The 144,179-nt window shown below is 38.4% G+C and overlaps 6 protein-coding genes across 19 annotated transcripts; 3 read left to right on the top strand and 3 right to left on the bottom strand.

The window, feature by feature from the left end:
* Positions 1-2,095: 2,095 nt before the first annotated feature.
* On the bottom strand, positions 2,096-38,233 carry plod1a (procollagen-lysine, 2-oxoglutarate 5-dioxygenase 1a). Of its 2 annotated transcripts, none has more exons than XM_040151792.1 (19): positions 38,008-38,233; positions 35,758-35,849; positions 35,306-35,439; positions 32,899-33,062; positions 31,091-31,203; positions 28,583-28,646; positions 23,637-23,734; positions 21,536-21,637; positions 21,268-21,402; positions 19,763-19,884; positions 17,773-17,877; positions 17,456-17,581; positions 12,984-13,125; positions 10,611-10,724; positions 9,247-9,312; positions 8,814-8,918; positions 8,453-8,599; positions 5,811-5,936; positions 2,096-2,435 (listed from the first exon to the last, which is right to left on the bottom strand). In XM_040151792.1, the coding sequence occupies exons 1-19, from the start codon at positions 38,096-38,098 to the stop codon at positions 2,280-2,282; spliced, it is 2,202 nt and encodes a 733-aa protein (XP_040007726.1). In that variant the 5' UTR covers positions 38,099-38,233; the 3' UTR covers positions 2,096-2,279. The 2 variants fall into 2 exon arrangements, with proteins under 2 accessions (XP_040007726.1, XP_040007727.1); XM_040151793.1 differs by having other exon boundaries at positions 21,268-21,399.
* A 3,484-nt stretch (positions 38,234-41,717) lies between these two features.
* kiaa2013 (KIAA2013 ortholog) lies at positions 41,718-56,368 on the top strand. 2 transcript variants are annotated; one of them, XM_040151796.1, is made up of 3 exons: positions 41,718-43,091; positions 51,581-52,304; positions 54,941-56,368. In XM_040151796.1, exons 1-3 carry the CDS (start codon positions 42,134-42,136, stop codon positions 55,023-55,025), a joined length of 1,767 nt encoding a protein of 588 aa, XP_040007730.1. In that variant the 5' UTR covers positions 41,718-42,133; the 3' UTR covers positions 55,026-56,368. The 2 variants fall into 2 exon arrangements, with proteins under 2 accessions (XP_040007730.1, XP_040007729.1); XM_040151795.1 differs by having other exon boundaries at positions 51,581-52,434.
* A 14,910-nt stretch (positions 56,369-71,278) lies between these two features.
* On the bottom strand, positions 71,279-87,979 carry phc2a (polyhomeotic homolog 2a (Drosophila)). 4 transcript variants are annotated; one of them, XM_040153741.1, is made up of 7 exons: positions 87,954-87,979; positions 86,433-86,595; positions 84,931-85,009; positions 83,757-83,868; positions 77,640-77,766; positions 77,076-77,367; positions 71,279-74,182 (listed from the first exon to the last, which is right to left on the bottom strand). In XM_040153741.1, exons 2-7 carry the CDS (start codon positions 86,568-86,570, stop codon positions 74,028-74,030), a joined length of 903 nt encoding a protein of 300 aa, XP_040009675.1. In that variant the 5' UTR covers positions 86,571-86,595; positions 87,954-87,979; the 3' UTR covers positions 71,279-74,027. The 4 variants fall into 4 exon arrangements, with proteins under 4 accessions (XP_040009675.1, XP_040009674.1, XP_040009677.1 ...); XM_040153740.1 differs by lacking the exon at positions 87,954-87,979 and adding an exon at positions 87,589-87,943; XM_040153743.1 differs by lacking the exon at positions 87,954-87,979 and adding an exon at positions 87,589-87,943 and having other exon boundaries at positions 77,076-77,349.
* A 1,684-nt stretch (positions 87,980-89,663) lies between these two features.
* Positions 89,664-109,906, top strand: LOC120804363 (receptor-type guanylate cyclase daf-11). The gene is made up of 8 exons (XM_040153792.1): positions 89,664-89,853; positions 90,442-91,585; positions 97,518-97,652; positions 100,399-100,573; positions 107,196-107,294; positions 107,587-107,678; positions 107,806-107,946; positions 109,616-109,906. The coding sequence occupies exons 1-8, from the start codon at positions 89,714-89,716 to the stop codon at positions 109,880-109,882; spliced, it is 2,193 nt and encodes a 730-aa protein (XP_040009726.1). The 5' UTR covers positions 89,664-89,713; the 3' UTR covers positions 109,883-109,906.
* Positions 109,907-113,885: 3,979 nt separating this feature from the next.
* On the top strand, positions 113,886-133,535 carry rcc2 (regulator of chromosome condensation 2). 4 transcript variants are annotated; one of them, XM_040152651.1, is made up of 13 exons: positions 113,886-113,989; positions 115,402-115,616; positions 116,351-116,444; positions 120,198-120,341; positions 120,542-120,673; positions 121,002-121,090; positions 123,272-123,386; positions 123,883-124,049; positions 124,267-124,447; positions 124,689-124,794; positions 125,302-125,374; positions 125,718-125,795; positions 132,702-133,535. In XM_040152651.1, exons 1-13 carry the CDS (start codon positions 113,986-113,988, stop codon positions 132,804-132,806), a joined length of 1,503 nt encoding a protein of 500 aa, XP_040008585.1. In that variant the 5' UTR covers positions 113,886-113,985; the 3' UTR covers positions 132,807-133,535. The 4 variants fall into 4 exon arrangements, with proteins under 4 accessions (XP_040008585.1, XP_040008583.1, XP_040008586.1 ...); XM_040152649.1 differs by lacking the exon at positions 113,886-113,989 and adding an exon at positions 113,996-114,118; XM_040152652.1 differs by lacking the exon at positions 113,886-113,989 and adding an exon at positions 114,169-114,259.
* A 2,152-nt stretch (positions 133,536-135,687) lies between these two features.
* LOC120804515 (60S ribosomal protein L22) lies at positions 135,688-139,783 on the bottom strand. 6 transcript variants are annotated; one of them, XM_040154009.1, is made up of 4 exons: positions 139,670-139,783; positions 138,745-138,855; positions 138,424-138,548; positions 135,688-135,887 (listed from the first exon to the last, which is right to left on the bottom strand). In XM_040154009.1, the coding sequence occupies exons 1-4, from the start codon at positions 139,679-139,681 to the stop codon at positions 135,743-135,745; spliced, it is 393 nt and encodes a 130-aa protein (XP_040009943.1). In that variant the 5' UTR covers positions 139,682-139,783; the 3' UTR covers positions 135,688-135,742. The 6 variants fall into 6 exon arrangements, with proteins under 6 accessions (XP_040009943.1, XP_040009944.1, XP_040009945.1 ...); XM_040154010.1 differs by having other exon boundaries at positions 138,745-138,852; positions 139,670-139,776; XM_040154011.1 differs by lacking the exon at positions 139,670-139,783 and adding an exon at positions 139,373-139,643.
* Between the last annotated feature and the right edge of the window lie 4,396 nt (positions 139,784-144,179).

Genomic DNA, 144,179 nt, shown 5'->3' with positions numbered 1-144,179 from the left:
TCAATTTAATACACTAAGAAATAAAGAAGGCCTTAAAAACAAAATATAGACAGTGAAGCCATGTCTTAAAGGGCATCTAACTGAAAGTGCCTCTTTAAGACAGGGCTGTAAGATTAGATAACAGCAGGATCGTGTCATTCCTATTGTTTTAATGAAGCATATTCCTCAACATGAATTCAATTAAATTACCACTAACCATTTGACACACAGTAAGACTGGTTCTTTCATGGGCACTTAGAAGTCTGGGGCCTTGGTGGTGCAAGTAATACAACTTTGGTAAAATTGAAGCAGCAGACACAGATATTTAGTCATCAATATGAGTTATGATCTCCAAGAACACCTGCATGTCCCATAATGCCACTTCATAGCCTCTTTCATTACTTGCCTGGTGCATTCCACACTCCCAGTTTGTAAAAGCTTTTTGTTAAAGATTTGGTGACATTATCTGGGGGTTATTTTCTCAGGCTTCGTAGTATAACTCACAACAAGCAGAAACTGGACGTAACTGCCCTTTAATCTCTGAATTCTGAAATTTATGACTGAATATTGTTGCAAAAAGGACACTGATCCAAGTGAAATACTTGTGTTGCAATACATTTACAGTAGATCAGGAAGATTACATGCTTTGTTCTTCAGATGCCAGAGGTTAGTTTAGAACTGGGACATAAGTAACACATTCATTTTCTCAGAGAACAAGGATGAGATGTGTGATGATGTCAGCGTGTGAAGTGTGTAGGCCCTTTTCTCCGGTGAATAAAATCAGTAGTTGGGTTATTCTCTGATAACATACATCTGATAAAGTATCTGAGATGCTAGTCAGGTTGAAGTGGCAAGAGCCAGCTGGCTGAAAAAATGGAAAATAAAGGTTTTAGTCTTATATATGGTCAAGCTGTCTGTTGGTTAGAAACATACTGATAAAAGTAAATCCCATTTTATATCATTAAGAAGTGTAATAAAAATTTAATGAAACATCACCCACAATGCAACCGGATATTCAGGTGTTTTATGCTAATAGTGGCTAATGAGCGGGCTACAGAGGTCTGGTAAGATCACTTCTTTCTAAATCCACAACCCCAGATTTTTTTCACTTTTCAAATGTGTACTCTTCAGACTCAAATGACGGTGACTCAACTGACAGCACTCGAGGACAATTATCAGACTTTTAACACAGCACCCTCTGGGGACACTACAGGCTTTATACAACCTTTTTTCACATATTTCACAAACTTTGAGGTGTAAAATTGGCGGCGTTTCTCTTTAACTTTTTATCTGCACAAGTTACTACTGTGTTCTAGCCCAGCAGCTAGCTAGTCACTAAACCACTAGGGTCAAAAATGGGCCCCCACTAACTCCCTATTCCTTCCAATTTGTGCAGTGTGTATGTACCCAATCAACCAGAAACCAATTCCTACCCTGGAATACTACCTGTCCCCGGGTTTGCCTCAAATTAGAGAGTGTGAATTTGATTAAACACAAATTTGTTAAAAAATGTACAATGGGAACACAATATCAAGTGAAATAATGCAGGGCTTAAAACTACACATGAACACAGGATCCCTTTACAAGAAAATGTCGGAAAAGATGTAATTATCACTGCCTTATAAGGCCTTTATCATTTCAGTTGATTTTGTGGTGAAGTTTTGTACATTCCCAAACCAATTCGCACTCAGTCAAATTATGATAAACCAACCAGGCACACAGTGAACCCGGGCTTTTCAAACCCTTAGAGGTACGAGGGCCCAGGACACTGCCCACTTTGCCTGGTTGATAATCCAGCCTTGACTACATTAATAACACTGTGCTAGTTTTACTCTCATTCAAATTACTCTCATAGGGCTTAGTCGGTCTGAAAAGAGAACTGTATTTGACAGACGATACAAGTACGTTGTTGGTCACAGTAGCTTGTGTTTCAATGTAAAAAGATCTTAACTGTGAAGGTTTGAATGCACTGATACTTTTGAGCCAGTTCTCCTCTAACTTGGCGATAACATGTTCTTTATATGTTCTTGTTCCACTGTGCATCTGTGTTTAATGTCTCATTGCATCATAGAGCACTGAAATTCGACTGCTGATAAATGTTAATTAGAGACACAAATTGCATAAAATTCTTTTAAGTGAGACAGAAACATCTTGGACATTAAAACAAGGAAATTAATGAAAAAAGAAATGTCACCACTCCAAATCAGAGAATAAAGAGCAGCTGTGATGCTGAAGGATGTGGACAGTTGTCTGTCCTCTTTGGTCTGGACTAGCCGGTGAGGTGTGCCATCTTTGGGAGTTCAGGGATCCACAAAGGACACTGAAATGTACCGGACGCCAGCGGTGGTTGGCAAGCCTTCGTGGTAGTGGGTGAGGCGTCCCGGGTGCATGAGGGCCCAGCCTTTACGAGGAGCCTGAATGGAGCAGTTGTAGCGCAGGAACTTGCATCCACCACCCTGCAGTCACAGCAAAACACATTAACATCAGAAACCTTAAGGTCCACATGGTGGTTTTGCTTGTTCTAGCCATCTTTAAATCATCGTCCATTTTTACAATGTGGTCATTTGAACTGATTTTAAATGAAATGTTATTCATCATGATTAAATAAAAATGGATATCGTTGAAAATTATTACTTTGGTTACATTTAATCTTTCTGTTTTTTCTGTTTTCAGGGGGCTGGATCACCGGTGTAAAGCATTTAATTGTTGCTATGGTTACCTGCAGTTACAATTGCAGTTATAATACCTTGTGCAATGATTTAGAACAATAGAATAGTTTCAGAATCCTGTTTTTTTTCATGCAGACTCACTATCACACTGTCATTACTTACTGTGAAACTTGAAGAAAATAGAGTCATCATTAATGTGGTTAGTAACACTTGAGTTTCCTCCTATGACAAGTAAAATCTAAATCCATGCGATTCACATTACTGATCATCTACAACCTTACTGTCTTCCTGTCAGCGGATGGTTTCCTGAATAAATGAATGGGGAAACATAACAAATGCAGAGCCTTCCATGCAGGTCACAGGGGCTCACTGAATGGTCTAATGACGATGAAAACGATGTGAATGATATGCTGGGGCTTTCACAGTCACCAGATCTCAAGGCAACTGGACATCTACATTAGAGCTCTTCAACCCCTATCATCTAAACAGCAACTGAGGGAATATGATTTGGAAGAATGCCATTCATCCCCAGTCCCACACACCTGGATCCTTTACAAAAAGCTACTTTTAAGCTGTTCTGGATGCTTGTGGTGGCACTACACCTTACTAACACACTCCAATTCACTATCATTTGTTATCATCTTTCAGTAATCAATCGCAGAAAATACATTTTTAATACAAGACACACACAAACAAAAAAACAAATTCACAAGATCCTTTCCACAATATCAACTGCTTTTAGACTTGATTTTTCTATAACAATGCCATGCTTTTCAGCAATACACTGTTAAAATGGATATTGAAGTGTCACTGAACATGTCACTAAGAACAGGTTTGAAACAGGTACTTGCTTGCAACAAGTGATCTTTATCTGAAACAGGCTTACATTAGATAAAGGCCTTTATTTCTAATTTCTCCTGTATCCTGATTGATTCAAACTCAACACTTCCTCCACATGTATCTGTTGTGTTGATAAATTCAGAATAATGTTTATTTCCAGAGCACTATTTCAATCAGTACAACACACTCTTTTTAACATTAATATTGTTCTCCTTCACTAATTAATCCCAATCTCATCTACTTTGCTGCTGCCAATGAAACTCAACACTTCCCACACAAATATTTCCTTTCCTTTTGTGCCTTGTGAAAAACCTGTGCGAAGTGTTGACTTTCATCAACTGTAGCAGAGACTGAAAAAACTACAAAGTGGAAGCAACTAAAAATAATTATTGAATAAATAATAATAATAAATAATTAATAATTAGTAAATGAAAGTAATCAGCTAAAAGCAGAATGTGTTTTCAACAGAGTGGTGACAAATGGACATTATACTGCATCTAATCGGCCTTTATTTATTCATGCCTGCTCTGATAGTAATACCACCTTTTCAGCTAGTTTCAGCTTTATCTGTCATGTAAAGAAGACAGACTCACAAACAGAAATAACACAAATGGAACGTTTGAAACACCAGGGATGTGGATGTACATGCCAGAAAAATGATGGCTTTCCATTTTCAATGATCGGATTCTCATTTCAGCATCATGCTTTATCAAACCTTTTTGCTCCAGCAGTTTGTTTGAGCTTGAGCTCTTCTATGTTCACGTTAAAATTTATATTTTAAACCTTAAATGGGGAGGATTAACCCAATAAGGGGCCCTTAGGCAAAAATGGGCTCCAGCCCCAATTGACCCCCTGTTTCTCTCACTCTTTGTACATTGTGTATTTATTACTTAGGAAGAGATGAGTGATTAGTTTGTGGTAATTTAATTAAGAGATATTTTTCTGTCCTGCTGTTATGTGTTGAATTGCTATATAATTATAAAAGTTGTTCTGATAATTTGCATTGCTATCTTCTACATTATTCTTCTATAGTACTGTACCAGTAGGAGTTGGCAAAGTCAAAACATTTTAAGTGCACCACATAGTGGCTTTACACAGTTGCAGAGATATTCATGTTATGATTAGCTGACATAGCTAGCAAAGTTAGCATTATGTGAACAAAAGGCTTATAGCTAATCAATAAAGTTTGAGTTAACTGTGTTTCTTGGCAAAAGTATCCAGAACTCTGTTATCTTGGCTGCACACAATTAGTTCTGACCTCTGCTCAAACAATGTTTGTTGAAAAATCCATTCATATAACACATAATTTTGAATTGGATGCTTTATTTACTCATTCTCTATATTTCTGATAATTTCCTGGGAAGTTTCCTGGAAAGACCTCAATAATAAAGACTGGTATGCTTCAAATTAATTTTTTCTATTTAATTGGTAGTGAAACATTTTAGTCATTGAAGGTCAGCAGGTCAACTGAAAATGCAAAAAATTTTAAATTTATTTACTGGCAAACATACATTTATGCAAAACATATGAAGAAAAATGTATTGGGTAATAATTAAATACTGAATATTTACTATTTTCATTGGGTCTATATTCTTTGAAATTAGTACCAAATTACATTGTTCTTTCTAGGAAATTATTTGGAAATGAATGAACCATAAAATAAAAATTTTCTTAACCCTGAGATGTTTTGGTATGTCATCTGATTCATAGTTGCCTTTTTAAGGGAAAATTCAACCTTAAAATAGAATTCACTATATTCCTATAATATTCTCCATCATTTAGTTTAAATTTTGGAGTTTTAATTTGCAAATGTGAACCAGTCTCTCCTTAATATAACGCTGCCACAGGACCCTTTTTTATTATACCACCACGGGGTGCCAAATTCAGACGTGTTCAAAACGTACACATAGTGGATTTAAATAAATAATCTCTCTGACAAAAGCCATTGTGATTTTACTGGGACACATTCATGATTCATAACTGCCTCATTCCATGTTCATCTGTCAACTGAGACAGCAACACTAAACGTACTGATGCTTTAGTTCCAGTTTATGGAAACAGCTGCCTATGTTTGTACTAACTAACTAACACAACTTCCCAAAACGATTTGAACAACACAATTTAAATCCTCATGTAAGGTGGATTTCACCATTAAATAACCAGCTAAGTTTGCCAAGTGTTGTCTAATATGAACAGTTGCATGGGTAACGGGATTACGTGTTGGGTAAATAACATTTCATGCTACACGAGCTGCTTTTTTAGGATGAGGTAACCATATCTGTTGGAAATGTCAAATGTCTACCAACCTCTAAACACACTCACCTCGTAATCAAGGCCAACTTGATTGAGTGCAATGTTTATAGTGAATGTGGAAGCGTCATGGTGTGGCCTCAAAGAGGGCTGCTCATCTGGCTTATATCTAACTACAAAGGCCAAGTCAAACTGAGCCTGCAAAGAGACAGAACAGACAGAAAGGAGTCATGCAAGCGTTCGCATAGAATCTGCTCATCTGGCCAGCGACACAGAGTGTGTGTACACATGTACATCCTTCGCAGCTCCTGCTCCATAAAAAAAGCTTCAGCTTGGTTCCTATTCCCGCATTCACTTCCAGAGATAGAGCAGAGAAGTAGAGAGGCAGGGGTGCAGATCACCTGCATCATCATGTCGTCTAGCTTCTATTACCTGCCAGCTCCTCCTCATTTACCTGGTAGTCAACACCTTTGCTGTTGAGAGCTATGTTAATAATGAATGTGGAGGCATCATGGTGAGGGCGACTGATGGTTGCACTAATTTTCAATTAGTCTACACATTATCTTCTGCATTATTCAGTCAGTCAATAAAATGTCAAAGATAATGGCAAATCATACATATTACCTTAACAATATATGATCGGCACTTTTCTACTTGACAAATGTTTAATCAGTTATCAGAATTCCTAGTGATTCATACTATGTCAGTTTTCTGCTCACTGAAACTTATTTCAGCACCATGGTGTCTAGAATCCCTATGTTTTCATAAACATAACACTGTTTCACTCTATAAAAAACTAATATAGCACAATAGTTAATCAAGTCATAAAAGCTGGTAACATTTCATCCTTCATTACTATGAACACACACACTAGTTTATTTTGACTCAGTCCCACACACACCGTCCTGCTGCCCCAAATACTCACTCGAGCATCAAATGTGGATTAATCCACAGCTGAAAATAGTCCCCAACAAGAACACTATTTCCTCCTGTTTGTTTAATAAAGACTACAGGGTCCAGTTGTTTACTAAATTACTGAGCCTTTTTTTAAAGTAAGCTATATATCTGTGAGGATTTGACCCCATAGCAAAAGAAATGTTACATCTTTTATGACCTTGTTAACTGTTAGTTTTTTTAACACCAGGTGCCATTAGATGTTTCTACATCATTAAAATGTTTTTCCGCCAAAAAAAATATTTCCCCTTCCCTCTTCAGTCTTTTACACAAGTGTCTAAGTTTTCTCTTAAGAACATTACAACTTTTTTTCTACTCTGTCTGTGTACTAGGGCCATAAATTTTCAAATATCAAAATTTACCTCATCAGCCAAGGCCAAGGCATTTATTTGACACAGGCTTTAATTAAAAACAGGCTTTTATTTCTAATTTCCCCAGTTCTGTAAGCATATTTCATAATAATTAGTCTGCTCTTGTTTTAATTTGCTGTTGAAACAAACTCAACACTTTCACATTGCCTTTTTTATCGTTGTTAAGCTACTGAAAAACTGTAATTAGTGAATGAACAGTATTTCTGTTAAAAAAAATGATAAAGGAAAAAAACTCATAACAGCAGAGCGGTGAGTAGCCATGACTTTGTTGTACTGATGGATTTTTAGTACTGAGCTACGAATTCCACCACTACTCAAAGTTTTTATCCGCTCTTTATTAGCAACTGGCCTTTGTGCTGGCCATGGCTTATCATTTGAGACTTGGATATTACTCGAATAATCCCGTTTTATTTGAAAATTTATTGTAACAGCATTACCCCCCTCTCAAAATATTTCCTTCGGACACATTTTTTGACACACCATTGAGAAGGTGTGGGCTAGTTAGTATTAGCAGTGATTGCCACCATAACTGAACAGACAAAAGCACCATCCACAAATTCCTCAACAGACAATCCAAAGAAAAACCTATCACACTTTGACCTTATAAAGTAGCAAAGTGGGTGTGGCCAAAGGTTACAGTATTTTAAAGTTTTCTTTTAATGATAACATTAAAGGACAGGTTCACAATTTTTCAAGTGTGTCTTAAAACAATAGTCAGGTGCTGATACGAGCACTGAATCAGGTTTTACTTATACGGCTTATAGTGTTAGTTATGAGATTAGAAAATTTATAAATTTTTACTCAGTACCTTGAGTAAGATAAATCAAGTGGGAGTCTTCCAAAGTTACTCTCTTTCTACGTATAAAATTATTATAATTCCTTAAAATAGCTGTGTGGGAGGCTTCTAGAAGTCTCATTTTCCAAGTGGCTTAATTTTTTTTCCATAAGAGTTGCTTTTTTGTGCTGATCATTTAATGTTTAATTACCCCCGTTTACCTGCCAGATACCTGACACTCTATGCAGAAAATAAACAGGACTTTTACTTGAAACTTTGGATGCCAAAAATAACCCCACCCACTTTGCTGCTCTATTACTCTGTTTACAGGTGCACTGTGGGATATGCAGTACAAGCACTACAGCAACATCCACTCAGCAATAAAGCTTGAGACAAAAAAAGGACAAATAAGGAGACAGTTTATAGAAGACATCAACATTTTAGGAAGCAAAATTTCCTCTTAATCATATTCAACCTAGCTGATCAATTTAAGATGTTTAATTGTTATTATGAGACATGGAACCCTCAGGAAGGATTATTTGTATTCCCTCTCAGATGATTTTGATATCATTAGACAATGGTGTGCCAATGATGGTTTTGTTCTTAAGTCTTACCTTGGTGTAGTAACCAGGATACATTTTCTCTGTTATCACTGCTATGTACTCCAGTAAGAAAGTATGCCATTCCTTTTCAAAGCTGATTTGATTCATGTGGATATCGATGGTGGGGACATTCTCATAGCCACCTTGGATTCTGGTGTCCTGAAAACAAAAAAGTGAATCAGTTCAGAAAACCCTATGTCATCAAATATCAACAAAACTCACTGACAGATTCCTTTGGCATTGATATCACAGCAGCCACTTGACTTGGGGCTCTGATAAGCTGGCAAATTATAGCAGGTATGCAGGGCAGAATCACTGCACTGATGCAAGAAGATGAAAAAATATTACCATACACACCCATATGATAACATACCACATTGCGTCCTCCAGACCACTTCCCAAAGTGTTCCATTTCTTCAACAAGGTGGTTACAAGCAACATCAGAGAAAACTGGGAACCAATACACATCAGGACAAGGCTGGCGGACACAAGACACAGCAAAATTGCACAATTGGATGACATTATATATTCCATACAAGTGCACTATTACACATTTATGAAAATCTCCTGTTAATATCATTCTTTCTTATTAAATGTTTTTTAAACGAAGTTTCAACAAGTGACTTTTTAGTCTCTACTCTACAGTCCACTACAGTCACAGTATTTAAAAGCAACACAGGACACAGTTTTAATGTGTTCTGTGCTTTTGATTGAAGAACATCAGTCTGCATTCTTACTCTGTTTCAATGTCGACAACTCATGTAGTGATTTATTCTGTATGTAGGACAACTTGTGTTGCAACTCACAGTTTCAATCAGCTTGTCTTTCATGATGTGAGTGTAGTTCTCATGAATGTAGCGCTCCTGCCAGTCCTGAAAGACACACACACCACAGACTATTTAGTCCAAACACAGAGCGTGTCTGCAATATATCTGTTGTCATTTGGCTATTATCCTGCATATAAGAAGGTCATATTTTTATACTGCAGTGACAGACAATGTTGCTACTGCTATATACTACAACCAGTTTAACCACTACCACAATTACTACTAATCCACTATTCCGGCTACTGTTGCTCATACCACTCCCACTAGTTACGATATGTTAAACCTACTACTGATGATACTGCTGCTACATCTGCAACAACTACTGCTGCTACTAAAGTTTGTTGAAAAGATGTTCCAGGGCTGGTATGTATGAAGCTGCTCAGAGCAATTAAGTAGAATTAATAATAAGAGCCACATATAAACATTCCTAAGTGGTAAGACTTGGTTTCAGCTTCCAAAAGAAAGCTCCACAGGTCTCCTCTCCCTTTTATAGATCCAAACTCTGTCTCAACACCTAGCATAGGTACATCACACAACATGAAAAAATGAAATCATCCTATTCATGACATGCTGGAGGATTAACAATAAGCACAATCAAACATTGGGATTCTTTCTAATGTTCAAATTAACCATTATCGATTCTAAATAAGGATTTCATTAGATGGATTGTGAAATGCTAGAACTTTAGAGTTTGAAAGACAAACAAATAAAAAAAACATAGAAATGATATCAATCTTATTATAACCTTTTAAACTTTCCAGTTTAAGTTTTTTTTAAGGAAATACTTCAAAAACTACAAATATTGAAACATTTATTTGGTTATTTTGAATAGTATTCCTAATAGCTAAGCCGACATTGTGAAGATAACTCTAGAGGAAATGCTCTATTCAAGCTTTCTTCTTGCATGTGTCAGTATACTGACGCATATTTAATTTTGAACAGAAGGCATGATGAGAAATCTTAATCATGACAAGGTGTGCACAGAGCTGAGATGACTGATGTGATGCATTTTTCTGACATGTCACTTTTAGAGGCCTGCTATTGGCTGATTCAGTGTTTGAGGGAGGACATTGACCGTAGACATAACTGTAGTCCTTAGAGACTGTTTTGACTATATAGTTAAAGTTTAGGACCATTCTTAAGACCATTTCAAAAGGTTTTATACATAACATCACATCATATTTCTAATGAGCTAATTTCTGCCACTGTAATAACCAACAACCAACACAAGAGGGGAACCCCTCCTGCACCCCACACTGACCATATCACTACTATTACTACAGCTAGTAATATGAACAGTGTACAGCTGATATTTTTGGGCATTTACTAAAACAGAATCTCACCACTGGGTTTTCAAAGATCTGCCACAGATCATTATGAAGGTGGTTGGTCTGATAGTTTTCTGTGGATAGGATACGGCCGAAACTGTGCATGTTGGTTACATACATGAAGATTCCCTGAGAGAAAGATTGACAACATGTCAAATATTATAATGGACAATTTTACATTTAAAATTATAAACATTAATTTAATTAATTTAATTTTTTAATAGATTGTAGCACCATACATTAGTTATGACAGAAAGTAACAGAAGGACAAAAAAAGGAATGTGAAATTACAGTCCTGGTTGAAATTATATGCACCTCTGAATTTTAAGTACAGAATTTAGAATATCTTCAGAAATAAATGCAAATTAACCAATTTTTTATAATCAGAGTATTTAGTTAGTAAGTTACTGGAAAATAACAACCAAAAAAAAAAAAGGCTTTCATATAGTGAAATATATGACTACAAAGCCCTTGGTCAAGCACCATCATATCTTAAAGAGCTCATAGTACCCTATTATCCCTGTAGTGTTCTACTGGGATAATAGGGTACGCTCCCAAAACGCAGGCTTGGTTGTGGTTCCTAGAGTCACCAAAAGTAGAATGGGAGGCAAAGCCTTCAGTTATCAGTGTCCTCTACTGTGGAACCATCTTCCAGTTTGGGTCAGGGAGTCAGAAACCCTCTCTACGTTTAAGAGTAGGCTTAAAACCTTCCTTTTTGATAAAGCTTATAGTTAGGGTTGGCTCAGGCTTGTCTTGAACCATCCCCTAGTTATGCTGCTATAGGCCTAGACTGCAAAGGGACCTCCCACGATACACCAAGCTCCTCTCTCTTCCTCTTCCTCTCCATCTGTACATATTCATATCCCATCAATGCTCATTACTAACTCCACTTCTTCTCTCTCCCGTAGTTTTGTGCTTTCTCGTCTCTCTCCTCTCTGTTCCTGTCGCTTTCTGCAGGTATTTCTTCCCCTGGTGCTGCAGAGTCTGGATCTGTGACTGCAACCCAACTACTGCCCCCATGATCCTGCTCAACACTGCTTCAATTATAATGATTATCATTATAATTATTATATTTAGTTTTATTAGTATTCTTACTCACCCTATTATTATAATTATTAGTTTTAGTCTCGTTATTATTATTATACATCTTTATGTGGTAACTGTACTGTGCTATGTTCTCTTTCCTCCCTCCTGCCAAGAGAGCTGTCTGAGAGCATCAGATGTTATTATCAAAAAACATAACAATTCCAAAGGCTACAAGGCAATTGCCAAAGATCTTGAAATCCCTGTTTCAACAGTTCACAACGTCATCACAAAGTTTCTCAGTCATAAAACTGTTAAGACGCTTCCAGGACGTGATGCTAAGAAGAAACTCAAAGAGAGAAGTCTGCAAAGGTTGATGCGGATTGTGAACACCACTACTGAAAGAAAGGCAAAAAAAGGTAAGACTAATGTTTGCAAAAACTTTCATGGATAAGGTACAGTCTTTGTGGGATAATGTTTATGGACAAATGACACCAAAGTAGAGCTCTTTGGGAATGGTATGCTTCAGTTTGATATAGGCAACAAAATTAAGCCCATAAGGAAAAGAACACCCTACCTACAGTAAAACATGGTGAAGGCTCTATCATGCTGTGAGGCTGCTATGCTGCCTCCGGTACCGGAGGCACTGACTGTATCAAAGGAATGATTAAATCAAAAGATTACCAAGGCATTTTAGAGCGACATGTGTTACCCAGTTTCAGAAAACTAGGTTTGAGGCGAAGGTCTTGGATCTTTCAGCAAGACAATGACCTAAAGCACAAAACCAGCAGCACAAAAGAATGGTTGAAGAGGGAAAGATGGACTGTTTTAAAGTGGCCAGTATTGAGTCCTGACCTAAATCCCATTGAAAGCCTTTGGAGAGAGCTGAAATGTGCCATTGCAAGGAGGACTTCTTCAAACTTAAAAGAGCTTGAGAGCATAGCAATGGAAGAGGGGCAGAAACTACCAGCAGACAGGTGCAAGAAGCTTCTAGATGGCTACAAGAAACGTCTAGAGGCTGTCATTGTTGCCAAAGGTTCTGCAGCAAAATATTAGTGAAGGGTGCTAATAATTGTTTCTGGGGTACAATTTGTGTTTGTATTATTTCAGTATTATGCAAGTTTTTTCTTTCTTTCTATTTTTCAGTAATCTTGGACATTTTATTAAAATATTTTGATCATACAAAATTGATTACCTTGCATTTGTTTTTGAAGATATTCTAAATTCTGTACTTAAAATTCAGGGGTCCCAATAATTTCAACCAGGACTGTATTTTGTTCATTGTTTATATACAGTACATGCATGTACTAATACTAACATAATTCCATTAAGTAAATGTAGAATCCCTCTTTGTCTCTTACCCACCTTGTTGCGTGCATTGTGGCAGTAAGCCATGTCAGGGTCTAAGATGTGCGAGTTAAAGAGCTCGTAGTCTGTGAGCTCTGATCGAAGGAGGCTGGCCTTCACCAGGTACACACTGGACACATACGGAACATTCCACACACCCCTAAAAACCAGGACAGTATTAGAAAATTTACATACCAACAATGATCTAATATCCCAAACAGGCTGAGTTAAAATACTGTAAATTCTCAAATAGCAAGAGATTACCAGACTTGTATTAGACAGAACGCTTTGATACTTTTTCCCCATTTTATGAAAATTTTTCATCATATTTTAGTAAAAAGCCTCCCTTTTTTTTGATCTGATACTGTTTTCATTTGTTGATGATGCAAAATCAACACTTCTTCCATGTTTACCTGGTAACTTGTTAAATTCAGTATAATTTCCATCTCCATAGCACTAATTCCATCAGTACAACAACAGAGTTATGTTATACTCACCACCTTCTCTTTTCTAACCGTTATACTCTTGTCAGTCACTCCCACTTTACCTTTTTTTTGATCGTTGTTAAGCTACTGACATTGAAACAAAACTTCCTGCACAGATGTTTTAAATTAGAAACTTCCATTTCTTTTATTAACACAAATACTGTTTTTATGCACTGTTTATTTCCATTTGCTTCTTCTTCTAGTTGTACTGGGTTTTTCATTTGAAACACATACTGGAAGTATTTTATTCAGTAGCTTAGTGATAAAAAAAAATGTAGGAGAAACAGTTGGACATATTTAGCGAATGAAAATGTATGTATTTGGAAGTAAGTGTAAGCAGTAGTAAGTGAAAGTAAGAGCAGCAGAGTGATTAGCATGACATGACTGCAGTTGTACTGATTGTGCTGAATTTACCATGTGAGCTATAGGTCAATTCACTCCTTTCACTCTTCTTACCCAGCCTTTATTTGTTTGTGCTGGCCAGAGACTTTACCATTATTTCAACACAGGCTTTTATTTGAGAATTTACAGTTACACGCTGTACATCACCATACACACAATGATGACAACTCATATCAAGAGGAAATCAACAGTCTTGCAGACTCATCAACAAAACAAAGGAGCTGATTTTTGATTTTAGAAAAAAGGAGGCAAAGACACAGACCCCTGTCTACAACAGTGGAGCTGAGGTAGAGCATGTGAACAAGTTTTAGGTTCATGGGAATCAACATCACAGAGAACCTGTCATGGTCATCACACTTACCCAACCTGGTAAAGAAAGCTGAGAAATGAAGGTAACTTAAGATGGCTAAATTCCAGTGCCAAGTTCTTGTTAACTTTTACGGAGGAACAATAGAGAACATCCTAACTGGAAACATCACAAACTGGCAGGGGAGGCGCATTGCCCAGGACAGGAGGGCTCTGCAGCAGGTGATTGAAACTGCCCAGAACATTATCGGTACCCATCTACCAAGCATCAGTGATATCAGTCAAGTGAGGTGCCTGCGCAGACCCAAATGTTACTATAAGACAATACCTAACCCAGCCACGGCCTGTTCACCCTGCTGCCGTCAGGCCAGCAATAAGAAGGAGTCCACTGCCATACCACCAGACTTCAGAGTAGTTTCTCTCCTAAGGCTGTGAGACTACTGATTACAACCTCCATACTCTACCATAAAAAGCTTTATATTGTTATGACTTGATTATTTATTCATTCATTTACATAACTTTTGTATTTGCTGAGTAGCATTGTAGGACTACATCTGTAACAATGTTACACATTTTTGTGTTGCATAATGATAATTAGATTGAATCTTGAATCTTGAATCCTGAATCTCTTTTACTGATGCCCAGTGAAGAACCACATGGAATAATTCTAGTATAACGAGACTAGGTCAAAACCTTGAAAATTTAGGTGCGTAAGTATTTGGAGAGTGAATCAATTTTCATAATTTTGTCTCTGTACACCACCACAATGGATTTGAAACAAACAAATCAAGATGTTATTGAAGTGTAGACTTACAGCTTTAATTCAAGGGGATTAACAAAAATATCACATTAACCATTTAGGAATTACAGCCATTTTTATACATAGTCCCCCATTTCAGAGGGTCAGAAGTAATTGGACGAACTAACATAATTATAAATATAAGGATTATTTTTAATACTTGGATTAAAATCCTTTGAAGTCAATGACTGCCTGAAGTCTGGAACCCATGGACATCACCAAACACTGAGCTTCCTCCTTTGAGATGCTTTGCCAGGCCTTTACTGCACCTTCAGTTGCTGCTTGTTTGGGTCTTTCTGCCTTCACTTTTTTCTTCAGTAAATAAAAAGCCTGCTCACTTCGGTTGAAGAATATTCAATTTCTTAGCTTTGAGGAGCTCTTGGGTTGCTTTTGCAGTATGTTTTGGGTAATTGTCCATCTGTACCGTGAAGCTCGGTCCTATCAGTTTTGCAGCATTTGGCTGAATCTGAGCAGATAGTATAGCCCTCCACACTTCATAATTCATTCTGCTATTTCTATCAGCAACCAAAATATCAATAAACACCAGTGACCCAGTTACCTTTGGCAGCCAATACATGTATGGCAGCCATACATGCCAATGCCATAACACTGCCTCCACCATGTTTAACACCCATGCTTTGGATCATGAGCTGTTCCTTTCCTTTTCCATACTCTTCTCTTCCCATCATTCTGGTACAAGTTAATCTGGGTTTCATTTTACCAAAGAATCTTGTTCCAGAACTGGACAGGCTTTTTTAGAGGTTTGCTGTCAAAGTCCAATCTTGCCTTTCTGTTCATGAGTGTTACCAGTGGTTTGCACCTTGTGGTAAACCCTCTGTATTTACATTCACGAAGGTGTCTCTTGATTGTAGACTAGACAATGATACACCTACCTCCTCAAGAGTGTTCTTGCCCTGACTAGGTGTTGTGAAGGGGTTTTTTCTTCACCAAGGAAAGAATTCTGCAATTATCTCTTTAGTTGTCTTCGGTTGTCTTCCAGGCCTTTTTGTGTTGCTGAGCTCACCAGTGCATTCCTTCTTTTTAAGAATGTACCAAATTGTTGATATGGACACTCCTAAAGTTCCTGCCATCTGTCTTATAGGTTTGTTTTGTTTTTTCAGCCTAATGATGGCCTCCTTCATTTGCATTGACACCTCTTTGGACTGCATCTTGACAGTTCCCATGAACAGCTACCAAATGCAAATTCAACAACTCCAGACCTTTTATCTGCTCAATTTGTCATGAAATAACAAGGGGGACAGGCCACACCTGGCCATGAAACTGATTGTCATTCAACTGTCCAATTACTTTTGAGCATCTGTAATTCTTAAACAGTTAATGTGGTATTTTTGTTAAACCCCTTGAGTTTAAGCTGAGAGTCTACACTTCAATCCCATCTTGATGGCTCAACTCTGGTTGTGTACAGAGGCAAAATTATGAAAATTGTGTCATTGTCCAAATACTTACACACGTAACTGTATATGCCCCCCCCGAAACCCGAATTCCAAGTAAAGCTGTTCTCATTTACATGTTTTTCTGTTTTTGTTGTCAGACTATGGAACAAGAATGAAATATTGACTGAAACGCGCCAAGACTACATGTTAACCAACAGTCACTTCCAAGCCATTTATTTCCAAGCCGCTGCTCTGCACTACAAAAATCCTAGTAGTGAAAAAAAAAGCCGGCCCTAAAATCCTTATAACTGCAACGTTGTATCACAAAATCACCATACACATGAGTTAAAGACAACAATTTTGCTGTTATTTCAGCTATATTTACTTTTTAGAATCTCATTCACATCTGTTTCAGCTGCTGTGTGGTCAATTGAATGAGATGTATAGACAGGTGTGCCAGCAGTGGGAAAGCTTGACCTCACACTCCCAGGGCAATACTGGGGTCTCTCTTCCACGTAAAGTAGCTAAGGTTTGTCCAAAAAGCTGCTAGATGTGTCACTAGGTGTTTTTGTGAAGAAAACTCGCTAGAGTGGTGTGAAAGGTCGGTAAATCTAGTGACAAAGGCACTAAGTTGGCATTACTGCATGTACCCACTGATGACGCAGTAGAAAATTTTTAAACAAATTCATTTTGAAAGAGCAACATCCATTTGGGAAACTTCAACACTTGGCTGGCTGACCAATGGTGAATCTTTCAATCACTCACTCAGTCTCTCACTCCCTTACTCACTCAGAGACATTCGCGTTTATAGGGCTGACAGTACTGTTGCAGTCTAGCCAAAAATAAACCCTAACCCTGATGTTAATGGATATTTCCTGCATATCTCTCTATGGAACCCCACAATTGGAAACATGATCACTGTGATCAGATGCAGTATGCACAAGTTGGTAAATTTATTAAATATTTTGTGCATATGCACAGGGTACTCTAAAGTTGTTTGGACTGTGTTATCAGTGGCTTTTCAGCCCTAGTCTGTCAATAATAAGTCTTTTGTTGCTAAACACCATTTTGAAGTCTTTAGGGAACAACGTTTAAGCAACTTACACTCTGCGTCCTTGAACTATGTCAACGTAGTCCTCAGACCTGGCGTAGTAGCCATCTGCACTGAGGGCTCCCCAGAAGTTGCTCCAAAGTCGGCCAGCTCGAGTAATCATTGGTGCTACAATAGGACTAAAGAACAATAAAAGGAGTACTATTATATTTCTTCATCTGGAGAAATACAGTAAGTAAAAAATGTAACTCATGCTAGTAGATTAGTGTAATGAAGACATTTACTTTGTGTGGTGGTGACCACAGCATTCCCAAGACATCAACTAGCACAAAATTATTATTAATCTTTCAATATTGATAAATATACTTGCAGGTTTTGCTCAATGAGAATTTTGAGTGTGTTTTCATTCTTTAAGACCACTTCAATGTCCAAGCTGAAGAAGTAGTCACAGTCTTTGTCTTTCCGGCACATATCACTGAAAGGAACGAAAGACACTGAAAGATCAACATGTATGCACAAGATACTCTACATAGACAATAGGAATGTCATACATCACATGTAATGGCGGGTATTCAAACACCATGATACTACAATGATGCCTGTTAGCCTTCATAAATTGTTCAGTGGGCAGTAGATATGTGGCAATGTCATTCTCTTGTGTGTACAAAAGCTTCTGCTATTTTCATAAGTAAACATTTTTCATGAATTCCAACTAAAATTAAAAGACATTTTTTGCTAAGAAATCAATATATACATTATCTCCTTGGTGTTTGTTTTCATTTGCTTAAAGAAAACATTAAAATTCTATTTATTTGGAAAATATCAGGACTGTAATTTGATTGGTGCAATATCTGTGTGGGCAGGCAGTAAAAACAGTGTGTTATATGACTTTAATTCCAAAAGCCTGAACACAGCATAGAGTGTGCAGCAACTGCCAATGACTCAGCTATACAATATGACATGGGAAACACCCACTCAGAGGTTTCCATAAATATCTCCAAAAACATTTTTCCCTCTTTTGAAAATAGAATAATATGCCCAGTAACTGTAGTAACATTGTCCTTTATATTTATATTTTATTAAAGTTTAAAATTGACTTTACATTAAAGATCTCTTCCAGACATGTTTTAAGATATATAAAAACACTCTGTTTTGAATAATGATTTGTATCTGATATGTTTTACCACCAAAAACTTCAATTATGTTAAAAGTACATCTCCTCCTTCTCCATCATTGAATACCCAGCATCTATGAAAATGCAAATATTATACACTTACATAGTTGATCTACAATGCACAAAATGTTTCCTACTTCACTGTAAAGTCCATTTTCAAGGACCTGAAGGCTCCAAGTTTCCACATCACAATTGTTGCATATTGGACTACAATTGGTTTCCAAACTAGTTGTGATGTCACAAATTACTGCTGGTGCACAGAGAAACTTTCTTTCTTCTGCAGATGAATGTGAAAACAAACTCTGCACATCCATAATTCTTCACACTGAAGCTCAAACATCCAATTGTAGAAACAGCTAAGCTAAAGGCTTTTTGACTGGAGAGGAGACTGTAAAGGCGGTCTATGTAAGTATTTTCATTTAAAACATTCAAAGTTGAACTAAAATTATGAACAGAATCTGAAGAAATAAGAGTTTTGACGTTATGTCAAAGACACCTATGTATTGTTTTGCAGATATATCTATATGAAGTTAGCATGCTAACCAACTAGTCGGCCCGTCCCATTTGTAATACCACTTTGTACCTCAAGAGGTGATAGTGAGTCACTGTAGTGTCCAGTCTGCACTAAATTCAACATGAGAGGATGAAGAACTAGCGCTGCTCAGAGGGCACATTCTCACCTCTTGTCTGGTAAATGCTTTCACCATTGGCTGAAGCTATTGGCATCATACCGTCACAGGTGTGATGGTATGAGCCTTTTGTCATGGCCTAGAATGCTTAGAACCAAACATTCTAAGTTTTGCTCCAGTGCTCTTTCCTCATGTTAACATTTTTATCAGCTTTCTGTGCCACACTCCCCTCACAGTTATACTTCCCTCACAGCTCCCTTTCCAGCTGCTACCCACTTCCCTCTTCCCCACCAGATCCTCTCTGCCTGTCCACTCAGCGAACCATTCCCCGGCTTTCGGGACTTCCGCCTTCCCTTCACCCTACTACTACCTCTTCCTGAACTCACCTCTGAGTTTAAAATAAACTCACTTCTCAACTTTTTTTTTGAAGTAAATGCATTAAACATTAAAGCATGCATTCTAAAGAGACCACATATGATTTTGTGCAAATCAGTTTCTTTAAAAAACATTTTTAACTCAAGAGTCATACAGCCAACCACTGGTTAAATGGAACTCACAAGCCCAGGTTGTGGGAATCAGCTCCGTCCATGTCCTCTCCATGCCCAATGAACTTGACATTCTGATAAAGGCTTCCATGATCCTGCAGGAAAGAGCTGACCTGACGCTCGTGATGAGCTTCCTGAAGGGTGAGGAGAAATAAACAGATAGAAAAAGAATTGCAAAAAGATATCTTAATTTCTATAGGTACATAGAGCAGCACTAAATATGCATTTATGAGAGTTAGCAAGATTAAAAGCAAAGCTTTATTGAGGTAATTTTATTATCATAACACATTATCATGGTGCATGTTTGTTCAACCAGTAGCTTTTTCTGTGACACTCTGTTTGCTTTTCAAGGCTGAGATAGCAATGGGCTTTTATTTTGATGAAAAGTGCCTGAATGTTTTTTAATGTGGCATAAAGGAGGCATTGTAAAACAAACAGGTTTATGCCCTTAGGAGCATTAACCCTTCAAATGCTTGCCTTTTTTTGCTTACTTTTCATTCTCTTTATTTACAGGCTTTTGGCATAGCCACTACATGTCTTAGCTATACACTGTTTTCTTGTTAAACTTCTCAGAAATGGCCAGAATTTAGTAGATAGTTTTATGAAAATAAAGGGTTTTAGACAGTTATAAATTGAGTTTTTTTTTCTCCTGTACTATATGACCAAAGGTTTTCAACACACCTCAGATATCTGTATATGTGTCAGTGCTCCAGGGATATAAGAACCCTGCTGATGGACCATTCTTAGCCTTAGTTCTGTGCAAAACAAAAAAAAAGAGTATTTATGGAAAAAAGCTAATATTTATGAATTCTATATGGGACAAAAGTGTTCAAAGTGTTGGCACTACAGTTCCCATCATGCTTTGGATGATAAAATTTTTTTATAAACATTAATTATAATGCCGTAATGGAGTCAGTCAGTTTGGTTTGGACTTTGGACTACCTTGTTTTTGGCCTATTTTTTAAAATTTTGATGAATCTGCACCATTAAACGTCAAGTTGCGTTAGCTGCTAGAAATTTAGTATTTTCTGGATGCACTGAAATCAAATCACTAGAAAAAGTCATTTGCACTGATTCCAGGAGTCCTGTGTTTGATGTTTGTGTGTTCAGATTAACTGAGTTATGATTCTTAGAAGAGGGGGTGTGAGTTTTGAGAAAAGTTGCATCAACTGGGTTCAAAGGGGTTAATTTACTTTTCTTGTGAGTCTTTTTATTTTCATAATTTTTTCATTTCTTTACAAATTTGTGTAGCAAATGAAACTAAAAACCTAAATCTTTTTTTCTTTGGGACAGCTCATTTGCAGCCTTGTGAAGTATTTTTATGTCTTGCTGATTCATGAACAGTGTTTTTACTTTCTTATCACTATTTTGATTTCAGTGTCTCATTAAATGTACTGGTGCCCTGTACTTTTTACAGGGGTTTGATTTCAGATGAAGTTATTTTGCCGCAACAGTTCCTATAAAAACATTTCTTCAAGAGGGTTGTTGGGGCCAAGTATTAAATATCATCCTGTTACCTGGTTGTAAATGAAGAGTTTGAGCTGGTTCTTGGGGTACTCGAGCTTCAGTAGACGTTCAAAAAACACTGTGACAAAGGGGGTAGGCTGCTGAATGAAGATGCCAATCACCACCAGTGGGTATTCACTCTCCTGCTGGAAACATTGAAAAAACGCCCACTCAACCATTGAAATGTTCTCAATATTGATTAAATGTACTTGTGGGAAATCTTGCACAAAGGCAATTTGCCAATCAGGAGATGTGATCATCAAAAGCCAGTGAACAGACCTTAAGAGCTGTGAGAGGGTGGAGATCCTCATGGCACACTGTGCATCCAGTCTCAAATGTCCATGTATTAGGGATGTAGTTACCCAGGTAGTTGATCTGGAGCTGGAAAACAAATGTGTGTTCTTCTAGGTTATCACATCTCAATCTAATATCCACTCCTGATTTTAATGATTTTTTAATATCTAAACAACATTTACAAATACATTGGCAAGGTTGACTTACTGGACACTTGTTACAATGCATATTAAATAAAACTACATTAAAGTCAGACTGAAATGACAAAGCTCATTCTGTTTTTGCAGTAAAAAATCATGATCATCATGTTTATTGATAAGATGAATAAAAGATCCATCAGGGATGTGTTCTGGGCGGGTGGGCTGGTGTACATGTAACAAATGTAACAAACCTGTGGCGTACAAGCTAAAAACAGACAGTGTTTTGTTAGCAGTGTTGTAGAGAAATAAGGAACACAACATTTAGCATCTAAATTGAGTGATGTTGACATTTGAGGGAAAGTTTTTAAGTTATTCATTGTACTAAAGCTGGCTAACTGATTAGCTTTCAAGCCTGTTTGGTCACTCATTCAGCAAACTAAGGTTTAATACAAGACTTACACCCACGTTAACAGATAAAAAGGAGACACTAGCTAGAAAGCAAATGTCGGTTGTTGCTGTCTGTGGCTCTTGTTGTGTAGCAGGCTGATATCTTGCTCTAAGTAAGTGTGACTTATGACCTATGATGGAACTGTGATGTTACTGCAATATAAAGTACAGTTTAAAATGAATTAATTTCATTGGCTATATACAGAACACTTCAACATTCCGACTGGGATATCATGCACAGATTATATGCACAATATGCAAAGACACAGAGCGCTGTGATGATACAGGAAAATGTTTATCTCTCCCTCTGGGGCACTATGTGTTTCTTCAAGTCCAACTGAAATAAAACTGAATTTTTTTGTCTGCTTGAGCATGCATATCTGTAAATCACTTGTCCTGTGTACTCCGTTGAGAAGAAATCAGATATCAAAAGAGAGAAATGTATTTTGTATCTTTTGGTTTCATGATGGTGTCCCCTGGTGTTGCAGTAATTCAATAGAATACCATTATCCATCTACGTAAATGGAGACCTTATTTCAACACAACCAATGAAATTTCTCACAAAGCAGTAACATCAGTGTTGTATCACAGGCAGAGCACACGGCCATACTGAGGCAGACAGTAGCTGCTACACAACAAAAGAGCCACAGACTGACAACAACACACATTAGCTTTCCTGCTTAAGTCTCCTTCTTATCTAACTTACGAACAGGAACACACATTTTTTCCTGCAACTTAGCTTGTTGAACGAGCCACCAAACAAACATTCACTGCGGAACATTAAACAGCATGTGAACACAGCTGTTAATGTCACTTGGGTCCGGTTAGATGCTGCTGTGCCCCTTACTCTTTAATGCCACTAACAAAACACTGTGACACGACATGACAGTGACATGTAGAACACAGACATAGGCACACCCCTCCAGCTGCTGTCAATCAAACAACAGAGCATTTCCGATATTTCCTCAAAGAACTTTCCTTTTCTTCCTGTTAGTTATACAAAAATGTTAAAAATATATTTTAAAAACCCACTGAGATTATTTTAGACTGCAAAAAGGGATGCCGGCATGTGATTTCAATTGGACCACAAAGGAACTATCATTTAAAGAGCAGATATGTATGCTGTAGCAGAAAAAAAATGCAATTTGATTTCAGTTGTAGGAAGTCAAAATGTTCATAGAACAGGAGTAATAAATCCGGGTTTACCTGCTATTCAAACATATTTTGCAGACTGACCTGGAGCACACCGATAGTCTGTTTAAATTCAGCTTTCTTTCCTCTGAAGTATGATGTCCTGAATCTGAAAAGTGCCTGATTCAGCTGCTCATTGCTGGGTGATGAGTTGAGAATGCTTTTTTATACACATTTCCTTTTGATTATGACACATGAGGAAAATACCCAGTGTCATGCTGGTTTCAGACTCCACAGAACAGATTCACAGTACTGAACACTGCTGTGTTCAGTACTGAATGGGTCAGTATAGTTTAATAGGTCAATACCTTGGTTGGTCCATTCCCATGGATGATGACAGGCAGGGTATCATACAGCACGTTTCTGGCTCGTACCCAACCATCCTCAAATTTCAGTACCACCTCATCTGGGAACACACACACAAACACACATACAGCGGGTTCCGCCTTCACTGGCAAGTCCAACTTTGTCATATTTCTGTACTTCCTACTGTTTTGGAGACAACAGGAACAGTTGTACGCAAAAGTTTGGGGACCCTACTAAGTCAGTACTTATTAACCAGCCCTCTGCCAACTATTAAGCATGGGAGTGGAAATATTCTGCTTTGGGGTTGTCTTGCAGCCAGTGGCACAGGAAACAGCACATAGATAAATGAAAGAGTGGATTCCACTAAATATCAGCAGATTCTGGATGCAGATGTCCTGCAGTCAGTAAAGAAACTGAAAGTGAAAAGAGGTTTGTTTCTACAACAGGAAAATGATCCAAAGCAGAACTCAAAATCCAACACAAACTACTTCAAGAAACACAGGCTGGACGTCCTGGAACAGTCCTGACAGTCCCCTGAACTGAACTTCACCGAAAATCTGTATGTACATCCTAAACATGCTGTGTGTGCAGGATAGCCTAAAAATATCTAAGAACTTAAAGTAATTTTCAGGAAGAGTGGCTGAAATTCCTAAAACAAGAACAGAAATACTCTAGCTGCTACAAAAAGAGTTTGTAAGCCCTGATATCTGCCAAAGGGGGGGGGTTACTAAGAACTATCTTAGTAGGGGGCCCAGACTTCTGAACATGCCACAATTATTTTTATATTTGGAGATCGTTTTAATGTCTGTTTGCTGCAGAGGTTGGATTTACTTCTTTTCACTTCAAAACAACAAAATATGTCACTTGTCCTGGGGAAGGCGCCAGACTTTTTGCATACAACTGTTTTTAATCTGTATTTTTGTTTGTTCTCAGGTTCTCATTAAATACCAATAGTCACAGCCCAAGTCACAATTTCAAGTCCACATTTAGAAAAGAACCGTCCAAATGACTGGAAATGTTCTCGTTCCTCCTATATTACACAGCATGTTTTGGGCGTGGAATTGTGTGCATTTTACAGCAACCAGCAGTGATGGCAGAGAATATAAGCCAAACTCACAATTGTGAAAGGTTTTGGTCTACATCTGTTGTTGTAGTTTAAAGATTTTCATAACTTATATATTACCCATTTAGATTTTGAATATGTGCTTGATTCATCATAATGCCTACTTGATACTCTGAGGACACCCAAGGGCCTCAAAAATCCCAGATTCACAGTGTGTCATTAGGCTTTTGGTAGTTTGATTAATTGTAGATTTGAGTTCAGTAATAAATCAGGTGGGTTCTGCATATGAGATAATCTTGCGGCGCTGTCCCTGTGTCCGAATCTAGTTTTAAGACCTTTAATTTCTACTTCAACAACTCCGACAAACCCCTGTCTGAGGACAGCATTCAAGTGCTCGCCAAAGAATTACAGTATCTTTTGGCCCTACCTACTCTGCAAAAGAATTTGATACTAAAATTTACCTTTTTTGCTTCTACAGGAGTTTACATCTCCAAGGTGTGGTACAAGAAAAATCCCACAATATCTTCAAACTCCATAGAGTCAGGTCAGACTGCCCCTCTTAACCTTAGACCACAGTTTAAACCTAAATCTACCTTTTGTCTCTTCATTTAAAATGCTGCCATAAACACAGTTGCAAAAATGTGAATTTTGATATTGAGAACTTCCTCAAAAACAAAAGGGCACCAAAACATTGTAACCTTTCCCATAAAGAAAAAAGTGCCCTGAAAGCATTATCAAAAGATGATGAAACTGTCAGGAAGAAAGCAGAGAAAGGGGTTGCTATTGTGGTTAGGGGTAAGGCCATATATGTCAAAGAGGCTCATCGTCAACTACATAACACTAAATTTTACCAACCCCAGGCACATAATCCAACTGAGTCTCTCAAAATAGAACTAAGAGAGATGCTCATAAAGGCAAAGAAAATGGTTGGATTTCTCAAGCTGCACTAAGATTCCTATATAATGAAAATCCACAAATGGTTTCTTTCTACATGCTTCTGAAAATATATAAATGTGTTGAGAATCCCCCAGGTAGACCTCTGATATCAGGCAATTTCTTACTTAATCAGTATCAAAGAATATTGCAATTTCATTAAACCATTTTTACCTTCACTTCCTGCTTATGTTCAGGACACTGCTGATGTGCTCAGCAACTGGAAAACATATGCACAGATGCTTTTCTAGCCACTATGGATGTTGAATCATTGTACACAACCACAGTACACAAACAGGGCCTAGCAGCAGGAACTTCTTACGTGCTCGGCCAGAATCTGAATTGCCACCCAATGATTTCCTATTGTCATTGACAGAATTTGAATACTAACATTTTCATTTGTTAGTACAAAGTATTTAAACAAACAAAGGGGTTTGTTAATGGGGCTTGCTATAGTCCTTCTTATGCACGTCTATACCTGGGTAAATGGTAAGAAGACTTTATGTTAAACCATCATAGAAATATTTTTTTAAGCACAATATCTGGTGGGGATGGTACATTGACTATGTCTGTTTGTTTTGGTCTGGGTCCAAGGCAGAGCTACAACCTTTCCATATCTTTTTGAACCCTATCATCAAGCTGTCTCTAGATTACAACAAGGAGAGCATACATTTTTTAGATCTTAATCATTTAAGGTATTTAAGGGACTTTGCATACATCTATATTTAGGAAACCAACAGACAGAAACACTACACTACATGCCAGGAGCTTCAATCCCAAGTGGCTAAAAGAGAATGCCTTATGACCACCTCCATGAGTGCAGAGAATCTGTGACCAGGAAAAGGAGTTTGAGGCCAAAATACTCGTACAGACAAACTTTACTACAAAGAAATACTCTCAAACAAACAAAGAGAAGGTGCTTTTTGTCACAACACACAGTACAGAGGCAGAAAACATTTAACAGGAAGTTAATAGGAATTGGGGTACTATTTACAGTGGTGGTATACTTAGTCAGCTCTTCCCTGAACCACCATTAATCAGTTTTTGAAGATCCCCCACTCTACAAGATAAACTGGTACACCGTCTGAAAGGAAACAACCTACCAAATTGGTTGGGTCCAAAGCCCAAAGGATTTTACAAGCGTAACCATTACCTAAATGTAATGACATTATGGATTTTATATTTCAGAGGTTCACCATTAATCATTTCATTAACTGTAAACCTTGTTTGTCATATATAGGCTAGAATGTCGCAGCTGCAAAGTTTTTTTACATTGAAAGAACAAAAAGATATTTACAGGACAGACTAGCAAACACAAATATGCCATTTACATAGCGAATGTTGACTACCCTATGGCTAGACACTATGTGGACCTCCGTGACAGTAATCCATCCACATTACAAGCCTTTGGCATTGACCATATCCCATCTTTCATTCGAAAAGGTAACAGACAAAGGAAACTTAACCAACGGGAAACCTTTTGGAACGACAAATTACAAGCTACTAAACACCCAGGCATAGATGAGGACCTAGATTTTACTGCTTTTTTGTAAACATTTGGTTTTTTTTTTTGGTTTTTTTTGCAAACACCTTTTTTTTTTGTAACCATTGCCATTGTTTGTATTCATTATGCTGCTCTTTAATTCAGCTTTGATAAATATTTTGGGCCAAAATGGCGCCATCTGCTGGAGTTTTTGTATGCCTACACTCTCTAGGCCACAACACCATATCCAAGATGATTCCTATTGGTAAAACACCACTAAAAAACGCCATTGGCTCTATCAGATTTGTTTGAAAAAAAGAGAGTTCCTTGGAGTTTTCTTGAATTTTTATGTTTAACCAAAGACCACCTCGAACAAACTCACTTTGATTCTAGGAAGCGCTCCTACCCAAACATTTTTAATATTTCTACTTCTACTGTGCTCACTTGGTGGATATTCCTCAATAAACGTGCGTTTGTGTGAGGTTAGGTTGTGAGTGGGGGCAAAACTTTAATTTTTCCTGTAGGGCCCCCTAACAGGTTAATGCCCTTGTATGGCAGGGGTACTGCCAGCTGTGAGGGAAGGGCAGTAGATGATTGTGTATTTAAGTCAAATGTATTACAAAAAATAAGTAATTTTCAAATGTAAATACATGTTTCGGTTTGATTTTTTTGACATTTCTACTACTTCTGCCTCTGGCAATAATTAACACTTGGTTCTACTTTACCACATCATGTTCTCAATTTTTAAGTAATGACCTTTCTGTATATGTAAAATGTATTACTGTTGTTGGCTCAACTTTTACACTTGAAAAAGAGACAGGGAAAACAGCCATTTATAGAAGAGGCTTACAGAGTGAGGATTTGTAGGAGCAGGCTATCCTCAGGGACACCATTCATGCCCCTGGACTCTTGATGTTGTCTATGTGAGATTTGGCACATCTGTTTCACAGTGAACTCACAAAGTCCCTCCCAGGCCTCAGAGGGGAATATCATGTAGACACTGCTAAGAGTTCAGCTAAATGAGTTAATCTTCTTAAAATGGGCAAATAATTGTTACTTTTTAAAGCAATAGCCAACTGTAGCTGCTGTAAATAGAAACACATTTGTAGTGTGTATGTGCTTGTAGTTAACAAATTAATCACCAACATGTAAAAGGGTTGGTTTCATTTTAATATTAGTCTAAAAATCAGTAACAAATTTTATGCGATTACTGCTAAATGACTAACATAGTGTGCAATACCAGAGATTATAAACAGGAGAGGAAGATGGTTAGCATCACAGGTGTTAGAAGCTTCTTAACATCCAGAGGTTGCCTTCTGGATGAAAAGAAACCTACAATTCCTCAAAGGTGTGGAATAGTGCACTTAACATTTCTAACTGTATCCAGTAAACTAAACAGAGTGTGTTGCAGGATGCTTCAGTTATATCTGCTTATTAAACTTCGTAGGCTGGACTTTCAAGGCACTCACCGAGGGCTCCATGGAGGTTCTGGAATAATCTGCATTTGCTGTCCAGTGTGATATTTATGGATTTCTGAAACATGGAAATACAGTTAGGTCCATAAGTATTTGGATAGTGACTCAATTTTCATAATTCTGCCTCTGTACACTACTACAATTGATTTGAAATGAAGCCATCAAGGTGTGATTGAAGCGTAAACTTTCAGCTTTAATTCATGGGCTTTAAAAAAAATATTACATTAACCATTTAGGAATTACAGTCATTTTTATAGATTTTATAAATGAGTCCCTCATTTTCAGAGAATCAAAAGTATCTTGACAGTTGACTGACAATCAGTTTCATGGCCAGGTGTGGCCTTTTACCAATTATTCTTATCTGGAGTTGATTGTAGGTGTTGAATTTGCATTTGGTAATCATGGAAACACATGACCGCATATTGAGAGTTCATGAAAACTCTCAATATGTAGTCCAAAGAGGTGTTGACGCAAATGAAGGAGGCCATCATTAGGCTGGAAAAACAAAATAAACCTATCAGACAGGTGGAAGAAACTTTGAGTTTCTTCAAAATTGCATTCTTAAAAAGAAGGAATACAATGGTGAGCTCAGTAACACCAAAAGACAGGGAAGACCACAGAAGACAACAAAAGAGGATAATCGCAGAATTCTTTCCTTGGTGAAAAAAAACTCTTCACAACATCTAGCAAAGTTAAGAACACTCTCGAGGAGGTAGGCGTATCATTGTCTTGTCTACAATCAAGAGACACCTTCATGAATGTAAATACAGAGGGTTTACCACAAGGTGCAGACCACTGGAGCAGAAAGGCAAGATTCGACTTGGCCCAATGGCCAGTAAAAAAGCCTGCCGAGTTCTGGAACAAAATTCCCTGGACATATTACACCAAGCTTAACTTGTAACAGATAGATGGGAAGAGAAGAACAGGGAGGGAGGAAAAGAACAGTCCATGATCCAAGCATACCACATCATCTGTCAAACACTGTGGAGGCAGTGTTATGGTATGGGCATGTATGGCTGCCAATGGAACTGGGTAACTGGTGTTTATTGAGGATGTGACTGTTGATAGAAATAGCAGAATTTCTTCAGAATTCTGAAGTTTATAGGGCAATACTATCTGCTCAGATTCAGATGCTGTAACACTGACAGGACGGACAGTGCTTGACAGTACAGATGCATAATGACACAAAACAAACTGCGAAAGCAACCCAAGAGCTTCTCAAGGCAAAGAAATGGGATTTTTCTTCAATGGCCAACTCAGTCACCTGAACTCAACCCAACTAAGCATTCTTTTTACTTCTTGAAGACAAAAGTGAAGGCAGAAAGACCCACGAACAAGCAGCAACTGAAGGCAGCTGCAGTAAAGGCCTGGCAAAGAATCTCAAGGGAGGAAACTCAGCAGCAGGTGATGTCCATTGTTTCCTGACTTCAGGCAGTCATTAAGGTATTAAAAAGAATCCATATTTTCATAATTATGTTGGTTTTCCAATAACTTTTGAGCCTATGACTATGTATAAAAATGGCTATCATTCCTAAACAGTTAATGTGATATTTTTGTTAAACTCCTTGATTAAAGCTGAAAGTCTACACTTCAATCAAATATTGATGGTTTCGTTTCAAATCCATTGTAGCAGTGTACAGAGGCAGAATTACAAAAATTGTGTCACTCCAAATACTTATGTAGCTAACTGTACATTGTTTTCACGGTAAATGTTGAAATAATATCTAACAGCATAAATTCCCAAATAAAAGCCAGTACTGAAATACAGAGTCTCAAATAATAGTGAGCACTGGAGGAGGAAATTACCTACATTAAGCTCACGTGGTACGTTCACTATAATTTATTTCCACAGCATTAATTCCATTAGTACAACAGAATCATGTCACACTCACCATTCCGCTGAAAAAAAAATTCTCTTTTTAACAATAATACTTCTTTCTTTCAAAAATGAATTCAAATATCTTCTACTCTGCTTTTCTGTTGTTTACCGTTAAATTACTATCAATAAAACTCTTCAACACTTCCTGCATATGTTTCAAATTAAAAACCCACCAGAAATAGTAGAGATTATGCCAACTGAGCTACTGGAAGGTTATTAATGTGAAACATCTGTGCAGAAAGTACTGAGTCTCATTGACAGCAGCTTAACAGCTCTCAAAAAAATTGCAAAATGAAGGTGACAGGAAATTATTTGTGAATAAAAAAAGTATTCCTGTTAGAATTAGTGAAATATTATAAAATATACTTTATATATACTCAAACAGGGACAATTAAAAATAAACGCCTCTTTGTCTCAAATAAAGATGTAGTTCCCTCTAGAATTGTGGCCTTTGTTTGAGAATTTTATGGCACAAAATAAAATATCACCCATATTATATATCAATATTAAATTGATATAATACTACTTACTAATAGTAACATAAGTATTTATTGTGACTTTGGCATTAAAATTAATCAAAGTACAGAGCCATAAAGTGAACACTGCAGTATTAAAAATCTTACTTTTTTTGCTGGATCAATGTAAATCTTGGTGAAGAACAGCTGGTCACTCTCATTATCTTCACCCGTCCAGTCAGAAACCATTTCTTTGATGTTGGGAAGGTAGCCAATAAAACCTGAGGACAAAAATAAATCCAGAGGAAAAGTGAAAAAATATGGTCAAAGTCTAGACTTGTTCAGCCACAGCCGCCCGGAGGTAATTGGTTCGATCACTTGTCGAAGTGTCCTTAGGCATGATCCTGAACCCTGAATTGCCCCTGATATATCATTGGTGTGTGTGTGAGTGTTTGTATGTATAGAAAGTGCTGTATGTATAGACAAGCGCCGTATGAATAGGTGAATGTGGCATGTAATGTAAAGTGCTTTGAGTGGTCATTAAGACTAGAAAAGCACTATAAAAGTGCAGTCCATTTACCATATAAAACATATTTTCATTTCCATATTCATGTATATGAACTCTGTCACATCATGAAAAATGAAGTCCTCTGTTTCAAATTGCCATGACTAATGACTACTGCCAGGTTTGGTTTTTATGGCCTCAGTGCTGACTGCTGACTATAGACCTGCTGTTTCTCTGCTATAAAAAGAAATGGCCATACTCCTTACAAAACAAGACTAAAAAGTTCACAGCAACACCAGTGACTCGTGAGCATAAATGTATTAAAGAGATGTGCATGGAAGTATCACATAGTGCGTTATGTGGGGATGATGTAAGCAGAAAGGTCTCCATTTTAAGTCACTAGTCAGTTTTATGTAGATTGTATGTGATCTTGGTGAGTAAATATGTGAAAAATAAGTTTTAAAAAATGCCTAAAATTCAGGCATGAACTAGCTTAACATGTATGGTACTGGCTGTCATTTATATTTAATTTAGACATCATCAGCAAAGAAATTCCAGATATCACAAACCAATAATTATAACTGGGAAGCTAATGGGAACACTCACTCATCTGCTCATAACTATGGACTGAATAAGAAATGAATATGAAATGAATTTCTGATAGTACAGTTTTAGAACTGACGGCAGCTTTACATTAAAGTTGCCCTATTGAGTTTTCTTGTAAAGAAACAAAAATTCTGTTTACATTCAGTGTTAATCCACCAAACTTGGTCCAAATAGCTCTCCAGTGTCCCCCTGTGCAGGTCAATCACTGGTCTGCTTGGTAAAATAATGAACCCTAACTCTAAACCTCACCTCACAGAAGAGGTGCCTCTTTTTCATTTTGACTGCTGCCCCTTTGAGAGTCTATAGACGCCCAACTGTTGCAAACGTCAGGATAAAAGTAAATGGCTTTTCAACTTGGCAAAGAAGACTAGGCCAGAAGTTTGGCTAAGTGAATGTATATCTCTGGTGTTATGTTTGTTAAAAGGTTAACTGCAAGCTGCCAATGCCTACCTGCAGAAACCATTGGTACAAGCCCAGGTTAAAATCTAACCTCACATCAAAAAACCAACTCTCTAACAGATATCTTATATTCATGTGGCAGGGACTTTCTTCCCTCGGTAGTTGTCTTATCAGGTAGGATTTGCTCCCAGGCTGTATATGGCTCCCAACAACATCAATCATTGAACATTTTGGCAAATCCTTTTCTAACCTTCTCCCTAAACTGAGCTATCTCTAATCTGAAACTTCCAATAACCTATTCGGTCTACAAAGCTTTTGAGGAACACTACAACATACTAGTAGTAGGAATTTCCTGATAGGTCTAATTTAGGAAAAAGTGACATTGTACTAAAAGATTAATTTCATCACAATGTCAAAACCATGTGGCCTGCCCCAGGTGTGTGACAGACAAGACTGATGGACCTACCCCCTGAGCCCAGGAACCTGTTGCCCTCCCTGACGTGGGGGTGTTTGTCCTCCAGGTGTCTGTCGGGCCAGATCAGGCTCTCAGAGGAGAACACCACCTTGTGTCTGGCCTGCTGGAACTTCTTGAGGAGCTCCTTGGGACCCGAGGCAAAAACCACATCATAGCTGTGTCAAACAGGGAGTGAAAATAGAAAACTTTACTGCACTGTGTGGCTCAGCTGTGTGTGAAGCTAGTGACATAGTTAAAGTAAATTAAGGGGTTGCCTTTATAAGAAGACAGAATGCCTTATTTGGAGAGTTAAGTTGCCAGTGGTTGTGTTTACTGACATAAAAGGAACTGCTTGAATGAAAAAAAAAACATCACTCGTACATCACACTACATCACACTAGTACAAAGGTCAATGGTAAACTGCCCAAGGTAAAAAAAAATTTTTTTTTAAAGTTTAGGTCAACAAAAACTGAAAAATAACATAAATTTCAGGCCTTCTTCACGGATGAAGAAAATGGTTCACTTACAGCTTTCCTGCAGCAATGGAAGTAAATGAAGCCCTGAAAATTACTGCAAACAACTCCTACAGGTGCACCAACATCTGTTGATTACTTACAAACCCTCTGTCTGTACCGATACAGTGTTGGAACAAACTGTGTTACTACACCCTCTGATGCATTATTAGGACAATACTGTACTGGGGGAAGTACTACTGTATATTTTTATCAGAATGGTGAGAAAAAGGCAAGTAACAAAGGAAAACAGACTGGTTGGTCAGGGGTTCATCCTACAGCAAGATAATGACCCAAAACATTAGAAGAACAGAATAAGACCGTGGTTTCACATGATGGAAGACCAGCACAGTTTCCAGACTTAAACCCCTTGGTGCTGGTTTGGTTTGGAACTGGACAGAAGGTGAAAGTGAAGCAACCTGCAAGTGATACACATTCATGGGAACTTCTGCAACAGTGTTGGGACAAACTTTCTGAACAATATTTGTTGTCCATTGTAGAAAGAACGTCATGAGTGTGTTCGGCTGCTGGATGAGTAAAAATTTAGATTAAATTTAGAACCACAAGCAGATTCAATGATTCCTTGATCTCCAATTGTTTATTTGTTCTATGTTCTATGTTTTTTTTTATCAGAAACACTAAGACTCCGAATTATGTATATTTAACAGCTGGAAAAAACTGAGGTGTTCTAAAACTTTTTACCGGTAGTGTACATGTTTCAGTATAAGAACCATATCAGTGGCATTACATGTTTTAGCCTTTCTACTACGACTCCCATATACTACTATACATTAATTAAAAGGTTGCATTAAAGACATAGTTCTACATTTTGGGACACATGCTTTTTTGTTTTCTTTTGTGGAGTGAGATAAGAAGTAGAGTTGTTTAATCCAAATGTAAACCAAATAATCTTTAACACCAAATCTTCAAACTGACCTGACTATACAGAATCATATTGTCTCTGACCGAATCAGTAGCTTTTAGCAGTGGAGCTCCTCCCTGGTGACTGAGAGCACTGTTGTCAGCACAGCTGTGAAATACTGTATGTTGCTTACTGATTATACATTTACTGAAACTGCAATAAACAGCATTAACAATCATGAAGTGATAACTCTGTTTCAAATCGGTGGCTGCTAAACTGTTAAACTTATATAAACAATGCTTATACGGGCCTAGTTTTGTACTGACCTAACAGTTTGAACCAGACACAAACTGAACTTGTCTTGTCTTGTGATTGTGTTAAGAACTGTGATAAGATTGTGTACTATGGTGGATTTGGAAGCTAATGTAATTGTTTAATACAAAAAAGTACATAAGTATTTACTGACGACAAATCTCTGAAGTGAACTGAACAAAATTATTTAACTTCCAACTCTAATAAGATGATGGATCTCAGTCTCAAACCGTATTATACAAAATATAGAACTATTCCTTTAAGTGATTTTTACCTACTCAGGGGCAGAGAAACTGCAAAACCGAGTCTCAAAAACACAGTCTGATGTACAGTACTAACAACTGATAAACTTGGTGATGCAAACAACTGCATTTAGAAAGAGATATTACACAGTCAGACGCTAAATACTTTTTTTCCCCTACACTAATGTTATTTTACTGTTGTGTGGTAAGGCAGAAAAATGTGTTGACTGAACCTGCACCTGCAAGTGCATAACCATGAAACCCTAACAGTGACAACAGTAAAAGCTTACAAGTTCATGCAAAATGAAATGAATGGAAACCAAAGGGTGCCTGGAAGAGAGGAAAATTGCACTGACAAAATCTAAACCCATCTGATATGATTTGGAAACTGTTCAGCAAAAACTCCTTTAAGTACCAGGGTGTTACTTTGGCCATCATATCGGAGGGGTACAATAAAATCTGAGACTCTGCCTGCAATAAAGACACTCTACCTGTCAATAAAAAGGACGATTTTGTCCTCATCCTTCATCTCCTCCAACGCTCCTTTGAGGAGTCGCACTTTCTGGCCTCCTCCTGGAGCTGACATGTAATCGCCTCCTCTCCATTTCTGACCCCGGCCAAGAACCTTAAAACATAAATACATACATTTACTGCAATTGGAAAAAAATGTAAATATATTTATCCTAAAATGATCTTCTTTTTTGGCACTAAAATAAAAATACCTTAGCTTACTTGTCAATTTTTCCTTTTTTTTTCACAAAAAAAGTGGCTTATTTCTACAACTCATATGCATGGAAAAAGGTTAAACCATAAAAACTTTGAGGCAAAACTATGTCTAGCAAAAACAGGGATTTGTTTTCTTTTAAAGAATAGATAAAGTGGCTTTCTTGTCTAGACAGCAGGAGAGGAACTTTAACCAAGATCTTGCCATAGGGGTCCCTACCTTGACAGTGTAGTTTAAGTATTTAGCCGACCTCAAGAAACGCCTGAAGCCATCTGTCTCTTTGGTTGCTACTGTCACGACTAGAAGTTTCTCTGGAAGACACAACATTGTAGAGGAATTCAGAAAGATGATACCATACGCTTATTTTTTTCTCTTGCTTTCATCATGAAGCAACCCAGAGGTACTGCCATAATGGACAGTTTCTGTGATATATTTCTTGATTTTGCACCATGGGAGTCTTGTCATACAGTAACTAAGTAGACATAAACCTGAAAAGTATAAGCTTTAACTAATCAAATCATAAGCATCAGAAAAGTATCTACTACCATGTATCATCCCCCTGATCAGAAAACTAGATTTTAATACAGGCACTCACTATAAGAAAGCGCCACAAGATTAAATTATAGTGCAGGTTTCACCTTTGTTGCTATTGTGCTGTATATCATAGGTGCAAATTTCCTGAGATGTTTACAACTAGTCAAATTACCTAAAGCAAATTGACAAGCTGCTGAATGGTTATTTCGCCTTGCTGATGACAGATTTGATAAAATTAATTGTTGATGAAATCTCTTATTAAACATATTGGAGCACTGGCTGTGGGCTGCGGCATCCATGTTTGAATCCAGCCAGGAAACCTTTGTTGCATCTCTCTCTCCACTGTCATCTCTCCACTGTAAAATAGCCAAAACAATAATTTAAAAAAAAACATTTGTTGTTACCGCTGGCCCTGGTAATCATTGACAGCATTTTAATGTTTGATTGTTGTAATTGGTTATTAACTGCAGGGATAAATTATATTATACAATCCTTTTGGTCCATTTCATAGTAACTCCCTAACCCATTTGACACAGGTCAACTACTATCATCTCAGAGGAAACACTGGTTGTGATGTTTTTTAGAGGGGATTTGTAAATATTACATTTCCTTTTCCCATCCACGATAAACTACAAGATCAGATTTAGTTAAGTAATAGACAGCGTTTTGCCAGAGCCCAATCTGTAGTAGGAAAGTCTAATCTTGAGGCAAACTGTCAGTGTAAATTTATACCATAAACCATACCTGTTAACACGGTGGTCAGATTTTTTTTCACTGATGCTTTGATGATAGAAGTGCATTTCACTGAAAAAGTATATTGATTCATTCAAATCAATTCATTTAGCCAAACATTTTATCTCAACAAAATAAATCTGCCAGTTTCATCAGTTTTAGTAGAAAGAATCTTATTTCAAGGTCTCCTCCAATAAAGTGTCATTTGCTTTATTATTATTCTTTTCCCTCTTTATTTTTTCTGTTTCAAACTATGGCATTCATTTCTAGAAAATTTCCCAGGGAGACTGCACTGGAAACAACTGCTATTATTTCCCCATATCTGGTTGACCTTTTTTAAGGAAAATAAGTCAATAGGCTACTTATCAGAAATTGGCGATTTATCAGACTCCAAACTGTAACCTGTAATGGTTTTTTGCTGTGCTAATAGGAGAAATATATATATTCTACCTCATTGAGACAGATTGAGTCTCAAAAGTCTAATTTTTGTTCTTTATTCGTCCATAACAGCCTTCATTCAACAACATTTTTACAAACGTTAATGTAGCATTCCTAGGCTAGGCTATAGCTAACGTTAACGTTAATATATCAGTAGCAGCGTTGACAGCCCACCGACTGTGTAAATCGCAGCCCCGTCCACGTCAGCGGCATGGAGGTCCTCTACACCACCTACGTGCAGTTTTCTTTCTCACATAAAGAGGGGACATAATGTTATTATGTTATTTTTTCTCTACACTTACATCGGGAGAAGTAACATAAAAGTTGCAAGATAACGTAGCTAATGTCTTTTGCAAATGGTAATTTAAAATTCGGCATGCATCAAGCGCCGCGAGCAACGCATATAAACTGTCAACAAAATCTCAGCTTTTTCTAGCTGAATAGTGTAACTCAAGCTAACACTAAATACACAGTGAAAGGATCTTAAGAATACACTGCCCTCTTTCCTATATGACTTATTTACTGCCAACTCTGCTGCAGTGTTCCACCAGACATTTTTTTCGATAGGCACGGCCATATCAGAGTTAGAGGTTTTCCTTCAACCGGGGACCACATGCGCTGGGGACTCACCCTCAGCTTGACTGTCTTGAACTGCACTGTTATAGAACAAGATATGTTGACTTTATATAATTGTTGTATTAGTAGCAACAAAATATCCGTTTGGTGCAGACATAACGTTAGTCTCGGGCAGCATTCCTGGCTTACCTTCGGGGATTCGCTGCTCTTCGCAGTTCGTCAGAGGGAAAAGTGCACAGATGAAAATCCCTTGAAACAAAAGCAAGGAATAAAGTCTCATTTTTGCCAAGTTAAAGCTGAAATCTTTTCACAAGTCCCGGTGTAAACTGAACTGTACAAGTTTCTTGCTGATTCCGTCTGAGAAAGCGAACTTTGCAGGACTGCAATAATACTGCCTGCACCGCCTGTGTCTTAGTATCCGTATTCTGCCCCCCCCCTTTCTCTCTCTCTCTCCTCTCCCCCTCTCTCTGTCTCCCTCTCTCTCTCTCTCTCTTTCTCATAAAACAAACTGTTCGATCAAAGTTCCTGCAGTAGAAGAATAGGAATAGTAAAACAGTGGTTTGGCGGTTTTCTATGTCATGTTTTTTTCTTTCACATTTTTGTAATGCAGTAGGCTAATATATTAAAACTACATGCATCCTCAACGCCTACTGCCAAGATTGGGGGGGGGGGGGGGCTGTTTGAACATGATCAACCAGCTGTTCTTTGTACATGAGCACTTGCACGTAGCCTATACTCCCTCTACCAGACTACTTTGGGGTTTATTAAGTCATTATAAAATTTTTAAATTCACAAACTAAACTGTAAGATTAAATATCTTACTTCAGTACAAACCTCGGGGAGCAATGTTATAACGGGAAAAGAGAATATGGATAAATACAATATGGATCGTCTACCGCCATAACGATAAGATTAGAATAAATATTGGAAATACAATGTAAGGCGAGAAAATTTAACACCAGCACAAACCACATCCTCCAAAATAATCAGACAAAGTTGAATCAACACCTTTCTAGTTTCAACAATAACTGAACATTAGAACCGTCATGAGAGACTAGACCGCAATAGTTTAGCTTGTGTTGGTGAATAGTTTTAGTTCAAACATAGTTACAGTTCAAAAATATTCTTGCCCTGAGTCAATACATTCAACAGAAATAATTATGTTCTCCTGTCATGGGTAAAAATATGACTATAAAAGTGTGGTTGTGGTTGTTTTTATTCTCAAACAACCAGTCTCCTTTCTCTCTGAAAAATTTAATTGGGATTAATCACGTATTTATTGGTGACTGACTGGGTATTTATTAAAGAAATACTGTTGTTCAAAATTTGGTATAGCAACTAATTGTGAGGGGTTGCATGCAGCAGGTCAAAAATGACTTGATTGCATAGACTTGAATCTTTGAATTGTGTCGCAAATTGTGTCGCAAATTGTGCAAATTGAATTGTGCAGGCTATGCATCAAGAATATGAGGTCTCCAACCCCAAGCTGACATGACAGCATCATTTTTTCAGAAGGGACAGAGCTCCTCCGGAGCCACAGAATCATACATCTGTTTTCATAGGCTAAGGAGTGCTCACCATGACTAGTAAACTCAACCAGATGGGGTATCACAGTGGCCTTTAGGGACTGAAATGCATATTACATAAACTGCAATGTCCCCTATTTGATTCTGTCCAGGGACCTCTCTTGAATGTCATTTCCCTTTTTCTCTCCCCAAATGCCCTTTCTGGCTCTTAATAGACATAATGAATTAATTTAAAAAGAAATGTGAAATTGGTGGAGTGCCCCTTTAATGACAGTAATTCCCACATCAGGTGTAGCTTCTCCAGTTAAGATGTTTATTTTTATTTTTTAATTATTCAGTTATTACTCTTGTCAAGTTGAATTTCACTTTAAAATTCCTCTTGCCTTTACATTTTCCTTATCCATTACACCTTCTCTACACCTCTCACTATCCATTCATTCTCTTTCAGCTGCACATCTCCCACTCCTTGTGCTTTGTGTATGTACCCTATCACTTCTACCATCAAGTATAGAGGGTGCTGGAGGACTACCTTAGCCCATGTTTTCTGTGTTTAGTCAGTTTGAGGTTATCTTATAAAACAAACTATTTACAAATAATACAATATAAACTAAAATAAAGTCTTAAAGCGTAGGTTCGCATTTTTTCAAGTCTGTGAACACTTAAACAGGTTTTGCTTGCTTTAATCATTCCTCTTGTTCCTCTGACCAAAGAAGGTCCCTTCTTAACATGCATCCAAAATGCATGAATGAGGTGGGAAAAAATCGACATTGCTTGTTCCATGGATTGCTTCTCAGTTTATCTGAAGCTAATATGAGGATTCAGCACTCTGAGTAAGACAAATCAAATGGATATCTTCCAAAGTTACAGCCTTTTTAGTAAAATTTCCGTCTTTGTCAATATCCATCCACTACCACTCAGCAGAGAAACACTTACAACACAAAGAAAGGAATTTGATACTAAAATGAATGCATTTTTGCATACAAAGAGGACTGTGGATTTTGCGCCCAATCATGTACAATGTATAAGACAGGGCCAAACATTGAGCTAATAATGGAGGACCTGCTTTAATTGATGTTGCACTTTAGTGTTGAAAAGTCAAAACCAACTTTGCAATGAGTCAAATTTGCAATGAATGGCTAACCTGGGGAAAGAAGGCCTGATTCACAGAACATTTCCTTGGTTAAGGATACCTCTGGTCAGGTCAAATTGTATAGCAATGGCATAAGTAAGGTTTTTACTGAAGTCTATGAAAGGCTGCATACAAACGAGCAGGCGACAGGGGCCTCAGGACTAATGGAAAGTTTTCATCTAATCTAACTCTCCCCAAGCCTAATGACAAACAAAAAACAGAACTGAATGGACCTATAATATTAGAGGAAATAACTGTATCTGTCCACATCTTACAATCAGGAAAAGCCCTGGGTTCGGATGGCTTCTGCTAGGAATTTTATGAACAACTTAAATAATTGATGATGAAACATCTTCTGAACATGTTTAACCACGCCCTTGAGATAGGGTCTCTTCCTAAAACAATTACAGAAGCAAACATTAGCACAATTTTCAAGTAAGAAAAACCAGGGGATTAATGTTCATCTTAACAAGCAGCTTGTTAAACTTAGATTTCAACCTTATATCTAAAATATCGGCCCTATGGCTAGAGAGAATCCTTCCACATATTATCAATAATGACCAACCAGGGTTTATTGCCGGAAGGAATTCCTGTAACAATTTTGGAAGGTTACTCAACATCATTCAACTATGTAATTCAACTATGTCAGAGGCACTTTTCATATAGAGCAGGTCTAGACTGTACTCTTTATAATTATATTTACAGAGACCCAACATTCTCCCATGAGCAAGCACTTGGCAACAGTGGCAAGAAAAACCTCTTTTTAACAGGTAGAAACCTTGAACAGAACCTGTCCCATGGTGGGTGGCCGTCTGCCTCGACTGCTCCTCGGGGGCAGTTGTAGTATTTATTTTAGTAAATACTACAACATAACTATAACTTTAACTTGTCTCTTTTAGGGATAGATTTGAATTGATTTAGAATGGCTGGTCTCCAACAATGAAAGTCTGTTTTTCAGTAACTTACGATGTGAAATTACTGAATGTATTTAAGCCCTGTATTTAAGCCTTTAAGGGATGCACACATTCAGGCAGTCTTTGAAATGTTATAGTAATTTTTTCACTTCCAACAATATCATTCACTGAATTAAATAAATTAAAGTATATAAACACATTATTCCCCTTAATATATATGAGTGTTATATCTTTATTTTCTTCTTTTCCTACACCGTATATGTTTCAATTTAAATAAATAAATAATATACGCATACATACTTATATAAGGTGACTGGTTTATGCAACATTTCCGGTCACTACTGTGCCGTTTTGCTTTACGACAGTTGTGACAAACCAGAAGTGTCAACCGCTGGCTGCAGAGTTATTTGGAGAAACAGGTGATTTTCTTTAACCTGAAGGCAAACAAAAAAAGAAACGACCTGAGATACAGCAGCCTGATGACTGGCATACACACCTGGCGAAGGATATGTCAATAACCACGATGCGAGAATTAACACATTTTCGACAGTTTTCTTCAAGGCCCAAGCTACCTAGCTAAGCTAACTTAGCCGGAAGCCAGCGAAGCCTGTTTGTTAGCTTTCATCCTGGGAACATGTTTTGAGTGCGAGCCGAATTCGATGTGACATCTTTAATTTTTTACCCTAAGCACCGTGGGTGCAGTCTTTAGACGCTGACTCGTAGCTGGGCTTCCATTTATACACGCGATGTGGCTACAGCAAAGACTAAAGGGGCTACCGGGCTTGTTATCAAGCAGCTGGGCGAGAAGACTCCTCATAGGGCTGCTGCTCTTTCTCATCTTCTACTGGTACTTGGGAGCGGAGCGCAGGTGGAGGCTCTTCAGCGGCTCGGCCATGCCTGGTGGTTCGGCTGGACAGTGCCTACTGGCTGAAATACACAGATGGAAGTCTCTCGTAGACCGAGGAGAGGGAATATACAGCACACCTCAAGAAAAAGAAGACACACCTTTTGTATCAGGTAACGGCCATATTCTGATAGACACTGACTCTAACAAACTGTGGGTAGCATCGTCTTCACAGCCCGGCTCGGCTCCGGTCCACCAGACTGAATACTCACCGAGAGTCGGCGTCCATCTGGAGGGGAAGCGGGCTGAAGCTCAGGCTAGCATGCTGTGGTTCCGGAAAGGAGCCGTGCTGTTGGTCCGCTGTGCCTCACCAGCCGCCCTGCAGTCAGCCCGGGACTGTATCACCATCAGAGAGGAGTTTATAGCGCACAGAAGCCGACCTAACGTCTATCTCCAGCGAATCCACATTAACAATCCGTCTGACAGAGCCGCCTCCTTGGACGTTTCCTCTGACAATCCTTCCTTCGGTAGCAGGTTCTCCACCAGTGTGGAGAAACTGGATGACAGAGAGATAGTACTCTCCTCCGGCAGAGTGCCTGTGGAGAATAACCGGATGGTGCTGGTGGTGGTGGTCACCAAGAAGCTGAACAGCAGGATCCAGGTCTCTGCTAAATCAGAGTACACAGATAACATCCTGTCAGTGGTGTGGACCTCAGAGCCCATTGAGTCTTCCAAACTGGAGGAGACCTTCAGCACCCTCAGAGAAGGAGCAAAAAAGGAAATGGGGGAGCTGCTGAGGGCCAGCGTGGATGAGCTGGTTGTAGATCACCAGAAAGCCTGGATGGACCTCTTCATTTCAGGTGAGCTGAGGTGGTAGCAGCAACTGGCTCTGGGTTTAAAGGGTCACATTAAAGTTTTAATAGATTCACACACTATACATTACTGCACTGCATTACCATAAGGATGACCAAAGCAGATGACAATTACTGAAGCAGCTTTCAAGTGTCTACACACTGATTGTCAGACAAAGTTAAATAATGCAAACCTGCCTAAAATGTGTGCAAGATAATTAAAGAAAAAAGGTGTAAATGTACTTGATCGTGCTTGATATATTGATTAAAAAGCAGTGATATACCTGTGGTGAATAAAAGTGTATATATTGTGAAATGTAGCTGACTGCTGTAGATATAGACTCAGAAGTGATTTTATGGTAGATCATGCTTGCTCAGTGTTCTGTCAGGAGGTTAAGTTTGTTTTTAATCATTGCATAGCCTGTCGGTGTTTGATTGTTTTGTTTTGTTTTTTTCACCAGTGTATGTGTCCGCTGTCTGGTAATGTGCATATCCTCAGCTAGGATCTAAATAGGGCAAAAAACAGACATATCTCTATTTACATAACATTTACAGAGCCTTAAGCCAGGTTCAGACTATAGAAGTTTTAAAATTTGAACCGATTTTGAAATCGGGTTGCATTAGTCACATAAGGAGAAGCTTCACATGTTCTTCTCTCTAACTCAAACATGCACACACTACAAGATTTGAAAATAATGGTGCATCGCTCAAGGGCTAGAAAGTTTACCGTTGCTTGGCAACACCGTCGGCTGCTTGGGATAATGTTATTGGGTATTGGGAAAGTACTGACATAATCATAATCATAATCATTTATATTTTGACTCCAAAATATCAAACATTTTTGATAAATACTGGGATGGCCCTGATGAGTCTGTGAGCAGTTTGGGAGGTTTAATACTGGATCTATAAACCCCTCACATTACCAGATAATTTGGGCCAAACATAGGTAGTGAACTGTTACCTCACATATTCTTTTTTTTAAAAAGAAGTGAAAGTTCTCTTGTTGTTACTGTTGTCAAAACACAAGAACCTTGCTTAAATAAAATAATCAAAAATTACTCAAAATTAAAGTCTGTCTTGGAAAAAAAATCTCAAGTGAAACACAATCTAAATCTTTTTGGCATAGATACATTTCTGGAATGAAAAACACTCAAACTGACTGTAAAATAAAATTGTCTAAACATGAAGCCACATGACATACATAAGTGATCAGTTTGACTTACAAATTGAGAATAAGCTTTTTGTTGTTGTTTTTTTCCAAGTCATCATAACTGAAACTTTCTTCCAATTTTTTTGCTATGCATTAGATATAGCAAATTTAGCTATGCTGACTTGGCTAAAGCCTCTTGGGGAAGGATGGACAAACAAAGCTGGCTAGTTGGCTAACACTGACGTATCACATAAATGCAGTCAATGTATCATGCAACGCGATTGGATTAGTTCAACATAACTAGCCTATATTGTGTTTGCTAGCAAGCTGATAACAAAATTACGCAATTATAACATTAGTCAAACTATAGTCTCGCATAGCCAGACGTATCTCCACAATTCGTTTTTGGACTGTGCCAGCACTGGAGTATCAATTATAGTCTATAGTCTCTGGTATAGGTTTTAGTCAGCTATTCTCTTGGGTTTCTGAGTGCCAAAATGACTCTAAAGTGCTGGTTCAAGTCACAATGCTTATTTTGTAGAAGTTTCCTTACTTCACTCACTATATTCATTGACAGAAAGTCATATTTCTGACTGACCCTTTCTACAAACCGGTTCGTAGCTGCATATTATACTACTTTTAACCGTGTTATGAACAGGAAGTGTATTTACCTGTTACGTGAAAAATGACTGAATTGTAGTAAAAAATGCGAGCACACAAACCAAAAGCTCTCAATTTTATTTAAACCTCTGTTTATTGGCTTTGAAACAAAAAGCAAAGGGGCACATGAGATTAGCAAAAACAAACAAGCAAACAAAAAAAAACCATACAAGACGAACCGTAGGTGCTGTACAGAATACTTTGTGCAATTTGAGGTGCTACAGAACTTCCCACGACCAGAATGTGAATGGGTGACTGTGGGCTTTTCCAATTCAGTAAAATTAACCTACGTGCAAGCGATATTACAAAAGCAGTAACTATATGTTTGGCCTTATGTTTGAGGCAGCAGGGAGGTAATAGAACATAGCACAATACAGGTACCACATAAGATGTATAATAATAATGAGACTAACAATAAAACTAATAATTATAATGGGGCTAATAATAAGACTATAATGATTATAATAATATTAATGATCATCATAATAATTGAGGCAATGGGTGTAGTCACAGATCCAGACACTGCAGCACCAGGGACAGAAATACCTACAGAAAGCGACAGGAGGAGAGAGGAGAGATGAAAAAAGCACAAAACTACAGGAGAGGGAAGAAGCCCACTTAGTAACCTGGAATGGATAAGATATGACTGCATTAGGATGGAGGGGGAGGAGGAGAGAGGAGCTCAGTGCATCATGGGAAGTCCCCCAGCAGTCTAGGCCTATAGCAGCATAACCAGTTGAGACAAGCCTGAGCCAGCCCTAACTATAAGCTTTATCAAAAAGGAAGGTTTTAAGCCTACTCTTAAACGTAGAGAGGGTTTCTGGCTCCCAGACCCAAACTGGAATATGGTTCCATAATAGAGGAGCCTGATAACTGAAGGCTGTGCCGCCCATTCTACTTTTGGAGACTCTAGGAACCACCAGTAAGCTTGCATTCTGGGAGTGTTCTAGTGGGACTCTGCCCCCTGGGGCTGCAGAGTATGGATCTGTGACTGCAAACCACCTACTTCCCCCTGATCCTGTGCAACATCCACTGCTTCATTTATTATGATTATCATTATCATTTAGTTTCTCGTGTATTATTATTCACCCTAATTTTATAATTATTAGTTTTATTATTAGTCTCAATATTATTATACATCTTTGTGTTACCTGTACTGTGCTATGTTCTCTTTCCTCCCTCCTGCACCCCCCTAGGCAGGCAATGTTACGTAGGTGAAAAAAGGCAGACCTTGAATTTTGTTTTATGTGGGAGTTAGAGGACATATCCTGATCAAAGAGAACTCCAAGATTACTATCGGTGGTGCTAGAGGCCTGGGTAATGCCATCTAGAGTAAATATATCATTAGATAATGTCTTTCTGAGATGTTGCGGCCGAGTAGTTTGTGGCAGTAGCTGACGGGGGCGGGGCTGCAAGTATTTAAATTGCCAAGTACTTTGTGAAAAATAAATAATTAAACAATAATTACAGCTCTATTTATGCGTTTGCTGTGAAGCCCAACAGTTGCCACTGTCCTAGCTGGCTTTCCCATAGCAGCTGGTGTCCTCCTCCTCTCCTACATCTCTCTCTTCATTAGCTACAGCTGTCCCTTCCTGAACCTCTCTTGCTGCTTCAGCTTACACAGGAGTACTAGTTGTAGCCTGAAAATAATCAAAACAAATTATTTGGATAGCTAATCACACTGGTCAGACTGTTCAGCTTTCCCATGTGTGTTTTCTTAAGTTTCTAGGTACTCTGTTTTGCTAATACCTCTGGTCCAGGCCCCCGTTTGCACCTCCTCAGGACGAGCCCTTTTGAGTCTTAGAAAATATTTTTCACTATTCATGTGGATAGAGGGAGCAAACATTCAGCATCAGAGTCAAAGAATTACCATTAACGTTATCCACTTGCACAAGCAGTTGATATTGACTAGCTGCGATGATAGCAGCTTCATCTGCGGGGAAAAGCCAACAACGATCCTTCCTCCCACACATGATCATGTTTTGATTCAGAGTGTGCACGGAGAGGAGGGTCTATTCAGATGCGGAGATTGTTGCCAATGTGTTTGATAGAGAGAGAGAGAGAACGGGGCAAAGAGGGGATGATCAAATCAATGCGCTGCGTGCAGCTCTACAATGAAATAAGACTTTACCCATTTGAAGCAGTAAAAAAAAATAGAAAATCAATATGTGGCAGTCGACGTTTATATCGTGGCGGGCAACCAAAAATAAATCAATGTTTGGGAAACACTAACAACGTTAGAGATTTCTAATGTTATTATGAGAAGTGTAAAAAGGTTCATTTTGAATATGTGGTGGGACGAGTTAGACTGTGGTGGTAATTAATGGGAAACACTGCATTATAATGTACTTGTCCATACTGAATATATCATTCAAACATTCACAGAGTAGTTTGGAATAAGTATGTAAATCCCTCGGCTAATGACATCAACAAAAGCTAACACGAATCAGGAGTTCATCAAACTGGATTCCAATCAATGAAACTGGATTTGAGGTTTAACATACTCACATTTTGAGTTTGCTATTCACAAGAAACATCTGCTGATGTGAACCGTGCCTCACAAAAAAGATCTCAGAAGACTTAGGATAAAGAATTGTTGATTTGCGTGAAGCTAGAAAGGTTAACAAACTATTCTCAAAGAATGTAGATATTCATCAGTCCGTAGTAAGAGAAATGGTTTATAAATAGAGATCATTTAGTTCTGTGGCTACTCTCCTTAGAAGTGGACACCCAGCTAAGATGACTCCAAAGGCACAACACAGAATGCTCAGTGAGGTAAAGAAAGAAGCCCAGAGCAAAAGCTACTCAACATGGCCAGTCTCTCCCTGTTAATTCTAATGGTGATCCAGTCTGGGTACAGATCCTGCTTAGGAGGTCTTATACAGTTAGGTACATAAGTATTTGGACAGTGACACAATTTTTGTAATTTTGCCTCTGTACACAACCACAATGGATTTGAGACAAAGCCATCAAGATGTGATTGAAGTCTAGACTTTCAACTTTAATTCAAAGGGTTTAACAAAAATATCACACTAACCATTTAGGAATGACAGCCATTTTTATACATAGTCCCTCATTTTCAGAGGCTCAAAAGTAATTGAACAATTGACAAATATCAGTTTCATGGCCAGGTGTGGCCTGTTCCCTTGTTCTTTCATGACAACAGATATAAGGTCTGGAGTTGATTCTAAGTGTTGAATTTGCATTTGGTAGCTGTTCATGGGAACTTTCAATATGCGGTCCAAAGAGGTGCAAATGAAGGAGGCCATCATTAGGCTGGAAAAACAAAATCAGACAGGTGGCAGAAACTTTGAGTGGCCAAATCAACAATTTGGTACATTCTTAAAAAGAAGGAATACACTGGCAAGTTCAGCAACAAAAAAAGGCCTGGAAGACCATAGAAGACACCTAAAATGGATGATCGCAGAATTCTTTCCTTGGTGAAGACAAACCCCTTCACAACATCTAGTCAGTTCAAGAACACTCTTGAGGAGGCAGGCGTATTATTGTCAAAGTCTACAATCAAGAGAACCCTTCATGAATGTAAATACAGAGGGTTTCCCAAAGTGCAAACCACTGGTAACACTCAAGAACAGAAAGGCCAGGTAAGGCTTTGCCAGAAAACATCTAAAAAAGCCTGCCAATTTCTGAAACAAAATTCTCTGGACAGATGAAACCAAGATTAACTTGAAACAGAATGATAGGAAGAGATAGGAAGGAAGACCATCATCTATCAAACATTGTCAAGGCAGTATTATGGCATAGGCATGTATGGCTACCAGTGGAACCGGGTCACTGGTGTTTATTGATAATGTGACTGCTGATAGAAGTAGCAGAATGAATTCTGAAGTGTATAGCGCAATGCCATCTGCTCAGATTCAGCCAAATACTGCAAAACTGATAGGATGGTGCTTCACATTACAGATGGCTATTGAACATACTCGAAAGCCACCCAAGAGCTCCTCAAGGCAAAGAAATTGAATGTTCTACCATTGCCAAGTCAGTCACCTGACCTCAACCCAAGTGAGCATGCTTTTCCCCTCCTGAAGACAAAACTGAGGGCAGAAAGACCTACAGACAAGCAGCAACTGAGGGCATCTGCAGTAAATGCCTGGCAAAGTATCTCAAGGGAGGAAACTCAGCATTTGGTGATGCCAATGGGTTCCAGACTTCAGACAGTCAATGACTGCAAAGGATTTAGATTAAGATAATCCTTATAATTCTGTTGTTTTTTCCTATTACTTCTGACAAAATGAAAATGAGGACTGTATATAAAAATGGCTGTAATTCCTAAACATTTAATGTAGTATTTTTGTGAAAGCCTTCAGATTAAAGCTGAAAGTCTACACTTTAATCACATCTTGATTTGTTCGTTTCAAATCCATTGTGGTTGTGTACAGAGGCAAAATTACGAAAATTCTGTCACTGTCCAAATACTTATGCACCTAACTGTAAATCTACTACAGAGTGACTTCAAACAAAGAAAATCCACCACCTGTAGAGGCTCATTCAGAGCCATGGCCTGGACCCAATAGGGATGCTGTGGAATGAGAGCTGGTTCACACCAGACATCCTAAGACTAGGGCTGAACTGTGGCAGTTCTGTTGGAAGAGTGGTCCAACATTCCTCCTTAACGTCATGCAGGCCTGATCCACAGCTACTGAAAAAGCTTATTTGAGGTTGTTCGACCAGTTATTGAATCCAAAGGTTCTCTTACTTTTTTCATCAGCACTGTGAATGTTTAATGATCGTTTTGAATAAAGACATGAAAGATTACAATTGTTTGTGTGTTATTAGCTTACGCACATTGTGTTTGTCTGTACTTGTGACTTAGATGAAGATCAGATCATATATTATGAGTTTCTGCAGTTAATGCAGAAAGTCAGGTCATTCCAAAGGGTTCACATACTTTTCTTGAAACTGTAGAAGATATTGCTCCTCTGGCTGAGAAATGTGGTGAGAACAAAGTTTCCACAGACATACTATTAAAAGTTGGGAAGGGAAGACCATTTTGATTTAATAAAACTGTGGACCTGAAGAAATCCGAAATAGTGAGACTGTGCTAAACAGTTTTTAAGATGTAACTGCTTAAATGTTAGGAAACTTTAATCTTTAAGAGTGAATTCATATTATCGATACCATTCTACCTCCATGTCTGGAAAGAGGAGTCTGTTGCAGATAGACAGAAGGAGTGGTTGGGGAACGGATGAGCAAATACAGAGCTATTTTGCCATCCAAAATACGGTAGGGTTATTTTGTATATAGTTCAGGGGTAGGGGTAAGGGAGAACATGCCGTTAGGTACATAAGTATTTGGAAGGTGACACAATTTTTGTAATTTTGCCTCTGTACACCACCACAGTGGAGTTCCATGCCATAACACTGCCTCCACAATTTTTGACAGAGGATGTGGTATCATTTGGATCATGAGCCGTTCCTTTCCTTTTCCATACTCTTCTCTTCAAGTCATTCTGTTACAAGTTAATCTTGGTTTCATCTTTCCAAGAATCTTGTTCCAGAACTGGGCAGGCTTTTTTAGATCTTTTTCTGGAAAATCTAATCTGGCCTTTCTGTTTTTGAGTGTCACCAGTGGTTTGCACCTTGAGGAAAACCCTCTGTATTTACATTCATGAAGGCTTCTTTTGATTGTAGACTTTGACAATGATATGCCTGCCTCCTCGAGAGTGTTCATGACCTGTCTTGGTGTTATCAAGGGGTTTCTCTTCACCAAGGAAAGAATTCTGCAATCATCCGCTTTAGTTGTCTTCTATGGTCTTCCAGGCCTTTTTGTGTTGCTGAACTCACCAGTGCATTCATTCTTTTTAAGAATGTACCAAATTGTTGAATTGGCCACTTCTAAAGTTTCTGCCATCTGTCTGATAGGTTTGTTTTGTTTTTTCAGCGTAATGATGGCCTCCTTCATTTGCATCAACACCTCTTTGGACTACATATTGAGAGTTCCCATGAACAGCTACCAAATGCACATTCAACACTTAGAATCAACTCCAGACCTTTTATCTGCTTAATTTGCCATGAAAGAACAAGGGAACAGGCCACACCTTGCCATGAAACTGATCAATCGTCAATTCTCCAGTTACATTTGAGCCTCCCAAAATGAGGGACTATGTATAAAAATGGCTGTCATTCCTAAATGGTTAATGTGATATTTTTGTTAAACCCTTTGAATTAAAGTTGAAAGTCTAGACTTCAATCACATCTTGATGGCTTTGTCTCAAATCTGTTGTGGTTTTGTACAGAGGCAAAATTACAAAAATTGTGTCACTGTCCAAATACTTATGTACCTAACTGTATAAGACCTACTATGCAGGATCTGTACCCAGACTGGATCACTATTAGAATTAACAGGAGAGAGACTGGCCATTGCAAGCCCAGTGGTAAGGCTTAAATTTAGGTAGTCCCGCTTCCCCTAATACATTTTGGCAGCTGTAGATAAAGATTTAAGATGAAAATGGTGGGGAAAATGTCTGTGATGTAACATAAAACAGAAATAAAGTGATAATGGTCAAAAGCTCTCGAAAAGCTAGTAAGTCGACCTTGAGTTAAGAGAGTTTTTATTTTTATTTTTATTTTTATTTATTTTTTTTATTCAAACTACTCTTTCCAAGGTCAAGAATACACTTTAACATTCAAAGTAATTGATCCTTGCTTCTGCTTCCTTGTTTATTTAGGTGTTGAAATGAGGAAGATTACTGACTCCCACACACCATCGAGCCGCACGGTGAACACTACCCTCTACTACATCCTCTCCTCCTCAATGGCTCCCCTGCTGGACCAAAGGCTGAGTAGCGAGGAGCGCGCTCGTCTCGAGTCCAGCCTCAACTATGCTGACCATTGTTTTAGCGGCCACGCCACCATGCACGCAGAGAACCTGTGGCCCGAGCGGGTGAGCAGTGCCGCCCAGATCCTGCAGCTGGTCACCCTGTGGACTCTCACTCTGCAGAAAAGAGGCTGCAAGGTGCTAGTAGCGGCAGGAGCCCACGGAGCAATGCAGGGCATGGTGCTCAGCTTTGGCGGCCTTCAGTTCACAGAGAACCACCTTCAGTTTCAGGCTGATCCAGACGTGCTGCACAACAGCTATGCCCTGAGAGGGATCCACTACAACCAGGACCTCATCAACCTGGCTGTGCTTCTGGACGTGGAGGGGAAGCCTTTTCTTCACTTGTCAGTGAAGCCACAGGAGAAGCCAGTGAAGCTGTACGCCTGTGAGGCCGGCTGCCTCAACGAGCCCGTGGAGCTAACATCAGAGATCAAAGGTCACACTTTCCCTGTGATGGTGACTCAGCCCATCACACCACTGCTCTACATTTCCACAGACCTGCGCCACCTGCAGGACCTCCGCCACACCTTGCACCTTAAGGCTATCCTGGCCCACGAGGAGCACATGGCCAACAGGTACCCAGGCCTGCCATTCCTCTTCTGGTTCAGCGTGGCCTCACTCATAACACTATTCCACCTTTTCCTCTTCAAGCTCATATACAACGAGTACTGTGGCCCCGGTGCTAAGCCCCTCTTCAGGAGCAAGGTATAAACAGTAGTAAATGGGGGGGAAAAAAAAAAAAACTGTAAACTGATTCTCTGCTTTTTTTTTTGTTTGTTTGTTTGGGGTTTTTTTTGGTTGTTTTGGATTTGCGTGTGATGGCAAAGATTTTCCTCTCTCTCTCTATCAATGCTCGCTCTATAGTTTGATTTCTCTCACTTTCAACCTCTCTATGAGTGAACTTTATTTTCCCATCTCATGTGATACATGTTTGGAATGGGTTGGCATAATAGCCTTACACATCTCGCCTTCCCCTTTAAAAAAAGATGATTCCACAGTTTTTGTTCTGTGTTGATGGAGTTGATGTTTTTCACTGCAGCTGTTTCCTCTAAGAGACTGTGAGCAATGAAAAATCCGATCTTAGTTGAAAGCACCAGTAGAATAGTAGCCCTCATTCAAAATCAAAGACCTTGAAGTTACAATTAACACTTGGGTCTATAGCGTCATTTTAGCACACCACCCGTTTGACTGCACTTCATGTCCATTGTGGAATGTAAAGCATTTGTTCATTGCAATGGCAGAAAAACAAGCACAAGGGTTGTTTTCTTTCAAATTAGGAGGTTATTGTTTTTACTGTATTTTTCATGTTTGCTTACCCTGAGGTAGTGGCCACTTTGTGACAGAATTCACATTGTTCTGACGTAGCATTCTTAAGGGACCATACCAGTATTTTTGCATTTACAATAAATCACAAGTACTTTACTTTAGTGAAGGAATATTTTCCAAAGTGTAATAGCTTTAAATTTTCAAGTGTGTTGTTGTTTTCTTTTTTTTTTTTTCTTTTTTTTTTTTTTCAACAAGGTATTTTCATTACAGTTCAAAAGTCAGTTTACAGAGACTTGTTTGAGTAAAGTAATCCATTACAGTGGACATCATGTCAGTTTTTATTTTTGTAAAAGTTACATTATTGTTTTTTTACTAAGTTTTTAGACTTTTCACTTCAAACCTGGACTTACAACATTTTAGGTACCTTGTGGAGTTGCTGACTACTAGCAGTGCTATGGAGTTTGTGCATCTTGTGCACACACAAGGACACAGGTGATTCAACACGTTGGTGGTGTTAATGTGCCAACAAACAGCATTGTGCCAACAAAAGCCAGGAAAAGGAAGACTGCAGACTAGTATAAACAAGGATGTAAACAATGTAAATCTCAAAATATTAAAAATAAAATCAGCTTTGTAAATGTGTGTATAATGAAGGAAATTAATGTTTTGCAAGACCTCAAGGATACACACAATGGGTTTTGGTGAGAAACAAATGTTTATAAGAAACTTCCACAGGGTACCTTTAACTTTGACAAAAATAAGAGGAGCTTTAATGCTCACTGTGATGGATGACCTAACTAAAACCCATTTCTAGTGAGCTGATTTTTTTTTTTTTTCTTTTTTATACCGTAACTGAAATAATGGAAAGCACTGACTCCCTGAAGGATAGGAAAAATACAATTCAGAAACTTTAAATCTAAAATTCTACAGCATGCATAGAAGAGCATGCTTACATTAATGTTTTGCAGTAAAGTCACATGAACATCCTTTGTAGTAAATGAGCCATAACATTGGTATGGTCCATTAAATCATTATTTACAGGAAAATCTTCCTACAGCTCGAATTACATTTTTTAGGTTTAGTCATCAGTACTATCAGTTATGATAATATTATACTCAGTTAAATGCTGAAAGCTGGGAACACAGTGATATTGTGAAAAATACACCGGCACTAAACAAACTTTCAACTCAGCCAAAGTTATTTGGAAAATAAATTTTAAAAAAAGGCGAATGTTAAGTTTATTACCCAAACTGTCTGGTGTAATTGTGCTCATAGTTTTCCTGTGCAGTGAGGCATTACTAGCAATATGTCAGATGTTGACCTACAAATAAAATGGTTTAGATAATCTGTTAGCTTGGAAACAAACCAACAGTTTATCTGTCTATTTGCTCATGTGAAAATTAAAACCCAAGTTGGAATAAATCTTACTTTTCCTTTAAATGAGATGAATGATGTGGATTAACCCAAAACAAAATTATTCTGCAAATGATAGAAGCCTAAATTAAAACTCAGTATAGTGTGGTGGTGCTAAAAGTCCGTAACGTATGTTATGTAAAAATGACTACTTGTTTACAGATGTCAAAAAAATGACATTGACCTGCTGGACAATTAATGAAGGTTGTGCTGCAGCTAAAAGCTTGTCTCTGATTAGCATGGACTTTGAGCTCATTTTTTTCCAGGAATCTTGCTGAATCTTGCTTTCTTCCTGCCTTTTGATGATGTTTTATATTGAATCACTCAATTAAATTAACAAGAAATCTATTTGTGGGATTTGGCTCTTTGGTACTGACCTGCCACACCCTGCTGTGGCTCAATCACAGATCTCTCACTCTCAGCATGTCTATATTTTTTCCTTTCTCCAGGGAAGTTGTGTGGATGGGTTGGGTAGTGTTAGTCAGTTTCCCAGCTAATCATCCATTCTAACCCCCCCCTCTGAATTCACCAGGTCACCAGCAAAAGTGAGGATGGCTGCTGTGACACCAGGAACACTGCTTGAAAACTACAGTTCTGTGCACGCATTCAAGATGTAGCACTGATTCTGCTTGAGCTTTGGCAGCATGGGAGATATTAACATGGCTGTGCTGGTGCTGAATCTAAAACGAGCTCATGCATTTTCTTCCCATCAGCCCTCAATGTGTCACAGCTTACTTTGATAACTACATGACTGCTTTTAAAAGGAATGACATCTAGAGTGGAGTGATACTGCTCAGAGATCTGCTGGTGAGAAGATGTAGAGGCATGTAGGTTAAAACTGGGCATACACAGTCTAGATCGTAAGTATTTTGACAGTTACACATTTTATGTATAACATTTTTTGTTATTCAGGCTCTGTGCTTCAGCACGTCATTTGAAATAACAAATAGTGCCTAAATTGCAAGGATTCAAAGGTAATTGGACACTTTACAAAATGTTCCATGGGCAGCTGTGTGTTGTTTCAACATTAGTTCATGCACCATACAGCTCAAACGTGGCTCAGAGCTGATTGAGGTGGAGTTGTCCATCAGTCTGATGCTTAAAGAGGTGACCATGTAAGTGAAGAAGATAATAATCGGGAAAAGTGTGGAGAAAAAAGGAACAGCTAATGTCCCAAAGCCACCACCTCTGTCAGACGTGTGGTTATGTTATGGCTCCAGCATGTATGGCACCAATATACTCAACTAGCTGAGTCAGTCACCTGATCTCAGTCCAACTGAGCTGCATTCCACTTGCTGAAGACCTGACTAAAGGCAGAGAGACCCTACAACAAGAAAGAGCTGAAGGTGGCTGCAGTGAAGCTCTGGGAGAGCATCACCAGGGAAGATACAAAGAGTCTGCTGTCTATGGGTCAAAGACCTCACTCAGTCACTGACTGCAAAGGATTTTCCACTAAATATTAAATATGATTATTTTGTTTTATTTCACGTGTATCTACCCATTACCTTTAACCTCTAAACTTTGTGCACTGTGAGTTTAAAGGGTTATATCTCCCACACAATTCTTTCTATATTGATGTAACCCTACTCAAATAAAAGCTCACATTTGGAACTTTTATTTTATTTCAAATTGAATTTGCTGAAGCACATAACCTAAAGAACAAAAAGAGTGTAACCGTCCAAATACTTAGTCTTGACTCTGTCATTTTAAAACCATCTGTCCAAAACCCAAAGATACTGAGTTTAATATCATACAAGCCTAAGAAACAGGAAATATTCACATAGGAGAAACTGGAACAAGTGTACTAGAGAAATGTCTACTAGAGAAACATAGCGGAATGTCCTATTACACTGGCTACATTTTGAATTTCTGATCTCAGTGGAAGCTCTGGAAGTTCTTAAGCATTCAAAATGTTATGAAAAGAGTTAACCAGAGTCATTTTTTCCATAGAGCCAGTGAAACTGTGACCTTTTTTTTTTTTTTTTTAAAAAAAAAAAAAAAAAAAAAAAGAGTATTCAGTATTCTAACTAAACTGTATACTGTATCTTGAAACAAAATATTTCAATCTAAAACCAACCCCCCAAAACGGAGCCAAAACTTAACTAAATGTGTGATGGAAAAAGTAGACATTTGTAATATTGAAATATGATAAAAGTTTGTGGGTTTTGTTGCATATGACCTGACATACAGTCTACAGCCCCGCTAGCATCTCCATGAGGCTTTACCTCAGCATGTTAACATGCTCACAATGATGATGTTAACATGCTGAGGTTCAGCAGATACTGTTTACCATGCTGACCATCTTAGTTTAGCTTGTCAGTATGCCAACATTTGATAAGTAACACTATGGATGTCCATTAATATCCAAACAACAATTTATGATGATCCGTATAATAGTTGTTGAGATATTTCAGCCTGGACCAAAGTGGTGCACTGACCACATTAGCGTGGCTTAAAAACACCATGTTAATGTTTGTGCAAAAACACTGTGTTGATACATCACTTACAATGTCACCCAAATGTCTAAAGAAAGCATCTCAACCAGAGGTTTTAATCTTAGTGCCAATACACATCTTTTTACCATCAAGGGATCAGAGCGGTACACACTGCACTTCATCTGCTAAATGTCCTAGTGAATGAAAAGGGTCAACTGCAGGGCGGTGTGGGTGGAAATGGTGACATTTTAAAAATTTTCCTGCAGGTGAAGGGTAACATCTTTTTTCGTTCACATTATTTTTTAAAAGGACTCATTTCATCTTTGGCACATACTGCATCCACGGCTTTAGGTCTTGACCTCTGGATGGCTGAACAGGGCTCAGTTAAACTGCTTTGTAGAGTTTGATTAGTCTTAGATTTGCTCAGAGAGTTCTGATTGTTCTTTCAGATTGTTCTGATAGTTAAGGTTTTGTTTGTAGATAAAGGAGACAATCTCAGTTACAACTGGTTCAGTCTATGTGTTGCTTTCAGTCCACTTATTGTAAGGATTCAGTCTGCTTGAAAAAAACTTGTTTTGAACAAAATCTGCAGGCAAAAGTGTTTGGAGCTCTTCCGAATGGCCACACTCAAAAGCAAGGTGAAAAACCTGCCATCATAGAGAGGGAAAAGAAGTGATAAATCATACAAATGGGGATACTGGTGCACATTTTCAGACAGTCTCTCCTCAAAGGCTTTCATAGTGTTGCAGTTGGTTGTTCACACAAAAAGAGAAAAAGAGAGGTTGAGAGAGAAATTCAAAACCTGATTCCTACTTTCTTACCTCTGCCAACCAATTGTTGTGTAAAGCGGTCATGATTGTTGGTTTTGGAAAGGATTTAAAGTTGTTGTACGTAGCACCCTCTAATTCTGTCAGTGGAAAGGGGTTTTTTAATACTGTATGCTTGCACTATGATTAAAGTACATTGAAGCCTTTAGTGTTCCAGGGTGGTAGTGAAAAAAATTTGAGACATTTTCAGTTTCTACACACAGAACTTTAATGTGAGTTGCACAAAATGAAAGACTGTCTACTTTTACGCTTGTGAAGTTAGCCTTCTACCCACAGGCTATCCCAGAACTATGAGTTGTGTACCATGGTAACAATCATGATAGTAATTCTGTTGACCCCACTTTTTCCCTACAGTATATTCTTACAGCAGAGGTGACTGCTCGCCACATATAGAGGGGTGATAAACAAAACCCAGCTGAATACTTGTGTTCAGTTGACTGTAAAGGCCGTAACATTTATTCACATCCTTATCATACTCATCAAACCATTCAATGAACCCTCATGTTCTGTAATGAATACTGCATTCATTATGTGTTGCAACTCTGCAACTCATTTAATCAGGTTTTTCCTTTCATTTATCACTTATCTGTATCTTTAGCACCAGTTTTACAGTTTTTTCTTGTGGTTTTGCCCCGTGTTGAATTTATGATTATCTGTTGAAGCTTTTTTCTTTACATCCTGTACTTTGAACTTTCCCATATAATCAATTCCATGAAAGTTACTGCCAATTTTCTTTGTGCTATAACTTCATTCATCACAAAATCTTCAAAGAAAAAACAGCCTTGTAAGTGTTCTTCCACAAGTGCTCTTCTCCACTGGAGTATGCAGGACAGAGTGTCTTGAAGCAGACGCTTAATAGGGCATGTTTTTAAAGGAAAACTTACCGAAGTAATTTCTTAGTTATGTGAACTTAAGTCCAAAGGGTCAAGAAACTCTAGCGGTCAGATGTGATCAGGGGTTGGAAAAAAAACCCTCCAGGTTAACCAAACTCATTGTAAATAGAAAAAAATAAAAATATTATCCAAATTGTCTATTGTAAATATCCATCACAGTTTTTCTGGTTCAACTTTGATCTAGTGGACTGACGGTAGCTGTGCACATTTGCAGTTGTCCTGTGCAATGAGTTACGAACATGCTCACTTTTAGTTAATCTTTGCTAATCATTTGTTTAAAACCTGTTTGACAGCTCATGTTTCTTGGTTCCAATCCAAGATTTTTAGTGAGTGCAATGTTGTCATAACCAATAGAACCAATGGCCAGAGTTACTAAAGTACCAACCTGTAAAAATCAGTATCTCTTTCAGCATTAATTCAGCACTAAATCACTAGTAAAGCAGCTCTGCTCACTAGCCGTTCAAACCATGGATGTATTATAAGAACTGTGCACTGGACTCAAATATGATGCCCACTCACTTGGATGCAAATTGCTCACAGTGTGCATCAGTCAAAAGAGTTTTCCCAAGTTTTACTGCCGTGTTGGGTGGCCCAATGTACATGTACATCAGTGTGTCTCCTGGTGGCCCTGCCTACACTTTTCGTGCTCATGCCATAGACTTTACACTGGATGGATGTCACACACATAAAAATCAATTCCCTAGGCTTCCATGGATTGAAAAATCATTATATAAATAGCAATAACTGACCATCTCTTTTATAATGGCGGTCTACGGGGAAAGTCTTTTTTGGGATGCAGGTTGCAGCAAGGCTGAGTGGTGATGCTGTATCCAGCTCTTTTAATACATTCATGGTTCAAACATTCAAGTATGTTACACCTGTGGTCATACCCTAATCAGTGATGTGACAGTGGACATTTTTTCCTTGTCAAACCTATTGAAAACATCTGCTTTGACATCACTGACTGGGGTGGGGACAGGAAAGCAACATGCTTGAAAGTTTTAACTCATAAGTTACTACATGCTTTGCTACATGTATTTGTTGGGTAAACGATGGGTGCCCAGTATACCTTTAAAACACCTTGAATTGGACTTCGTAACATAATTCTAGGTTACATTTAATAAATATTAATACAGAGCAAATGTGTTAGAAACTTTTCTTTTGTAAATTGAAATTACTGTCATGTCATTTTATGATTTACATGTTATTTCTGATTCTCATTATTTGAGGATTGTCCAACTCTTTCATTTTCTGTTTGTGGGTTTTATCCAATCTTTTTATTTCATTTTAACTACTGAGTGTGCCTTAATGAAGAAATTAATAAAGAAGTTAATTTATTGAGCTCATGGCTATAGCCATTATTGGATTGGATTGTACTTGAATGTTTTGTGATCATGTCAAATTGAAGCAAAAAATGTTTAATTTTGTCTCATGTTAGGGAGAATAAATCACCTTGTTATTGTGAGAAAATGTACAATTATGTTGTCTGACTATTTGTTCCATATATTTCTGGGTTTATGCAACATTACGTTAGAGGAAATGTTATCATTTAAGTGTATGGAGTTTGGAGTTTACCACTTGAATACTTAAACTAGACTTCCCAATGTTTATTTCTAATCAATCAAAAAATTGATATAAAGCTGCAATATTTTTTTATCAACACGTGTATGTGTAATGTGAAAAGGGTCTGTCGTAGTGACAAAGGGAATTATCACTAACTCTTCAGTTCAGTCCAAAATTTTACCGATAAACCCACCCTGCTCTGATTAACCCACTGTCCAATACCTGCTCTGCTCTAAACAGCAGACAGACAGATGAACAAAGTGTGTTCAGCACCAGATACTTTCTGAAACTGTATCCGGTGGACACAACATTGCCTCCAAATGCATGCTTATGTTGTAAGGATATAATGATGTGATGACAATGACATGAGGTGATAATTTGTCAGTGGTGTGTGGACAGATTTTTGCTTGTTGCTGCCTCCAAGTGGCCTAAAAGTCTGTATTTAAAAAAAAACTATTGTTGGCCTGACCCTTCACACAACTCTCAATATAACAGCTGGTCAATCAGAGTCCCTGCTGATGCTCTTTGAGTCTGACTTCACTTTTAAGTGGTGTTCTGTTTTCACATCATCAAATTAAAGAGAACTATCTTTAAATTAAAGCGATCATTAGATGGAAACTGTAGACATTGATGCACTGCGGTATCAGAATTATCCTCAGTCTCCCCAGGCTGATAAAAGCAAGGCACACTCAGTTGTTTGTGTCTCCAACTGATGTGTTCCGGGCCCTGGCTCCACGGTTAATGTCAGTCATGACTCTTCCCAGGACAAACTGGGGCCCAGTGTGTCGGAAACTTCCTCAATTCCTGTCTTGATAAGTAATAGAAAAAGAATGGTCAATCAGCTAAAAAGCAGGGCAATATCAAATTTAGCCTTCAATCCACATCAGGAACACTGTGTCCCAAAAAAATGTACAGATAATGCTTTGAACACATTGAATCTTGCTTTATTAAATGTCAGGTCTATGGCAGAAAAAACACTTTTAATCAATGATTTTATTATCAACCACAACATTGATTTTATGTTTTTACCTGAATCTTGGTTAGACCAGGATAACAATGCAGCTGTTTTTATCTAGTTGACCCCTCTCAACTTCAGTTTTGAGAGTGAAGCTAGAGTGCATAAGAAAGGAGGTGGAGTTGCCATCTTGCTTAATGATTCCCTACAATGCAAGAAGATATCCTATGGAAGTTTTGCCTCTTTTGAATATGTGCCTCCTCAGTTGAATTCCTCCTCAGTTGAATTCCTCTCCTTGAGTATCTATAGGCCACCTAAATACTATGCAAATTTTTTGATGACCGAATTGCTGTCTCTAATCTGCATTTACTTTGACTGTGTAGTTATTGTGGGTGATTTTAACATTCATATTGACAAACCCCCAGAAGAGAGGCACTGAAGAACTATGTTGTGTTCTTGAAAACTATGGAGTGACTCTGCATGTGACGGAGAACACGCACAAGAAAGGGCCACACTCTGGATTAATGATCTTAAAGGGTCTGAACGTTTCTAGGGTTGTGATGAGGGATGTTGCTTTCTCTGATCATTCCTGTGTTTTCTTTGAGAGCACTATTTCCACGCACACAAAAAATCAAAAAGAGGTCATCACAAAATGATATATCACTGAAAACACCTCTGAAATATTTACTCAGGCCTTCTCTTCCACACCTGCTGCCTCTTGTCTTTCACTCAATGACATTATAGATAATTTCAATACTAAAATTTAAAGTGTTATTGATGCCATTGCAAAAACAAAAGTGAAGGTGGTCTGAAATGCCTCACTGGCCAGGTTAGAAAAAAAGAGTGTTGAATAGCTGAGGTGGCGAAAAACAAATCTCTAGGTTCATTATGACATTTTAAGAGAGTCTTTGCATTTATAATTTGGAGCGGGCCTTTTTCTCTGACACCATCACCAAAAACAATAATAATGCATGTGCCTTGTTTGCTACAGACGACAGGCTAACAAACCCTGCTCTGTCAGTAGCCTCTGAACTTCTATCCACCTGGGCCTGCAATGAATTTTCCTGCTTCTTCACTGACAAAATCCAGAAGATTAGACAAGCAGTCAGTGCCCAAATATCAGGTACAGGATATGTGTTGCACCTGTCTCTCCTTAAAAATAAATTCAACTTGCATGACACAATTTGATCAACCAGAAAAACTTGAAGAACATTATTTAACATCTGAAATCCTCCTCCTTTTGCCTTTATGTTCTGCCAACAGGCTTTTCAAAAAATGTTTCTAATAGTATGATCACGTCTCTTCTCTCAGATGTGTTCCCAATTCAATTCAATTCAGTTTTATTTATATAGCGCCAAATCATAACAGAGGTTATCTCAGGGCACTTTTCATATAGAGCAGGTCTAGACCGTACTCTTTACAGTTATTGAGTGCAATGACAGAACCCAGCTCATGGTGGACCACATAAAGATGTATAATAATAATAAAACAAATGATTCCCACAGGCCATGAAAACTGATGCCATCAAGCCACTCTTAAAAAAGAACAATCTAGACACATCACTAATGAACAATTATAGGTCCAAATCAAATCCTCTGTTTTAGCTAAAATCATTCTAAAATCATTCTAAAAGCCAAGAAGTTGGCTTTGTTTTTGTTGTTCTTGTTAAGGTTTTCTATGACATCCACTTAAACACAGACCTTGGCAGAATTTCAGTCTTAGTATTACTGAATCTTCGTGCTGCATTCAACATTGTTGACCACAACATATTATTAGACCTACTGGAAACCTACTGGTGGGACTTTCTGGCAGTGCTAAACTGGTTTGAATCCTACTTTAAGGACAGGGACTACTTTGTGTCTATAGGTAATTACACATCTGAGTGGATAAAAATGACATGCAGAGTTCCCCGAGGCTCCATTCTGGGGCCCCCTCTGTTCAACATCTAAATGCTCCCACCAGCTCAGATTATGGAAACCAACAACATATGTTGCCATAATTATATGCAGATGACACTCAAATTTACATAACCATATCACCAGGGACTATAATCCCATACAAACTCGGACTAAGTGCACTGAACAAATCAACAATTGGATGTACCACAATTTTTTCCAGTTAAACAAAGATAAAACTGAAGTAATTGTTTTTGGAGATGAGGAAGAACAATTAAAAGTCAGCGCTCAGCTTCAATTGGTAATGTTAAAAACCACAAACCAAGCCAGAAATCCTTGTCTATTCATGGACTCAGACCTGAATGTTAACAGCCACATTAAGACAGTTACAAAGTCAGCCTACTACCACCTTAAGAACATATCAAGAATTAAAGGACTTATGTCTCAGCAGGATTTGGAAAAAACTTGTCCATACAGTTATCTTCAGCTGACATGACTCCTTTAATGGTTTGTTTACAGGTCTCTCAAAAAAATTGATCAGACAACTGCAGCTGATTCAGAACATTGCTGCTGAAGTCCTCACTAAAACCAAGACAGTGGATCAAATCACTCCAGTTCTCAGATCTTTTACACTGGCTTCCTGTCTGTCAAATAATTTATTTCAAAATAATGCTGTTGGTTCATAAAGCACTGAGTTGTTTAGGGCCAAAATACATTTCTGATCAGCTACTACGTTATGTACCATCCAGACCCCTCAGGTTGTCTGGGACACGTCTGCTTTCTGTCCCCAGAGTCAAAACTAAACATGGAGAAGCAAGGTTCAGTTTTTATGCTCTACATACTGTATCTGGAACAAACTCCCAGAGAACTGCAGGTCTGCTTGACTCACAGTTCTTTTAAATCAAGGCTGAGGATTTTTGTATTTACCGCTTCCTTTTCTTAAATCAAATAATTACTAATTTCTTACTGTTACTTTTACTCTTGTATTTTTTTTTGTAAAGATTTGTTATTTAACTGTGATGCATACAGTAAGCTATATAGACATTTCTATCTGTGCAGTTGGAAATAGACTCAAAGAAAGAAAAAAGAAATATACACAAATAAAAAAAAACATGCAGATATACTTGAAAAAAAAACTATAAACATAATAAGGATACATCAACTTAAACATGCATACAAGTAAGATCATGATTGTTACATATCACATATTAATACTAAACCTAACCTATTGTAATGTAAATGAATGAAAATAATAGCTATTATATAATAATAGTAAAATAAAACAAATAAAAAATTAAAGAAAAACATTTAAATAATTAAATAAATAAATAAATAAACAAAACATTTTTTTAAAAGTAAATACAAATAAAGAACACACATAATTAAGGCACATACATATTTGTATAAACTGACAAACGCACCAGACATAAGCAGGATTGATATATATATATTTTAATAATAGTACAGCATTAAATTCTTCCCATCCCACCATACCCAACTCACCTCCCTTGTACAGTTTTTTAATTCCTTTCATTTTCATTTATATACATATACAGTTCACATACACACCCCCGCATAGATGTATACTCACACATATGTACATATACATATACACAGTGTGTACACGCACGTATACACACACATATCAATGAAGAAAAGTTTATTATAGAGTCTTTATATTACAAAAGATTAAATTGGAGTTGGTCCAGGAGGAGTCATACCTCTGTGGTCAACTAAATCCAAAAAAGGCAGAAGGTTGATAAGGGCTCCCAAATTTTCTTAAAGGTTGCAGGTTTCTTATTTACATGATACAATTTTTTTTCAGGTGTGTAGCAAGACACAAGCTCATTAATCCAGTGCCTTGATGATGGTGGCTCTTCGGATTTCCAAATGGTTAGAATGCATTTTTTCACTGCAGTGTTGGTGAGTAAGAAATAAATTATTTCCTATAGTGGTTCACGTTAACAGAGCTCATGTCCCCCAATATCCATAGTTTTGGATCCCACTCAATTTGAGATCCTGTTATCCTTGAGGTTAATACAATACTATGTTTCCAAAATTCTTCTAAAATCGGGCAGTTCCAATGCACATTCAAGGGATCACTTTTACCTCTCTGACACATGGGAGAATTTTGCTGTCAGTTTTATGTAATCTGTATGGAGTGCCATATGTTCTGTGGAGTATACTGAATTTAATTTGCTTGTGTTTTGTGGAAATCATTACAGTCTGTGCCCGCTCCAATAGACGATGCCAAATCCTACTCTCCACAAACACAGCCTAGATCTGTTGCCATTTTCCTTTCGTCGATGTCTTATCATAGACAGGTAATTTGCCATTTACATACCATATACAGAAGATTTTATTGGGATTACCACATAAAGGTCTCTCCCCCATGAAATGACATATTTCGATCCAAAAGTGAAAGAGATTCTTGCCAAGCACCAAATGTGTTCAGTATTATATGGTTCTTTTTGATTTTGGTTAAACATTTTTTTGTACCTATAAATGGGATTACCTTTAAAGGAGCTGTCTTCTTCTCATGTTCTTCTATTGAGACCGATCCATCCTCAACGTTCTGAATTTGAAGCCAAATCCAGAGTGGTCGGAATTGAGAAGAAAGATAGTAGTTCCTACAATTTCGTAATTAAGCCCTCCCTTTGAGTATGGAGCTTGTAAAGATATGCATTTTGAGGGGTTTTCTTTTGCCACAGAAAATGGATCATAGCTTTGCTAAGTTCTTCAAACAAACTCTTAAATTCATAAATAATGTAATTTTGTAATTTTAATGTAACCGCACTGTGTTCTTTTAGAAATTGCAATAATGGGGGTACTGATGTATGTGGGTCAGTTATATCTAATAGGAGGTCATCAACATAAAGGGATACTTTGTGTTCACTTGTACCAAATTTGATTTCAACAATGGAGGGATATGATTGGATGGCAATGGCTAATGGCTTGATTGGGAGTGCGAAGAGTAATGGCGAGATTGGACAGCTTTGCCAGCAACCTCTGGATAAGGGGAAAGTGTTAGAAAGAACATAATTTGTTAAGATGTTGGCTTTAGAGGCATTAAAGATTGTTTTAGCATACTGAATGAGTTTCTCTTCAAAGCCCATGGCCTCAAGCATCTGAAAGAGAAAGTTTGGTTCAATCCTATCCAATGCCTCATTCGCATCCATAGATATTATTAACATAGGTTTTCCATTTTGTGAGCGGCGTCTAGTATGTGTGCCAATTGCCATACATTATCCGATCCATGCCTGCTTTTAACAAATCCTGTTTGGTCAGTGTGAATTTTTTTTGGTATAATATCTTCCATAAGGGACTATGGGGCCTGTACAAGTCACAATTCTGTTTGTTCTTGCCTGGTTTTGGGAGCAGTGTGATTGTTGCCACTTTCAATGAGTCTGGTCATTTTTTATTTTCTAATGCTTCTTTAATCATATTCATAAGAGGGGTCAGTAACTTTTTTGAAAAGGCCTGATAATACTCAATTGGTCCAGGTGCCTATTATTTTGTATAGTTAATGGCTCGGAGCACCTCCAACTCCGATCTATCGGCATCAAGTTATTTTCTATCATCATCCAGTAATCTGGGGAGAGGTATTCCACGCATACATTTTCTTCTCCAACATTATCATCTTATTGCCCTGTTTTATATAATTTTTCATAAAATTGTTTAAATTCTGCGTTTATGGATGCTGAGTTGTCAAGATGAAGCCATCCTCTGTTATTATTGAGTGTATAAATCTACCAGATTTCTCTTTCCTAATTTGCCAAGCTAATAATTTTCTTTCCAAATTCATAATAATGATACTTGGTCTTAGCCATTGGCTGCTTCTTCTTTGTTGGTGCACAGATTATTATACACTATCCTTGTTTTAGTTAGACCATTTAGATGTTCTTCCTTTTTGGTAGCATAGTGATCCTGCTCCAGTTTTCTAAATTCTCTTTCCAATTTAGCATGGAAAGAGAGTGTCTCTCTTTAGCATCTAATTTTTTCTTACACCTTATGAGCGCCGTATGACAGGACATGACCTCTCATATAGGCTTTAAGGGCTTCCCAAATGTTGGCATGCGAGGAGGAATTTGAGATGGCGTCTAGAAATATCTCTATATTAGTGGCCATATACGAAATAAATTCAGGGTCTTTTAGCATGTGATCTCTATACTGCACCTATAGGATGAGGGTTCAGGCGTATAGGTCATCCAGGTGGTTTTACAGGATTGTCTGCACCGCGTGAAGAAGATCAAGTATCTCTCGGTCTTGTTCTTGAGTGAGGGTAGAACGGAAAGTGAGCTTGTGGTGAAGAGGGAGCTGAGCTGAAAGGCAAAACTTTTGATTTACCACTTGATCTACATTCCAAACCTTACCTTAGATTACTGAAAGACTGAGATTGCAAATACAAGCCGATGAAATGAGTTTCCTCTGTAGGGTGGCCAGACTGAGCCTTAGAGATAGGTTAAGGAGCTCAGATATCCGGAGGGAGCTTGGAGTAGAGTTGCTGCTCCTTCTCTGTTTTCTGTACTACAGTCATCGATCATGCAGCTCTCTTAAATTTAAGAGCAAAAGAGTAAAGGATTTTTACTTTTATCTTTCAGTTAAGTCTAGCAGTTTGATAATTAGAGACCATCTTGGGATGGAGTCACAGCAGCCATGACACCTGTTAGCATGTTGACATTGCAACACATGAGTACTCAGTAGTCATTACTACATTATTGCAGTAGTATTCAGTAGTCATTACTACATTATTACATGAATACTCAGTAGTCATTACTGCATTATTATGTGAGTACTCTGTAGACATTACTACATTACTACATGGGTACTTAGTACTCATGGGTTGGACCATGACCATCTTTGAACCCTGCCTTCACTTTGATCTCAACTACACACTCGTAAAGTCCCGTAACTGTATCTTGCACAGTTGTGATGCTATCGTTGTGACAAAATCTGTCCAGAGACAGACAGACAGACGGACAGACCCTCTACAGTACCTGTCTCCGGGACCACATTTTGCCATGATGACACACACACACACACACACACACACACACACACACACACACACACACACACACACACACACACACACACACACACACACACACACACACACACACACAGACTCACAAGATAACAACAATACCAGCCACGCTGCTGCAGCTGGTAAATATGGGCTCTGGTTCCATGCTGGCATCACTGAGACAGATTCACTGTTGAAGACCATGAGCTTTGTTTAAAAGCTAACAAAAATATGTACTTAGGACATTTTTTTCATTTTCATTTTTTCGATCATTTTAGCTTTGTTAATGCATATGGCATAAATTTTTATTTCAACCTCAGCTCCTATAATACGTTTATGATACACTGTGTACATAAAATAGTTACACTCTGGACATTCCGGACAAAAATGTCCCCACTGAAAAACATTTAGACGGCAATTTTTGATCCCACTGCCATTACAGCATAAAACATGCTATTTTATTAGGCTTTCATTTTAGAGTCATGGCTCCGAATTTGTAGTTTTTATTATTTTTAACCAGGTGGAGCCATTTTCTCATATTGGACCTATGGAGCAAATACATGCTATTTTCCTGGTTTCTGTTTCTGCTGTATTATAGAGCACTGCAGGCCAATGGATTAAATGTATGCAACTAAAATGGTGTGAGTGTGTTGGTATGGATGTCTGAGTGTCGAGTGTATGTGTGTACTTTTAGAGAGATAGAAATTGTATTGCAGATCACAATTCCCACCTGTGTCCCTCCCTCTCTCTCTCACACACACACACACAGACTCACAAGATAACAACAATACCAGCCACGCTGCTGCAGCTGGTAAATATGGGCTCTGGTTCCATGCTGGCATCACTGAGACAGATTCACTGTTGAAGACCATGAGCTTTGTTTAAAAGCTAACAAAAATATGTACTTAGGACATTTTTTTCATTTTCATTTTTTCGATCATTTTAGCTTTGTTAATGCATATGGCATAAATTTTTATTTCAACCTCAGCTCCTATAATACGTTTATGATACACTGTGTACATAAAATAGTTACACTCTGGACATTCCGGACAAAAATGTCCCCACTGAAAAACATTTAGACGGCAATTTTTGATCCCACTGCCATTACAGCATAAAACATGCTATTTTATTAGGCTTTCATTTTAGAGTCCTGGCTCCGAATTTGTAGTTTTTATTATTTTTAACCAGGTGGAGCCATTTTCTCATATTGGACCTATGGAGCAAATACATGCTATTTTCCTGGTTTCTGTTTCTGCTGTATTATAGAGCACTGCAGGCCAATGGATTAAATGTATGCAACTAAAATGGTGTGAGTGTGTTGGTATGGATGTCTGAGTGTCGAGTGTATGTGTGTACTTTTAGAGAGATAGAAATTGTATTGCAGATCACAATTCCCACCTGTGTCCCTCCCTCTCTCTCTCACACACACACACACACATTTGCATGCACGTGCATTTGCATGCACGGGCCTTCAAACTCAATAAAATATAATATATTATACCTCATAGGTGCAGTACATTTCTGTATGAAAGTTACAGTACGCTACTGAGCTTTGAAGGTGTGTGTGTGTTTGGTGGGGTTGTGTGCATCTTTGTAGGGGTGTACTTGTGTGTCTACATGCAAGTGTATGTGATTGCATGCCCATATGAGCTGAGAACAAGCGGTTCACATTGCATTATTTTTGGGTCATAATTGAAAAAAATCCCCTTTGCCATTAAAAGATGGAAAATATTCCATATTTTCCATATTCCATATATATTTTCTTCATAAAAGACAACAGTGGCATTATGTAAACAAACTGGCATTTAAAGGGTTAAAATCCTGAAAATGAATTAATATTTGGTAGTTATGATCAGGGCTGATGTTGGTTAAAAAATTAACTCAGTGAAAGTGGAAAATAATATATATAACATTTTTTATGGCAGTGTTTTGACACAGACAGTTTGGCCTCTAAGGACCTCATTGTAATTTTTTTTTTTTTTTTAAGGCATACACAATACAAGGGATACATGCAAGGGTTAAGTAGACCTTTAAGTTGAGATTATTTTGTCACACAACATATGAACACTTACCAACAGTTATATTATACATGCACAGAACTTTAAAGTTAGCTCTTTTTATAGAGTGTAAACAGTTTTTGGTGTTCTCCTGCTATGTGCACTGGTAGGTAAGTTGATGTGAAGGTGACATTGCTGTTTGCAAGTACAATAAGGGTCAAAACTTTTACGACACCCCCATTTTTTTCACTTTGTTTTGAAATTTAAGCAGTTCAAATCCATTGTAAACGTTAAATGGTACAAAGGTCAGCAGTAAACTGCCCACAGTACATTAAAAAAAAGTTTCAGTCAACAAAAACTGAAAAATAATATAAATTTCAGGCCTTCTTCACGGATGAAGAAAATGGTTCACTTACAGCTTTCCTGCAGCAATGGAAGTAAATGATGCCCTTAAAGTTAATGCAAACAGTTCCTACAGATGCCGCAACTTTTGTTGATTACTTACAAACCCTCTGTCTGTACCAATACAGTGTTGGAACAAACTTTGTTACTACACCTGCTGATGCATTATTAGGACAACACAGTGCTGCAGGAAGTAGTACTGTATATTTTTATCAAAATACCAAGAAAAAGGCAAGTAACAAAGGAAGACAGACTGTTTGGTCAGGGTTCATCCTACAGCAAAATAATGACCCATTAGAAGAAGATTAGAAGAACAGAACAAGGCAGTGGCTTCACATGATGGAAGACCAGCACAGTCTCCAGACTTAAACCCCATGGAGCTGGTTTGGTTTGGAACTGGACAGAAGATGAAAGCTAAGCAACCTAAGAGTGCAAAACATTTGTGGGAACTTCTGCAACAGTGTTGGGACGAACTTTCTGAACATTATTTCATTTCCAATTCCATTTCTCCATGGAAAGAACGTCTCGGGTGTGTTCGGCTGCTGAATGAGTCAAAAAGTTCGATTAAATTTAGTTCAACAAGAAGATTCCATGATTCCTTGTTTTGAAAATCTCCAAATGTCTATTTGTTCATTGCTTTATTTTCAGAAACACTGAGAAACTGAATTATGTAAATTTAAGTAACAGCTGGAAAAACTGAGGTGTTCTAAAAATTTTGACCAGTGGTGTACATGGTGTATTGCACCTGTTCTCAACAGGATCTGATTATCTATTCAGACACTGATGAACAAATAAAGTAAAACAGTTTGAAAGTGATAATAAACAGTCGATTTATTTTTTCTAATGGTTTTATTTTTGAGTTTAAAAAAATGTGGATTTCTGTAAAAAAAAAAAAAAATAGAAAAAAAACTTTTAAAGGACAAAACAGTGTCTACCACTAACCATACTAAATATCTGTCCATGACAGATGCTTTCAGATGATCACAGTCATGACCCAATCACTATTAGATTTCAACTCCCACTAAAGAAACCAGTTTATTCCAAAATAACATACTGTAAACAAACAACAACTATGCTCACAAGTGGATTGTAAAGTAGATTAAAAACTGCCTTTGTCCGAGTGTTGACCGGTAATTTACAGCGAGTTTTTTGCCACAAACAGATCTTGGAAAATTTGGAATACAACTACTCAAGGTTATGATGGTATCTATAGTGAAATAGGTGCATCAGTTTTACGGTCTTGATTAATTAGGTGTCTTTTTTCCCCAAAAATAGAATAATAAACTTTGGAAAACAATTTTTCAGGCATTTGTGGCAACTGTAGTAAGAAACATATAGATACCTCAGCTTTAACAAATTTCTAGCGACAGCAATTCAATAGTAACATTCAATTGACTTTGGTAAAAGTATTATGAAATGGCATACGAACTATCAGTAGCTTTCTCATTTTTCAATTTTTCAAGCCTGAATTATACTTCTGCATCAACATGTCACCATAGGCACTTATGGCAATCATTTCCTGTGTGCATAGACTCTACCTGATCACTGTTGAAGATAACAAAATTCATGTTTGCAGCATTCATTATCATTCACTTTTTCTGATACAGAGCTCTGCCTGTGTGAGTGAACAGAAAGTCTACATTAAAATGGCTTTGTTATATTAAAAAAGCTAATTTGTCCATTATCAACGAACACCAGAAACATGTAGGAGAAAAAAAGTGGTCCGAACAGATACTGGATGGACAAAATGACTGAACTGAATCACCTTCTAAAACATATAGCACAATATCCCCACAAATTATTCAAACATGAATGAAATGTTGAATCAGCACAGTTGAGGTGGATAACACTACATTTCATATGTGTCTGAGTTGTCATGTCCAGCCCTGTACAGAGACATCGTGACACAGAAGTATAAGTCAGCCTCGACCAGGAAACAAATATTTTCCTGCTTGATGAGGTTTTTTGAGTCAGTGTGTTTGTACTTAATGTTATAACGTCACAAAACCAAATTAAAATGATCAATATCTGTCTTCAGACCAATTGCTCTTCAGTTATTTTTTAATTACAACAATTGAGCAACTAACCATTCAATCAAGGCATTTTCTGACAATTCCGGTATTTAGGGAAATAAGTTTGTGAGCTATGTTAGCAGAGTCAGGAGTTAACCAACTTTCTCCTGGACTTCATCACTCAATGCCCAGTGGGGACATTTTTAGTGTAGCTTAGCACAAAGACTGGAAGTAGAGATAAAACTGTTCTGTAACAAGTGAAACAGTCTGTCTTGCATTAACTTCAAAACTGTCTCGTTTACACACAGCACTGAATTTTGTTGATGGCTGTTGGTGAATAAATCTTCATCTCCAACTGCAAACCATAATCTCAGTGTCATTAGACAGCTTTTAAGTTGTTGAATGGCTTTTTTCCCAACTGCTGATGGAGTTAGGCTAGCATTTTCCCCCTGCTTCCCGTCTCTGTGCTAAACACACACTCTGGACTGAATGAATCTGTGCCCTGAACCGGGATCGTCCTACTATGTATCCATATCCTGCATCAGTTCAGTCACTGAGCACCTCATAAAAACAAACAAACAGAAAACAAAACACAATGTCACAAAAATCCACTGATAAAGACCATGGAACGTGGTTGAAGAAGCTCTGGGAAAAGCTACTAAGTGAGAGATTATTTTGTCAGCTACAATTTTATGGCCAAGAATGAACTTTTACGTAAATTAAATACATCACCAAGAAAAGTCTCTTCCACTGAAGTCAAAACACACCCTGTAAAGTCAAAGATGGTGGAGGATTTTTGTTTCGCTCATGAACTGAAGAGCTGCTCAACAGCAGTGAAGTTAGTGCTGCCACTGGTGGCTGGAAGATACACTGCAGAATAAAATGATAGTCTCCGGTCTATAGCTTCCCCACTTAATATTATCCTTCTTGCTCTTTTGTTTAGCATCTTTGATTTTACATGGTTTTATACTGACTTTAATGAAAAAGACCTTTCTTATTCACAGTAAAAACAAAATAATGTTTTTTGTTAACTTGCACCTGCCTGATTTCATTTTCCCACCATTTAAGTAGCTAAAAAGATTGCTACCATCCAGTGAGTTTGTATTTTTAATATTATCCCTGTAATTAATTTTATGAGCAACCCAGTGACTGAAATGTCCAGAGTTCAATGAGACAGCAGTGGTCAGGCTCCTGTGAGAAATACCAGAACAAATCAACTGCTAACCTTAAACCTCTCCTGCAGGAACCCAACACAGCCTACCTAATACACCATTCTTGTCAAACTTGAAGTAGTGCCAGGGTGAAGTTGTCAGTGTAAAAGGTGAGTCAAACAGTCCCAGTTGAAGTCCTTGTGTTCAGCAGGCCATGACAAAACACCCAACAAACAATTCTGGCCCAGTACATGAACTCAACTCAAAGTTGGTCGAAATGTGGAATCCTGAGCACATCCTGTTTGTCCAAAGCTGCCTTAGAGAGGTGTGTGTGTGTGTGTGTGTGTGTGTGTGTGTGTGTGTGTGTGTGTGTGTGTGTGTGTGTGTGTGTGTGTGAATGAGTGAGTGAGCGAGAGAGAGAGAGAGAGAGAGAGAGAGAGAGAGAGAGAGAGCTTGAGATGGGCTACGAGTCTTTGAGCATGCTAATCTGCGCAAAGATCTTGAGTGCAGGGCCCAGTTTGATGTTCATGGTTCCCATGAGATGGTCCTCCTTCAGCAGCAGCAGGGCCTGTCCATCGATCTCCTGAGAACGGAACTCCTCAGCGATCTCCAGACAACCTGCAGCCACAAACCACCTCCAGTCAGTTTACTGACTCCACTGGATTAATGTATTATGATAATCACCATCATGGCTAACTACATTCATTTTTCTACTCATGCCTGAAGAACTCCTATGAACACATTTGTTCTTAAGTGGAATATATCAGTGATTTAAGTTGTGGCATTCACCAATTTTTCATACTTAGCATTTTCTCTGAAAAAACGAACAAAATTCACAAGTGGTCGACACCCATCTTGGATTTGCTTCATACTTCATGTACTTCATGTAAATAATGTCATTGTACCCAACAACTACTGTGCATGACCCCTTTTTTAAAGCCTCCATATCTCAGAAACTAAAGAAGATACAAGATTAAAATGTTGCACACTAGTTGTTGGGTACAATGACATTATTCACATCAAGTATGAAGCAAATCCAAGACGGTCAGTTGGGAAAATTTTCTAAAGTCTATGGATTTGACATGGAATGACCCAAATCACTTGTTTTGTTTAAGAATCACAATGAGTTAATCTGGATGAATTTCAATATGATACTGAAATTAACTAAAATAAAAATACATAACTAAAACAAACATAGATTTTATCATATTTATTTGCATATTTCAGATCAGGAGCTAATACAGTTCTGTATTTTAGGTTGTTGGAAATTTCTCTTGCTCCGACTGGTCCCGCAGGATTTTTATTTTTTTCATCCTCTGTTATAACACCTGACAATAAAACATAACCTACTGTAGGCTGTAATTTTCTCTCATCTAAAATCTCAGTGACCACCAAATGACTGCCTCACATGTAAGTCATGCTTTGCTCTAGAAGGATGTCTAACTTCATGTCAAACCACTTCCTCTTTATATCTATTAGTTAGTGCTGGCCAAAAATGAACGACGAAATAGTTTCAACTGGTATTTTTGTAAGTTGGATACAAATCAAGTTAACACTAGTATGTATTGCCTCCAGGAAATCACCAATATGTTCACTCTCTAAGTCCAACATGGCAAAAGCTTGTACATTCTCCCAACAACTAGCCTTTTATATGTCACCAAACTAACTGTCAGCCATATAAATTAAGCATTACAGCCCTAAATAGTGCTACAAAGTTTAGCTTCGAGGCGTGCAGGTGGTGACTAACTGAATCATGTTTTCCCCTCTGAGCTTACCGTAGCTGTATGTGCTCACTGCTGAGACCATTCAGTGCTACAGATATGTACAAACCTGTATACTCGACTCGATTGCTGCTGATACCAACTCTTGTACACACTCGCTGCCCTCGACACTTCTTTTACATGCCAAACTGCAGCCCATGCACTGAAAAACACCGAAAAGACCGACTGGGGGGTTTGGGGCTCGCCAGATTGGTTCATGTACCAAAGTCAGTCGGTACACTCAGTGCTTGTTAGTCTATTAGACTGCGGATATTACTCCTGCTGCCTGCAGACTTTGGAGAGACACGCTGCTGTAGTTTGGTTAAGTTACACAACTTTTAGTACATGTTAATGTAAATTATTTAGTATTTTGATTTAAATATTTTTATCTATCGACACTAGGTTTTTATTTCTGCTACTGTCATGATAAAGCATACACACAAGTTGGTAATATGAGAGTTTTGTTGTGTTTTTCAAAGCCTGATATACTGTATTTTATTCCTGTGTCACAGAGCTCCATTGTTGTTCAAAAACTAATAAAAATAGTCAGTTGCACTGTTGCAACAGATGACATGTTCTTTCATTACTATTAACACACACTGTTGTTTATTTTTACTCAATCTCAAACACACCTGCTGCCAGAAATAAAATAGAGCACCAAATGTATATTAATGTACCGCTGAAAATAGTCCCCATCACATGCGCTATTTTCTCCTGTTTGACTAACGTTTAATAAAGGCTAGAGTGCCCAACTGTTTAAGGGAAATTACTTAGCCTTTGTTAAAAATGAATCTATATATTTGTGAGGCCCTTTTAATGATTTATCTCTTCAGTAGGAACCAATCAGCTTGGATCTGAGAGCAACAGACAGGGTGGACAAGTCAGAAAGTACTGATAGATAGGCTATTAGAGAGACTAGACTACTATAGATTACATTGTTGGTTTGGCTCTGCACATGAGATTTGAACGACAATAACAAAACAAAAAGTACTACAAGATTGATCTTTTTTTATGCCATGTTAATCTGAGAGCATGGTTTAGATGATTTGTGCACACAATATAGTATTTTTTTTTCCATGACACCTTCCAGGTTCAATGACTTTATGCTTGCTGAAGGGGAAAATATTAGTATACTGAGGAAGGGAAATGTGATAAAAGCTGGAAATGGATAGAAACGGAGTTTAAAGCCCCTGGAAACTTGGTTTAAAATTCAGAGTATTTCTCTCTAACATTTAATATTCATGACTGAATATGAACAACAATAAAATTTTAAGTTTGAGAAAAAAAAACACACTCATAAATTATTTATCAAGAGTTCACTAAAAACTCAGCTCATTTGCTCCATGAGGACTGTGTATGTGTGTGTGGTCTGATCAGATTTGATTGACAGTAGCCTGGAAACATCAGCAAACAACCACACAAATTTATTTAGACTTTGATTCAAATGTTGCTAAATCTTGAAAGAGCACAGAGAAAAACACTAATCCAGAAATCTCTCCAATAGTTCAAACTTTTGCAGAAAGTTGCATTTTCGTTGCTTATACTAAGAAGCTGACTCAGACAATAAGTTCTCAGGGTATTTAAAGATGTTGAATGTGTAATAGCAGGTTCGAGTCTGGTCAGGGACATTTCTTCCATCATTTCCTGTCACCTCTACACTGTCACTATCAAAGGCAATGGTGCCAGTAAAAATCTGCACAACATTTGAACGTGGACAAATATAACATCGTGACAATTGAGGCAGCACTCACCTGGCAAAGAGGAGATGAACTCGTAGACATCCTCTATGTTCCACTGCCCGGGGTCACATGGCAGGAAGCTGTGGGGCAGCAGGGGCAGCTCAGAGCCTTGCACCGCAGGCACCCGCTGGGTGGCTGACAGTGGGGACGGGGTTTTTTTATAGGAAGACAAGTCTGAACATTGGCTGGACTCTCCCTGTGCAGGGTGGATAGAGTGACCGGTGGACAGAGCAGCAGCAGCAGCAGCAGCAGCAGCAGCAGCAGCAGCAGCAGCAGCAGCAGGCTTCTGCACAGAGGGAGCAGTCTCGGAGAGTCAGAGGGATAAAATACAACACTTTCCAAGAGGAAAAAAACTGACTTTAGTGATATCTGCGTCATGATGACATGATCCACTGTAAAAGTCGGATAAGAGCTATGAGTCAGATAGAGAAGACATATCAGATACAAATGGAATTGATTTCAAAAGGGTGCAGGTATTTTCTGTTATATACAGAGGGCAGTTATCCTTCACTTTTACTAAGATAAGGAATCTGTTTACAAATTAACATTATAAATCAAATGTCAAAGCTGTCTCACCTTCTTTTTAGACTCTAAACTGGAGTTTTTGTGGTTTCCGTTCAGTGCTCTTTGTTTCTTCATGGTCTCCAGGGTGGTTTTGCGATTTGGGAAGAGACCCATTCTCTTTGTGCATCCCACGTTGTAGCTACAAATTAAGTTAACATGGTGAGATGAAACTTGAAGAGCATGGCCTGATGATGTTTCTTAGCTGGGTCATCAGGGTTCAAACCCTGCACTGAACTGAAACCCCAAAAGGGTAGAACCCTATGGAGTTTGTGCCGGTTTATTATTATTTGTTGTCTTATGCTGTGGCTCAAATTGCCATAAACTGGAATGAGCTAGTAACATGAAACCTGGCCGGATAAGTGGAAATGATGTGCAAATGCTTCCAAAGAGAGATGAGTCAAATCAGCCAGATGGTGGCATTGTAATTAAGGGCCTAAAATGCAACTTCAGAAAGGCCACTCCCCTCACACTGTAAGTCCGATTGGCTTTGAAATTTGACACACAAGTCCAGGTCAATGTGCTCTACAAAAAAGCCTCTTGAACCATAAAAGTCCACCATGATGGATTTTTTTGCAAATGTCCATAATGTGAAAAACAGTAAAATCTACTTTTTGGATTTTGACTGTATCAACACCAGTTTTGGTATACAGCCTTGCAGGACTGAGCTACACAATTCAACTATAAATGAGCAAGATCAGTCCAAAACATGGCCGTCATCAATCAAAAAACATTGCCAAGGAAGGGACTTAGTAGGAAATTGACCTTAACTCATTAACCATTTGTCCAATCATCATAAATCTTGGAACTTGGTAGATATTTTCATGCTATGTTCGGAAAAAGGTTTACTAAAGTATTTTTGGCCCGACCTGTAGGGGACACCACAAATACCAAAAACATTTACCTCAGAACCTGGTGGACAGAATTTCATCATTTACAGTGCACATGTTCTGAGGACAAGTATTAACCAAAATCTGAAGTGACATATTGATTGATGAATGCAGGCATGGCCTATTCATCAATATCTGCCATTTTATGCCGTTGCTCAATTTGCCATGAGCTGGAATGAGCTAGAGACATGAAACTTGTCACCATAACTGGAAATGATGTGCTAATGCTTCCCAAGAAATAGGTTTCCAATCACCCTGATGGTGGCGCTATAATTAACAGCCAAAAAGTAAAAACTTTGAAAAAGCCAGCCCCCTTACACTGTGAGTTCGTATGACTTGAAATTTGGCAGATATACATCTCAATGTCACAAAGTAAGCTTCTAGGACAACAAATGCCACCATGATGAATGCTAATATGCATAATGTGAAAAACAGTACTATGATATAGACTTTTTTGATTCAACTCTATCAACATGAAATTCAGTATATAGTCTAACGGGACAGAGATACACAATTCTATTATAAATGTGCAAGATCGGCCACAAAACATGGCCGCCATCAATCAAAAAACTTCGCAAAAAGTTGGGCTTAGCAGGAAGTTGGCCATAAATCAAGCTGTTTTAGAGGAATCCTGATTAAACTCTGTGGAGACATCCTACACTTTGTCCTGAACATACACACAAAGTTTCTTTTGCATCCATAAAGGGGGGGCAAATGGCAGCACGTTCAGTATGTAATTATTAATGCATGTGCCTGTGGTCTATGACATATTGGTTCATAACTAAAGTTGTACTTCAGAAATTTCAGCCAAGTGCACGATTTCTCTTTAGATAGACTTTATTACTGAATCTATCAAAGAGGAGCTTGGTGATTGGGTAAAGCTCCAGAGTGGATAGTTCTTTTCTGGGTTCCTCCATCATTGAGCATAGCAAACAAAAGCTATTCTCCTTAGTTTATCATTATATTTATAAAAACAATTTGCTGTAGATATGTGAAACAATTTTTGGATTAATCATGGTGAACATGTTTCAAGTATTGTAAAAACACACAATTACTATTCTCTGAAGTATCTTCATGCAAACTAAATTAAGATTTGACAAATAAATTATAAAATGCTAAAAAGTAACGGCAATATGTACTTAGAATACGTGTAAGAGAAATACTGCCCACATCTGAGTGTAAATTCACCAACATTAGCATTTAAGATATTGGGTAATTCCAGTCAGCTTTTACAAAAAACATAGTGTTTGCATATTGTTGATTGCACACTGTGATAGCATTCTGCAATTAACATAACCATGAAAATACACGTTTATAACTAAACACAAAACCCACTCGGCTTACACCATTTTGTTCGGTGAAGATAATAATTGACATTTAAGATGGGTCACTGCAAACAGTATCCAGGCAACATTACTAACACTTGTGACCATACAAGTACAGCAGCACTGTAATGTTTACAATGTTTACAGTCATACTGTAAACAGTAATAACACATCATTTGTTTTACTCCATTCTGTCATGATTGTAATCAATGCCCTTTAGTGGCCCAATAGCTGAGTGGTTAGGGCACATACCACTTGGTTGTAAATTCATTGAGCAGCGAGTCCCTGGTCCAACATTTTCTGCATGTCATTCCCCTACTCTTTTCCCCCTCATTTCCTCTTTGTCTTCATCGTACCTATCAACATAAAGGCATAATAATGCCCAAAAAATAATATAAAAAATATATATATATGATGCAAAAATAGCGGAGGCAGACACGAGCCACAAGTAAGCCAGTCTGCTCACACTTCCAGTGACTTTGACGTAATTGTAGCAATTGTAGTGGTGTGAGCTCCAGTAAACACAGCACTGCCACTGTGCTCACACATCGCAATCCATAGTCATTCGTTGATCAGACTGCTGCTGTTCGCAAAACTACCACTCCTCACAGTGAGGAGAACCACTACAGTCTGTCAACAGACAAACTTCAGTTTCAGATGCTAGACCCAAAAAACTAAGCAATAACACCAGATAATACTGTACAGGGTTTTCCAGCAGAGTTACAGTTTCAGTTGTTCTCTGACAGCCAGATAGCAACCCTTTTTTTTTTCTAAATCAAACTATATTTCCTGTTATTCATTTGTGATAAATTGATTTACGATGTAGTGAACTTAGTATCTTAGAACTTAGTAAGTAGAGCTTAGTATCAGAAAAAACTCTTCAAGTGTGTAAAACAAAACATTGATTACATATTTTGTAGTTTAGTTTTTAGACAAACTTTCTGTTAAATCATTCATTCTGGCAGCAGAAGTGTATAAAATAATAACATCATATTATCATATCAACACAAAAACACAGCATGTTCCGTCATCAAAACTGGCTTAAAGTCATGGAAATCCATTTGCCAAAATGTGTATCAAGATATTTCCTACATATCTGTATTCCACATGTTTGTTTTGTTTTTTGGTTGGTTTTTTTTTTCTGCACCAATAAAAGGGAATAATACGTGTGATTAAGCTCCTTTTTAGCAGGAGAAGCCTGCTAATGTTGCAAAGCTATTCTCCTTTAAAACAGCCAAGCTCTACAGCACAGAATTTCACTAAATATGTGAGTGAAAATTAGATTGTGTCAATATGAAATATAATTTGGGTACGCCGTAATATCAAGTGAATGAGTTTTGACACCAACATTGGCAAAATACAGAGATTCGCTGAGCTCCATTGCTAAAAATTTTACGTATCCTCTCTGTCTCTAGCACAGGTCAGTGTAAAAAAACATTCAGTTAGCAGTTTCTCATTTTTATCTGATGATGACCGTCATTTCACCAATTAAAATGACAAATGTCATTAGCATAAAGTCATATTTCTGTCACTAATTAACATTAATTCTGTGAGTTACTTGGTGACAGAAAAAAATTTAACAAATCTTCTCCAAGTTAAAGTGGTTTCTTCAAGCCCGTCTACAAGGCCAAAGATTATTTATGTTGGTCCAGCTAGACACAGATCAGTTTTCACAGATTTTTCCATGGCTGCATAGTTTCGCAGTGCCATACAGTCAAGAAGTTGGGAATAGTTTTTGATCACCCACTCACTTACTCACTTTAGAGCCACATATCACATCAGAATTGGATTCTTTAGGGATGGCAAAGGACAAAAAAAAAAAAAAAACGGAAAATATGTATTGATCCATATAAGCTGTTGATCACTGTAACCATGATCACTATAAGTGGTTTACACTGTATATTTACATCAAAATGATGACATGAGTCACTTTAGAGATTAATTTTAACATGGGTTTTCCCCTAAAAAGACAGCTGACAGAATGCACGTATCAGCCAGCACTTCCTAACGGACACTGACCGTCCTGGCTATAACGATACTTACAAGGCAAACTAACTTATTGTCAGTCTCTAGCCTTAGATAAAACACAAAACTTCATATTGGGATTTCTTTTCTTACTCGTATTAGACATTAGTAACTCTTCACTATTACCATTACTGGGGATCTGTTGATATATGGCTAAACTGCTACTTAGCTGCTAATGCTAGGTAAAATTATTAGCCTACCATTTCCCCACAGAACTCTATGGTCTTCCAAGCTCTAACCATACAAAAGAAATACATACAAAACGTGCAATAACTTTTAACAGAAGTACGACTTGAAATGCTACCATTAATAAAGCCAAGGGTTGCATGTGGCTATCAGCTGGCTATCTTATTAAATTGGAAGGCTAAGTTTGCAGATATGCAAACACTAATAATTTAGCTAAAGAAGAACAGTGAAATAACAAGCAACATGGCAAACCATGGGACCCTGTGACAAATGAAAATCAATCAATAAGTGATCAACTAATCGACAACCAAAGTCAAAGCATAGCTGCATCTTAAACATCAGACAGATCACAAAGAATAATCTTTACATACCCAAATTATCCCATCCAAAATGGCGATCTTCAATCAACAATGTACCACTGTTGGACAAGCATGACTGGGGTATGCAGCAGGTGTAGAATTGGGCATGTTGAGCTTGAGCTCATACCCGTACCTGTATTTTTCCTGCCTAGTGTGACATCTCCTTTGTCTTGTTCCTTCAAGGTGACCGGATGACAGAGCGCTCTCTAAGGGTTATATCACCTGTTGGTTTAGCATGCCCTGAAAAGCGTTTGACAATGTGTTTACAATTTCTTGACCCTCATCCCTGATTATAGACAAGAACGTAAATAGAAAATGGACTGCACTTACATAGCACTTTTGTAGTTTTTAATCAACCACTCCAATGATACATCGGGGGCAATTGGGGTTCAGTATTTGGCCAAGGAACTTCAACATGCAGACTGAAGGAGCCGGGGATTAAACCACCTGCCTTCTGGTTAGTTGACAACCCACTCTACCGCCAGTCTCCCAACCAAAATGAGGCAAGAATTTATGGCACTATGATTTCTTAATTTGACATGATGACCATCATGAAAGACAAAAAAAATCTGTCAGGACCTTAACCAAAGTACACCCCGTTTAATCCAAATCACATGTTGAAATCTGTGTACATGCCTTGTACATGCTTCATAGCATCCAAAATCGACTACTGAATAGCACTTTACTCTGGCCCACACATGACAGTAACTCTGGTCCACACATCTGCCTGAGTCCTCACAATATCTAAACAGTTTGATCATGTAACACCTGTCCTGATGTTTTTATACTGGCAAAGCAGAGCTGATTTCGAAATCACCCTTCAAGGACTTAAAGGATTGGCTCCTTCCTACATCTCAAGTCTTATTACTCCATATTCTCCAGCACATCCTTTATTTTATCTTGATGCTGGTCATTTATCTGTTCCTCCAATTAACAAAAAATCGTTGGTAGAGCTTTTCAAGTTCCCCTTCTTTGGAATAAACTTCCATTACATTGTCTGGAGGCAGGCTCTATTGAGATTTTCAAATCTTGGATGAAAACACATTTTTTCCCTGGATGCTTTGGCCTCTCCTGATGTCACTGGCTGGGAAATCATCTCTGATTTCTTCTTTGAGAGGTAATTACCCCAGTTCTGTTCTACTTCAGAAGTCACATCCTCTAGTTCAAGTTTTATTCATAACATGTCAATAATTTAAGTTGTTCAGCTGAAGAATTTTGAACTAGGAACACATGGGACCAAATTGAGGGCAAGCAAACTTAATTGGGGCATCCCATATTCCACAACAGGGTGAATTGTGGAAATGAAGCAAATGAAAAGACAGTAATGTATTCCTTTCCTTGCCTTACCGTTTGGCACACACTGTAGAACAGAACCTCTTAGACCTTTTGAAGATGTAGGCAAAATCCACCCTGCCACACAGCTCACAGGTCAGCATGGGCTCCTGCTGGGCCTTTAACTCTGAGGAAACAAAGTCAACACATGGTCAGCTGGACACAGACAAACACCAGAGGCATGGCAGAGGACCCATTACCAACAACATCCACAGAAAAAACACATTTGTGTAGGGAAAAATACTAAATTGTGCAAGATATCCAGATTTCAATGTTGACAACTAGGCATGTCTGGATTTTTTCTCTTCAAAGCTACTTAAAATTCATCTGTTACTGTCGTCTGAGCAACAAGTCCTTAAAATCAAACCTGCAAAAGTGCATCATCCTGACAGTTAGCTGGATCATTACCAAGACATTTTAGAGTGAACCCCATACATAACGGAATTTTCAAATACAAATGTCTAGATTTCTTAGATTCAGAATGAAAGAATGCTGATCTAATTATGATTTTAGATGAGAATGTGCAGCTTATAGAGAAGTCATTATTATATGTTGGTGTAATAATCACAATTTCATTTTCCTAACGAAGAGTTACCTAAATTTATACATGATAAAATACACAACAAAATGAAAGGTTGACACTAAAAAAAAGAACCAATCCAAATGTAGTTAGACAAAACTGTGAAAAGACCGAAACTCGACTAAAAAATTCTCACTGTTAAAAGATCAGTGGAGCCAGAGCATATAGCTCTTAATTTGCCATAAAATGGGAATTTGTCATTTGACCTCTGGGCAGCAGAACACACTGAAGGAATTACATATTCTATCTGGCCTGGGAACGCCTCAGGATCCCCCAAAATGAGCTGCAGGAAATGGCTAGATAGAAGAACATCTGGGTTACCTTGCTATGCCTTCTGCCAATGTGACCTTGATAAGTGTTGGAAAATGGATGGATTGCTGTCGTTACCAAAACCTATGCAACTCTTGTAATTATCATTATGCATTTCAATATGATGAACCAACCAAATACATACCATATAGCTTGATACTGGGAGAAGGTGCAGCCCTGTGACAACATAATGTTTTGTATAGTATCACATTTGTACATGGACAAGCTCCCCATGTGCACCATACTCTGAGAAATAAATAATGAAGCTGTGCTGATAACTTTAAATCTAAAGAACTTTACCCTTTGATGAGAGGCCATCCATCTTTGAGTCTGCTGTGTGTCTCCTCAGGCTCTCAATTGAGAAAGATGGACGTTCTACCTGCAAACAAAAAAGTATGTATTACCACAGCAGCTGATACCACTGCAAAAGACTGAAATTCAACACAGAACACTATTAGAATACAATTTACAAATATGCATCAGCTCCTTGCTTGAAGTGGTTAGTGGAGTGTGGAAAATGGACAGATAACATGGTTCTTCACATGAGGTGGAAACACAAAAAGGAATGGGCCACAGTGGCTTTAAATTCCCTGTTTAGGTTTACAAGTCAAATGGAGGTAGAAAAAAAAATACAAAAAGGCTGAGAGTTTAAGGGTAGATAGACAGGAATTTTTTTTCTATTTTAAACTGCACAAATCACAAAAGTAATGGGTGGAAAACGCTCATTATCCCAAGAAGGAAACCTCCTGGTTTGTTCAGAGAGAAGACTTAGCTATAAGCTCCAGCGACTGGTCAGAGCTCTTGATTTTATATGATGTAAAGTACTAGAAGATGGAGGAGATTTTTAACAGAACCTTGTCTTAAGATAAGACAGGTCATTCTGTTACTATGTTTATGGCTGTATGAAATTTGCAAATGTTTGTAAGACAATGCCTCAGTCGTCACTCTGACATGTTTAGAGTTTGAGGGTTGGCCTCGGTGACAGGCGAGAGAGCTGCAAACTGATGGTTTTTGATACAAGATGCATCACACTGTTACACTTTTAACTGTTCAGAGAAGAAACATCAAACAGGTGTGCAGAGACTCTTTCCATTCTTTCTGTGCTTTTAACCCATGCAGCCAGTTAATGTTTTGGCACACAAAAGTTCATTTTCTGATTGTTTCAATACAATGTTATACTACATCAGAAATAAATAACCATAAAACACACAGCAGATTGTCAGTACTTTGGAGACAGGTGTTGTTTTTGGTCTTCTTTTCCACCTCAGCATGTCTCCTTTGCATTCAGTGATTATATCAGAATTGAACAATGGTAAATACAAACAACGACAGATATACTCTTTGCTTTTTTCCTGTGTGAGAAAATTGTGTCTTTGAAAATGTCATGTTTTGAGGCACTATCAGACCAATTTACCCAGTATTCAAGGTTCTTCAGATCCAGTGGAACAGGAATGGGCATAAGGGACACTTAGTTCCTGTGGATCCTTGGTGGCTGAAACTAATATATTTAGTCAAAAAGCTAAATTTGTCTATGTTTTTTTTTTGCAGGTAAAATACTGTTATGTACTTGTTCTACTTAAATAAGTAAAATAAACAAGTCTTTAATCTTGGTCAATATGATTAGTGTTGTTTTTGAGTTACCTGGGCAGTCAAGTCCCAAGTCTTTGATTACTGTCGTTGTCATATAATTATCATATTCTGTGTGTGTGTGTGTGTGTGTGTGTGTGTGTGTGTGTGTGTGTGTGTGTGTGTGTGTGTGTGTCAGTTGGTTAAACACACCCGTGCAGAGCTATAGTACTTACAGGAAAAGGTTCAGCACCCTCCTGGATGACGAAGCCTTCTATCAGATGGGTGAGAATGTTGGTCTTGACTAGGGCCTGGGCTGGTTTGCTCTCTCCACTGTGTTGGCTGCTGTTAGTGTTCCCACTCCCAGAGGTCATGACTGGAGCACAGGCCGCCCCTAAACTGTCAACACAAACAACATGGCAAACTCAACAAGTGCTGGCCACATGGACCGCGGACCTGGTCCCCAATAACTGCTGTTCAAACTCAAATCATTCAAATGTGGCAGTTTAATGTTGCCCAATGTTTTGGCAAAAGTACACACTGTTACGATCATTTTCTTGCCATAAGGCAAGTTTTATTTTTGACTCCTTAAGAGCCAACTTTAAATTTGGCATGGAAATAATCCAAAAAAAGCAGCATTTTTATGATCAAATGTCTACTTTTGTGATTTGTTTACTTTATTTTTTCAGCAATCTTCTTGCAATGGGTTGCACACAGGGAGAATCCGGTCGACAAGCAGTTTTAATGCGTGCCGATGTAAAGACTAGCTCCCAGTATGTCACAATCCGTTTTTAGTCTTACTTTATGACTTATCTTTTTGTTGCAATAATTAAGACAACCCTGAATTGCCATATTTCAGAATGGCTGGCATGACAATATGTACATAAGAGCAGTGCATTAGGCTAACGTTGACTTGTGTGTACGTTGTTGATATGGAGACCCATCAGCTTAATATTGAACCATGATTATTTAAGTACAAACGACTGATTCAATATCTGAAAAACACATTGGTTACTTTGCGACTTTTATCAAAATAGCTTGTTATCGAGTTAGCTGGCTTTAAAGAATTATAACAGCTAGCTAACTTATACGGCGTAAATAAGCCATTCAAATTCTAACTCGCTAAGGACAAGAAAGTCTTTCCCAGTTTTTTTTAATTGCACAAATTAAATTTAAGTGGAGGTTATGGACAACAAGTCCATTCAGTACATTATATATCTGCCAATATCAACGCCGCGTAAAGTTACAGCTAGCCTTGTATCAAATCAATTTAGCCAGTGGTTAAAGGGATTTGTTAGCTGCTTCTGTGAATGAATCAAACTACACAGTATTAAATCCCATGTTTTCATTCCCCGTTTTAAAAACAGATTAACTTCAGAGTAGTTAGCTTACTTTTACAGTCTGAAACCACCTCTGAATCAGTTAGAAAACAGGCGCTCCGCTCGGTAACAATGGTAGAGGGAAGAAAAGCTCTTTGTTCAAAAGCTCCAAACAACGCTTTCATTTACTTCCACTCCCTCTGCCAAAACGGCGAGGAGCCAGTCCGCCACTTGTAACACTGACAAATTTTTAACCAGCAAAACGAGGAGCAGGCCCACCCCGTTACACGAGGACACGCAAAGTTAGCTACTGATTCATATCCTCACTATGTTTCGGCTTTCTCCTTATTCGAACTGCAAATACTACAGTCCTCTTAGCTGGTGTGTTTGTGTGTTTATATGTATATGTGTGTGTGTGTGTGTGTGTGTCCTTGATACCCAAGACCAAGAGAGTCACATGAAGAACTTCCGTTCACTTTCAAAATCAAAGCCTATATACATATTTATTTGTTGCAAAAGGTGTTTCCTACAGCATTTTATAATCAAACAGTTAATATTGCTAATAGTATCAGATTGGGATTGTTCAGCACTGGAGTTTTTTTCTTTACCTCAGAAACATTGCTTGACCAAAATATCCACTTACTTTTTACAAGAGCTTTAAACTGCAGCTCTTAGTGCATGTAATTTACTCCTTTGTCACGGCGACCATGAGATACAGTTGGAGGCACTGGAAAAAAGCTGACAAGTTGATCTTGACATATTTGTGAAACTACTGTTTCTATATCTTAAGTTAAATTTTATTTTGACTCTATTCACTGTAGATTACTATGAAAATTCAGGAAAAAGGAAGGAAGTAGACCTTAATTTATTCCCCAAATTTGCAATAGAGAATCTTGCACTGGTCCAGTCAGCCATGTCCTCTCGTGAAGTCACGCATTTATTCTGAAGGCCAACTGTATTACCTATGGTATTATTGTGGCTACGGACGTTGGTTAGCTTTACATTAGTGCTTTTGTAGTGGTAGTGACAGCAGCAGCAACAGTTGTAGTAGTAGTGAATAGGAAAAAGGAGCATATGGACATTGCAGCAGTCACAGCAGAACGCAACTCCGTGTCTAATGAACTGATTATAAGTATCCCGGGATAATGGGAGGAGCTTTTAATAGAGCGCTAATACTAAACTAAATACAGAGGTCCAGACTGAGGACATTGTTAAACTTAGCTTCAAAATGAGAGATTTGACCAATATATGAAATATCTTTAAGCTGATAAACGCTATTACATTCTGTTCTTTTCTGCTTTAAGTCAGCCTTGAACTGGCAAAAAACTACCTGGGATACAGCTGTCCAACTTACACAATGATATGTTGCCTGAGATTGCTGCCATGTTAAAAATTTTCACAGCATTAATAATTTTATGTTGCATATAGTTCCATTTATATGAGAATAAATCTTTTTTTTTTTTTTTAAATATGTCCATTACTGCATTTTTTGGATGAACCAAAACAACTTTGACACAGTGTCAACAACTGGATGTAAATTAAATTAAACTGAATAGAATTTATACACTATAAGAACAATTAGGACCCAGTAAGACCATAGACGGCATGTGCCTGAATCTGTTGTAAAAAGAAAAAAGACGCAGTTAAGTAGCACGACCACCAGCTCTTGCCTAGCGATTTCAAAATAAAAACACATAATTTATTCAAATTCAGTTCAAATATTGCCAGCTTCACTATAATTGGAAGTATGCTAATAAAACTTTATAAAATATTCTGGGGAACCCTGTCTTTAAAGTTGAATCAAATGTGCTGCTGTTGAATGGTTTTAAAACGAATTTGTTTTATTCCATACAGTATGCACGTGTCAAAAATTGAGAGTCAGTTAAGAAAAAGTTACTAACGTATGTTATTCGTGTGTTTTCAGGCAACAAGTTGGCCGATGTCCTGGCCTATTTACAGGTAGGCTTTTCAATGTACCCTGTCCTTTACAACCGAATAAATATATTATTTTAAATCATCAACATTCAAACATTTATTTTGAAGTTTGACACCGGAAGTTGAGTAGAGGCTGCTTCTGACTTGGTACTTCCACAGACTTCCAATAACGGGACATCTCTTCAGTGCGGTACTCCCTCTGCAATGACTCTATCCTGCGAGGCCACCGTCTGAGATAGTCAACTAACTGCAGCACGAGTCTCATGTCATCGTTGGACTTGATGAAAAAAGGGTGTTTCGCATCTGGGACCCCGTCCTCGGCTTCTCTCAAAAGAAGATTCTTAAAGAATAGGAAGATCGCTCCGGCGCATCAGGATGGGGACAGCTACTGTCAGCTGTGCAGGTGAAGCACACTAAACTCTCCGAGAAAGTTTGATTCTCAGGAACAAACCTTGTCTTCTTATTCAGCTGCAGGCTGAGCTTTGATTTATCGCAGTGGTGAAGAAACCCTCCTCATGTCAGGATCAGATATTTATTCTCAAACTGACATGGAAAGCACAATGTTTTAATTTGGCTTACAAAATTTATTGATTTCTGCTGTCGAACGCACATCTATTGTGATCGTCAACTGTGTTTATTTCATCGATTGGTTGCAAAGGGGTAATTTAAATATACTACTTCTTTCAAAATCTGTATTGATTCTGATCTGTATTAATACTGTATGATAAAATGTAATTTTAATTTAAATACATATTGATGAATAATGGTATGGGGGTCTGCATCTGAGATTTTTTTGGTAACTTTCCAAAACCAACAATGCAACTGGCATGCCCACTTCGTACAGCAGTTTTCCAGGTGTGAAGTTGAGAAAGAATGCAGTTTTGCCTTCAGACATGTTTTCACGATACATCTGTATGAATTAGTTCATTTGGAGCTTACTCAACCCTTAGCACTCCGTCAGTAATTCACCAGTTGTATTCTTCTGTTCCAGGTGTTCCATCTCTTCTCTGTCTGGCAGTAGTCGCACTGTTCGGCGAATTCTGACAGCCTGCCTCCTCTCTTTCCTGGCCTTGCTTGGCTCTGTATCCACTGACCTCAACTCCAACTTTGAATTGCTGCACACTACAGAGGCCGCTTACGACGAGCTGACTTCATGCAGGACAATAGCTATCCTGCAACTCGTCAGTAAGCTTCAAAAGATGAGACGTTTATTTACCAAACACACAGGCAATGAGACTTTGGAAGCTAGTTTTTCAGAGGTTGTGTTTCCTGTGTTTGGTCATCTCTGTGGTGAACTGGCAAGTCACAGTAACAGCTATGGGCTCTCTTGCAGTGTTGAGTTGGTGGGATTTTGCCATGAGATGAGGAGGAGCGTTCAGGGATTACTAAATGCTTCACTGGATACAAACAGCATAAGCGAAAATGGTACTTCTGCTTTCTCCCTGGTCATTGGAAGACTTCTTGACATCTGGGGTACTGTAGAAGATACTTTAGTCAAAGTCAAACAGAATTCTAAGTGGAGAGATGTACTGTCTGCAAGACTTCTGGTAACATTCATAGAGCTCAACCACCAGTTGATGGAGTTACCCAACATAGCAACTCACACTGACTTTCAGTATAAGTGGACTTATGTACTAAGCTACCTCGCTTTTGCCAAGGTTTTGACAGAACAACTGAATGTATGCTGGTTAGAGCACATAGACCTCAAGTTAAATTCAAGCCAGCATGCAAAACATTCTTATATTTTTGACACAAGTCTTTGGCAGATCTCTGGAGCAGGAACACTGCTTCTGTCTGGGTCTCCCATTGGAATTCAAGCTCTGACAAACACCCAGCAGTGCTTGTTTGATAGTGCAGTGCCTGCTCTCAGGTTGGCATCACGATCTGTGTCTTCGGGCCTCAGTATGAAGATATGCCTGCTGGCCATAGCCTGTCTCATCTATCCGGTGGTCATGTTCTCTTTCAAGCAGATGACTGAGTGGATACAGAACTACGCCCAGAGCTTGAAGGAGAAGACTGAGGACCTGAAGCGCCAGAGGCAGCTGGCTGAAGATCTGCTGCACCAAATGCTGCCCAAGTCAGTTGCCAAGCAGCTCCGCCAACATAAACATGTCGAGGCCGAGAGCTATGAAATGGTTGGTGCAAGCTATTTTGGAAACATCAAATTTCTCCTAAACTGTTTACCAAAACCAGTTTCAAAATAAATTTGAGAAGAGAAACTGGTTATACAGCTGAAGAATCCCAATTCATTGTGTGTCTTTAATTTCAAGTTTTAATAATTATTCAAAAGACAACAAAGTTAGCTTGCTGATGAGTCAACTTCTGTTACAAGGCTCCATTGATCCTGAAGGGAAATTTCCTTCTGTTCCACAGGTTTAAGTGTCCCTGGGCAAGACACTGAACCCCACACAGCTCCATATGGTCAGGCTAGAACCTTGCATGGCACCATTGCAAACTGCACAGCACTTTGGTTAAAAGCACAACATACATGTGTGTAATTGTGTGTAAATATATATATATATATACACATATATATATATATATATATATACACACATATAAATGTAGCCATTGTAATTTATTTTCATATTGGGTGTGAAAATGTTCAGACAGACACTAGCACTGTGTAAAAAAAATGCATCCCCCTCATTCTTTTCAAGTAGGTCACTGTATTGGCACTGCAGTGGTGCTTACACAGGGGGCTTAGGCTAAAAATACAAGGACATCCAGCAAAACAGTTGAACCTGACTCAACTTTTCTCACAACAAAATGAAACTAAATTGAGCAATGCACTACATGACCACTGAAATATATGCCTATACGTTAATCTGGGTATTGATGTGATTGTTGTGAGGATAAAACTATTGCCAATGCGATAATTTTACTGAGTTGTAAAATCCTTCCACATATTGTTATAAAACCCTGTACAGTCCTTTGGCACGTAATAAGGTTTCAGACTCATGGATTTGTTCCTCAAACTGGAATTGGTGAATTATATTTTATCATCTCAGCGGTACTTAAAATAACACACTCCCACCAATTCAGCCCCTTGAGTTTTTTTAAACATAGTGCTGTTTTCACCCTATAGCTGTGTGACTGCAGAGTAGGGCCTTCTTGGAAAAAAAGCATTTTTGCTGAGCAAACCTGACCCTGATTCAATTAATACAAAAAAAACTAAACAAACAAAAAAGACCAAATTACTATTCATTATGACTTGATGTTCTGCTTAAGATGCAACATTAAAAATGATATCATAAAAACTGGACAATGACTCAACTTTTAATTTTTATGACAACATTTTTATGAACCAGTCTTAACAGCATCCAATCACATTGTTTGTCAGTACAGACCAGTAGACAGGCAATAGAGGAGACTTCAGGTTATTACTTTTGGAACTAAAGCAGACATACCTTATCAGTAAGAAAGCATTCAGAAAAGCGAAGGACGTGAAGGACGAGGTCATGTTTAGGACTTAAAACACAACTTTTAGGACTTGGATTTATCTTGGTACTTGTTGGTCTGGACTTGTGATTTGTCTTGGGACTTCATGTTCACTTGGGATTTGACTTAGGACTTGTTGGTCGTGACTTAAAGACCTGACTTGGTATTTGTTGGCTTGCAATTGTCTTAGGATGTGTTAGTTTTGAGTTGGGACTTGACTTGGGACTTGGGTCCGAAGTTGGTAGTCTTGACTTGTTGGTCTTGACTTAGGACTTGTTGGTCTGAATTTGGGACTTTTCTTAGGATGTGTTAGCCTTGACTTGTTGGTCTTGATTTGGGACTTGACTTGGGACTTACTGGTCTTGACCTGGGACTTGACTTGGGACTTGTTGCCCTTGACTTTGGACCTTGAGTTGGGACTAGTTGGGCTGTACTTGGGCTGTGTTTTGGGACATGTTAGTTTTGACTTGGGACTTGACCAAAGACTTGCTGGTCTTTGACTGAGAATTGACTTTGGACTTTTTGGTGTTGACTTTGCAACTTGACTCTGGATTTCATAGCCAAGATTAAAAATTTACTTGTGACTTGGGAAACAACTTCAGCTCCCTGCTACCTCTTTCCTTAATCTTTCTCTCCATGAATAACAAAGCGATGGAAACCAATGGGTATTAAAGTGTTGAAAGAACATTTACTGTGTTAAAATCATTGTATAAAAAGACTGCAATAGCTACTGATAATAAGTTTATTTTACTTTTAATCTCCATTAGAGAAATTCAGCCTGCAAGAAGGCACAATAAAAATAACTGCAATATGTGCATTGCAAATACAAAAAGGATATAAAGGTGAAAATGCACAGAAGTGATGAGCCAGGGACAGCAATAATATATGAATTACATACTGCCTAAATGTTGCAGATTTGTTAAGCATGGAATTAAAGGAATTACAAGGGAATAACAATACAGTGATCTAGTAATCAGAGGCATTTTCTGAATTTGATGCTGCACAGAACATAAAAAAGGTACATTTTGAGGTGAACAGTTATCATGACACATGAAGCTTAAGTCAGAGGTTTGCCTCTTCTGATCAGAGTTAAAACTTTCAAACCTTAAAAGCAAAAGCCGGAAAAAGACGACACTGTTGAAGACAGATAAGACAACAACCTTTCCCTACAGGCTCCTTCCCATTCACTTTTAACATTTATCCACGTAAAATTCAGAGTTTATAATGTTGCCAGGGGTTGTGGGGTTCTGCCGCGAAGAGGCTACCTCTGCAAGATCTGCAAACGAATTAATGAATGTGTGTGTTTGCTGCCTTTGTTGCTATTGTTGGCGTAATTACCTATAATTGCCCTGTTCCATATTCATCAGGAGATAAAACAAGTTATGTGGGTGAAAATTGCTTCTAGGTTATTGAAGAGGTTTGAAGCAGCTGTACCAAAAGCACATGCATGGGGGGTGGGATTGGGGGGTGTTACTGAATAGGTCTCTGGGCTCATATTTAAACTGATTTGGAGTATTCTGGGAAGGAAATGTAAGACCAACCAATTCTTCTTGTTTTTGTTCCAAACTAGCTAGAAGAATAAATATGACTTACTGAGGCCAGAAGAATGCTGTCCGGCAACAGTCTCCCTGATACTGCTTGTCTGGGGCAGCAAATGCAGCACCTGTTATGGGTTGACATAGGAGGAAATCAGAGGTGCTTTTTTTAATGCTTTTTATCTCTTAACGTCGGGTCGCTGGCAATAGTTAGCACATCAACACAGGTCAACAGTGTTTGGTCTGAACTGTTCATATATAGCCTACTCTAAATTTATCAAAGTTGGATCAGACGTCCGCATTTATGAGAAGGTCAATGGCCTGGGATTGCCACATCCACTGCAGATGTCAGGTTAAAAAAAGGATAACATTTTCTCCAGCTAACTTACTTTGTGTTGTAGCTCTAGTGGTTCTACCAGAGAAAAAGTCAAGGGCTCTGACGCTTAACTTGGACTGTGCATTAATATATGTGTTTTATTTAGTTTATTAAAATTTGACCTTTATTAACACTCTCTAAAATTATGTTAAACCTGAGTTCAGCTCTCACTTGTTTATGGAAGTGTAAAAAGCACAAAATGAGCTTTTGTTAGTATGAATTAACGGTGTGGTTGATCTGGCTGTTTAAATATAACCTTTTCACTGAAAGAGGATGAAAAAATTAGTCAGCTAACAGATTTTTGTTTGTTTTTAAGCAGATTTATAAACATATAACCAACTTGTAATCATTTATATCCAAGTTATGTTCTAATTATTATATTAGTTTGATGATATTAATTTATTAATGATATTAATTCACCTGATTACATAATTTAATTTGGAATAATCGACATGTTACACAAAAATAAGTCCATGTAAAGGAAAACAGCACTGATCTTTTTTTATATATATTTGTCAAACCTCAACCTCAGACATTTCATTATATGAAAATAAGCTTTTCCTCAAACAAGAGAAATGGTCTGCCAGAAAAATGTCTTATCATTGATAAAGTTAAAGAAATCAATTTTTGACACATTCTGACCATAGCTGTCATAACATGACTGTTAACTGTAATGACACAGTGCCAGATAATTAGTTGATATTTGTACAGTGGTGGAAAGCAACTAAGTACATTTACTCAAGTATGGTACTTAAGTACAATTTCCAGGTACTTGTGCTTTGCCTGAGTATTGCAATTTCTTGTACTTAAGACTTCTACTCCACTACCTTTCTTATTCAAATATTGAACTGCTGACTTTTTACTTTTACTTAATCAGGGGTTCCCAAAATGTTTTGGCCTTTGACTCCTTGTAAAAAAAAAAAAAAAAAAGCAGTGTCTGGGGACCAGTGTTGCCAGATCAAGCAGTTGTCTGCCCACTTGGGTTAGTCTTTATTTAATTGCTCAGGTAAAAATTGTTTTGGGAGGACTGTTAATAATTTTGGCGATATTTTGCAGTGTTTGGGTAATGTAGCCTCCCCTCTCCTCTAATTAGTATGATTGAGATTGATAGGGCACAGAGTTCAGTAGGCTCAGCTTGACATGCCCTAACCTTTGACCGTCAAAGCCAAATGTCCTTTTAGTTCATTACAACTAGGTTGAATCTTTTTTCCTATTCAAACTATTATTTGGACATACCTCTGTGGTGAATGTAAGTGAACTTTTAACCTTAAATGTGAAATTATCCACTATCCAAAAGTCCAGTGTTTCTCCCAAAGAGGTCAAATTTTCCAATATTTCACAAGAAAGCAAATTTTAGAGAGAAGTCCAAAAAAATCATCTCACAACCCCCCAGATTTATACTGTGATTCTTTGGAGGGTCTCGACCTCTAGATTAAGAACCACCGGACTAAACTAGTGGACTGTATATAAAGTAGTTAAACCTATCTCCACCATGAGCAGCTGCAACAATAAAATGCTGTTTACATGTTGATGCATCAGTATTAATGCTAATGTTAGATAGAATGATATATCAGTAACTGCAGACATTTCACTACACAACCACTACTGTTGATGCTGATACTGTAAGTACGTAAATTTGATAATTCATCTGTACTTTTACTGGATTTTAAATGCAGGACTTTTACTTGTAATTGATTATTTTTAAATTGTTGTACTGTGTACTATGTACTTCTTCCACCACTGTATGTGTAAGACACCTTTGAAGAAAGTCCCTCATTCATAATGTTACATGTTTAGTATAGTTTAGTTTATTATATTTATTTGTCAGGGACCATGTACAAAAACATTCAAGTCAATTCAGTTTTACTTATATAGCGCAAAATCATGACAGAGGTTATCTCAGGGCACTTTTCATGTAGAGCAGGTCTAGACTCTTTATAGTTATATTTACAGAGACCCAACATTCCTCCATGAGCAAGCACTTGGTGACAGTAGCAAGAAAAAACTCCCTTTTAACATTAATCTCATACAAAGAGAATAAATGTATAGTAGACACAAAAAAATAATACAACTAATGCAATTAAACAAATACAATTTAATAATACAATAAATACTAAATTGAATCATGGATCCAAACATACATTCAAATTTTAATCAGTAAACCCAATGCAATGTTAATATTCATCCCCACTCAGTCTTCTTCCCTGACAAAAATATCTAACAAAGCCCCTCTACCCAAACACACACACACTCTCTCTCTCTCTCTCTCTCTCTCTCTCGTTCTCTCTGCCTCTTTTGGGTTTTTATTACTTACAGCATGTGCAATTCGTTCCCAGTTTATTAGGTAAACCTTGCTAAAACTAATGCAGACTAATGCAACTGTCCTGCAATAAATCCTCCCTCATGAAGGTTAGAATGTTTAGTTTTAGTTGAAACTGTTTTAGGGAGGTTTTGATTCAATTGTATGATCATTTTAGTTTGTGGTGCTGTTGAACTGTATTGCATTATGTTTCTGTTATTTAGCCTACCTTCATTGATATAAATGACTGTTAGATTTAATGTAGGACTGTTGTATTAGACCGCATAAGTTTTTGCTAGGTAGCTAGCTAGGTGTACCTTAAATACTGACAACTGTGTCTATGTTTGCCAAGTTTTGTCCAGCACAACCAATAATTTTGCTCACTGATGGGCTCATTTCTCTCCATTTTGTTCCAGGTGACCATTTTTTTCTCAGACATTGTGGGATTCACTTCTATTTCTGCGTCCTGTCCTCCCTTGCAAGTGGTGGAGATGCTCAACAACCTCTACATGTGTTTTGATACACGCATTGACTCATATGATGTCTACAAGGTAAAATCTACACACTACCTTTGCCTACAAATTTCACTAAATTTTACTTTAACATTCAGCATTTCTTTTTTTTTAAATTTCGAAAGATATCTTTATTTGCTTTCTTTCTGAGAGTGCCCTGGCAACCTCACTGTGATGACAAGGCTGTGCACAGTCACTGCACTGACTGTTGTTCATCCAAAAATAGTTCCAACATGTAACTCCTTGATCTTTAGGGCTACTGGTAGGTGTATTTTTGAACTGTGGGCAGAGCCAGGCCAGCTGTTTCCCCCTGCTTCCCCCTGCATCCTTTATTCAAGTGCAAACAGAACATGAATGATGCGCAGCTCAGTCCTCAGTTAAACTTTGTTTCAGGGCCCTGTTCCAGAAAGCATGTTTAGTGATAACTCTGAGTTTGTTAACCCTGGGTTGAGGGGAACTCAGAGTTTCCTGTTCCAGAAACAGAGATGGCTTTAACTCGGAGTCAGTTACTGCAGTAACTTACTCTCCGAACCTAACCTATTCGCTGGCAGCTTTTCTTCAACAAACCCTGTCTCCTCCAGCCGAGCCTGAAGAAGCTGCCTGACAGGGCGATTCATTTTCTCATTCATACAGTCCATATAAGAGATCATATCAGAGCACGTTCATTTGCAGAAGTTTACGTTGGGAGAAGATTAAAATCCTTACGGGACATTAGTTTGTTGCCCAAGAACTGTCTTTACTAACGTTATCTCTTTTATGATCAATCAGTCATCATTGTGAGGGCAGAAACAGCGATCTCTGATATTCAAATATTACATATCGTGGCTTCATCCTCAGCTCAGAATAACAAATCTGTTATGTTAAAAAGACGGACAGTGAATACACTGTCCGTCTTTTTAACTCTGAGACTGTTGAGATAAGGACATCTGTCAGTATCAGTCCCCTTGCAGTGAAACATTTACCATGAATTTATCACTGCCAAAAAAACAAAAACAAAAAAAAGATAGTGAAGCTTTAGACAAATGAGACTCCGATATATGAAGAACAATTTCTCACGCTGTGATTAGTCAAACCGATCATACAATCTTATTATAGTTATTGATCATATTGTAGATTATGTGATATTTCTGAGTGAGGATGATTGTAGTATTGCTGAAAAGACTTTAACATTTAAAAACTGGACTAAATGTGTTTTAAAAGTGAGTTTTTGAATACTGGCTGCATAGAGTCTGAACTTGTTTTAACAGCCTTTCAATTACTGTATTTAAAATTATTAAATGTTGAAATATAATCATTAAGCACTGCTGAGCAAGAAGCACTTTATCATCCATAAAGGAAATTCAAGTCTGCTAAATAATGTGGTCTATTGGACGACACTGAATAAAATGTAACAGTGCTAACTTATTGAGTCTTTTCTCCACCTCTTTCCCTGCTGCTGTTGTAATTAAAGATAAATGTGCATTGTCATGTATTAATGCTTCTAGCTCCAATGGATAAAATGGAAGCCTCGCTCTTTATTTACTCATTGCAGTGGTGAATCACAGGATTGGTGCTCCGTTGATCATGGCTTTTTTTCATTCACCAGACACACAACTAACTCAGAGTGAACATGCTTAGATTTTATTTAACTAACTCTGATCTGCAACCAAAAACCTTAAATTGAGTTTCCCAATCCCTGGGTTCACCAACTCAAAGTTCAGGGTTAGGCTCAGAGTTTGTTAAATCTACTTTCTGGAACAGGCCCCTGCAGCAGAGAGAGAGCATACGGTTACAAACCTGTTTCTCAGACTGCTACTTAGTCTGACAAGCTGCAGCTGAGACTGCCTGGTTGTCTGCCTGCAGCAAGCACTGAAACCAGACCCCTCTGCCACACTGGAGAACTTCATTTATTGTTATATGCAGCACACATTAACTGGGGTGGAAGAAGTACTCAAAACCTTTGCTTAAGTAAAAGTACCAATACCACAGTGTAAAAATACTCTATTACAGGTAAAATTCCTGCATTTAAAAGATTACTTACTGTATATAAAAATTATATACAGTATACAGTTTACAGTATAAATTTATCAGAAAAATTATAAGTATATGTTTTCAGTTTTTGGAATTTTTCAACTTTAATTTTTGTAAAGTAATGGATAATTTGACCTCTTTGGACCTCTAACAGTTATTTAAAATGAAACCGTGTGAGGGGTTTCTATTGTATTTTATAAGCTTATCTTGTTTTTTAATGTAAAACCTTAATTTGAAAAGCAAGTTGTCAGATAAATGCAGCGGAGTAAAAAGTACAATAATAAATTAACAAAAAATGGGAAATACGGAAGTAGAGTACAAGTACCAAAAAATGTGCTTAATTACAGTATTTGGATAAATGTACTTACTTATTTACCTTCCACCATTGCAAACATATAAATGAATTCAACTTGAAATGCTGTATTTGCAGAGGGGAAAAAATTGTGTCACTTGTTTGGGGTGATATACAGCTTAGTAGTAAGGTCTTCCCCAGAAGACGATATGTGGGGAAAGCGTCCCAGAAGAAACATGTCCGACATTTTGATGCATTAAAGCAGGAAAAGCACATGCATAAATAATATCCACTTATATCATTATACACTAGGGCTATAAATTATATGTACCAATATTGACAGTGCACAATTTTAGCAGCTCCGAAGTAGCCAGCTGAGTCGGACCGATTGCAGCAAAATGTCAGTACACTCTTTATTGCTATTGTTCATCAAAAAAAACACAACAATATTTATCAGCAAAATGTGAAAAACTATCAAAACAGGTGGAGACAATTGGGGATGCATACATGGTGGTGAGCGGTCTGCCTGAGAGGAATGGGGACAGACATGCTGATGAGATTGCCAAAATGGCGCTGGATCTGGTAGCAGCCGTCAGACAGGTCGCCATCCCTCACATGCCCAACCAGAGACTGCAGCTCCGAGCCGGCATCCACACAGGTGAGAAGAGCTCATTGTGAGATGCAGTCAGATGAGGTCTGTACTCCGAACACAAAATGATCATATGTGCAGGGATTGATAGGGATATTGATCAGTACAGTGACTCTGTGATTTATAATTGCCCAAACAAACATTAGTGTTTACAAACGTATTTTACAAATGCCCTACAATTAACTAACAAACACTGTGTGGATTACAAATACAAAACACCATTAACAAACTAATTAAAACATTAATACCAAACAAATACACAACATATTTCTAATACATCATGCTTCAGAAAGCATGTCTTACAAGTATCCAGGAAGAGTTGATCAGGGGCAACTGGACTTGATTGCCGTGAGACTCCCCACCAGTCAGTCAGAATTGAAGAAGCCTCTTGGATGAAAGGTGAAACATCTTCAAGATCTACAACCAAGTCCAGTTGCCCTTGATTAAACTCGTCTTGGATAGTTGTAAGACAATGCTGTATTTGTTTCTCTGGCATGTTGCGTAGGAATCTGGCTCTATAGGGAACACCAGAAATTCTGAAAAAAATCTCAAAATGTTGTTAAAAAAAACCAAAACATTTACAGTTGGCTGAGGTGGAAAGGTTGGTGTATCCGTCCATCCATTTTATGCTGCTTATTTGGAATCGGGTTGCATTGGTTAAAGCAAGGTAGTCCATATGTCCCTCTCCCCAGCGATGTTTTTCAGCTTCTCTTGGGAAACCTGAAGCGTTTTCAGGCCAGATGAGATATATAATTTCTCCAGCGGGTTCTAGGTCTTCCCTGGGGCCTTCTACCAGTTGAATGTGCCTGGAAAACCTGCATGGGAAGGCACTAAGGAAGCATCCTAATGAGATGCCACCACCTGGTTCCTTTCTACACACAGGAGCAACGGTCTACTTGTAGCTCCCTCCAGATATCTTAGCTCCTTACCCTATCTGTAATGCTGAGCCCATCTACCTTACAGAGGAAAATCATTTCGGCCACTTGTTTTTGCAATGTCATTCTTTCAGTCACTACCCAAAGCTCATGACCATAGGTTAGAGCATAGATTGACTGTTAAATTAAAATTTTTCTTAGTTGGTGCATCGATAAAAGCAAAATGCAACAAAGTGCAATGGGTCGTTATTAAGGCCACTGATGTCACCCCACAGAGGTTTATATCGTGGACTCCCCACCAGTCAGTCAGAATTGAAGACGCCTCTTGGATGAAAGGTGAAACATCTTCAAGATCTACAACCAAGTCCAGTTGCCCTTGATTCAACGCTTCTTGGATAGTTGCATGCTGTATTTGTTTCTCTAGCATGATGTGTAGGAAATTGGCTCCATAGGAAACACCAGACATTCTGAAAAAGAAACTCGAAATGTCCCAAAAAAAAAAAATTTTTACACTTTGCTGAGGTGAAAAAGTTGGTGTATCCATCCATCCATTTTATGCTGCCTATTTGGAGTCGGGATGTATTGGCAGAATTTAGAGCAAAATAGTCCAGACGCCCCATGTCCCAGCAACGTTTTCCAGCTCCTTGAAAAAGAGAGATGAAGATTCTATAGATTCTAATATCTATAGAAATCAAATTATCAGCATCTGACAACAGGCTATCATTAATCAAGATAAAGAATTTCAAGTGCTGCATTACAGTCTGGAGTTCAGCCAAGAGCAATTAGAAAAAACACTATGAACCTTGGTCAAAACCTTCACCACCCAGTTGAACTCATTGTCATAACTGAAAACAAAACAATGCAAGAAACAATTCTGGATTTACAAACACGCAGCATGAGGGACAATCCAGCATACAAGAACATGTACCAAAAGATCCAGAAAAACTCATCAATGAATTCATGGTCACATGGGTAAAACTGCCTAAAGACACCACGTTCACCAAGTAGGAGGCAAAAAACTGGACAATAACCACCCATCCCCAATTGTTGCAAAGTTTGAACAATATAAACACAAAGAAATCGTTCAGCACAAAGTCAAAAAGCTTAAGGGAATGGACTATGGTCTCAACAACCAGTTTCAAAGAGAGATCCTTGATTGAAGGAAAAAACAACTACCAATCCATAGACAACGCATGAAGGAAGGGGAGGAAACCATAATGACTGTAGACAAGCTGTGAGGGACAACTCTATCGTGACAAAGATCTAACCCCCTGGCTTTTCTAACCCCTTCTCCAATCTGACATCTGACTTCTTCTGACTTCTTCTGTCTTTTGTCTGTGCAACGTCCTACTCTCCCCATCTCACAACTGATTTCTTTTCAGACATTTACCTTAACATTCATCTCTATATTTAACACTTTATCATGTTACAGTGGCAAGTATCACAGCTTGTAAACGCTCTTTGTAGCAGCTAAAAGTCTTTCAGTTCTTGTTTGGGGGACTTTTGCCCATTCTTCCTTGCAAAAGGCTTCTAGTTCTGTGAGATTCTTGGGCCGTCTTTAAGCATCCAAACACTGCTCTTTTGAGGTTTATCCACAGATTTTGGATGATGTTTTGGAAAGGGGAGTGTGAGGGCCATGGCAAAACCTTGAGGTAGTCCTATGAGGATTTTGATGTGTGTTTAGGATCATTATCCTGTTGTAGAACAATCTATTTCAGTCATCGAAGATTTTTTTGGTTGACCACAGCCCTAGGAATTTGAATTACCTGGCTTTCCTAATGATGACTGAACAACTCATAGCCCTAACAAACTATTTAAGGTCTGAGACTTAGGTAAAATTTATCTGAGAGCTCAAATCTTTTGGGGAGCCCAAACATTTGTATGGTGCTCCTTTGCTTTTTTTTCACACTAAAATTGTACAAACAGAAATAATACACTAATCTTGCTTAAAATGTTGAAAAGAATGTGGCATCTTGAAACTTTATGCTTTTTGGAGATCAGTTCATCTTCATCACACTCATGCATGTAGGTGTTTATTACTACATGTGTGCTTACAACAGGAAACCCATCTATCAAAATCAGCCCACTGGAACATAAAGACAGTCCAATTCAAATATTTTCAGCAAATTATAATACAAAGTAAAGAATCGTAGGCATTTTAGTAAATAGAATAACCATAACAAAACAATTACAGACGCTGAAGGACAGTTCATCATAATAAACATATAAGTCCATAATAACACAGTATTTATTGCAAATATTTATGGCCCAAATTCAGATGACCCAGTCTTTTTTCAAAACTTTTTTACATCTCTCTCTAAATCTCCCATTCCCCAATCATAATAGGTGGTGCATAAACACATCTCTACTAAAAGATTCCCAATTTGACAGCTATATAGCTACATTCAAATAATACCACAGAAGCGAATTAAACAGAACTATGAAGACTTGAATGTTATTTAAATAAAATAATTAATCAAAAAACGAATTTTCTATTACAATGACTTTGATATAAAAACTTTAAGTATAATAAAAAACCGGGTAAATATCTGGCAAATCAGATAAAACAGAACAAAGAAAAAACAAAAATCTCCGTTATCAAGGACTGGGAGGCCTATCCAATCCCCAGAAGAAATTAATCACATTTTTAAAAGTTTCTATACCCAACTTTAATAACGCAATAAAAAATGATCCCCAGTCAAGAAGACATCGTTAACAGTACTGATCTCCCACATCTCAATGAAGAACAAGTAAACAAACTTGATTCTCCATCGACAGAAAATGAATTTACCAATCCTCTTAATCCTATGTCAAACAACAAAAGCAACAGGACCTGAGGGCTTCCCTACTGAGTTCTACAAGCATTTTTGGAATATTCTGAAACCCCTTTTTCTACAACTGATTACAGAGATAAAACAAGCTTCAAGTGTTGCTCAGAACCTGAATATTGCCACAATTACGCTCTTCTTGAAACCCAACAAAGATCCTACTCTCGCTTATCAATACAGACATAAAAATAATCAGTAAAGCATTAGCCACAACAATGGAGAAGTCTTGTGGGCTAATTGAAAATTTTTATTTGCAACATTACAGAAATTTGGATTTGGAGAGTCATTTATTAACTGGGTCAAAGTTCTATATACAGCACCAATGGCCAATAAAACTACAAATAAAAAACTACAAATGAATTAACTTCTCAAGGCTTCACTCTACAAAGGGGTACTAGGCATTGCCCACTCTCTTGATCACTCTTTTCCATTTTTATTGAACCTCTGGCAGCAGCCATTCATCGACATTTAAATATCAAAGGAATTCAAACATCTACCACCAACCACAAGCTCAGCCTTTTATGCAGATGACATTCTGTTCTAACAAAACCCACATTCATCGTTACAAGAAGCAATCAGAGTCATTGAGGGATTCTCCAAAATTTCTAACTATTCTATCACTTGGAATAAAGTAACATAACATAAGTACAAGTAACATAACTTATGTAGGCATTAACATTTCCCCAATCTCAATTTTACGAGCAGTTTCTATTGCAACTGTCATTGCCTATTCATTTTGAAAGAGCAACGACCAATGGTGTAACTTCAGCACTCAGTCACGTGGCATACGGCTGACCAGTGGTGTGAGTCATTCCGTGAGTCATGGACATTCCTGTTTATAAAGCTGGCCCCACTGTTGCGTTCCAGCCATAAACATTCTTGTTTCAAATCATTCACCATACCAACCACTCTGAAAGCCTGGTGGAAATTCCACAACATTACCAATTCTACTATTGTACCATCGGAGAACACCCTGATCTGGAATAATCCCAAATTTTTACTCAACAAAAAAACCACTTAATTTTGCCTCTTGGAAATCAAAAGGCATCACCCATCTTAAACATCTTATTCAAAATAACATACTGGTTTCATTTTCTGACTTGGTCCTGAAATATGGCATATATCAAAAACACTTCCTGGAATATGTACAAATAAAATCCTCTATCACAAATAAGATCAATTTAAATCATGTTAATTTAGAAGTTACCCCCTGAATTACAGAGCTAATCAATATCAAATCAGCAAAAAACTTCAAATAGATATACAATGATATTATTATTATTATTATTCTCTCTTCTCTTTCTTTCTTTGTTTTCTTTGCCTCTGGACCAATCTGAAAAGATATGCAGTTTCAACACTGTTATGCAGTTTCAACATTTTTTTTTAACAACCCTAATTGTTGACTACACACTTAAGTTTTTTTTAAATTTTTATTCTAGGTGGTGCGGTCGTGGGTGAGCTTAGCAGGTCCTACCTCCATCCCTCTTAATAACTAACAAATAAACAAACAGAGGAAACAAAGAATGCTACTCCTCAGTGGACAGACTCCTTCCCAAATACTCTGGGAGTGGTCCGAGGAAGGACAAGGCACAAGATCTTAATTTCCCTAAAACTAAAAACTTAAGGCTGAAAAAAAAAATAAAATTAAAAAAAAGGAAAAAATGGGAAAGAATGGTAATAATTATAATACTGATAATATTAATGATAAAAATAATAATAGGGGTGTCCCTTCACTGACCTGCCCTATCTATCTCCTGTGGGACTTCCTGCTGTGTTGCTGGGTGGTTGGATGGGCCAGGTGGGTGGACCTGCTGTTCACCTCTCCGGTGGCCCGGTCTGCCCTCACTTCTCATTGCTGTGTAAATGTAAAATTAATTATTGTAAGGGTTACTATTATATTATGTGATATTACCATATCATTATGTTTTATTATTTATTATTATTACATTGTCTCTATATCATTTATTTATTATCACTTTGACATTAACACTCTCTCTCTTTCTTTCGCTATAGCCACACATGCTGTATTCCTTACTACATGCATCAACCTGTCCAGGATTATTTAACAGTGATACATATCACTGCCCCTCATACAAGCATCCAAACATACACACACACACATACATCATCCACACATACCATACTTAATCTTATCTTGCCTTACCTAATCATTCCCCTAATTATATCTACCTCCCTGTTTCCACTCACCAGCTGTCAGACTGACTGCTTGACAATAATTCTCACTGCCACCCCTTGTATAATTGCCTGCCTGGTTTGTTTGCTTTGTGTTAAATAGTGCAGCAAAGACTCTTGACCTGCCATCATTGACTCTGTTGTGCTTTTGGTCCTGAGTTTCTCAGAATGTGATACAAACCTAACGCCTAATATTCGTATAACAGCAGTGAATGGAAATGCAAATGTTCTCAAAATTTGGTTAAAATGTGTTCTACATTTGGATGGAAAGCTACTTACAGACTGTGGGTTTCAACATAACACCTATAACACACTTTGAGTCACATTTATAAGAGTATAACTCCAGCCATTACATGGCGTATGTAGACCAAAAATGTGAGTGACCTACACTCAGTACTGTGCTTGAATACACCCTAGGTAGACAATGTGCTCCTTTCACTACACTTCCATGTGTACATGGCTACAGTGACCAAGGCAAGTAGGTGTCAACATGCACTGCTGTGCCTAAGCACAGCCTCATGAAGATGTTAGTGTGGCTGTAGACTCTTACTCCTTTTATTTCAATTTGCATTTTTATTTGAATCCCTTTAACTGGTAAGACTCGAAAAGTAACACAATACTCAGTGTGTTGTTATCTAAACCCATTGCACTGTATGATGTATTGTACTTTTACTTTAATGGTTTTAGATTCCTCCAACAAATTCGAAGCACGCTCTTTGTCTCCTTACTCTATAGGTCCATGTGTGGCGGGAATAGTGGGCTACAAGATGCCAAGATACTGTCTGTTTGGAGACACTGTCAACACAGCCTCTAGAATGGAGTCCACCAGCCTGCGTATGTGCACCTAGATACACAATAAACAAACATGTACACCTGTGTGCATGCATTGATACAGACCTCACACAAACACAATTATAGTGGAAACTCTGTATTTAAGCCTGTATTTGTAGGTGTTGCACATTTCAGACTTTGGCAGCTCCCAGTGGTAGTATCCAAAGAAGACACTGTGACACACATAATGGCTTTAACCAAACATTGGACCATTATTGCATACAAAATCAATTTGAATTTGGAAAATAGAAATAGTGTTAAGCTCCATCCTTATTCATCATTCTTTGTATGTCAGCTCAGAGAATCCACACCAGTTCAAATACCTACTTGGCTCTGATCAAAGACAACGCCTATGAGCTCCAGCTCCGTGGAGAGATTGAAGTTAAGGTAAAAGATCCTAGGCATGCTGTGAAGTTAATTTTCAGTGTTGTAGTGAGGCAATCAAACCTTAGGTTTGTTGTTACATCAAGGAAGCCAATTTATTTTTTAATGTAATTTTTCCTTCTCTTGCCAGGGTAAAGGAAAAATGAACACATACTGGCTGATTGGCCATAAGAACTACAGTGTCCAGAATGACAGTCTGGTTTGCCACTGGAATCCCAACATGGCCAGAAAGAAGAGGACAGTGGCAGGCAGTGAGGTCTCTGTGAGCACTGTGAGTTGAAGTGGTTCAATTTTCCAAATGTTTGCAGTTATAGGAGCCATATTGTCTGTCAGAATGTTTGTCCCTGTTCTGTAAGTGTTGCGCTCCATATTTTGGAGTTCTAGCCTAAATTCCTGATTTGTTTTTGTTTTTTTTGCTTTCTGTGCTTCAAACTTTCTGCTTGTTTATCTTTATCTTTTTCTTTATCTTTCTTATACAAAAGCCAGAAATATATTGGTTTTAGTTTTGGTTTCCTTTATTCTTCTACGTATTGCATGTTAAACTTTTTGCCTACTACAGGTAGTTTCTTTTCTGTAAATTTCTTGAGAATCTTTCCCTTCTCTGTTTTATTTTAGATATCCACATGTTATTTTACATGTATATGTAATTCTGTAAATTCTTGATGTTTTTCATATATATTGTTGTGTTCTGGACTTGTAAGAGTTTTTGAGTATGTTCACTTTGTGATTATGCCATGTTTATACCATATGGGTGTAATTTCTGACTTATAGTCAGATAGCTTCCACATCATGTTATAATGAAACTTTCAGCCTCAATCTGTCACTCAGGGTAATTAAATATGATGGATATAGTGCTGTATCATTAATGCAAAGTATATTTAAATCTAACAATACTAACCGTTTAATCATACAACTGTCTTAATTTGTCTGCTCAGGTGAGCATTTGCATGTCATGAACATGGAAATCTTTCCCATTGCTACAATTCATCTAATGTGATGTGAACATGGCATAAATATTCCTTTGTTCTTTGCTGTGTCCTGCAGTTTCACTTCCACTTTCACAATGGATTTCTAACCCACAAAAATCACATATACTTTTTCTATGTCAATGGACAGCTCAGTCATTGAAAGTAAAATTACACAATGCAAGAGTTTATATCCCAGCACTGCTGGGATATAAACTCTTGCTTTGAATGTTATGGCCGATACACAATCCACTTAATAGGGTCAGTATCAGTGTCAATGCTAATCTGGCACACTCCTACTGCAGAGTAACAAAAGACATAGAAATATATAGACTACTATTTTAGTCAGTAGTATTGATATAATATACTGTAGCATCCAACTTCAGTGCACTGAACAGCACTCCAGTCACTGAGCCAAAAGACATTCTGTGCCATCATTGTTTTATTGACTTTAATGGAACTTTTTTGCTCTTGGAGTAAATGATTTTTTTGTTGTTACTTTGCCCCCATCATATTTTTTCCACACCTTATAAATTGATAAAAGGTTGCCCACCATCTTGTGAGTTCATATTCTCAACATTTTTCCCTTAATAAATTTTATGGGCTACCCGGGGACTGAAATATTCAAATTTCCGGAGATGGAAGTGGATTAAAGCTAGCTATACATTAGCTTTCAAGCTAAGCTTGTTAGCTAGCCTGGAATGCTGAATGCCATTGTCATAGAGAAAAGAATTTGTTCCCGCATAATTTTAGTCATTGACCAGAGACTCTGCTTTGCCATTCCTTACAGTTTCTGGTCTGCCTCTGAAGCAGTTTGCCACCAGCTTTTGACCTTTGTGTTTTTGATATACTGTGTGTACGTATGTGTGTGTATATATATATATTCATATATATATACATATATACATACATATATATGTGAATTTATATATATATATGTCACAAATTTACCTCATATCTGTATCTCTGTGCCAGTCATCAGTGACAGTGCAGAGCCTCAGTGAGAACACCACGACCCCAGTCTCCCTTCCCTCCTCAGTGTTGAACCAAATTCCACCACAGCCTCGGACAGACATCACTGGCCTGAGCGTGACAGCACAGATGGAGCCCTACGGCAGCAGCTACGGTACCCTGGGCTCCATGATCGGGGGGCTGCAGGGAGATGAGAGCCCTCTACCCAGCCAGCATAGGGGCAGCAATGGGCACAAACCTGACCTGCTGCCTGGCTCAGTCCAAGTGTAACCAGCTCAGGACTTCAGTTACCATGAGAACATCAATCAACCTAGGAGAATGACAGAGATTAGTTTGTAGTAGATTGTGTACTAACTGCTGAATAATGTAATCGCTTGTCACCTTAAAGGAATACTCCAACTAAGAAATGTATTTGCTTTCTGAAATGTTAAACATTCGAGTTGGAAAAACTCTAATAAAATAGATTGTTTTACAAACGAAATTCACCTGATCTTAAGGCAAAAATAATTACGTTTTTTTTTTTTTTTAGTTGAAACATGCTCCAAAACATATCTTAATGTGGAGAGGCGCTGACAAAAGCTTCTAACCGAGACTCATTAAACAGCCTGGCAGCAGTGCAGAGGTAGCCTAGTTAGAACTTGTAAGGTTTCTGAGTGAGCCTTGCCCTTCTAACCAATCAGAGAAGACCAAAGTCTGGGGTGGGAGCTAAAAGCGGTCAACCAATATGTGAACGCGATTCTGGTCTTCTGCTTCTCTCGCACCGGAGCTTCAAGTTAGTATTAGCTGCTGGAAGACGTCGTTATGTCTGACTCACAGGCTAGTAATCCTTTGATACCTGCATTAGCTCAGACAGCGAACACAACAAGGATGTAAGTGGAGGGCTGGGCGGAGCGTAACGGAGCAGGAAGAGGGGGGTGGCCAGAAAGGAGTGGTTTGCTCTACCGTCTCATACTAGTTCTAAGTTGATTTCCATAATTTAATACTGTAGCTTTAAAGCTGATCTAAAAGTTTAACATTCTAATAGTAGTAGTATTTTTTCTATGGTATGTATGTATTTATGTTTCTATATTTTAATGTATTTATAATACTGTATGTCTGTTTGTATGTCTTGTTTCGCTGTTTCACTGTGTCTGAAATGTAAAGCATAAATAAAGTTTACTTACTTACTTTCCTTTTTTTATGTATTTGATAAAATTGGGATTTTTGAAAGGATGTAGCACTTTACTTAAAGCTGCTATAATTGATTTTTTTAAATAACAATTGAGTGAAAATAGTGTGACAATGTGAAATGAGACTGTGGTAGTGATGAACCTACAGAGAATTATCAGCTGACTCTTAAGCCTCAAACAGCCCTTTGGAAGTCGTGAGAATCAGCCAAAATGTCCTCACAACAATGGTTTCAAACTAAATTTTCCCACACAATCACAGAAAGACATGTACACACACAGACACCAAAAAATTAAAAATATTGCAATTAATGCTGCAAAATGAATTAAATCTGTTTCCATAGAGAAGTAAAGGCCTTTGATAACTGCACACAGAGGAATTTTGCATTGACTTCTTTAAGTGCCCCTCATTCACTGCATGTACTGTTCAATACTGTTTCCTGTTCCTATGTTATGGACGGTTTATTATTTCAAAATGTCATGCCATGCCACCCTTCTCCCTCACACCATGATTTCTTCACCAGATGTAATCAGCTATCTTGCCTGCATCCTGATAAATTATGGAAGATCTAAAATGTCTAAATTAAAAAAAAAAAATGAAACAAAGAAGTAAAGCGAAATACATTGCATATTGTTATATGTATTTCCTTTGTATGTATGTATTTACTGTGTCATATTTAAATGAAAACATTTGTGAAAAGTACAGTTATTTAGCTTTTTTGTCTTTAATAACAGAATGAACTGTTTTTATTTAGAAATGGATTTTCCGTACTAAATTCAAGTGGCTATCTCAAAGATTTTCATTTAAATAATGTCATGAGTGACATCTTCAAAGAGTTGTGACTCAATTCAAAAGAAAACATGTTTACCATGTCAAACGCAAGTGCAGGCTAAAATAAATGGAGGAATCTGTAGTGTTTAAATGAGAACAGTTTTATTGGGAATTCAGCTGTATTAAATTACTTTTTTATGTGAGCACAGACAGTAGGAGAGAAGCAAACAGATAAAGGGCTGAAACCGGCTGACACTAGGCAGAATGCAAATACAACACGTTGACGTCATGAATATGCCAATTGGCGTGTTGCAACATCTAACAACATTTAGAGAATTTCCATTGAAAGTAGTTATTTACAGCGGTTCCACAACATCATCAATTTCGCAAAGGTCCAAGAATTGATCTGTGTGGAATCCTTGAGTAAATCTTAGTTTCAGCAGATTTTTCAGAAGATAAAGAAAAAAATACGATTGACAGAATGAAAGACAGCAGTGAGCTCATGCAAAACTAAAATAGAAATTCTGGAATTATTGTTTATCTTATGGTCATTGATTATTCTGATGAGGACTTGTTCGCCGATGTAGTTAGATCTGAAACCTGACTGGAACACATCATAAACAATATGGGTGGAGAGGTGCTTTGTCCAGTTTTTTATAAGTTTTTCCAACATTTTATTGGGGAAGGTAAGGAAAATGTAGCAGTAAATGTTGTTACTAATTAAAAAATGATCTAGGTTATGTAAGTAATGGTGTAATAACAGCATGTTTGTGAGAGGAGGGAGAAGTTTCAATCAGTAAGGCGATGTTTATAATGTTCAGTATTATGTGAGAAACCTGGAGAGACAATTTTAAACACTATAGTGGGGATGGAGTCAAAAGAGCAGGTGGAGAAATTCAGCTGCTTAATAAGTTTTACACAGTGATGTATTTATAGTCCATTGGTGTGAAGGATAGGAGCCAGAGGCATTGTTGTTTGGAACTGCAATACTATCTCTAATAGCAGACACTTTCTAATTAGGGAAATGTGCAAAATTGTTTCTCTGCAGAGTTAAATTTATAAGGAACACATTTTTTTAGAATTAATCGGTTTGTCAATGGTAAGCAAATTAAGCCTTATTATTATTTCGGTTATTTGCAATTAGCTGAGAAATGTATGACTGTTTGGAGGATTTCATTTCATGGTTATAATCTGAAAGTGCATTTTTGTAGATGTCAAAGTCAGTTTGTAGGCTGGACTTGCATTTGCACTCGGCCCTTTGGCGGATTCTCTTCATCATCCTCATATTTTCAATGCTTCTGCAGGGTGCCTTAGTCATGCAGTAGTCTTTATGACTGTTTAGTTGTGGTTAGATCAGTATGGTCCATAATGTCCGACAAAGCATTTGTGGAATTAAGCATCATGGCATTGCATAATGGCAGGGTAGGTATTGTATGCTTTGACAATTCAGTGATAAGCATTATTTGCATTAACTGGGTTAGCCTTTTACTTATTTACTTGTTTGGAGACAGAGGTCAGATTGAATAAAATGCAAAAAAATGTTAAAAAACAAACAAAAAACTCCAACATCTAGGAGGTAAGAAAGACTCTTCTCTTATCTTTTGTGAAATATGGGATAATTTTACCTCTTTGACCCTGAAACAGTTACTGTATATCTGAGAAATCTAGAGGGAAAAGATCACCAGAAAAAAAATATGAGGAACCACTGGTTCAATCATTAGTAATGCATTGTGTTTTACAGGTTTATCTTATGTTTTTTTACGTAAAATTTGAAAAGTAACCAGTAACTATAGCTGCTAGATAAATGTAGTGGCGTAAAAAGTAGGCTACGATATTTACTATGTATTTTGGCAACTTAAATTTCTAATGAAGAAATTTTAAAAAATACAGTGGTTTTACTCTAAATTCCTATCAGTCGATTTTTGTTTTTTATTTATTGTAGCCCTCCGTCTTTTGGCATGAAGGGAAGAGGGGAACTCGAAGCATAATTTGGATACAATCTGCATGATGATTAAATATGTCTGCATAATTAATTAATTAACATCGTAAAAAACAGAAGACGACACTACAAACATTAATCATGTACAACAACAAAAACCAAAACAATAATAATAATAATATAAAATAATAAGACCGTGAGAAGCCTAGTTTTGATGGTAACTATAACGGGGAATAAGTACGTGGCCAAAAACTGCACTACAGTATTTGTTGTTACAATCATGTTTCGTTCAAAGTTTTGGTTATTTTGTATTCCAGTGTTTTATTTCTCAATAGAACCTTTCTTCAGTGCCAGCACAACTTGTAATTGACGCTTGTCATTGCCACTTTAGTTTAAGTTTGTCTTCAGTCCCAGTGTCAAGTTATTTGGGGTTAAATGTTATTGAATCTCTGTTCCTGCCTCATAGCCCCGAGTTTTCCTTCGTCCTGCTGTATGTATGGGTGAGTGCTTGGTTCCCTGTATGAATAGTAAAAAGCAAACCACGTGGTGTGAAAGCAGACTGCAGCTTCTTTTGTTCAAATCAATCAAACCGGAGACGGACACAGAGCTGCTGAATCAGGAAATCACCGGTACATGATTTATTCTTACCTTTATGAAATAACAAACACCATTTTTTTCAAAATCATAGAGGTTGTACGAACGTTAAACTAAATCGCGTCCAATCAAGAAAATACTGAAAAACTTTGTGATGTAGCATCGTTTCATGTAACGTTAGTGTCTATGTCTTTATTTAGAATGCCTGTTAGCTTACAGTAGCGAGGTAATGTTAGCACAATGAACCCTATCAGTCCGCTATTTTTTAAATTTTACTCAAGGTTATTTCAGTCTGCGATCAAGGAAAGTTGCTCCTTTTAAAGAACATACAAACTTTACATAGCACGTTTGTATAGCGGCTGTTTAACTACGTAACGTTAACTTTACATGTTGTGCGTTAGCACGCCAGCTAGCTTACTACCCGAGCATTATGTGAACAAAGAGCGACAGTGGTTAGCTCGTTAGGCTAATGAGGCTAGCAGCTAAGCTACTAGACGGTCTCCCGTACGTGTCTTAGTTTGTTGTTGGTTTTTAGTCTCTGGCTCTAATTTTCACTGGCTATGATTAAACAAACATTCAAGAAGGTAATTTGAGAAAAGTGGCCAAATTTTCCACTTTAATGGCTGGTACTTGACAATAGAGGTAACCATGGCTATGTATTTAAACTTACTTCTTAAAGACACATGCAGAACTGTAGTTGGTTGCTGTAAGTATAAATGTGTGTGTGTGTCTGTCTGTCTGTCTGTCTGTCTGTGTGTGTGTGTGTGTGTGTGTGTGTGTGTGTGTGTGTGTGTATGTGTGTGTTTAAAGGCAGTAAACTCAACAGAATTGATCACATGTTGAAGTTAATGTATCAGGAACAGAAGTGTGAAATTTCTTGCTTTAATAATGTCAATTCTTCCACAACCTGCTCATGATTTGTAATGGTTGGTGTCCATATTATTTGATGTGTAACGTGGATCACAAAGCTATTTCTATTCATGTGGAGCTTTTTCATTGAGGCATTTATTTCTTTTTTTTTTCTTTCATAATCTCGCTGTGCTGTGCTGTTCTTCAAATATTGATTTTCTAATTCATGTTTGTATACATGAAATTCTACTTAACTTAAAATATTCTCGAATTATGTTTTTATGTTATATACAATATCTCCAATTTGCCCAGTTCTTATTACTCTTCTGTGCTATGGCCCAATATCCCCCTAGATCACAACAATGTTATTGTTTCTTTGAAGATTTAAGTTCAAGTACAGTTGCAGTCTGAATTACACATTTCTGTTACACTGTATAAACTGATCACTGCCTCTTTCTTACAAAAACAGCTTCTGATCGAAAAATGCCACGTAAGAAGGTGACAGACATCTCAGGGAATGGTGGGATGAAAAAGAAGAGGGCCAGTGGAAAAAGGAAAGAGAGGGACTTTAGTAGCGACGATGAGTTTGACTTCGAGCAGGAGAACAACAAGAAACCGGGCAAACCTGCTGCCAAGTCTGGTCTCCAGCCTGTCACTGTGGCAGATGATGTCAAAGAGAAAATAGTGAGTTTTGTGCACTGTCTGAAAACTAACTGGCTATTTTAAGGAAACTGTCAGCATTATGTGTTTGTAATTTAAAACATTTGTTTAATTTATACCTTTTTGTCTTAATTGTTGACTTCTTATTGGTGTACGGCCATTCCTGCTAGGAAAATATAGTGATAGGAGAAAAAAGAAATGAGAAACATTAAATTAAGTATCACATGATTCTGAATGAATAAGAAGTCAGGATATTGAATCAGTATCTCATAACAATTATTTCCAGCCAGCGAGTCAGCCATTTCTTCTCTGTCTGCACACACATTTTTGTTTTAGTATTGTTTTTCTTCAACATCTTTTATCTGTTTTCTGATGAAAAGGAATATTCTCTACAGGAAGGGTTGCAGCGTGGTTTGCAGTATTCACTTAGTGTCTTCCAGAAGCTTACTTATGTCCACAGGGATGGATTCTTTGTATATGATTGCAGAAGGATAGTAACTTGCTATATACTGATTAAAAATCCTTGTTCATCAAGAATTGCTTAAAAGTTTGGGGAAAAAACAGAACAATGGACATGTCTTCAAACTTGGCAATCAAGATGACAAAAGTGTTATTTCTCAAGTGTCAGAATCCTCCTTTTAATCAAATCATAGAGGCTGTGATCGAGCTCCAGTTGTGGAAATAATTCCCCTTTTGAGTTTAAGCTACAACATATGAGCTTTTTTCATGTTATCGACCTCACTGTTCCCTTTCAACAGAAACTTGAGTGTCCAAAGGTAAGAGGACAACTGCTCATCTTTGGAGCAACCAACTGGGATTTGATTGGAAGAAAGGAGGTGCCCAAACAACAAGGTAGAATATTTTTATATCAAATAGCTGGGTCGGTTTTAGAGTAGGTCAGATGACTGTGGCTAATAGCTTCGCCTTTTTGTATGCTGATGCATGCCAATTTTTTACTCTGATTATCTAACTTCATTGCTGTATAAACTTTGACAGTAACAATGATTAATAGTTATCATATATGTTATTTGCATTTATTTGTCACTATCATTTCTACAGGCAAGTGAATAAGTTTGCAAGCACTGGGATGCTATAGTCATGTTTAGCCTATTCAGTGGGGAAAAATGAGCCTATTTTCGTGATAAAATTTTGAAACCTAACTAAAGTGAGTGCAGCTCTCATCTTTGAACAGATCAACTTATGTGTCAACAACTTTTAAGGGGAGTTGCATGCTGCAAATATTTCTTGAGGAACAACAGTCGGTGACTGTATACAGCTTCCTAGAGCCTTGTTGTCACAGTGAGGTTGTCAGGTGTGGAATCATTGTCCAGACCAAAACAAAAACTTGTGCCCATTGATGGTATCTTGCAAGCTGCACTCTAGCTCTAGATGGTGCACAGAGATACTGGGCAGATGGATAAATAGTTCCAGCATGTAAATAAAACAAAATTGATGTTTGGATTTGATGTATGGATTCTCTGCTCTCTACCTGTGTGTTTTCCTGACCACTAACTCTGGTGTAATGATGAGATGAAGGAAATTGTATAGCTAGACAGAATCAATAAAGGATTGATGAGGTTTTCCGGTGTGTCTGCAGTAGAGAATGAAATGACTAAGAATGTCGACATGTTAGGTATACATGTGTATCTTTGTTTGGGACGCAAAGGCAACATATGTGTGAAAACCAGTGAGATCCCATTAATTGATTGTGACAGTAATGTCTATTCATATGTATGCATGTTCTGTGCTGCCCCCCTGCAGCAGGCCCACTGATGCCTGGATCAGGCTGTGCATTGCCTTGTTCCATCCTTGTCTCACTACTCTGGTACACACTGATAAATCAGCTTTGTTGAGACTGAATGGGGGTTGGGGTGTCAGCCGGAGCAGCTGCCTTAGACAAAGCACATCTCTAGATGGGCGAGATGCTGTGCCTCCCAGAGCACCAAACACACATTCACATAATTCTTTTGTTTTTTACTTACATATATAAAGGTTTAGTCGTGTATTTTTAGCACTTCTTGTTGAAGTGTGGCAGCAGTTTGTCTTTAATTGATCTGCCTCCATCAAAATTGAATTGAGACAGCACGTCTTTTTCAAATACCTTTGAGAAATATAAACATGGTTTTCTATAAAACCCTTTTAATTATGCCTCCCAACTGGCAACAGCTATGGCCAGAGGCATTAGGTTTCTGGGTTTGCTGTCCGCCCATCCCATTCTCGTGACTGCGATATCTCAGGAACACTTTCAACGAATTTTGTCAAATTTGGCACAAATGTTCACTTAGACTCAAGGATGAAGTGATTAGAAATTGGTGGTCAAAGGCCACTGTGACCTCACAAAACATAATTCAAGAAGTCATACACTAATTATGACAAAATATCACACACATGTCTAACAGGATAAAATGTTGAAGAGATCACACTTTTCTGGCCATTATTCAATGGCATAACTCAGGAACAGAAACCGGAGATTGTGACCATATTTCACATGTGGCCGGATACTAAATTGGTGACAGTAATCTTGGGTGCCCACCTTGACATTTTGGTGATTGTAGAGCTCTTCTGTGCTGCAGTGTTGAAGATGTTTGTGAAATATAGTCTGTAAGTGAAGACGGCATGTTTCTCACTCGAAATTATTCACTGGAATCATATGTCAGTATAGTGATAACTCCCATTTTGCCAAAAAATTCAGTTAAGACCTTTTATTAAATTCTTTCAAAGTCATCACTACAAATATTATGAGTCTGAACAGACATGGATGTAAAATACAACTTGACTGTCTGGCAGAGACATACCACTGCAGGGCGGTAATTCTAGTTTAAAGCATAAGGCTGGTGCTACTCAATTTTCTTATTATCAGCATGTGCACATCCAAATCAACAATGCGTTAGTCCATCTCTCCATAACTTCTGACTTCTCTGCCCTGCCTTTTCAGTAAAATTTTCAGTAGTTTTCTGAATCAGCTGGTCACTGTAGTTTTGCTGTTTTTAGATATATCAGGTGTTAGATAAACACACAAATATCTTGTTAGTTGGATCAATTAATTGCTAATTTTAGTCTTTTCATGAGGTTTGTTGAAAAGACAATATCATCATACATATCCTTTTAAATAAAACAATTCAAAAATAATGATTAAGTCAGTAAATATCAGCTCAAAGAATGAGTAAACAAGAATGTGAATCCAACTAGACATTTGATGGCAGAGACATTACACATTTCAGTCTGTACCAAAATGTATTAAGATTCAGTCCCCAACCTTACTGGCAGTACACACAGGTGAAAGTGTTTACTGTTAGCCTGAAGCGATTAATACTCAAAGCAAATTCAACTAGCTACAGAAGTGACACGGTACTTGAATAATGTATGGGTTTAGGAGTTGGTAAGCACTAGTTTATGTGTACTCATAGACTGTCAAATTGTAGTATTTATTTCTACTTGGACCAAAAAAAAGCTAGATCATCATATGACCAATATGTGTTTCATTATGTATTTCCCTTTTGTTAAAGTCGGAGACAATTCTAAAATCTATTGATGCATTCCTGTGTGGAGCTGGATGATGATGTTGTTTTACCAGTGCGAATGCTGCACATCATATTGTTCATTATAATTGGCAGCTGGCTGTGCTGTGGAGTCATTTTCAAAAATGGAACAACTTTAGTAGTGTGGAAGTGGTTTGCTAACATTAATTAACTTTCGGAGAAAAAGTGCAGAACCCAACTCATTCTGTCATCTAGTAGACAAGTTGTGTCATGAACTTATTCAGATTAGGTGACAGTGATTGATCAGTTATTTCATTACAGATTGTGGTAATTTATTAGTCACACCTTAACATTGAAAAAAATACTGAATTTGTATAAACTTTGAAAGATAGAGGTAATGGAATGGTAAATGGACTGCATTTAGCTAGCGCTTTTCTAGTCTTATTGCCTTTACCCTACTGCCACATTCACATGCACATTCATAAAGCGCTTCCTACACACACACGCACATTCACACACCGAGGATACATCGGGGGCATTTTGGGTTTCAGCATCTTGCCAAAGGACACTTCAACATGCAGACTGGAGGAACCAGGGTTTGAACCACCAACCTTCCGGTTAGTGGGTAACCCACTCTACCTCTTGAGCAACAGGAGGGTAACAATGCAGTCTGACGGGGTCTGGTCAAGATTGGATGCTGCTGGTAAAACAGTAGGCTTGAGTTAGTTTGATACTCACCAGCTGTACATGTTTGGCACTGCACTGAACTAAAGTTATATTAAGTCATCAGCTGACTGATGGAAGTATCTGTGACTCTGATCAGACAGTTATTTTGCGTTTCATACATCTGACCACACCAGCCGAAATTACATTATTACAATAATATTGTACTCATATTTATATTGTAGCTCTTTGGATCATATTGTCAAAAATACCTTAGTGGTAATAAGGAGGCTGTGGTTTGTTTTTAATGAGGATGCATTTTAGCGTAAGGTGTTCATGTTATTCTCCCTCTTCCTATACAGTGGTCAGGGATCAAAATAGGTAGGTGATGACAGATTGATTACAGAGTCTGTGTTTAAAATGGATATCATCAAGTTATGATATGTTGCCTCTGTGTTTCCAGCTGCTTTCCGCAACCTGGGCCAGAATCTGTGGGGTCCTCACCGCTACGGCTGTCTGAATGATGTCCAGGTTAGTTGTGTGGTGGCAGGTCCCTGTGCTGCACACAGTCTCCTTATGACCACTGAGGGCAAGCTGTGGAGCTGGGGTAAGTAACATGCTGCATTCAGTTGCAAATGATTTTCCAGATTAAAAAATATTGTATAAGCCACACCCCCAAAAGTTATGGTTTTATACCCAGTTAATACAGCTCTGATTACTGACTGTAAGTAAGTGGATTTGTATGCAGGTTTGAGTCCAGAGCGGAAGGAGTTATCCATCACTGAGCTTGGTTTCTGGCTTTCTCAGGTCGTAATGACAAAGGTCAGCTGGGTCACGGCGACACCAAGCGCCTGGAAGCTCCCAAGTTAATCGAGGCCCTGGCAGATCACGTGATTGTTGCTGCAGCCTGTGGACGCAATCACACCCTGGCACTCACAGGTAGACTGAGCCACAGTGTGGGCTTATCATCAGAGACATCTGTATTTTCATTCCAGCCAAACACTAAAGCAGCTGATTTCAGTCATTTAGTTTAGTTGGTGTTGATCCATTGCAGTCATCGGTTGGAATGAAAACTAGCATTTTTTTTGGTCCTAATAATTCAACACAAAGTTAATTTGACTCTATTGGTCATCAGTGGGAGTTTTCTAAAATAATTGAATCCAGTTTTCCAGGCTCTGTCTTTTGAAATCCATTGTTAACAACAGTGAACAGAACGTGATGGTTGGTAAATGCTGCTGTGTTTGCTGATGTCATTCTTTCTCCTCAGAGGATGGCACCGCTTACTCTTTTGGTGAGAACAAGCTGGGCCAGCTTGGCCAAGGCAACCAGACTGATGCAGTCCTCAGCCCAGCGCCAGTAAGCAATCACTGACACAGTTAGAGCCAGGGAACTGATAAGCTCATACAAGTATATACTCTAACACATGATCCATATTTCTGCTGCTTATTTCATATGGGTGGGCGAAAAATTCAAATCATCTTCTGAATCGATTAACAAATGCCAAAAATCGATTTTTGTGATAATAATAAATAATGTCATTTGTTGACAGAACAAAAAAGATGGAGCTTTACCACATGGACATACTGTGTACTGGACGGTGTAAAGCTGGCACATACTAGAGTAATCTTGCATCTACAAAAAAGCCAGGGTGTGGGCAAGTTTTAGCTTTTGCAAGACAAAGGCGAAGCATTTTGTTAGTAATTCATACGCCATAACCTACAGACTTATCTATGTAACTCCAGCACTTACAACTGACCAACACACACTAGAGTAATTTACAAAACTTCAGTCAACTCTGGTGGGGTGAAGAAAATAACTTGATCCACAGTCGATGGTCATCTCCAGTACTAACACTGCATCAGAGAGGTTTCTTTCCACTGGACACACAATGGTAACAAAACAGCAGAGAGGCTGTTCTCCACTAGAGACAGAACAACAACAAATCACTGCAACACAGCTATTAAATTACACTTTGTTTTCATTATTTTCATACAGGAGGAAGACTGTGAGATGCTTCCAAGTTAATGTAGTTAATTTAAATGAATAACTTTCAAAAGATAACTTAAAAAAAAAAGCTGCATACTCTCACACACCGTTTTCAGCTTTTTTCTGTTAGACAATGATGCTCATTAGACCAGTTACGTTAACTGTCAGTTATGCTTTTTGACAAAGGACGTCCTTGGCACACAATTTACTGGAGTAAAAGACAAAATACAGTGCCTCCCTTTCTTTTTATTGGATTGAAAATCGATTCAGAATCGAATCATGAGATTGCCAATGATTCCCACTCCGGTTATTTCAGTTTACAGTGTGGTGGTGTAAAGGTCAGAAATCTGTCCAGATAATATCAAAAGAAAGAGTTAAATATGCCAAGGGCCACAATATTCAGATGAATGCAGAATGTATGGGGGATGAAATGTTGAGTTTGAAAAGTAACTGTCTGAGCCTGGGACCGAGCCATGGAATATACGGTCATCCACGGTGTAAGAACTTCAATGGCAGCATCAAGTTAATGTTACATAAACAAAGCCTTTTTCTGATGCTGTAGTAGAGCTCAATTTAAACTCAGACTTATACTTGAATGCAAGTTTATTTAATTTTCTGAATTTGTTTAAGTAGTGTGTTTAGCTCTAATCTGCAGAGACCCAAAAGGTCACAGAATTTTTTTCTGAATTACTTTTTCTTTCACTTCCAATATGTTTTGCCCCTCTCTTTCAATACTTTTTGCATTCCCTGGGATCTGTATTTCCAGAGGTTCTATAACACGATAGCGACAGCCATTGGCTGTGAACACAGTGTGAGTGTGCACTACCTTTGTTGTGGCTGTTTTTCTGTAGCTATGACTATGGCAGTAGCTAAGGCTATGCCTTTAACTGTCACTACTCAGTAGCTACGGCTATGCCTTTAGCTGTCGCTACTCCTTACAGTACCTAAGATGGTATCACTAGTCAAGATAGCATAGAAACTTGTACCAGGATTTGAATCTACGGTGCTTGTATCAGATACGACAGATTTGTTATCGTACACCACAGGAGGTCAGGAACATTAACAAAGATCAGCCAACACAGGCATGTCAATTCACAGACCCTGTGTGTAGTTAGTGTTACACCCATGAAAAACCAATGTGTCACAGCCCCTACGAAAGCAACCACAGCCATGAGCATACTTACAACCATAGTCATAATCACAACAGTAACAACACCAAAAGCTACATCCATGCCAGGCTTCAGCCTGTTACAATCAGAGCCACAGCAGAAGCCACTTCTAAGAGTGTCGACAACTTACTCGCCTAGACTAGTTATTTTAACATTACCTATAATGATACAGACCAGCTGAGTTACATACCACAACCACAGCAATAGCGAGTTGCGGGGATAGTCATTACTATTGAAGTTCTGTCTTCCACTAGAGATATAGATCAGGGGGATGTCAGGACTAATGTTTTAGTTTAAAAATAACTTTGTGACTTTTCAGAGGCTTCATGCTAAGCATGTTAGTGTACCTTCTGTATTGTGAACCTTCTCTCACTCCCTCTAGATTTCCTACAATGGCCAGCCCCTGGTGAAGGTGGCTTGTGGAGCTGAATTCAGCATGGTGGTGGACTGCAAAGGAAACCTGTACTCCTTTGGCTGCCCGGAGTATGGACAGCTGGGTATGCTCACAACATACAAACATATTTGTTTTTTGTCTTTGCTTTGTGTGTTGCTAAGTGTGTTTGAGTAACTAAGCGATCAATTAGACAAAAGGGAGAATGTTGGTGCTGATATGTCAGCATTATTGCTTATTATAGCTAATAGAGGCTAATGTTGGAAGTTGACACCAGTTTTGCAAAGAGAGCTTATCATAGATATATTGGTATCAGCACCTGCATATGTCAGCTGACATGAAATGTCATTAGAGAAATATCGTAGATATTTGTGAGGTCATTTGGAGTGTCTCCACCAGAGAGCACTGTCAGGTTTATTTTCACAGTTTATTTTCAATGTTTAAGTGTTAAATGTTAGAAGTATCAGCTAATATACCAGAATTGTTAAACTGTGAACACTGGCATTGGTATTGACCTCAGAAATATAGTACTGGTTGGGTTATTCTGTATTACGTCTTTGAAATACTTGTATATTATTGACACCTCATCTGTCTTGTTGCAGGTCACAACAGTGATGGGAAGTTCATAGCTCGTGCCCAACGCATTGAGTTTGACTGTGAGCTCATTCCTCGCCGTGTTGCCATCTTCATTGAGAAGTCCAAGGATGGCCAGATCATGCCCGTGCCTAATGTGGTGGTCCGAGATGTTGCCTGCGGGGGTAACCACACAGTGAGAAAATACACTCATTAGTCTCATTACAACTAAATCAAATTAAACAGTAGTTTGTCCATACAGAACCAGTGATCGTTCTAACGAAGCTTACAAACTAATGCCATTATCTTTTACATTGAGCAATAAAACTGTGTGTGTGTGTGTGTGTGTGTGTGTGTGTGTGTGTGTGTGTGTGTGTGTGTGTGTGTGTTTGTGTGTGTGTGTGTGTGTGTAGTTGGTGCTGGACTCTCAGAAGCGAGTGTTCAGCTGGGGTTTTGGTGGTTACGGGCGTCTGGGCCACACAGAGCAGAAGGACGAGATGGTTCCCCGACTGGTCAAATTATTTGACTTTCCTGGACGTGGTGCCAGTCAGATCTATACAGGCTACCAGTGTTCGTTTGCTGTCAGTGAGATGGGTAAAAAGAGAACACATCATGGTGCAACAATAATTATGGACTCTTTATCACTCAAAAAGGCATTTTTGAGTGTTGTCAAACGTTTAAAATTTTAATATTTACAGATTCTTTAACTTCTGCTGATTTTCAGGCAAAGGCTATTATTACTGAATACCAAATTTGAAGTCAAGTTAAAATAATATAATGATGCTGTTTGTGTGCTGCTGTAATTCTAGGTCTCTGATCAGTGATGTATTTGCAGGGGGGCTGTTTTTCTGGGGGGTGACAAACACTTCTAGAGAGTCAACCATGTACCCCAAAGCTGTGCAGGATCTGTGTGGCTGGAAGATCCGCAGTCTTGCATGCGGGTGAGTGCTTACATTATTCGTTCTTTGCTTACTCCGTGACAGAGAGTGTTTTTTCATTTGTGTTGACATTTAATTGTCTTGCCCTAAAGGAACAGTTTACCAAAGTTCAAATCTCTCATCCTGAGTATACTCAAATATGCTTGAAACAAAGTAATAGTAGTACACAAAGTCAGGGGGATTTCAGACAATTTTAGACAGTCCAATAAGCAGTTTTTTGAAGCATAATGAGGTCTTACGTTTGAAACACACGAGGATTCACCAACAAAGCAAGGTTTTTTTTAGACAGGCATGCCCTGCAGGTACTGGGAGATTTTGTTATACAGTATATGCACAATGTGATTGTGTCCTGATTAGCACAGTATGTCATGTAATATAAGTATGTCATGTTCAAAGTAAAGCGTTAGCAAGTACTTATGGGGCTGGCCAGTGACTACTACCCTAGCTGTACACTGAATGTGCAGTAGTTTTTCTCTGTGTGGAGTCTGACTGTGTGTTTGTATTTAATAGGAAGAGCAGCATTATTATTGCTGCAGATGAGAGTACGATCAGCTGGGGCCCCTCACCCACATTTGGAGAGCTGGTAAGACCTAAGGCCTCAGATGTGATGGTCATGACATGTGGCATTGTCTTCAGCCCATATGTACTGTACAATGGAATAAGACAGTTGTGTCATTAATGGGAACCTGACACATGATGAACTTCCACACATGATCATTCAGTGAAAACTTTTTTTGTCCCTTGGTCTCGCTTCTGTTTTAGGAGCTTTTTGAGCTTGACAAGAAAATAAGTTTGGCTAGTGACAATGTTCAAAATGGTATGTTATGGTAGAATACTGTTTGTAGATACTGAATATTGATGGGAGTATTGGCTGTTGTGATATTCAGGAGCACAGCACTCATTGTATCTTGTCATTTGTCCTTCAGGGATATGGAGACAACAAACCTAAATCCTCCACTACTGCCCAGGAGGTCAAGACCTTGGATGGCATCTACATTGAGCAGGTAAATGACAATATAATAAGAAGTTCTAATCAGCTCCTAATGGGGGAAATGAGTAATACATCATACATCACTTAGAGAATGTCCACATTGAGATATCTAAATTTGAAAATTTAGTTTCTCTCCATATCATGGGCTGGAAATTGAGCTTTTTAAGAAAGCTCATCTGAGTACATAAATGTAAACCAGACCAGAAGAGTCTACAGCCATGCTAGAGGCTCTGTGAGGCTGTAATTAGATACAGTGGCACTTGGTGCTAAATGCTAACATCAGCATGCTGACATGCCCACAATGACAATGCTAACATGTTGATGTTAGGGAGCATCTTAGATTATCATGTTAGCATGCTAACATTTGTTATTTAGCACTAAACACAATGTATAGCCAAGACTTTTGGGAATGTCATTAGTTTTGCAGGTACAGTTAGGTACACAAGTATGTGGACAGTGACACAATTTTCATAATTTTGCCTCTGTACACAACCACAATGGATTTGAAACAAAGCCATCAAGATGTGATGGAAATATAGACTTTGAGCTTTAATTCAAGGGTTTTAATAAAAATATTGCATTAACCATTTAGGAATTACAGCAATTTTTATACATAGTCTCTCATTTAAGAGGCTAAAAAGTATTGGACCACCAACATAATTATAAATATAAGGATTATTTTTATTACTTTGATGAAAATCCTTTGCAGTCAATGACTGCCTCAAGTCTGGAACCCATGGACATCACCAAATGCTGAGTTTCCTCTCTTGAGATGCTTTGCCAGGCCACAACAGCATCATTCAGTGGTCCTTCAAGACATACATGGGGTTATGTCCCCCATTGTTGCCACAATCAGCCAGCTACAAGAAGAAATAACTGCTTGTACAGACTGCCCACTTGGCCAACTCACGTGAGCTGCCTCCCGTGGCAAAAGCACACCTGCACTTTCAACCCACTATGAAACCTGGAAGTCTGCCGGAGCTGATGTTTTCACAAGTTGACCCCTTGAACCTAAGGGGAAGATTTATCGGATAAAGGGCAAGAATCCAAAGTCTGCTCAACACCACCAGCAACAATATCAATCTTCCTCAGGTTCCTCTATGGGAAATAGTACTGCAATATATACAGCTCTAGAAAAAATTAAGAGACCACTGCAAATATTTCTGAAATCAGCATCTCTACATGTATGACAGCCATTCCATTCCAGTGCCTGTTGAATTCCAACACAAGCACACCTCATTCTACTTAATGAGGTACTGATTAGGTGATCACCTGAACCAAATCTTATTTAACGAGGAAAGTATAAAAACCACTGCTGTGGTCATCACTATCCTCTTGTAATAGGACCAGCTGGATGGCAAAAACAGTGCTAGTAGTACCTCAAAAGTAATTGAAATAAAAAAATAACTATTGACCATGCCAAAAGAAAAGTTTTGATTGAGGAAAAGCAGGGTTCAATTCTGGCTTTACTGGCAGAGGGATACAGTGAGTGTCAGGTTGCTTCCATCCTTAAAATCTCTAAGACGGCGGTTCTTAAGGACAAGGTCAAGAAGCAGACATTGGGGACAACAAAGATACAAACCGGCAGAGGGTGAAAATGACTCTCCACTGACCGGGAAGACCATCAACTCATTCGAATTTCACTCAGCAACCATAGGATGACATCAAGTGACCTACAAAAGAATGGCAAATGGCAGCTGGGGTGAAGTGCACGGCAACAACGGTTCGACACACGCTCCTAGGGGCAGGGCTCAAGTCGTGTAAAACTAGAAAAAAGCCCCTTATCATGAGAAGCAAAGAAGAGCCAGGCTGAGGTTTGCAAAAGACCATGAGGATTGGACCGTAGAGGACTGGAGTAAGGTCATCTTCTCTGATGAGTCCAATTTTCAGCTTTGCCCAACACCTGGTCATCTAATGGTTAGATGGACACCTGGAGAGGCCTACAAGCCACAGTGTCTCGCACCCACTGTGAAATTTGGTGGAGGATCGGTGATGATCTGAGGGTGCTTTTCAGCAAGGCTGGAATCGGGCAGATGCGTCTTTGCGAAGGACTCATGAATCTAGCTACGTACAAGGTTAACCTGGAAGAAAACTTGCTTGCTTCTGCTCTGACAATGTTCCCCAACTCTGAGGATTGGATTTTCCAACAGGAAAATGCTCCATGTCACACAGCTAGGTCAATCAAGGTGTGGATGAAGGACCACCAGATGGAGACCCTGTCATGTCCAGCCCAATCTCAAGACCTGAAACCCATTGAAAACCTTTGGAATATGATCAAGAGGAAGATGGATGGTCACAAGCCATTAAACAAAGCTGAGCTGCTTGAATTTTTGCGCCAGGACTTGCATAAAGTCACCCAACAGCAATGTGAAAGACTGGTGGAGAGCATGCCAAGACGCATAAAAGCTGTGATTGAAAATCAGGGTTATTCCACCAAATATTGGTTTCTGAACTCTTCGTTATTTAAAACATTAGTATTGTGTTGTTTAAAAATGATTATGAACTTGTTTTGTTTGCATTATTTGAGGTCTGAAAACACTGCATCTTTTTTTTGTTATTTTGACCATTTGTCATTTTCTGCAAATAACTATATTTTTATTTGGAAGAAATGTTGTCAGTAGTTTATAGAATAAACAAAAATTTTCATTTTACTCAAACACATACCTATAAATAGTAAAATCAGAGAAACTGATAATTTTGCAATGGTCTCTTAATTTTTTCCAGAGGTGTATATTGACATATGTACAGCCAAAAGCAACTGCTTTCCCTATCTCACTCACCGGGTTTCTAACACATCAACTTTCTACTGTAACTTTGACCATTGGTCAGGAGAAAGGGAGGGCCGTGGTAGATACTGGCTCATCATACACTTCTGAATGAAGAGTTGTGATAAGCTGTCAAGCAAAAAGGTGCAGTTCTGAACCCTTGGTCAGGACATCCTTTCAGCTTGGTAGACGGGGGAGGAAGGTGGCTTCTGGGATGGCAGAGGATGGTACTAACATTACAGAGTGATACATGCACCTTACCTGTGGTGGTCTTGTTGTCGAAAACCTTGCTTGCCCCGTTGTCTTGGGTCTTGATTTCATGTGTGTCATAGGCCTGCAGATGTATATGGGAAATAACCAGTACTGGTTTAACTCATATAAGGCGAGTAAGTATGATTTTAAGAGGGACACGGGCAGTACTGGTGATTGGGGCTGGAAGAGACAACTCTGCATCTTTTCTGCAATCTACCCCAGATGATCATTCAAATCTTCCCATGCCAGCATCACAAGGGATCACAAATGGATGCAGCTGGGAAGAGTGAACTCTTTCTTCAGCTACAAGAGAACGGGGATATATGCACTACTAAGTGCTACAGAGGTGCTCACCCATAAAATCTTCGTCACCCATGATGTACCAATAAAGATAATGAAGGAGCTTATTGAAGGAAATGCTGAAGATGGATGTCATCGAACTCTCATCCTCAGATTGAGGTCCTCAGGTTTTCTATTAATTACATAAAACCTAATGCAGTAACCTACACTGAAGCCTATCCACTACCAACCATTCAAGAAATTCTTGACTCCCTAGCTGGATTGTGATCTTCTCCTGCATTGATTTGAATAGTGGTTATTGGCAATGTCAGATGGATCAGGACAGCTTTCAATCTGTGACCTGGGGCTCTTCCAATTTAAAGTCATGCCCTTTGGACTTAAGCTACCTTCCAGATGCTGATGGATATGACTTTGGGAGCACTAAAGGGCACATTAGTTTTGTCTATTTGGATGACAACATCATCTACTGAACTTCATGGGAGGAATATTTCTTGGACATCTAGACTCTTTTTGATAAGTTAAGGCAAGCCAACCTTAACATCACCATGATAAAGAACAAATTCTTCCAAACATCTCTGTGGTTCTTGGGCCACACTGTCTCAGCAGCATGAATCCAAGTGGGTCCATAGAAGACACAGGCTGTGTAGAACTTCCCAGTGCCGTCTAACCGTAAGGCAGTCCAGATGTTTCTGTCTGGTACCACAAATTTTTGCAAAACCTTTCTCACATTGCTGAACCGCTAAATGTGCTGAAACATAAAGTAGCCAAATTCTGGTTGACCCCTGAGTATCCACATTCCTTTGAGACCTATAAGCCATCTGTAATCTTCACCCATCTTTGTTGAGCTCAACTTTGACTTGCCATTTGTGTTGTATACTGATGCCAGCAGAAGCCTAAATAAGGCAGGAAAGAATTACTTTGCCACTGAAAAAGAGTGTTTGGCTGTAGTGTGGGCGTTGGCAAAGTGCAGGTACTACCAGGAAGTTAGACACTTCACAATGGTGACAGATCACTCCTCCTTGGTCTGGGTGTTTAAAACTCAGCAGCCGACTGCACGCCTCACCAACTGGGTCCTTCATCTGCAAGAGTTGACCTTTTCGGTGGAGTACCAGTGGGGGATGTATAATACAGTGCCAGATGCTTTATCCAGAGTCCCTAGTAATGCTGCTCTTAGAAAGACATCAGCATTTGCCACCCTGCTGTCAGTTAAGGGGCAACCTCGCTGAGAAATTCCAATATCTGACGAGGGGATATGGAGAGCCCAACGAGAAGAACTGGAAATAGAGAAAATCTACCAATCTCTAGTGGATGGTGGGGAGCTAACTGAAATGACTGTCAAGTTTACCATGTTAGAGGACAAGGTCTACAGAATCTTGCAGTTACCACATAAAACAATCTATTGGGTCTACATTGAAGGAGGTCTCTGAGAACTTCTGTGGCTGTTCCATGAGAACTCAATATCAAGCCATCTTGGTAGGTACAAGACCTATAAAAGGCCTTGGCATATTGTCCAGGATGAGTTTAGAGGTGAAGAACTACATGCAAAACTGTCAGATACAAACAAAAAAATCCCCAAGGTGGCAGGGAAGCTCCAGCAGACCATCGTAGAAAGACCCTGGGAGATGCTTGGGGTGAATTTGATTTTGTACCTTGTCGTATTTTTGAACTACTACACCCATTGGGTTGACCCATACTCTTGGAAAGCCATGGCAGAAACTGTCTAAAGTACTCACCCATTTGGCTGAATCTGATCAGATACTATAGCCCTATCCACTTAAGAATTCATCCTGCTAATTCTATCAGCAGTCGCATCATCAATAAACACCAGTGACCCAGATCCATTGGCAGCCATACATCCCCATGCCATAACACTGCCTCCACCATGTTTGACAGATAATGTGTTCTGCTTTGAATCATGAACTGTTCATTTTCTTCTCCATACTTTTCTGGCAAAGTCTAATCTGGCCTTTCTGTTCTTGAGTGTAACCAGTGTTTTGCACCTTGTGGTAAACCCTCTGTATTTAGATTCCTGAAGGCGTCTCGTGATAGTAGAAATTGACAATGATACGCCCACCGCCTCAAGAGTTTTCTTGACCTGGCTATATGTTTTAAAGGGGTTTTTTCTTCACCAAGGAAAGAATTCTGCGGTTATCCGCTTTAGCTGACTTCCGTGGTCTTCCAGGCTTTTTGGTGTTGCTCAGCTCGCCAGTGCATTCGTTCTTTTTAATAATGTATCAAATTGTTGATTTGGCGACTCCCAAAGTTTCTGATATCGCTCTGACCAGATTGTTTGTTTGTTCAACAAATCATTCGCATCAACACCTCTTTGGACCGCATATTGAGAGTTCCCATGAACAGCTACCAAATGCAAATTCAACAAATGGAATCAATGCCAGACCTTTATCTTCTTAATTTGTCATCAAATAACAAGGGTCAAACCTGGCCATGAAACCAGTCGTCGGTCAATTATCCAATTACTTTGGACCCTCTGAAAATGAGAGACTACGTATAAAAATGGCTGTAATTCCTATGCGGGTTAATATGATGTTTTTGTTAAACTCCTTGAATTAAAGCTGAAAGTCTACACTTCAATTAAATCTTGATTGGCTTCATTTCAAATCCATTGTGGTGGTGTACAGAGGCAAAATTACAAAAATTGTATCACTGTCCTAATACTTATGTACCTAACTCTATCTGGTTACAAACCAGATTATTGGAAAAGTTACATTTTTTGAACTAATGATGGTCCTAGAAGAAAATCCAGGATCACCAAAGTTATTACAATTCATCCTGAGAGGAAAGTATGTATCCAAATATCATGGTAATTCATCCGATGGTTGTTGACACATTTCACTCCATATGAAAAATGTCAGCATCATGGTGGTGCTAGAGAAAAAGTCAGGGGATCACTAAGTTATTGTGATTCATCCTCTAAGCACCATGAATGTCAGTATAATTTTTTTTGTTTTGTTATAAATTTTATCCTGCACATGCTCGCATGTAAAAAGCTGGAAGTATACATGGCAGAGAAACTGGCGAAATCCTGCTGTGGAAATCAGGTTACTCTAATCTACCCTGACAACAGAAATCTGGTTTCACATTTTCTTGACATCAAAGAAATCTGGAGAAAGCTGACTAACACGATTACTAAAGTTCATTTAAAGACACTGACTGAAATATTTCCAACGTGAACTATATTGCAGTTTGCCCTGCTCAGGACAATCCACAACTGGTCACATCCACCCATAACTTTGCTTTAACTTTATGTTCTGTCACACATCTAAAATTCACTTTGAGTTTAGTTAGTACACAACTTCAAATTTGAGCAGTGATGAGCCAAGATATTGGTGTAAAAGGAATATCTGTGTAGACATGTTGTCTAGTCTGACTGCTCTACATTCATTTTCATGTAGACATTGACTTCACTCAGCAGAAAGGTCTCTGTATATTTTATTATACCTGGTGTCCAGAAGGTCTCAAAGAATAAAATCTGAAACTTCAAGATGCTGTGTCAGAGTTGAGGTTTGAAGCAGTAAAATGTACTGGCCCTTTGGAAAAGATTTGTGTTGTGTTTGTGAAAAAGCGTTGTGTTGTTTTTGCAGGTGGTGATGGGCTACTCTCACTCTCTGGTTATTGCCAGACAGGACACTCAGCAGGAACAGGATAAACTGAAGAAGCTGCCTGAGTACAACCCCCGAACAATCTGATTTGACCTGTAACGGCAATACCTCAACCTTTTTCACTGGAGCAGAGACCAGCGATGCTCAGTAGGAACACCTGGCCTGTTTAGTCACTACTGGTCATGGTAGTGTGCTAGTGGGATGGTTGAGTTCGGGGGGGGAGGCACTCAAAAGTCCGAAAGATATCCACACATTTCAACTACCAGCAAACTGGTTCTGAACCAATTTGGACACTGATATCAGAGAAAATGGGACTAGAGATGGAAAGATCCTTCGGATGATCCAGCTCTCACAATGAAACGGTCAAGATACCTTCACTTCCCACCTCGAGTGAACCTGCAACAGTTTGCTCCAAGGACTTCACACCTAGCAGAGTTGTGCTTCTCAAAACCTTTTTCCATTTTTGTAATACAGCCAAACATTTATGTCTTCATGTCTCGTTCTGTTGTTTTCTTTGTATTGCAGTATTTGAAATGATAGAGTTGTTTGTCACATTTACGGGTGCTACAGCAGAACCCTCAGTCTTTTCCTACTAAGGGGTTTTCAAAGACCAACACTCCATACCTGTGCCTTTTTCTATGTGTATGTTCAGGATATGGAAGTCTTGTTTGTGTTGTTCAGAGGCTCAGCTGATCAGTTTGATTTAAAGTATATGGCAGTATGAGCAGGTGTGTGTGTGCAGCTGCCACAGATTACAATCAGGATTTGGAACATGATGTTCTGAGTTAGTGCACTCCACTCAATGTTACATTCCTTTTATTATCTTCTTCAGTCTTAAGTGTTTGCATCAAGGATGCACACCTCAGTCCTTCCAAGACCAGTGTCTGTTATCTCTTGTCTTTGCTAATTTGAGTAATATTAACTATTCCAATGCTCAAAGTGGTTTCACAAGGAGGTCAGAATTTTTAGAACCAATGACGTACTGTCTGGAAATGGTTCAGTGTATCAAGGTTCTGCTGGAAAAGAAGGCATGTCCTTGTTTTAAAAACAGCAAAGGTGTTTTTCTCCTACCTGTACTGCATTCTTTTTTCTTTTTTTTTTTTATAGTGAAATTTCGGGCTATATTGTTTTTTCATTGAAATGGTTAAATAAAGATTCATGTAAAGTGATTTTTCTTCACCTCTCCAGTTGTGCTGTATCCATACTATTTGATAGTCCTAAAATGTCATAAGCCACAATCCTTTCTGAACATAATTAATTTTTATATTTAATCACTTTGCAGGTACATTTCTACCATGCTATCAGAGCTGCTTTTTCATTCTGAAGTGTCTGCACTGTGTTCAACATGTTGACATGTGATTTTAAATGCAAAAGCCAATCAACTACTTTGGCCACTTACTGTAGCTTCAGTAACATTTCTTCTTACTTATGTCACTTAAAAACATAAAGCCAGAAATCCATCTGTTTAGATTATTATCTGCTCCTCTTGTATTTTTAAAGTTATTTACACATTACTTTAACAATATGGAGGTTGTTCTGTCACTTGGACAAGCCAGATAACGAAATATAAAGAACTTTAGTTTCTAGAAAATGTTATTCTATATACATCTTGTACAGCAATATTCAGCACTTATGATACAGACAAAATTCACATTTCTCCTACTGAACTTCACGTCTTGACATGAGTACAGTGGAGCCCTTAATCAAAGTGAACAAACAGGACATCTGTGGAACTGATTTCACCTGTACTCATGTCAGCCTCAGCTCAGTGCTGACCCACAACATGCTGGCAATCCAGTGAAAATTCAGAATGCATTCAGACCCATTCAAATTTTTCACATTTTGTTATACTGCAGCCTTATAAAATCGGTTTTAAATTCATTTTTCCCTCATCAATCTACACTCAGTACCCCATAATGACAAAAGTGAAAATCACATTGTAAAATTTTTATGAAAATGTATTAAAAATGGAAAACTAAAATATTAGAATGACAAGAATTCCAACCCCTTGCTTTGGCACTTTTAGCTTTAAATTATTTAGCTCAGGTGCCTTCCATTTGTCTTGATTATATTTGAGCCGTTTCTACAGCTTGATTGGAGTCCACTTGTGGTCAATTCAATTGATTGGACATGATTTGGGAATGCTCACAGCTGACAATGCATATCAGGGCAAAAACCTTCCTTGGTTTTTGCTTTGATATTCAAAGGAACTACCTGCAGAACTCAAAGACAGGATTGTGTTAAGGCGCAGATCTGGGGTAGGCTACAAAAAAAAATTTCTGCTGCATTGAAGGTTCCCGTGATCACACTGGCCTCCGTAATTCTTAAATGGAAGAAGTTCTCTGAAAAGTCCTGGAACAACCAGGACTCTTCCTAAAGCTGGCTGCTTGGCCAAACTGAGTAATGGGGGGAGAAGGGCCTTGGTAATAGATGTGACCAAGAACCCGATGTTCACTTGGGCTGAACCCCAGAGATCCTGTGTGGAGATATGGAAGGACAACAATCACTGCAGCACTGCCCCAATCTGGGCTCTATAGCATAGACCAGACAAAAGCCTTTCCTCAGTAAGACACATGAAAGCCACTTGGAGTTTGAATAAAGGACCCAAAATGACTCTCAGACTGTGAGATTCTCTGGTCTGATGAAACCAAGATTCAACTGTTTGGCCTCAATTCTAAGCGTCATGTCTGGAGGAAACCAGGAACCGCTCATCAACTACCCACTACGACCCCAACAATGAAGCATGATGGTGGCAGCATCATGTTGTGCGGGTGTTTTGCAGTGGCAGGGACAGGGAAACTGGTCAGGATTGAGGGAAATCTGAAATAAACCCACTGTAGAATTTGGGTTCTCCACCTGTAATCAGGGTAGACAACTCACCTGTGAGCGATGTTGCTGTTTGACAGATTGGTGTGTCTGTCTGTGACACACCAACAGAAAATCTCAAAGAAACACACCTGAGACAAGCCTCTGTATTGTAAACAACATTTATTTAAATGTACAAAATCAGATGAATTGTCAAGCTAATCTTCATCCTCTTCCTCTTCCTCATCCTGGTTGATCTGGAAGTAGCGGAGCTCGTAGCTCTCCTTAGTGTTGGCCACGACGCGCAGCCAGTCACGAAGGTTGTTCTTCTTCAGATACTTCTTGGTCAGATACTTCAGGTATCTGCAAAATAATAGACAAAAACAAAAACAGTGTGTCAGATTCACTTTGAGATTTATCACTTTTATAAAAAGGTATGAGTTGACAGTGAGGACAGGGATTAGCGTATTCCAAGTTACTATTTAAACATCCAATTTAAAATCTGAACAAAGACTATACCATTCCACCTCCAATGTCAGCCGTTACCATTACGACTGTACTGTAAATGTGAAGCTATTAAAGTCGCATCTTCACTTTAATAGCTTTACATATACAGTACAGACAGGAGAGTGGTCTCACTCTTCCCATCAAATTCATACTAAGAAAGCACATAAAGGTTCGTCCCAAAATGTCAAACTATTTGTTTTATAAAAAAATCCAATATTAACAGTCCAATAGTAACAACAGCTCAACATTAAAAGTCCAGTAACTGTTCATCTACAGTAGTTATATATTATACATATTTTCTTATAAAATGTTAACGTTTCTTACAGGACAGGGTGAAGCTTCTGTCAGTAAGCGTATATGAGAAAGTATCACGAGAAAAAAAAAACTGAAGTTGCTCACATTTATAGAGAGCACTGGTGAGTTTTAAGGATATGAACCATACCAAGTTTTGATAATGTAAATATCTGCGCTGCCATGCTTTTAGTTTACTGTACTTTTTCCTGTGCTCACAAAGTAATCATTTAACCTTGTAAAAATCAGCAACGTTTCAATTGCTTATAGCAAGTGCTGTAGAGGATGCTAATTTGAATATGGAAAGAATATGAATGTGGGTATGGAAAGTAAACTCCAGGAATATGCTTTATTTTTCCCAGAAAGACAGATTAAAGAGAGGCTGAACAAGGGACTGCACTGACTTACTGAGGCTAGTGGGACAGAGACTAGCCTGGACATGATGTCATGACTTTGGCTCATGATGTTTTTCAGCCTTTTTCACCACGTGACATGAAAGCTTTTTTTTTTTTTTTCTTTTTTAACAGCAGACAGAGTAGAGATTAGTGAATAACCACAGCAGACATAACTATTATATACTATTCATCAATACATTTTGTCCTGTCGCCCAATCAATCATCTTAAAATCAGCAGGGTCATTAGCAACCAGCAATCAACTAATCAATTTTCAATGTCCACCCTGGTATTAACATGTGATCTGTATCTGGATCTATTATCTGAATTATGACATCTGATCCACAGGCCTTTACATTTACACCTGCTATCAAAAAAGTGTTCTCTTCATCTCCATTCTGCCCACACAGTGGTCAGATCTCATATGTATATTGGTTTGGCAGAGCTGGCGGACTTGTCAACAAACACGGTGTCCGAGGTCAAGGGGAGCAACAGGCCCGTTTGAGGTGAGCCAGGCCTGTTCAGAATCGATCACTGGCAGCCATTTAAATTTCTGTCTGGCTTGCTCCTGACTTGATCTGATGTCATGCAAATTTAGGCAATGATATCCCCACAAGATCAAGTCGGATGCAGTTTTTTGAGCCAGACGCTGCAGTTGCAAAACTTCAGACCACTGACTGAAGTATGAGTCAGAGACGCTGAATACATTCAGTTTGGTTAGTTCTCAGACTGCATACATTCTTTGATGGTTCTAGTCTACAATATGAATATTACCTATTTAATTCCTTAAGTATCATGAAGTGAAACAAACCTTTTGCTAACAAGTAGGATGTGATTCATGTTTTGAACTTACATGAGAATTCTAATCTTTCTGTATTTTCATTGTAAATAATGGAGTAATATGGAAGTTAAATCATAAACACTGTCATGATGATCACAGATAAACTGTAGAGAATTTTATTAGGCTACCCTGTCATACAGAAGAACATCATTAGAACAATAGCTGGAGACTGTGTACAAGCTAATTAGATCAGTCTGAAAATTTTTTATTTAATCTAACAGGATCTAGTAGAATGTGAGTATTTCTGTGACTTCCTGTTCAGACTGTCACTGCCCCCTGCTGCCACCTGCTCTTGTCCACTTTGCAAGCGAAGTACAGTTCATCTTGAAGAGCCTAATACCGTAGACAGATGTTATTCACTTTTTGCAAAAAGAAGACTTGCTAGCTATGCAGATGCCTGTAGCTTTTACCAAGCAGCTTAAGAAAGCAGGAAGAGGCAAGAGTTAGGGGACCTTTCAACATGTTGGGCGTTTTTCTATCTTAAAAATGTTTTCAGGCTGTACAGATGCCAGATCAAAATGCTATAATGTTGGCTGATCTGACTGCAATCTGATTATGTGGTCTTCTATATTTGCACTTGCATTAACATGTGTGATCCAGATCCTGATCTGGAAAGGATATCCGGATATACCACACGTTAATCCAATGGGCTCTATAGGATTGTCAGTACATGCCTATTGTGGGATACTGCAGGCCAATGAGGACTCACTAGTTTCCTCCAAACTGTGGATATCTGTCTCACAGCCTCTGGTTTAGGATAGCCTTCTCAACCTACCAAACCTTCTGACATAGAGTTTAAAAATACTGCAATCCCTGAGTCAATAGGGCAGTACCATAAGCAGTGGATAAAGTGTGACTGTGTCTTACCTTTTTGAGAAGGGCACCTCAGAGGACACTGTGATCTTGCTCTTGCTCCTCTCAATGGAGACCACACCACCGCCCAGGTTGCCAGCTTTCCCATTCACCTTAATGCGCTCCTGAAGAAACTGCTCCTGGAAACAGAACGTTTGTAGAAACATCACACACACAAAATCTCACATTTTCACTGTGATGGAACACAATCACAAGAAAAGGTCTCTGTAAATTGGTTTTCATATTGTTGTGACATTAACTTCGGTCTGTACTGAATTTGTAGTAAATGGACTAAAATACACAGACAACTGCAGGTCTAACTGGCGGTGGACTTACAAAGTTGGCAGCGTCCATGATCCCATCTTCAACTGGATGGGTGCAGTCCAGTGTGAACTTCAGAACCTGCTTCTTCTTCTTACCACCTTTACCGGTGTTCTGCTTCTTCTGCTAACAAAACACACAAAAAAGGGAAAGCTAAAACAGGACAGACTAGGTCCTAGTCTGTCCTGTATTAGCTTTGGCCCATACTCTTCAGAGGAGAACGTCACGCCATACTTTTACCTTGACTTTTAACGCCAACTCATTTGGGGTGTAATGCTTGTTGCCAAACATACAGGTCTTACTGAAAATAACAGCTGTTTAGTCAAAAACCTCTTTTTATTCGGCAACAATGTGTTTTAAACTGAAGCTGGTTTGCGACAATGCTTACTAAAAAAATGATGAAAACATGCGAAGGCTATAGGAAGTCAAGAATGAACCCAATTTATCTTTAGAGGTTTGGTGCTACGAGACGCGCTGACTGCCCATAAGAACAGGAAACATTTGAACATTTCCAGGAGTTCAGCACGGCTTTCGCTCAGGTGTCAGAGCTACAGAATAACAAGCGTGGAAAGCTAATTCTACTATCCCATTAGATGATAAACGCTTCTACAACTACATCACTAGTGCAACTTGTTAAACAAACCGCTGTCATGTGGCCATCTGTCCATGCAGGCTGGCTGGCTGGCTGAGTTAACAACGTGGTGAGCTTCAGTCCCTACTGACGTTACTTAGCTAACGGTGGCGGAGAGGCAACCATAGGCCACAGATATACTAAGCTAACCTATGTGCTCATAAAAACACTTCAAAGCCCAACCCAAACCCTGCACTTTCACAACGACTGTCATAACAAAATTGTCGTTTCGTATCACTCGATTCCTCTGGCTTTCACACAGGAAAATCTATTCTTTTGGTGGATTTATTAATACGCGATTTTACTTACGACAGGCGCCATGGCGGAGAAGCTTGCAGAAAGGAAGAGCAAACCGTGCGCATGCGCTACATGAATAAATCAAACACCGAATAATCGATTGAATCAGTGCATCTGAGATTGATTAGCAAGACATTTGGCAAAGGGAGTAAAATAGTTTATATTTGTGAAAACTATGGAAACCAAACCATATTATGGTGATACAGAACGAAGTCAAACTGGATACTGTGATTGTTTTGTCAAAATACAGAAGAGATTGCTCTTCTGTACCAGCTACTGGTCCACTGACAGCCTTTCAGCATGAGACTTCATCTCAGTATCAAGCTTTATCTGAACACTGTCTTTCTTCCACTTTTCATATCTCTGGTTGAGACCATGGTATGCAGCTGTTAGCCACTTGAGCTCACTCCTCCTTTCCTTGTTTTTACTAACCAATAACTCCTCCTGGCTCTTCTGATCTGCCAGCTGTTTTTTAATTTCCTCCAGTTTTTGGCCCAGTTGGATCCTCAGAGTTTGCTCTTTGAAGCACTTGGCTCTTTCTCTGTCGAACACATTAGTCTGCTGCTGTTTCCAGGTCTGTACTCTGTGGAGCTTGTTGGTCCGATTCTGAACCTGGTCCGAGACATAATTATTTTTCGTTGGTCTCTGACTTCAGGTCAGTGGAAAGCTCATTGGAAAGCTTTGGAGTTGAGCCTTCAGCTCCCCCAACTGTTGGAAGAGAGCCTTCTTTTGTGTCACTAAAATAAACTACCTTGCCCAGTAGTGGGGGCCCAGGGTAGGGCATTGGTCTTGGAGTCACCCAAAGTATCTGAAGAAAAAAAAAAAACACACACACACACACACACACACACACACACACACAAACCGTTAATTGATTTTGAGATAAATACTTGCATTTTTGCAAACAGCTACAGTGGCATGAAAATGTTTGCGCACTCTTGATCAAAATTTCTGTTATTGCAAATAGTTTCCAAAAGGCATGAAGTTACACATTTCTTTATTAATTTAAGTTACAATCCTTTTTTATTTCCATCTTTTATAGTTTCAAAAGGAAAAGGACCCGAAACAAAAGTTTGGGCACCCTGCATGGTCAGTACTTAGTAACACACCCTTCAGCAGGTATCAGAGCTTGTTAAACCTTTTCTGTAGCAGCTAAGAGTATTTCAGTTCTCATTTGGGGGATTTTCATCCATTCTTCCTGCAAAAGGCTTCTAGTTCTGTGAGTTTCTTGGGCCGTCTTGCATGCACTGCTCTCCTGAGGCCTAGTCACAGATTTTCGATGATATTTAGATCGGTGTTGAAAAGAATGGGGCCCTAGTGCACATGCGTATGGATTAGATGTGTTTGGTCAGTGCTCCTCTCCAAGGCCTTGACAAAATTATTACTATACTGTGTTTTATTCATTTATAGGCCAACAGTGTGTGTCCACTTATTTAAACGAATTGTGTGGAAAAGTCAAACGATGCCAAAGCCAAACGCCCCCAACAAAGCCAGGATGGCCAAGTGCCAAGCCACCGGAGCTAGTGCTATTGCTAACAACAAACCTGCAAACAACTCTTCCACTGCGTCGGAGAAACCACCGGACAAAACTTATGCCATGTACAAGGAGATGTCCAAGTCAGTTCTATGTGGCATCAACAAATGTTTTGATGCTTTTGAAACCAACATTCAGACACTTGTGGCTGCATAGCCTGATCTGCAAGCTCGTGTGGCTAACAAAGACCTAACCACTAGCGACTTCAAAGCATGCATGCAAGAGTTTCTAGCTAAGCTAAGCTTCTTAGAGCTTACAAAACAAAGCAGCCAGCTCCAAACCAAAGCGCTCAACTAAGAGACCCGCCCCTGGAGACACAATATTAAGATTGTGTAAATACAAGAGGCCACAGAAGAAGGTAAACCCACTGAATTTGTTTTAAAGCTGATTCCCAAGTTATTTGGGGAAGAGTATTTGCAAGAGAGAGAGCAGTGTGCATGGTCAAATTTAACTGGGTGTACAGTTAAATTTGACCATGCACACTGCTCTCTCTAGGTGGAGCCAGCTGCCGGAGCCAAGCCGTGCACCATCCTATCAAGCATCCCCCACATTCAAGTAAAAGAACTGATCCTTCACGGCGGCAGAATACAACCCATGGAGTACAAGGGAAACAAGGTCCTGGTGTCTTCCTGGCCTACACCACTGAAGTGATGAATCAAAGTCACGCCTTTTGCGATGTAATGCAAATTTTATGCGACAGAGGAGTCAGACACACCCTTCAGTACCCGGGCAGGCTCCACATTCATCACCAAGATTGAGGCACGTCGACAGTCTTCGACGATCCAAAGGAGGCAGCACGGTTCCTGGAAAGGAAAATTACACGCAAAGGGGAGTAAACCCGTACACTGATATTGTTCACTTTATAGTTGTTCCTGTTTACATGTTGGGATGCATCAATGCTCATTACTAACTTGACGTCTTCTCTCTCACTTTCTGCATGTATTTCTACCCCTGGTGCTGCAGACCCTGGATCTGTGACTGCAAACCCCTGACTGCCCCCATGATCCTGCTCAACTCCCACTGCTTCAATTATTATGATTACTATTACTGTTATTATATTTAGTTTTATTAGTATTATTAATCACCCTATTATTATCATTATTAGTCTCATTATTATTATACATCTTTATGTGGTACCTGTATTGTGCTATGTTATCTTTCCTCCCTCCTGCCGCCCAACAGTGCTGGACTTCTGGACAGGATGACAATGTCCCCATCCATAGGGCACAAGGGGTCACTGAATGGTTTGATGACTATGAGAATGATGTGAATCGTATGCTATGGCCTTCGCAGTCACTAGATCTCAACCCAACACCTATGGGAGATTTTGGACTGTCTCCACCACCATCATCAAAACGCCAAATGAGGGAATATCTTTGGTAAGAATGGTGTCCATCCCTCCAGTAGAGTTCCACAGAGTCTAGTGTATTACAGTTATATTGGTTTTTCCTTTCATTTGTCACCCATCTTTATTTGGTAAATTTTGAGTTAGTGTCATGAATGACCAGCTTTAGGTGCAGACATTGGATAATTCTCCCTAACCCTAATAGCATTTGATTGACAGTTTCATACCAGTTTATGCTTTAAAACCTTCTCGGGGAGGGGGGTTTGTGATAGTAGAGCATAGTTAGTTACCTGCCCAGCAACTAATTCTTAGATTGTAATGGGGAACGTGTCTGGTTCTGGAAGATACAGAGGGGGTTGGGTGGGGATGTGTATTGTTCTTTTTTATGGCTTAGACATGTCTGTTTTGTTTCTTTTTTTCTCCTAGATTGTGCTTTTATGAGGCTGCCAGTCACTTTACACCATTTACTACATTTTTGCTCTACCGCAATAACCTCCCTCTTACTCTCATATGCAGAGGTCTCATTGTAGAATGCAGATGTGGGGCAAGAATATCCCAATAGTCTAGACAGACTGTCCTCCTGCCTGCCCCCAAATATTGCTGCAACACAGTTCCAAAACAACCCGATTAAATCCAGGAATTTTGTAGATATCTGGAGAGTTCAATAATGTCTTCATCTAAATCATCAACTTGTCCCCTAGACCCCATCCAAACTAGGCTGCTTAAGGAAGCTTTACCCTTAGTTAGCACCCTTTTATAGATATAATCAATCTGTCTTTATTAAAAGGCTATATACAACAGCTGTAATTAAAGCTCTTTTTAAAAAGCCTAGTCTTGATCCAGATGTTTTAGCTAACTACAAACCCATATATAACCCTCTCTTTCTCTCTAAGATCCTTGAGAAGGCTGTCGCCAACCAGTTGTGTGACTTTCTACACAATAATATTTTATTTGAGGTATTTCAGGCAGGATTTAGAGAGCATCGTAGCACAGAGACAGCACTGGAGAAAGTTACAAATGATCATCTAATTGAATCGGACAAAGGACTTGTCTCCGTACTTCTCTTGTTATACCTTAGGGCTGCATTTGACAATACTGACCATCATATCTTATTACAGAGACTGGAAAATTTTATTGAAATTAAAGGAACTGCTCTGAGCTGGTTTGATTCCTATTTATCAGATCGATTTCAGTTTGTCCACATTAACGATAAAATCCTCAATATACTCAAAAGTTAGTCACAGAGTTCCACGAGGTTCTGTGCTTGGACCAGTTCAATTCACCTTATATATGCTTCCTTTAGGCAGTAGTATTAGGAAACAGTCCATATACCTCCATTGGTATGCAGATGATACCCAGTTGTACTTGTCAATGAATCTCAATGAAACCAATCAGTTAGCTAAACTTCAAGCTTGCCTTAAGGACATAAACACCTGGATGACCAGCAACTTTCTGCTGTTAAACTCAGACCAAAGTGAAGTTATTGTATTTGGCCCCCAACACGTCAGAAACACATTATCTAATGATATTGTTAGTTTAGATGGCATTGCCCAGGCCTCCTTAGTAAACTTGGAGATCTCTTTGATCAGGATATGTCCTTTAAATCCCACTTAAAACAAACTTAAAGGACTGCCTTTTTTAAC

Source organism: Xiphias gladius, chromosome 18, assembly GCF_016859285.1.
Source record: "Xiphias gladius isolate SHS-SW01 ecotype Sanya breed wild chromosome 18, ASM1685928v1, whole genome shotgun sequence".
NCBI classification, from domain to species: Eukaryota; Metazoa; Chordata; class Actinopteri; order Istiophoriformes; family Xiphiidae; genus Xiphias; species Xiphias gladius.
The sequence above is the reverse complement of the archived record's forward strand: the minus strand, read 5'-3'. Positions and strand labels throughout refer to the sequence as shown.

Coding starts and splice junctions, on each gene's coding strand:
- LOC120804363 (XM_040153792.1), top strand. CDS start 89,714: ATGTCATCGTTGGACTTGATGAAAAAAGGGTGTTTCGCATCTGGGACC. Junction 89,854..90,441: donor AGCTACTGTCAGCTGTGCAG/GTGAAGCACACT, acceptor CTTCTGTTCCAG/GTGTTCCATCTCTTCTCTGT. Junction 100,574..107,195: donor CCGAGCCGGCATCCACACAG/GTGAGAAGAGCT, acceptor CTTACTCTATAG/GTCCATGTGTGGCGGGAATA.
- phc2a (XM_040153741.1), bottom strand. CDS start 86,570: ATGACCTCTGGGAGTGGGAACACTAACAGCAGCCAACACAGTGGAGAG. Junction 85,010..86,432: donor AGGGTGCTGAACCTTTTCCT/GTAAGTACTATA, acceptor TTTTGTTTGCAG/GTAGAACGTCCATCTTTCTC. Junction 74,183..77,075: donor GTTCATCTCCTCTTTGCCAG/GTGAGTGCTGCC, acceptor TTGTGGCTGCAG/GTTGTCTGGAGATCGCTGAG.
- LOC120804515 (XM_040154007.1), bottom strand. CDS start 139,020: ATGTTTGGCAACAAGCATTACACCCCAAATGAGTTGGCGTTAAAAGTC. Junction 138,856..138,969: donor AGTTGGCGTTAAAAGTCAAG/GTAAAAGTATGG, acceptor GTGTTTTGTTAG/CAGAAGAAGCAGAACACCGG. Junction 135,888..138,423: donor GAGGTGCCCTTCTCAAAAAG/GTAAGACACAGT, acceptor ATTATTTTGCAG/ATACCTGAAGTATCTGACCA.
- plod1a (XM_040151792.1), bottom strand. CDS start 38,098: ATGAGACTTTATTCCTTGCTTTTGTTTCAAGGGATTTTCATCTGTGCA. Junction 31,204..32,898: donor CAGGTTCCTGGGCTCAGGGG/GTAGGTCCATCA, acceptor TTTTGTCCTCAG/GTTTTATTGGCTACCTTCCC. Junction 23,735..28,582: donor GAACCTCCATGGAGCCCTCG/GTGAGTGCCTTG, acceptor GTGTGTTCCCAG/ATGAGGTGGTACTGAAATTT.
- rcc2 (XM_040152649.1), top strand. CDS start 114,010: ATGAATAGTAAAAAGCAAACCACGTGGTGTGAAAGCAGACTGCAGCTT. Junction 114,119..115,401: donor GCTGAATCAGGAAATCACCG/GTACATGATTTA, acceptor TTACAAAAACAG/CTTCTGATCGAAAAATGCCA. Junction 120,674..121,001: donor TCACACCCTGGCACTCACAG/GTAGACTGAGCC, acceptor CTTTCTCCTCAG/AGGATGGCACCGCTTACTCT.
- kiaa2013 (XM_040151795.1), top strand. CDS start 42,134: ATGTGGCTACAGCAAAGACTAAAGGGGCTACCGGGCTTGTTATCAAGC. Junction 43,092..51,580: donor GATGGACCTCTTCATTTCAG/GTGAGCTGAGGT, acceptor TTGTTTATTTAG/GTGTTGAAATGAGGAAGATT. Junction 52,435..54,940: donor AGCCCCTCTTCAGGAGCAAG/GTATAAACAGTA, acceptor TGAATTCACCAG/GTCACCAGCAAAAGTGAGGA.